Genomic DNA, 144,179 nt, shown 5'->3' on the forward strand with positions numbered 1-144,179 from the left:
AAGTCCTTGTTGGTCCTTGCCAAAGTTCCTGATCATCAATACATCTATGGCCCCAAGCGTAAGCTCTGAAACACAATTGACTACGACAGAACGTACCTGGAGAATTAGCTGTCGTGCACGCGATCATGTTATCGGTCCATTCATTGTATGTGTAGAAGTGATGTCCTCATCAGATGGCAATGCAAGAGGAGCTCAACAACTTCACGAGGAATGAGGTATGACATTTGGTTCCACGTCCTAATTAAAATGTTGTAGGTACCAAGTGGGTATTCCGCAACAAGCAAGATGAGCATGGTGTGGTGACAAGAAACAAAGCCCGACTTGTGGCCAAAGGTTATTCACAAGTCCAAGGTTTGGACTTTGATAAAACTTATGCACCCATAGCTAGTCTTGAGTCAATTCGTATATTACTTGCCTATGCTACTTACCATGGCTTCAAGCTTTATCAAATGGACGTGAAGAGTGCTTTCCTCAATGGACCCATCAAGGAAGAGGTCTATGTTGAGCAACCTCCCGGCTTTGAAGATGGTGAGTACCCTAACCATATGTATAAGCTCTCAAAGGCGCTTTATGGGCTCAAGCAAGCCCCAAGAGCATGGTATGAATGCCTGCGAGACTTCCTTATCACTAATGGCTTCAAAGTCGGTAAAGCCAATCCTACTCTCTTTACTAAAATTGTTGCAAAAGACTTGTTTGTATGCCAAGTTTATGTTGATGATATTATATTTGGGTCTACTAACAAGTCAACTTGTGAAGAGTTTAGTAGGATCATGATACAGAAATTTGAGATATCTATGATGGGGGAGTTGAAGTATTTCCTTGGATTTCAAATCAAGAAACTCCAAGATGGCACCTTCATCAGCCAAACAAAGTATATTCAAGACATACTTAAGAAGTTTGGAATGAAGGATGGAAAACCCATCAAGACACCCATGGGAACCAATGGGCATCTCGACCTCGACATGGGAGGTAAATCCGTAGATCAAAAGGTATATCGGTCGATGATAGGATCTTTACTCTACTTATGTGCTTCTCGACCGGATATTATGCTTTCTGTATGCATGTGTGCAAGGTTCTAGGCAGATCCTAAGGAAGTTCACCTTAGGGCTGTTGTCGGTACCCTGGATTAGGGGTACCCCTTACTACGGTATGAAGGCACGATGCCTGCGCGGCTACCCTTAGCCGTGCGGGGAACAGCCCCAGGGGTATCTCGTGAGCAGTTAAGGTGGCATTCTTGGAGACAACGTCATCGGGCCCAGAAGGCGTAGGACCCCTATGCGCACAACCCGGACCCCCGAAGTAAAGCAGCCCGGAGCCATTGGATAGGGTTCGGACCCCATCAAGTGAGCTCCGGACCACCCGTAACAAGGTCCCGGGAGAGGAAGTGTCGCAACCTAGGCATGGGTCTGGTATTGACGTGTGTCCAGGCTCTATCTGGAGCGCCTCCGCTCCCCACTCGGTTGAGGGTCTAATGCTACCACATGGCTTATTGTCCGTGATGTAGGCCAGCGGGCGGAGCATGATGTAAGGGCTCTAGGCCACGCATTTATTGCGGAAAGGACATGCCACCTGTCCACCTCTCTGAAAGGCGATGTGCCCCCACGACATTTATTGTGTCCTGTCCATTCCGCTGGCATGCGGCACCAGGGCCACTCTGCAGACGGCACACCTGTCCAGTCTGTTGCCGAAACAGTGTGCCCGTGCTACGTGGTGCACTGTGCTCATCCCTTGTGCAAGAAGCTTCCCCCAGCACGCCGAGACCACGCAGATCTCGGGTGTCAGGGCGCAAGAAGATTGCTCCAGCAGAATATATTAGTAGCTACATCCGCTATGTTCTTGGGCCCACATGTCGGGGCTCAGTACTCTTGTACATGTCCCCCTTTAGCTATAAAAGGGGAGGCATGCGACGTTACAACACAAGCTCAATCTTGAGGACACAGACCCAAGTCATCCAAGACAACTCAAGCTCTCAAGCAATATAACACACAGTGGAGTAGGGTATTACGCTCCGGCGGCCCGAACCACTCTAAACTCTTGCGTGTTCCTGTGTTCATTCCTTCATCTCGCAACAAGCAAAACGCTTAGGCCCCTTCTCATCTTAGGATTTAGGGCGAGTGCACTCCACCACCCGGCCAGAGATTTCCTCTCTGACATTTGGCGCGCCAGGTAGGGGGCTAGGCTTTAGGTTTTTGCTTGTTTTCTCGCTCAGCATGATGGTGCAAATCGTTGAGCACCGCGCCGAGACTTCGGTGGATTTCGTGGTGGAGGAAGAAGCTGCGTCTTCCACACCACAGGTTCCCAACCGCCCTGTCCCGGACACTACTGCTGTGCACGCCGCACGGCAGCATACAGCTGTACAGACATCCCGAACTCCATCAAGGGCGACTCCGGGAGCATTGTCAACAGCCAGGGAGTTGCTGCGACACCGTCCAAGCTCCACGGCCTCACTGGGGGCCATGAAGCAATGGCGCGACGACGTCGACCGACTGCTCGGTATGACACATTCTACCTCGACCAGGTCGAGGCCACGGTCATCCCGGCGCCAACATGAGGCGTCGGCGTTTGTGCGCTCACCCTCAGTGAGGGGCGCATAGACCAACAACCTTCGGGCAGAACTCAACCGCAGGCGTGCGGGAGAGGACGCCCGGGTCTCTTTGGAAAGGGCGCGCGAGCGCCGCCAAAACATCAAGGGTTGCAACCTCGATCAAGACTTCGCCGCAGTAGCACCGCAAACGTCGGCGGGTGCCCGGATCCAGGCCGGTGTCCCATTGACTGGCGTAGGCTGCGCCGCTCTCGCGGATCATATCCACGCGGCATCTTGGCCATCTAAGTTCCGACCGCACTTGCCAGAAAAGTACGACGCTACGTCAAACCCGTCAGAATTTCTGCAAGTATACGTCACCGCCATCACGACAGCAGGTGGAAACACTGCCGTGATGGCGACATATTTTCATCTCACCTTGTCTGGACCAGCCCGGACTTGGCTCATGAACCTTGCCCCAGGGTCGATCTACTTCTGGGAAGATCTCTGCGCGCGGTTTGTTGCAAACTTCGCCAGTGCTTACCAGCAACATGGCATGGAGGCCCACCTCCACGCAGTGAGGCAAGAGCCCGGAGAAACTCTCCGGACATTTATCTCCCGCTTCACCAAGGTGTGAGGTACTATACCTCTCATCTCCGATGCTTCTATCATCACGGCCTTCCGCCAGGGGGTATGTGATAAAAAGATGTTGGAGAAGTTGGCCACGCATGACGTGGAAACGGTCCCCACTCTCTTTGCTTTGGCCGACAAGTGCGCCAGGGCTGCTGAGGGTCGTGCGTGGCACTCAGCGCCACAGATCGGGGCTGCCCAAGCAGGCGGCTCAGGTGCCGTCGCTCAGGACGGCAAGAAAAGGAAGAAAAAGAACTGTGGCAACGAGAAGCCGCACTCCGCCGCTCTGGTCGTGGCAGCTGCGACTGGGGGCCGGGGCGACCGCAACAAACGCCCACGACGACCGAGGGGTAACAGCGGCACATGCCCCGTGCACCCCAGCGGTCGCCATAGTGCCGCAGAATGCCACGAGATCATCGACCTCGCGAAACGTGTCAGCGCGTGGCGCGAGCAGTCTTCCGGGGATGGCTCCCCACCTCGTCGCCGACTCGGCAAGGAAAAGGCCGACGACAAAGAGGTGGCCGTGGCCGAACCGGACCTCGGGTATCAATCACCCGAGGGGGTCCTGAGGATGTCTTCACTGGAGACTCCAATTCCGGTGAAGGCAACTAGACGGACCACCAGGGGGCCCCGTGCTACTTGGCCTGCGGGGCCGAAGTCTGCCTTCCCCCCGGAAACCCTTCTGGACTCCCCACGGGTCCAACCTTTCGATGGGTTTGTGTAGGGGCCACTACAACGTGAGGACGTGGACTCAAGCGGCGGACTCAGGTGTCAAGTCGCAACCCGAAATGCACATCGTAACCAAGCGCCCAAGTACTATGGTCGACGGTTCGTGCATAGTAGGGAACCCAGGGTCGGAACCTAATCCTGCGGCAAAGTACTGAACCAAGAGGGGATCTGTAACCTCTACCCCAGCAGGGAGGAACCCCTCAAGGCGATGGAAATATGCCAACCCGAGGGATGCCAACTTTGCTATAGCTGAAGAAGTACCCCTTCCTATCCTAGTAAGTTCATAGAAGCAACTCTGAGGGGATAGATTTTTCTCCTTTCATAATTAAATTTTGCATATGTGTACACCAGCCCGGTGAGGTCTGCCCACATAACCTGGCCTGATGGTTTACACCCATGCATATCAAGTTATAAAGAGGAAATTCACCCCCTCGGACGCGTTTCTATGACAACTTTATCTTCCTGCTCCATGGATTTGGCCTATAGTTTTCAGATAATACCTTTTATCTAACCCACCCGCACGGTTCCCCATCTGTCCTAACATGACGACATCCGAATTGAGCTGTCAGGCTTGCAGTTTAGGACCTCCTTTACGAAAGCAGGGAGGTCTGATAGCCTGGGGGCCGGTTCCAAAGAACGGAAGCTCGTTCCATGGAATGGTCCGGAGCAGTGTAGCCGCTTAGCCTGGTCTCGTACCGTAAGCCTGCACAACCCACCATTTTGTGACGGGTACCTTAGTATTTGGAACTATAGCTATGTGGGTCCGACAACCTAGGGTCCGACTCAGGAAAATGGGCACTTGTCTCCTAGGGTGGTCCGGAGCCGTGTAGCCGCTTAGCCTGGTCCCGTACCGTAAGCCTACACACTCCACCACCCTGCGATGGGAGTCCTAGTATCTAGAGCCGCGACCCAAGGGGGTCCGGACACGCAACTTGGCCACCCGGACTAAACCCTGCGAGTCCCGAGCATGTATCAAAGGATGGCTAATATCAGACAGGGGACCCTATGGGTGTACTACTAACGCTCCCTAGCTGAAGCTGTGTACAGATCCAGATCCCGGCCGAGGCTGCCTCTCGAGAGTTGTTGACAACCCTTTTTAGATACGCTGGTAACCAACCTTGACACATCAAGCCTGCATCCCAAGCGGGGGGCCAGGTACCAGGGAGGAGTCAACAACATCACACATAGCAGGAACATGCGGTACACAGATAAGTGCTAACACTGCTTGATAAATAGTACTCAAAAGTACCTTACAAAAAGCAAAAGTATTACATTCGCCTTCAAGCGGAATCCTAGTTCCACCTCTACTCTGCAGGTATAAACTACTAGACGCCAGCGGAGTCGCGCTGGAAAGCCCGCGACCACTGTCCTTGCGCAATCCTCTAGAACGGCGTAACAACAGTGATGGCCGCCTCAATGTGTGCACCATTGCGAAGAGGTCCTCGCCCCCGTCCTCCTACGGGGGGCGACAACGAGGCCATTAAATCCAAAGAGTTGGAGGCTTGGTGGCAGGTGGCGCTGGTGGTCTCGCCAGCGGAGGCAACCACCTCTGCAACGGGCAGCCTCACCAGCGGCGGCGACCACCTCAGCACCGATGATAGCGGCCACCTCTGCACCGGTGGCTTACCAGCGACGGCGGCCGCCTCACCGCATGCAGAAAGGTCCTCGCCCCCGTCCTCCTACGGGGGTGAGGACAAGACCATCCAAGAACGCGGTCGCCACCGCCGTGGCGTACAACGTCTTGTACAACCCCCTGGGCGGCGCCAGAGCAGTGCAGCCGGTTGCGCAGGGAACGCCACGGATGCGGCAGACCTGCGCACGGCGCGACCGTCGCTTGTACGGTGGACGAACAGCCGCGCCCCGTTTGGCGGCGGGAGGCAGCACCAAAGCCATCTAAGCCAAGGAGCCAGACACGCGGCAGCTGACGGCGCCTGCAGCCGGTCGGCCCCGCGTAGCCGAAGTTCACCTCCTCCGCAAGGCTGGTGAACATCCTTCTCCTCCAAATGCTGGAGGAAGAAGCGGGTCACCAGCCCATGCAGAAGGTAGGACCCCAACTCGGCTCGCCTTCCACCCCAGCGATGATGATGAACATCCTTGAAGCTGAGGGCAGGGGGGAAGCCGCAGCCCGGCTCGCTTCTCTCCACCATAAGGCTGGTGGTCATCCTTGTAGATGACCACTGGCGGGAGACTGCAGTCGGGCTGCATGATGAAAATCCTTGAAGTCGAGCGATGGCAGAAGAGCGCCAACCCCCATGAGGTCGCGCTCCTCCAACAACAGCAAGAAGAAGACAAGATCGGCAGCACCACCGCGCAGGAAACGAAGAGCGCGAGCTCCCCGGCAGTGAGACCGCTGGGGAGGGTGGCCCTGACGCGGATCCCTCCAGCGAACACCAGCGCGCCCTATCCAGAGGCTCGAAAGGCGGAAGGGCACGGTGAATGCAAGAGGAGCGAGGCATGGCTACTGCCCGAGGGATGAGCACCTTTTTAAAGGCAGATTTCCCCGCCCATGCCCCGAAGCATCACGGGCAAGGTCTCCCCTGATGCGCACCAGGGTTCCCATTCTATGACATGGGGGCCAGGCCTCACACGTCGTACAAGCTGGCCCGAAGCGTGAAGAAGGCGAATCGTCGCACAGGGAGCGTGCAACCGCACTGCGGTTACACGCCCTTCCACCTTCGCCGCAACCAACGGTCAAGAAGGCCAACCGCCGCACAAGAAGGAGCATGCAACCGCCCCGCGGTTGCGCGCCCCTCAGCTTCGCTACAACCGGTGGTCCAACCTATGGCGTGGGGGCCCAGGCCCACATGTCATACACCCGGCGCACCGGTTCCTGGGTGCAGGAAAGTCGCACCGCCGCTCACGCCAATGTCGCGCCTCCTCGACGCCGTCACAGAAGACTAAGAGGATAAATTTTCAAAACTGATGCAGCGACTCGAGGCACTCCGCACATGGCCCAACAAAGACATTAAGTACGAAGGTCACGATTCAGTCAGCCGTGGGGGCAGGCGTGGCAGTCGGCGTGACCATAGGCGGGCCGGTAGTAACTGCATCAACGGGTGCGCAGGAGCAGTGAACCGATCGCCAGTCAAACACTAGCCCCACATGTAGGCTCGCATCCTCCCCTGAGGCGGGCCCGGGGGCCACTGTCGGTACCCTGGATTAGGGGTACCCCTTACTACGGTATGAAGGCACGATGCTGCGCAGCTACCCTTAGCCGTGCGGGGAATAGCCCCAGGGGTATCTCGTGAGCAGTTAAGGTGGCGTTCTCGGAGACAACACCGTCGGGCCCAGAAGGCGCATGACCCCTATGCGCACAACCCGGACCCCCAAAGTAAAGTAGCTCGGAGCCATTGGATAGGGTTCGGACCCCATCAAGTGAGCTCCGGACCACCCGTAACAAGGTCCCAGGAGAGGAAGTGCCGCAACCTAGGCATGGGTCCGGTATTGACGCGTGTCCAGGCTCTATCCAGAGCGCCTCCGCTCCCCACTCGGTCGAGGGTCTAATGCTACCACATGGCTTATTATCCGTGACATAGGCCAGCGGGCGGAGCATGACGTAAGGGCTCTGGGCCGCGCATTTATTGCGGAAAGGACACGCCGCCTGTCCACCTCTCTGACAGGCGATGTGCCCCCACGACATTTATTGTGTCCTGTCCATTCCGCTGGCAGGCGGCGCTAGTGCCACCCTGTAGACGGCGCACCTGTCCAGTCCGTTGCTGAAACAGTGCGCCCGTGCTGCGTGGTGCACTGTGCTCATCCCTTGTGCGAGAAGCTTCCCCCAGCACGCCGATACCACGCAGATTTCGGGTGTCAGGGCGCAAGAATATTGCTCCAGCAGAAGATATTAGTAGCTACATCCGCTATGTTCTTGGGCCCACATGTCGGGGCTCAGTACTCTTGTACATGTCCCCCTTTAGCTATAAAAGGGGAGGCATGCGACGTTACAACACAAGCTCAATCTTGAGGACACAGACCCAAGTCATCCAAGACAACTCAAGCTCTCAAGCAATATAACACACAGTGGAGTATGGTATTACGCTCCGGCGGCCCGAACCACTCTAAACTCTTGCATGTTCTTGTGTTCATTCCTTCATCTCGCAACAAGCAAACGCTTAGGCCCCTCCTCATCTTAGGATTTAGGGCGGGTGCACTCTGCCACCCGCCCGGAGATTTCCTCTCCGACAGCCGTAAAGAGAGTCATGAGATATTTAGTTTACACTCCTAAGTTAGGGCTTTGGTACCCCAAGGGATCCTCGTTTGATTTAATAGGATATTCCGATGCCGATTGGGCAGGGTGTAAAATTGATAGGAAGAGCACATTAGAGACTTGTCAGTTTCTGGGGAGATCCCTGGTGTCATGGGCTTCAAAGAAACAAAACTCAGTAGCTCTTTCCACCGCCGAAGCTGAGTACATTGCCGCAGGCCATTGTTGTGCGCAATTACTTTGGATGAGGCAAACCCTTGGGGACTATGGCTACAAATTGAGCAAAGTCCCTCTCCTATATGATAATGAGAGTGCAATCCGCATGGCGAATAATCCCGTTGAACACAGCCGCACTAAGCACATAGACATTCGATATCACTTTCTGAGGGATCACCAACAAAAGGGAGATATCGAAATTGCTTATGTTAATACCCAAAACCAATTAGCTGATATCTTTATCAAGCCACTAGATGAGAACACCATTAGCAAACTTAGGAATGAGCTAAATATACTTGATTCTCACAATTTTGATTGAAACATTGCGCACATAGCTCATTTATATACCTTTGATCATGTCTCTTTCATTTTGGTACAAATGCATATTTCTTATTATTCTTGTACCAAGGCTACGACTAATATGCTTTGAAGTGTATTTCTATACTAAGTCGTAGATTGAAAGGGAAATGGAATCTTCGGCAAAGACAAGGCTTCCACTCCATCTCTAACGGTATCATCTACTCTTTGTCGTTGTTTCTCCACTCTCAATTGGTATAACCCTTCACTCATATTTATATTACCATTTGGGAGAAAGTATTATAAGGGCTCTCGAAGTCTCTGTTTTTTGCGATTAATGCGAAAGGGGGATAAAATATTAAGCCCAAAGCAAAAGGACCGCACAACTACCATTTCAAAAAATTTCAAAATGAAGTTTTACTTGGTATTTTCGATTGGTATCTAATTTACAATTAATCCTTCAATTGGTATCTTTAAAAATCAAACCTTAATTTGGTATCTATTTCAAAACCCTCTAAGAGGAGAAGTTCATTCAGGGGGAGTTTTATTTAGTCAAAGGAAAAGCATTTGAAACAGGGGGAGAGTTTTCAAATCTTGAAAAATGCTTCTTGCAATCTTATTCATATACCTTTGACTATTTGCAAAAAGACTTTGAAAAGATTTTCCAAAAGTATTTGCTAAAACAAAACAAGTGGTGCAAATGTGGTCCAAAATGTTAAATAAAAGAAAAAGCAATCCATTCATATTTAGTGAGATATTCAATTGGTTTAACTCCCAAGTAACCTATGCACATTCTAAATGCAAACTAGTTACATTTCTACACTTTATATTTGCTTTGGTTTGTGTTATCATCAATCACCAAAAAGGGGGAGATTGAAAGGGAAATAGGGTTAACCTTTTCCTAGAATTCATGTATTACAGGTGCATAAGGTTCAACACAAACCAATAAAAGATTCGAGTTAGGGACTCAATTTAAAAAGAGCAAAAGGAATCGAGTGGGCTGAAAAATGGCGCACCGGACTGTCCGGTGTGCCACCGGACTGTGTCCGGTGCACCAGGGCCGTACAGGTGTCAACCAACCACTCTCGGGAAAACGAAGGCGCGCTCCGCTATAATTCACCGGACTGTCCGGTGTGCCACTAGACTGTCCGATGAGCCAGCGGGCAACGACTATCCAGCGCCAACGTTCGACTCTGCAAAGTGCTACAGTGAGCCACAGTGCTGCGGCAGAAGTCAGAGCCGCGAAGTCAGAGGGCACCGGACTGTCCGGTGTGGCACCAGACTATCCGATGCCGCAAGAGGAAAAAGCTCCAACGATCGACTTCGCTCTGAACCCTAACGATTGGGTGACATGGCGGGGAACCGGACAGTGCACAGTGCCTGTCCGGTGGCGCACCGGACTGTCCGGTGCGCCCATCGCCAGCAGCCTCCCCAACTGCTACCTAAGTGGTTGGGGGCTATAAATACCCCCAACCACCACAACATTGAGCATCCAAGTTTTCTGAAGATCACATTCAATACAAAGAGCTCTAGCATTCACTCCAAAACACAATACAAAAGATCAAATCACCTCTAAGCCCCAAATTCATTCCAAACACTTAGTGGCTTGTGAGAGAGAGATTTTTGTGTTCATTTGAGTTCTTGTCGTTTGGATTGCCTTTCTTTTTTTCCCATTCTTATTCTCAAGTGATTTGCAAGCGAGGCAAGAGACACCAAGTGTGTGGTAGTCCTTGCGAGGTCTTAGTGACCCGTGAGATTAAGGAAGAAGGCTCACTCGGTCTAAGTGACCGTTTGAGAGAGGGAAAGGGTTGAAATGGATCCAGTCTTTGTGACCTCCTCAATAGGGACTAGGTTCTTTGGAACCGAACCTCGGTAAAACAAATCACCGTGTTCACTCGCTTTATTTCTTGGTTGATTTGTTTTCCCTCTCTTCCCGACTTGAATTTAATTCTAACGCTATCCCCCGACCTTAGTGCGCGTTTAAAGTTATAAATTTCAAGTTTCGCCTATTCACCCCCTCTAGGCGACTTTCAGAGATGATCCAAGACGCCAGTAAGATCGTTTGTTTTAATTGATGTTTTTTTGTTTGTATAGAATTGATTGATGACCATGGCCATGGATATATCTTCCCTCATCTTCATGAAGGGAAGATTTGGGGAAGGAGGTAGTAATTGGTTTTTATGTCGATATGATTAGAGAGTACTCCTGATTAGACCCTCTTTTTTTCCCATGTGTTCATCTTATTTTTCTTCCATGGTCTTTTTTGCTTGTTCATCTAAGACGTCGGTGGGCATGAATCTATTTTCCCCATTTGATTAGACGCTCTTTTTTCCCATGTGTCCATCTTATTTTTTGTAGTTGGCCCCACATGCTCAAGCGACGAGGAAAGCTTCATACATCGTTGGAATGGATCCACACCAGAGCGTGCATCCGACCTTGGCGCTCTTCGGCCGAGCAGCACACCAGAGCGCGCATCCGAACTCTCGTTCGGTGGGGTGGGGGACGGCTCGCCATATAAATTTCCGTCTCCTGCTCCGACCGAAGTGGCGCCCCAACGTGCAAACTACTGCCGCCCTCGCCCTCCTCCGGTACCACGTTTTCAGAACGCCCGATCAATCACGAATCGTGATTAATCGACGATTAATCGCCTGATCATAACTTCGGAGGCGATTAGGGCTAACGGCGTGATCAAATAAGTGATAGTGCGATTAACCGCGACTAATCGTCAGATCAACACATGGACGATCAGGCCCGCGTCTGCTTTGAAAATTGGAATTTTGGCCCGGTGGCCCACTTGACTTGCCAACTATTTTGGCCCACCAGCTCAGCCCATATTCCCTTTTCCCACGTGAACACAGGCAGCTGCAACTGCAACGCGTGAAGCCGTGAACACGGGCACACCAGTACGACAGTACCACGCCACATGAACTCGTGAAGAATAGAGCCGCCACTGAGGAACCCTAGCGACGGCGGCGCGCTACCGGTGACATCGTCCAACTCGGCCCCTCCATCCCCGACGCGGCGGCGCCAGCGTGCAAGTACGATTCCCTTCTCAGTCTCCACGGCTCCACCAGGGCACCAGTCCATCTCTTATCCCCCGTCCCCAGTCCCGTTCATCTCTACAGGTGTTAGGATACTTGGATTGGAGTCGAGTGCTAGGCTGCTAGTGCTAGTGTTCAAAGCCTGAAGCCATGTCCATGGGCGTGTGGTTGTTGCCTGTTTGTCCACCGGCAGTTCAAAGCCTGAAGCCATGTCCTGGCGGCCGCGAAGAACCTGCGCAGTGCGCACGGAGGCCGCCTCGGGAGCGCAGAGCGATTAATCGGGCTGATCGTCGACTAATCGTAATTAGTCGGCTGATCGCCCTTCTGGCGATCAGAGGCTAATCGCCGATCTGAAAACTTTGCTCTGGTACGCTCCTCTGCATGTGTACTCTTTCGCTACACAGTCTATATGGGATTGGGTATTCCTATTCTGTTCTGGATCTGAGCCTTTCTTTTGGGTATTCCTATTTTGTAGCTGGTGCTGCAACGGATTCGGAACCTGCTGCTGCGATGGATCCGGGACCTGGTTGCTGTAACGCATTCAGCTCCTGCTGCTCTTAATGATAAGTATCTGCACAACTTATCCAGAGTTCATACAGCATATTAATAAGAACAGAAGCCACAACTTAGTAAATAGCTCATCCAGTTTTCCTGACCGAAGCATTTCTTGTGGAAATATCTGATATTTAGAAGAAAGCAAAATGGTTGGCCAGGAAGACATAAACATAATTAACAAGTCCGATGAAGTTGGCAGCTCAGAATCTTTCCTCTTCCTGCAATAGGCAAATAGTGTGACAAAAATGATCTAGACAAATGATGTTCAAATCAAGCTTGCTTCTACAAATAAGAGAAAGTAGTTGTGCTATATTTACTCAGGAAAGAATTGCCAAAAGCAGGCACCGGTAATAATCTCCAAATTCCAAATGCATATGAAAAAAAGTATTGACAATCCATTGTTCATGGGCCTACTGCTTACCTTCACTACTCTATCGTTCATAAGCCTATTGCTTATCTTTCACTAAGTAGCCTGAAGGATACATTACTGTTCTGGTTGGATAAATAGGCTGCTCTCCCAGTAGTGAAATGCTAATGCTAACAAGATTAAAGTGAAGAACTTGCATACATGCCGCAAATACGTGTGCAACCAGCAAAAATTTAGTTAGGTGATAGATAAAATCCAGCAGCAATATTACCTAACAGAGGTACTTGGAGGACTGAGAGGGGAGGAAGGGCATGGGATAGCTGGACCTTACATTGGTCAAGTAAGCGCCTCGGTTCCAATGACATCCTCCCTCCCATTGGTATACTGAGAAAATGACTCCACTCTCCTGGTGCTCATGTCAATGGTGACCAGCCACATCTTCTTTCTCACGTAACCGAACTCGCTGATGACAAAGTGCGCTACATGTGGCCTGTCCATGTTGACTTGGGGGAACATGAGAATGTCATCCATTTTGGATTGTCTGGTAGGGATATTGGCTACGAGACCTATGAAAGTCTGGATACCAGGAAAACGAGCGAAATTGCTGACTCGCTCCTAGGAAGCTTGCGGTAGGCGCCCGGGGTTGGCATACCAAAGCTCATTGGAGGTGACCGTGTAGTCCTCTTCCCACACACCCCCGACCATGTTCGGCTCCGTGATGTTGCATAACATGAGGTAGTGGCACCTAATAGTGAAGCCAACACCAGCCTTGAGTGCCCCATAGCCAACCTTGTCGTTGTGGGCGACATTGGTGAACAGGAGTGCACCCTCGTCACGGGTGGTCGTCACGGTGCGGTACAACCAGCATCAGTCCTTGCTGCGAGTGTTGTTGTCAGGAAACTTGTCCAGAGGGAATTGGCTGAAGACAACAGTAAGACAATCCACAAAACTTCCGAAATCAAATGTAGGATTTGAGTTTCTCTAGAGGATTTGAGTTTCCAAACTAGGATCAAACGAGAATATCATCAAATGAAACAAGTGCGAACTTTGAAACGCGGTTTCATAGTCTTCACCGGCCGTCAGTCTGATCTGACGGAAACCTACTGCGCGCAAATCAAATCAAGACAGGAAAACCAGCAAGAGTGTGCCAGCTCATACAACAACTTGTCAGCGATAGGAAGAAGTGCAATTAACTGTTCAGGTAGAGTAGTTCTGAAGAAACTATATATGACTGCTCTCTATGTAATGCCTCACGCAGGGACACACACGACACGGAGCACTGGAGTAGCGCCACGGCACGCCGAAAAAAAAGCGTCGCCTTCGCCTCGTTTGCATGCTGCTGCTGCCCCCCTCAACCGCGTGTAATGCTGCCACTTGTTAACTAGCAGAGGGAGTGAAAGTGGGATGCAACAAGCTGGAGTAGTAGCTAGCAATCCAGGCTTGCAACCACTGTAGCTAGCACCTGTTGTGACTGCATGGTGAGGTCTTCAGGGAGAGAACACAAACAAATAAGCGCAGACAAGTGGGCGACCAATCTGGCGAAGCTGCTGGAGCCTGCTGCTGTGACTGCATGGTGAGGTAGACGGAACTGCCAAAACCTGTTGCTGTGACCATACGGACGGGCGAGAGACCAAGACGCGTCGAGTGGTGACGCGGTTCTGAGCCCATGGTTCAAGGCAGCTGGAGGAGAGCCAGCGCTCCGCTGCAGGAGACGGCGCGTGCAGGCGGAGGATGGTCGACATGGGCACAACAACAGCGTTTGTGGGGGAGGGGGATGTGATTCGTGGCGGCAGCAACGACGAGGGGGAAGAGGATGGCACTGGCCACTGGGGCTCTAGCAGTTGCTGTTACTCATCATTGTCGACGCCGACGACAAAAAGAAAAGGAAAAAAAACACTTTGGATGGTTAGGTCGTTGCCTTGTTGCTAGATTTGTCCTCGACGACCTGACTGAATGGCGTCAGGAACGGTGACGGTGCCCCCCTCCTGGTATCCCCAGCAGCTGGCGCGCTGATGGCCACGGGCTTGGAACCGCCCATGGGCGATGTTGGTCAGCTGGTGGGAGGCCCTGAGCGTTGGGTGTGACCTGCCGAGCCGGCGCCGGCGCCGGGGGAGAGGGTTGGGCGGTTACCTACCGAGCTGGCGGCGGGGGTTGAAGCTACGAGGGGTGGGGCGTGCGCGCGACGGCGCGCCCAGGCGAGAGAGGAAGTGTACCTCCGCGCGGGGGTGGGGCTCCTAGAAGCTTCGCGGCACGACACGAGAAGGTTGCGAGGTCTTGTGTGGAACCGTAGATGCGCGATCGGACGACTGAATGTTTTCGGGCCGACATGGATAGGCTGAAAGGCTGAGTTTTGGACCGGCTTTATTATAAAGGAAATAAGACTTACGAAATAAGTAGATCATAATTCTATCTTGTAGCCTATTTTTTTTATCTAATTAAAGTATGACTTGTTTTCACTAATTTTGGCGAAAGTTGCTGTACATTTTATTTTGGCCAACGCATATTTTATTAAATTAGTTTAACAAAGCTTGTTATTAGAAACTCGTATGCCTCATTTTTTATCATTCTGGCTCATACCGATTGATGAATATTTGACTATAACCTCATCAAGACAAAAGTACAATCTAGCTAAGGATAGGAATTTGGATTCTAAGTAAATGAGTTATCTACATTACGAATTAATAAGTACAAGGGATTATGTTCTTAAAGAACATCAAAATTAGTGGGAGCAAAATCATAACAATTAAGTATCATAGCTTGTGACATAAGTTATTAATATACCTCTAAAAAGATTAAGATGCCCAAGAGAAAGTTAATTGGGCTAATCATAACAATTAAAGGCTATCATTTAGCCCATTTTACCCCTAGTGTGATTTCTATTCTATGCACAATGTCTTATACCCTAGGTTCCAACCATATTGTATCGTGTCAATTCTAGAAATGTAAAAACATCAATGTAAATTACATAAAACTATAAAAGTGAAGGAGAGATGTAAGTGGATATCACAATTTTTAGGATCAATTTAATATTTTAAAATAGAGATATATAAAATTTGATGTTGATCTTTTTTTATATTGTCAAGCACATTATAATAACTAAGTTTATTGTATTATATTGATCTTTTCTTATGTTATCTACATAAATTGTTTTATACATTATTTGCTCCCTACAACAAAAAGGTGAAACAATATCTGAATTTTATATATATCATTTAATAAGATATTTGATAAATTTGTGGTTTAACTTTTATGAATCTTTATAAACTCAATGCTAAAAACAAGAATAAAATTTTACTTAGCAGATTATATTATATCTCTTATTTATTCGTCAATCGAAGAAAAAAGACCACAAAATGATATCCAAATAAATATCTATCTTCATCCTTAACCTTAAGAGAAGTGATAGGAACACGACTGAAAGGACTAAGATGTCCAAGAAAGAAGGGTGAATTAGATTAATTTAAAATTTCTCTCATAATCATTAAATCCTACCAAATAGGTCACTGTTAGAGAGAAAACCAAACTAGACCTCGATCATAAACCCGGTCGACCTTTGGTGGACGTGGGGCAAGCAGGATCGTGACATTTAATTTAAACAAGACCTAATGTTGTACATGTACAATCACAAGGTTTTTGTATATGACATTTCACTGTAATTGAATATCCCTACTATAGAATGGGTGATAACTCGTTCCTCGGTGCATAATCGATCTGGTGCAAATGTAAGACAAGTGCCAAACAAGATTTCACTCAGAATGGGTCAGTGGTGAGCTGAGCCAAGTCAAAGAGTTCACATCGGCTAAGGAACGCACAAATTGGAGCTTCCTGGACATGCTTTGCTCTAGTATCCAGACTTGACAGAAGACATTTAGACATATCGTGAATAAACAGAACATCTGCCAAAGACATAATAAAACTTTTTGGCTTCTGTCCGATGTGTGGCTTTCCTATTCTGTTCTAGTGGATGCATATGTCGTATTATATGGTTTATTCTGGTCCAAACACAATTTTCTAAACTTGATATAAGTTGTCACTAGAGATGAAGCCTTCCGTATATGGAATATGCAACTTGTGTGTGAATTTTCTAGACAAATTGTGGCGTCGGAAAAGGCTTGCTTAAAATAACATGAACAGAGCAGTACAGTAGCCAATTAATCTGGATAGTGTCACGATAGTAATATTCTTGTTTCTTGATAAGCATACCTTAATCAGAATGCGATCATTCAGTGGTTTCATATCCTTCACATCATCACTGTCAAGAATACCAATTATGTCATCTTTCAAAATGAGATGGTCGGCGTCATTGAATTTCAATTCTGTGCCTGCATATTTTGAGTACACAACTTGTGCACCAACCTGTACAAGATTATAATTCGATGTCAAGTTACTTAATTGGCTTAGGACAGTACAAGTGTTACAACGGAAAAAAATGTTACTGGTGTCTGGTGACAAGGCCATGAGGAAAATTGTCTTCCAAAATTAGAAGTTCAAACGTAGAAGAAGATTGGATACAGAAAAAATCTCAGCATACAAAACATACAACTACTTTATTTATGGTAACCCGAAGGCCACACCGAGCTCCTCCAAGGTGCCGGCCTCCCTACATCTATGTATTTCTAATGCAGCTCTCCGTTCATTGTTTTTGCTGCTGCTCTGCAATGGATAGATTGACAGCACTTGTCCATGATCGATACACACGGTAGATTTATAATTAATTGTATAATACTGTAATCATATTTTAGACCTATCTATCTTTATTGTACAGCAATTTCTATTTAACAAACTCAAAAGACATTACAATTATTGCCTATGAGCTATTATCAGCTCAGGGGCATTCAGGTCGTTTTACAGCTATAATCAGGATAGCAAAAAACTCAGCTTATTGAGGCAGCAGATTCTCTGGACAGCAAAATTATCAGACAAGCCTGCTACCCAGAGAATCGAGTTCCTAAAAAGCGACTACAAACAGGGCCTAACTCTATCGTTCATAAGCCTATTGCTTATCTTTCACTAAGTAGCCTGCATGATACATTACTGTTCTGGTTGGGTAAATAAGATGCTCTCCCCGTAGTGAAATTCTAATGCTAACAAGATTAAAGTGAAGAACTTGCATACATGCAGCAATACGTGTGCAACCAGCAAAAAATTAGTTAGGTGATAGATAAAAGCCTGCAACAATATTACCTAACAGAGGTACAGGAAGGGCATGGGACAGAAAATTAGTTAGGTGATAGATAAAAGCCTGCAACAATATTACCTAACAGAGGTACAGGAAGGGCATGGGACAGCCGGACCCTACTTTGGTCAAGTAAGCGCCCTCGGTTCCAATGGCATCATCCCTCCCATTGGTATACTGAGAAAATGACTCCACTCTCCTGGTGCTCATGTCAATGGTGACCAGCCACATCTTTCTCACGTATCCGAACTCGCTGATGACAAACTAGCAACAAAATGCTATATGAGCAATAATGTTCAGAAACATAAATCACAACACAAATACCACCATAGCAATGATGATAAGAAACATAAATCACACTACAAATAACACTATAATCAGTCACATGACCATCGTTCAATGATGCTCAAATTACAGCTCTAACAGCAAAATATCATAATCTTTCAACAACTAAAAAAATTGAACTATTACAATAGACAAATAACACCATAATCAGTCACATGACCATCGTCCAATGATGCTCAAATTGCGGCTTTAACATCAAAATGTCATATGAGCAACATAATCTTTCAACAACTAAAAAATTTAACTATTACAATAGACGAGTTGATGATTAAACAAACAGTGGTAACAGTAGCACAAAAGTTCACAGCTCTATAGCTTAGCTCCCTTTAAATAATCAGATATTTGGAAATTTAAAAATAATCTTTCATAAGAACTTCAGTATACATACATAAAATGTAAAACATATACTGCAACTCTGACAAGATAAGAGGAAAACAAATATGAGTTACAAATTCTAAACCTCGTGCATTGTAGCTCTGGTTCTGATGATTCTGATTCAGATTCAGGTTCTGATTTTGAATCTGATTCGGATTTTAGATCTGATTTGGTGATTTTTAATCTGATTTGGGTTCTGGTTTGAGTTCTGATTAGAGTTATGATTTGGATTCTGATGACCGATAAACCATGCCAAAGACTCAAACCTATGTGCACCCTAATTTCTCAAGAACTCGGGGAATTTTATGCATTTAATCATCCTCATCTGATGTGCGGTAAGAACCACCTGACCAGCTACTGGATGCAATTCCAAATCCTGAAGTTCCTTTTCTGACTTTTATTAAAGGATGTTTGTTTATTTGGGTATTCTTTGTCATGACCATAAACTGTGGTGTGGTTATAGATGAATGTTCTTTAAAGCAACACATTTGTACTAACTTTGTGTTTTCAGTAAATGTTCTCAACAACTGATCCATTTAGCTGCAAAGTGATAACTGTGGCAACATAAGCTTCAGGCAATTGCATCAAGATGGTTATCATTTCATCCTTTTTAATGAACCACCTCAGATGATCATACATCTTAAAAAAATATGATACTTGTTTGTTAACAACAAGATACATGAATGTGAAACAATTCTATACCATCATTAGAAATAATTTTGTTAAGAAGATATTGTATCTCAGCTGAAGGTACACTAGAGTAGATATCATCTTTAATAATAGTATGGACAGACACATAATTACTCTTAATGCCCTCAGTAAGCTGTTCAGAGATAAGATTTCTAAGGTCACATCCGTAAATCTCATCTCACCAAGAGAGCTTACTTTGATATTGTTGGCACTGAAATCAGATTAGAAAACACCACGCTCCTTATTTTATCTTATCCTCTCAAGCATTGTCCTAAAAGTTTGCTTACTAATATTTGTTGCAATTTCATATGAAGATACAATATCAGTCTCACCAGATAAAACTATAAAAACTCCATCCACATCTGTCATCCCAAATTAACGAACCATCTCTCCTCCTGATTTTATGAAATTATTAAGAAAAATTGAATCATTATAACCTTCTTCAACTAGAGTGCCGTCAGGGAGCAGCAGCATGTAGCGAGTGTAGGAGATCTAAGGTAAAACTGGTTGCGGGACTGTTAACAAAAGAAACTGTACGTCAGACAAATGTATACCCAAAAAAGTTATAAGATACAAAGATTATTTTATATTGAGGGGATGGGGACAGGAGCAGCCTGAATCTCACACAGTCACCCTACGCCACAAAAAACTCAACAAATGTATGCACAACAAGACAAAACAGAAACAATCCCTTCTAATCTTACCAATTCACAGAATCAGTAAAAGTACATGCACAAGAATGCTACTGTTGATTAGTATAAATAGCTTCAATGATCAAAGGATGAGCATTTGTACAAAACTAGTTGAACATCATTGAACTTATTGACCAGGAATAAACTCATTCAATACTATAGTTATATAAACTCCAAAAATACTCCAAATCAAAGTTTTGAATACTACAATTTGAGAATACCACAATTTTAATACAAAGTTTTTCAAAGAAGCCCGCCAAACACCTTGTGGCTATGAATGCCATAGTTTTTTCTAATACCATGGTATTACCTAAAAACTATGAAAAACGTGGCTACTAAACAGGGCCTCATATACTTACCATTAAGAGCAGCAGGAGCAGAATGCGTTACCGCACCATGAGTCGGATCCACGTCCATCGGGGAACTAGGTCCCGGATCCATCAGCAGCAGGTTCTGAATCCGTTGCAGCACCAGCTGTAAAATAGGAATACCCAAAAGAAAGGCTCAGATCCCGAACAAAGGCTCAGATCCTCTTCAAAATAGGAATACCCAATCCTATTATGTTCTAGATCTCTTACACTCGCTACATGCTGCTACTCCCTGACGATACTCTTGTTGAAGAATGTTGTGATGTATCAATTTTTCTTGCTGATTTCATAGAATCAGGAGGAGTGATGATTAATGAATTTGGGATAACAAATGTGGATGTAGTTTTATTGTTTTACTCGGTAAGACTGATGTTGTAACTTCATATAAAATTGCAACAAATATTAGTAAGCAGACTGTCAGGACAATGCTTGGGGGATAAGAGGAAATAAGGAGTGTGATGTTTGCTTATCTAATTTCAGTGTCAAACAATATCAAAGTAAGCTATCTTGGAGATGTGAGGTTTAGAGATGTGACAATTATTAAAAATCTTACCCCTGAACAGCTTCCTGAGGGTATTTGGAGTAATTATGTGTCTGCTCATGCTGTTATTAAAGATGATACCTTTTCTGGTGCACCTCCAGCTGAGATACATTATTTTTTTAACAAAATTCTTACTGATGATGGTAGAGAATTGTTTCACATTCATGCATTTTTGCTGTTAGCAACCAAGTATCATAGTTTTTTAAGGAGATATATGATCATCTAAGGTGGTCGATTAAAAAGAATGAAATGAGAACCATCTTTATGCAATTGCTTATGTTGCCACAGTTACCACTTTGCAGATGGATGAATCAGTTAGGACAAATGTACTGATTGAAAGAACACTCTTTTATAATCACACCACAACCTATGATCATCCCAAAGAAGACCTAAGTAAACACACATGCTTCAATAAAAGTCAGAAAAAACACTTTAGGGTTTGAGATTTGATCCAGTAGCTGGTCAGGTGGTTCTTACCGCAGAGCAGATAATGATGATTAAATGTCTGAAATTTCTCGAATTCTTGAGAAATTGGGGTGCACATAGGTTAAAACCTTTGGCATGGTTTGTCGGTCATAAGAATTCAAATCAAAACTTTAATTAGAACCCAAACTAGAACCTAAATTAGATTCAAAATCAATTAAATCAGATCTGGAATACGAACCAGATTCAAAATCAGAATTCGAATCTGAATCAGAACTAGAGCTATAATGCACGGGGTTCAGAACTTGTAACTCATGTTCGTTTTCCTTTTATCTTGTCAGAGTTGCAGTATGTGCTTTACAGTTTAGGCAGACATACTGAAATTATTATGAAATATTATTTTTAGGTTTTCAAATGTCTGATCGTTTGGAGGGAGCTAAGCTATAGAGATGTGAACTTTTGTGCTACTGTTACCACTGTCTGTTTAATTATCAGTTCGTCTATTGTAATAGTTCAATTTCTCTAGTTGTTGAAAGATTATGTTTCTGAACATCATTACTCATATGACATTTTGCTGCTAGGGCCGCAATTTGAGTATCGTTGGACAATGGTCATGTGACTGATTATGGTGGTATTTGTGATGTGATTTATGTTTCTTAACGTCATTGTTATGGTGATATTTGTGTGGTGATTTATGTTTTTGAACATCATTGCTCATATGGTATGTTGCTGCTAGTGCCGCAATTTGAGCATCATTGGACAACGGTCATGTGATCATGTTGGTATTTGTGGTGTGATTTATGTTTTTGTACAATCTCATGAATACTTAGCTTTGTCAGCACGCAGAGAATGTTTTCTGGATTAGGGTACATTTGCTGTGCTGATAGTTTCTTAGGTTTAGGTGCTCACCTCCCTCATTTGACATGAATAATGTATGAGTATCGTGTTGCGGAGTACTATGTGAAGCCATCAACCTGAAAGCTTTTATAATTATCCGCACACGGGAGGATGCCCAACTGTGCCCAGAAAACATTGCAGCTCAAAATTGCTACACCCATATCAAAATTGCAAGTACTCGTCTTTATTTTTACTATACTCCAGGACTGACTGTATGTTTTATTCTTCCCACAGGTCTGTTCACAAATTGCAGCTCAGCGTGCAGCCAATCCTAACCTTGATAAACTATATATTACAAAAGTGAGTAGCTCTATAGGTCCTGCTTATGAGATTTTTATGGATATTTTTTATTACACTCGTAATGGTTGTTTCCATTTGGCTTTTTTGTCAAAGTTCATGAAGAAATTGTTTCTTATGCCTAGCAAACGCTTCAAATGCAAGGAAATGGTTAGATCTTGATCACACACTATTTTTTGTTACTAAGTGACTATGATTGTCAAGAAAAGCTAAATTCAGCCTTTTTTAGACATTTCACTCTGATTGTAGTATGAAACTCGTTCCTGTGATGTATATATAAGCAAAAACAAGTAATGCTCCTCCATTTCTGTAATTTAGACTGCATGGCATTCTGCAAAGAAAAGCGTTAGATAGAAGGACACAATTCACCTCCAATTACTGGAATCAATGTCAGACATCCACAATGTGTTCCATGTATTCCAGCTCCAAAAATGCCTATAAGTGCTAGAAACCCATATCGTAGAATAGCCAATCCAAGTCTAGGAAGATCTGCAGTCTCGAGAAAAACGACTGAAAATCTTGGACCTAGCCGTTCACAAAACCCGGAACTCAGAGGTAAGGGTCTATAATGTTTAGTGGGGCTGAGAAGGTGAAGAAGAAGCAACCTGGGAAAGTGAGGGCTCAATGAGGAAGGAATACTCTTATCTTTTCTCAGACCCATCCTAAATCTCGTGGGAAAGATTCTTTTAAGTGGGTAAGTTTATAACATCCCGATTCTCAAAACAGAGGTTAGTAGAAGAAACCCTAATCGCATAATCCCAAAACCCCAACATCATCACATCTATCTTTGGAAAACCTATATTCATGCATGGATGATGATTGTTAGAAACATTGCACATAACTATTTTCACGTTACTAGCAAATGGTAGGGATTTATTTTACACCTAGGAAAATATACACAAGAGAGAGAGAGAGAAGAAAGGAAATAGAAAAAAGGAAATAGAATTCTACCCGGAGGCCCACACCTATGCCCCCTCCTCGTGCCCGCGTCCTCCCCCTGGCCCATCTCTGACACACCCCTCGCCCTCTCCCTCTCCGCTAACCCGGCCCTGCTTGTCAGCACCATCGTCTCCCTCCTAACAAACTCAAAGTGCTCGCACCCTCGCCATCGATCGCCATCCTCCTCCCCCTTGCTGATAGACACAGTTGAGCTGGGCACCGTTTTTCCCTCTCCCGCTGTGCGCATGTACCTACACGCCACCATCGTCCTTCACCGTCGTGGCATCACATCGCCACCCATGTGCGCCACCCTTTTTCACTGCCTGCCGGCATCCAGCTGGCCACCAAGCTCCCTCCCTGACCGCCTATAAAAAGACCGCCCAAAGCCCCTATTCACCTCGCACCACTCACCATCCCTCCTCTCTAAGCTCAATCTGTGCCCACGCGGCCACCCTCCCCCAACTTCGGTGAGATCTCCATATCCTCCTCCAGTCGTCCAAAGCTCAATCAAGCTAGCGCACAAGCTTCACTGCTTCCTCATGACCACAATGAACCTCTCCACGCCCCCAATCAACCACCACCACCTCGTCAGCGGCATTACCATCACGGTGACCCTCCACCCCACCGTGGCTGGCCCTCCCTAGCTTGCCTCCGGCCAAATTGAGTCTGGCCCCATGAACACCCACCTCTCCTTGTGCTAGCACACCTCCCCATTGCCCGGGAACCAGAGCAACGACGGAGAACCGCCGCGAACCTCACCGGCGGCCGGTTCGCCCTCCCCCCATCAATAGCCGCTAAGCGCCGTTTCCCTCCCCCTCCCTCTGACACGTGGGCCTAGCCCCTTCACGCTATTGCCCATTGTTCCCTTCCCCGTGGGCTAGCTAGGCCTTGTGCCCGCACCGCACCTCGCCCAGCTGGCCCGAATTGCTCTCGCCAGGCCCATTAGCCAAGAAACTCCTTTTCTTTTTCTAATTTCTATTTTCTCTATATACATATGTATGTATATATGTATTTTTGGCACAAATACACAAATAGTAGTAAAAGCACATTAGAGGTCACATAAAATAATGATCACAATATTATAACACACCATTTCATAGCAAGTCTTTGGTTGATGTATTGTTTGTTGATTGTTTTGCTAGAAGCAGTGATCGACGTCCTAGAAACCCTAGCTCCGGAAGAAGGGTAGGAGCTCGACCTCCTAGAAATAGAACCTTCGTGTCATGAGAACTTCGAAGAAGGCAAGTTCATTCTACCCTTGATGCATAAATTACCTATGCTTTCTACCATCATCTAAGCCGGATCATGGGAATGGATTCATGCATATGTGAGACGAGGTTAATCCTGCATTAAATTCACATTTGGTCTCAAGGAAAACTATGGGATATTGTTGGTGTTTTCAAAAGAAAATGTTTTTTTAAATGGGTATGATGAAGGCTTATCACCCTTATCACCTTGAGTGGGATGATCGGGACTCTCTAGTTTGGGAGGCCCCCCTAAAGGAGTTGGCTCAGCCGGGTTAGGTGTGATCATGAAGGATTGCCCCGACTCGTATAAGGATCAATTTGTTATCCTTCATTACCTATGCTCTTATCAAGTACAACCACTCGAGATTCTATGGATAGTCACTTGATCTGAACTTGCATGGGCTGCACCCCAGGGTTATTGGTGGTTGGGGAGCACCGGAAGGACAAGGAGGGGGAATGTTTTCGTCCTGGTTTGGGCGAGCGAGGGCCTTGTTCTTTTCGGTAAAATCGTGCAAGGTAGGAAAGAGCTTTGGAATCGGATCTCATTGGCCATGAGATCGCAGAGCCGGACTAGTGGGTAAAATGTACACCTCTGCGCAGAGTTAAAATCTATTCGAATAGTTCGTGCCCACTGGTATGGACGAGTTTGGTATGAGTATGACAATTAGTGTTTTGTTTTCAAAAAAGGGATGTGGAAATGTGTGCGTGGTTTGGAAAGAAAAATTATGCTACGGAGCGGGAATCTCAGTGGTGGTTGAGTAAAGGAATATGCTCTTCTCCTCTATTCTAGGAAATACCAAAACAATGCCTCGTCTCTGAGAAAAACAGAGTGACTTATAACTCCACTAAATACGAACATGTACATTATTGGTCTCTCTCTCTTTTATGAGATAGAATGGGCTTGTGGAATACGAAAGTATTCACACGTTGCTTTATATGTTTTTCTGTGGCTGGAGACTTCATTACTGCTTTGTTCGACTAAAGAGGGCTGCGTCTGCACCCAGTCTGACTGTGGCTAGGGCTGGTTCTCGCTTTACTTTTCCTTAGCTCCTCTAAGCTTCACTTTTGGTATTGTAATAATTATTGTAAAATACTATGTTCCATCTAATCAAATAAATGTGGTCACTAGCCTCTTGGAGCTAGGAATTTGATCACATTTGGGTCCCAAAGGATCGGGACGCTACCTGCCCCCGACCCCGGGCTAGCTGCCTCAAGGCTCGGGGGCAGGCAGAAGGGGGAAAGATCAAGATGACTAGCCTTTCTTGTTAACGACTTTTATGTGCTTCTAATAGGCATGGCCGCACTAATATCTCTCTTTTGTTTGTTGTAAACCCGACTTACGCAGGGTCAAGAGAAAATCGAAGGGAGCGAAAACCGACTAGGCCACCCTTCGAGAGCGCCCCGACCCAGGGAACTAAGCGAACGCGAAGAGTTCACTTTCCGGTAAGGACCCGGACCCATTCAAATTCCTTTGGCATGGACCAAAAGACAAAAAGCTCAATGACTCCCAACTTACCGTCCTTGACCACTAGAGCATGGCGTGGTTAAACACATGCATACTAAAGTGTTTAAGAACATTCTGTATGTATTCCTTTTGTGATAGACCTAATACCCCATTCTTCTATCTTGATGAATCTCAATTCCTAAGACATAAGATTCCTCTCCGAGATCTTTCATATCGAAGTGCGAGGACAAAAAACTCTTAGACTCTAGCAACATATTCTTATCACTGCTTGCTAACTGGATATCATCCACGTATAGTACAAGAAAGATGAGTCCCATTCTTAAACTTTGCATAAATGTAATTATCCTTTATATTTTTTCTTAAACCCAAAATTATTAGTTGTCTTATCATGGATTTCTTCATACGATATTCTAGTTTTTCTTTGCCCTCCATGACAAAACATTTGGTTTGTGCCATGCAAGACAAGTGCCAAACACTACAAATAAGTGAAATGTCAACCGTAGATGATGCTTCTCAAGGAGCAAAAACAAGTGCGAGGGTGTGGTCAGTTCACACATCGAAGGGAGGAGGGTGGCTGGTCGTCCATGGTGGGGTCGCCCTCGTATGCGTTGGACGATGATTTCCTTCTGAACCGATCACCTAGTAAATTCAGCGTTCAAGGTTATGCAATATCCAATCAACAGAATGGAACAGATCATGCTGGTAGCACTCATAAATATTAAAAAACCCATATCAATACATGCGGTTGAACACAAGCTTCGCTTTTAGAGCGAAACCAGCTGTATTCTTATGGTCCATGTTAGCCCCACACAGTAACAAGTGTGGATGAAAATAACAGGTCAACAAGAGATTATGAAATGTAATTTTTTGTATAGTTTACCTCGTGATGTGGCAGGTGTGTTCGTACTATTTTTACAATGGTTTTTGACTCAGGACAACTAAAAAATGCATTAGGATTGAGGGAGTATATATACAATATAATAGCAACTTGCTAGACTAAAGCAAGGTCTACATTTGATGCTTGTCAAGTGCCAAATCAGGCCAAATCTTCAGCTTGTTCCTTCTTACAGCCGGTTCAAAAGAAACGACAAGAGGAGGTTAAATTTACATTTAATGTTGGCAAATGTGACAAGATATTCGATGAATTACTCAAAAATGAGAACATTAAAATAAATCATATTGTTACATCCGCCGATGAACTAAAGCGTCGTGCATACTGCAAGTGGCACAACTCGTTTTCTCATGCCACTAATGATTGTAATGTATTTCGACGACAGATCCAATCGGCCATTAACGAAGGACGATTGAAATTTTAGGAAATGCAAGTGGATACGGAGCCCTTCCCAATGAATGTGATCAACTTCGAAGGCAAAAAAGTCCTGATTCGGCCCAGCACAACCGATAAGGGCAAAGGCAAAGAAGTCATCATCGGCGACGCACAGAAAGTCGATGAAAATAATAAAATCTTTTGCAGGAAAGTGGTGGCGGAAAAGACTCCTAATGGAGGGGAGACTTTGAAAGTTACCATCACCACCTCCAACGATAGGGGCACGCGCAAGCAAGGGACCAGGCGTGTGCACCTATTTTGCGCATCGCAGACAGTCTGACACATAGACACGGATGGTCCGGGACACCGTCGGAAACTCCAGACCATTCCAGTGGACGGTTCGGCAACGCCCAGGAACCACGATGACCACGTACCTTCAAACTGCGACGAACAGAAATAGGTATGTGGAAATCTAACACGGTAAAGGCAGCTGGCCGACTGGTAAGATTCGGCCCGACCTTTAACCAGTTATTGTCTAAATATGTAAAAAAGAAGGTCAGATCAAGTGACCAGCCAGCAAAGCGACCTCGCTCACCCACTCAAGAGCGACAGCAGGTAAGACCGATTGGACCACCTCACCAATCGGAAAGAATGACGGGTCATAATGTCCAATTACGACCCAACATACCTGCATGGACACCTCCACCCCCATATCCACCTGTGCCATATCAATATACATACATGCCACCGCCATATGTCCCGAATCAAATGTGGGGTATGCCACCATATCCATTTGGGATGCCACAGTACCCCGCTTGGGGGGCACCCTGTGGGGGACATATATCCTGAAAGTCGCCTAGATGGGGGTGAATAGGGCGAAACTGAAATTTACAAAGTTAATCACAACTACAAGCCGAGTTAGCGTTAGAATTATAATCGAGTTCGCGAGAGAGGGTGCAAAACAAATCGCAAGCGAATAAGGAGTGTGACACACGGATTTATTTTATCGAGGTTCGGTTCTCGCAAACCTACTCCCCGTTGAGGTGGTCACAAAGATCGGGTCTCTTTCAACCCTTTCCCTCTCTCAAACGGTCCCTCGGACCGAGTGAGCTTCTTCTTCTCAATCAAACGGGAACAAAACTTCCCCGCAAGGGCCACCACACAATTGGTGCCTCTTGCCTTGGTTACAATTGAGTTGATCGCAAGAAAGAATCAAAGAAGAAAGCAATCCAAGCGCAAGAGCTCGAAAGAACACAAGCAAATCTCTCTCACTAATCACTAAGACGTTGTGTGGAATTTGAAGAGGATTTGATCACTTGAGTGTGTCTAGAATTGAATGCTAGAGCTCTTGTAAGTAGTTGAAGTAGGAAAACTTGGATGACTTGAATGTAGGATGGTTGGGGGTATTTATAACCCCAACCACCAAACTAGCCGTTTGGTGGAGGCTGTCTGTCGCATGGTGCACCGGACAGTCCGGTGCACACCGGACAGTGTCCGGTGCGCCAGCCACGTCACCAGGCCGTTGGGTTCCGACCGTTGGAGCTCTGACTGCTGGGCCCGGCTAGATGTCCGGTGGCACACTGGACATGCACTGTAGAGTGTCCGGTGCGCCACTTCGCGCGTGCCTGACTTCTGCGCGCTCTGGCGCGCATTTAATGCTTCTGCAGGTGACCGTTGGCGCTGAATAGCCGTTGCTCTGCTGGCTCACCGGACAGTCCGGTGTACACCGGACATGTCCGGTGAATTATAGCGGAGCGAATTCCCGAAGCTGGCGAGTTCCAGAGTCGCTTTTCCCTGGGGCACCGGACACTGTCCGGTGTACACCGGACAGTCCGGTGAATTATAGCGGAGCGCCTCTAGATTTTCCCGAAGGTGAGGAGTTCAGCGTGAAGTCCCCTGGTGCACCGGACACTGTCCGGTGGCACACCGGACAGTCCGGTGCGCCAGACCAGGGCTGCCTTCGGTTATCCCTTGCTCTCTTTGTTGAACCCAATTCTTGGTCTTTTTATTGGCTAAGTGTGAACCTTTGGCACCTGTATAACTTATAGACTAGAGCAAACTAGTTAGTCCAATTATTTGTGTTGGGCAATTCAACCACCAAAATCAATTAGGAAATAGGTGTAAGCCTAATTCCCTTTCATATCCCCCGGGTCCACTAGAAGGTAAGAAGGCCTCGCGAGAGGCTTTAGGCCTGTTATCTCGCTAGACCATCTCTTCATGGGCCAGGAGAAAACTGCTGGCGGAATGGGCCGGCATGAGAAAGGAGCAGACTCAGGCCCAAGCGACTCGTGGGACTTAAGCACCATCCCATCTCACTAGTTTCTTTTCGTTCCGGAGATTCCTCTTGTAACCCACCACATAAAGATCCTCACCAGGAAGTAGAATATTACGCCTCTCGAAGCGGCCCAAACCTGTAGAAAGTCGCCTGTCGTCTCTCGTGCATCTCGCACGAACCATTGAATTACAGTCAACAACACCGTCCTACCCAAAAGCACCGCGAGGGGTAACCTCGGGTGTGCGGTCGGGCTCCAAACACCGCCAGCTGGCGCGGCAGGTAGGGGGTGTGTCGTTGATCCAAGCTAGCTCAATGGCCGTTATCTCCCAGTGCAAGATTGCTCTTCGCCCTGAATCTGTATTCTGCTTCGGGACTATCTTATCCGTGGCAGATGAGAAGGGAATTCTGCACCGCATAGCAGATCCACCGGAGAAGAAACTTTCCTTGGAAATCCCTAGGAAAGCCAGAACAAGACAGCGGACAACGCAACCTCCTACGCCCCAGACGAAGACTACTTTTTGCAAGCCGAGAATCGGGAATTACTTGCCCGAAGAACTCCGCTGCCCACTTCGTCCACAAAGGAGTGGATGCGGATTACAAGGAACCTTGACTTCGCTCGCGCAATGAACACGCTGAGCGAAGTCGGAGGAGTGCTGGCTCAGATAGTTGATGGCCTCCCGCGGACTCCGGATGCTGAAGGCTATCGACGGCTGCTTACTCGGGCAGCTAATCATCTTCTACCCATCGCTCATCCCCCGAGCGACCTGCGACACGCCATCAAAAGTCGCCGAGACGCGCGGAGCTCCATCAACGCTTCGCGCGACCGACGACACGAAAACGAGATAAGGAGCCGGGAGGAGTATGATCGGGACCATGACGTCCCGGCTCGAAGTCACGCCACGCCCACCCGAGTTGAGTCGGCTGCAGCCTTAACCAGTGGCCCGATCCGGGGACGGTCGAGACGACACATCACCGACTCCCCTCACCGGGATCGACACCATGAAAGTTGATAGGAAGACACATGTGGAGTATCCGCGCTTACTCCGCGTCTTAGGGCCATCCAGTGGCCCCCAAACTTCAAGGTCTCCAACGTCGACAAGTACGAGCCTAAGCAGGACCCGAGAGGCTGGTTGGCCGTCTATATGACCGCTACCTGGGCCGCTGGGGCAACCAAAGATGTGATGACCGCATATTTGCCCATCGTCCTCGGGCAAGATGCATTGCATTGGCTACGACATCTGCCACGACACTGCATCGACGATTGGAGTGACTTCAGTCGGTGTTTCATCGTCAACTTTCAGTCCCTCCGACAAGTCGGCGTAGCCATGGGACCTCAAATCCATCAGGTGCCGGAGCGATGAAACACTTCGGTCGTACCTCAAGAGGTTTCGGACCATGAGAAATCGTATCCCTGAGGTCACTGAGGCATCAGTGATTGAGGACATCTACCGGGGATCTAATGACTCGGCCTTCGTCCGAGCCATACTGCAGAAAGCGCCGACCACCTCCGAACAACTGTTTTGAGATGCGGACCTCTACATCACCGCTGACGAGCGGGCCTAGGACCTTATCGGAAGAACGAAACCTGCACCACCGGCACCGCGGCGCGACGCGAACCAGCAACCCGACAGGCGTTGGGAGAAGAGGCCTCGTGAGTAGGTTCACGCCGCCGGACCACCCGTCGCTCGTGCCCGTACCACCCCGTGGAGGCGAGCGGACACTGGACGACATCCTCGACGCCTAGTGCCCGTACCACAAGGATATGCGCCACACCTTACGGAACTGTAGGGACTTCAAGCACTCCGTCGGGAATGGCCGACCGTTCCAACCTCTACCACCTCCCCCACCACGAGGAGAGCCTGGTGAGCCCAAGCAGCCTCAGCAACCAGAAGGGGGAGGGGGTGGAGCATTCCCACGCGTTGACAGGGAGGCCAACGTCATTTTCGGAGGCCACGGATCGCAAGAGAACAAAAGGCAACAGAAGCTCAATGACCGGCAGGTCTTGGCGGCAACCACTAGTGCCCTAGCTCCTTATCGGTGGTCAGAGCACGCGATAACCTTCAGCCGGGTAGATTAGTGGCTCAACTTTGACCACCCCGGTAAGTACCTGCTGCTCGTTGATCCGGTGATCCGAGAGAGCAGGGTAAATAAAGTACTAGTGGACGGGGGAAGTAGCATTAACGTTACCTTCCCTCGAACACTCCTGGCCTTGGGGGTTGCACTCAAAGACCTCACCAAGTCAGATACCCCCTTCTTCGGCATCGTGTCGACCGAGGGAGAGTATCCACTCGGACACATTTACATGCACGTCACCTTTGGGACTCCAGATAACTACAGAACTGAGTTCCTAAGGTTCAAGGTGGCACGTTTCGACTGCGGATACAACGCCATCATCGGCAGGCCGGGACTGGCGAAATTCATGGCCATTCCGCACTACTCGTACATGATATTAAAGATGCCGGGACCACAAGGAATCATCACCATGCGCGCTGACTTACAAGGCGCCGCAGAATGCTTTCGGGGAGCCATCCAGGCAACCCTCACTGCAGGACCATCGACGACTTGCTCCACGCAGGCAGACACAAAGCCTGAGGAAGACCTCGCAATGCCCGCAAATGAAGCTCAAGCCGTGACCTCCATATGGCCGCTTGAGGAGACTAAAAAAATCAACCTAGGATTCTCCGATGAGCGCAAGACTGCCATCATCAGTTCTAGCCTTGACGACAAATAGGAAAGCGCGCTCGTCCGGTTCCTGCAAGACAACCGAGACGTATTCGCATGGCAACCCGCAGATATGTCGGGAGTCCCGAGAGAACTGGCCGAGCACAAATTGAAGGTTTATACTGAAGCAAGGCCGATTCGACAGAAGCTACGTCGTTTCACGTCTGACAAGAGAGAAGCTATTCGCGCCGAGTTAGCTCGCTTAGTGGCTGCAGGGTTCATTAGAGAAGTGCTGCATCCTGAGTGGCTAGCAAATTTTGTTCTTGTACTAAAAAGAATAAAGTGGATTGACGCTTCTGCGTCGACTATACTGATCTCAACAAGCATTGTCCGAAGGATCCCTTCGGGCTCCCTAGAATAGATCAGGTGGTTGATTCGACCGCTTGCTGTTCTATGTTGTCCTTCCTAGACTTTTATTCTGGATATTATCAGATCAGCTTGGCAAAAGAAGATGAGGAAAAAACGGCATTCATCACCCCATTTGGAGCTTTCTGCTATACCTCCATGTCGTTCGGTCTTAAGAACGCAGGAGTGACCTACCAGAGAGCCATTCAAACATGCTTAGCCGATCACTGGGCAAGCGAGTGGAAGCCTATGTTGATGATGTGGTGATCAAAACAGAAAACTCAGAAAACTTCATTGAAGATTTGCGGCTGGTCTTCAACAGCTTGAGGCGATACTGTTGGAAGCTCAATCTAGAAAAGTGTGTTATCGGAGTACCGGCAGGGAAGTTACTCGGATTCATTGTCAGCCACCGAGAAATTGAAGCTAACTAGAAAAAATCGAGGCCATCATGAGAATGGAAGCGCCACGATCACAGAAAAAGGTACAGAGGCTTACTGGATGCATGACAGCCCTGAGCAGGTTCATATCAAGGCTAGGGGAGAAAGGCATGCCATTCTACAAATTGCTCAAAAAGGTGGACAAGTTTCAGTGGACCACAGAGGCACAGGAAGCTCTAGAGGCACTGAAAAAGTTTCTGACTACACCACCAGTACTCAAGCCACCACGCCGAGCCACGCCGAATCAGCTAGCAGAAGATCTGTTGTTATATATCTCCTGCACAACTCACGTGGTGAGCACCGCGTTAGTAGTCGAGCGGGTGGAGGAAGGACATACATACCCGGTGCAACATCCGGTCTACATCAGCGAAGTTCTCGGGCCCTCAAAAATGAAGTATCCCCAAGTCCAGAAACTACTATACGCGGTACTTCTAACCGCTCGCAAGCTCCGTCACTACTTTGATGACCACAAAGTCATAGTAGTCACAAGATTTCCAATAGGGGACATTCTTCACAACAAAGAAGCTATCGGAAGGATAGCCAAGTGGGCGTGCGAGCTGGGAGCTCACGACATAGAATTCCGGCCCCGCACGGCAATCAAGACTCATGCACTGGTTGACTTCGTATCTGAGTGAACTGAACACCAGGTCCCAAACAACCCGGAGACTACCGAAGTATCGAGAAGTTGTAAGGAGCAGATGCAGAGATTCTCTTTATTGCTCCTGGAAGTGAACAACTCAAGTATGCACTCCAGCTATTGTTTCCGGCATCAAATAATACAGCAGAATATGAAGCACTGATCCACGGATTAAACATCGCCGTATCACTCAGCATCAAGAAGCTGATGGTATATGGAGATTCGCTAGTGGTCATAAGCCAGATAAACAAAGACTAGGATTGCTCGACTGATTCCATGGGCAAGAAGTTGATGGTATATGGACCCCAATGACTGGAGAGAGTCTATCATCAGGTACATAAAAAATGAAGAAGAACCGAATGACAAGGCGGCAACGGAACGCATCGCAAGGCAGTCAGCACACTACACCCTCATAGGGGGCATACTGTACAGAAGAGGTGCGGCAGGAGTTCTCATGAAGTGCATTCACTCGGCTATTGGGAAGCAACTGTTAGACGAAATCCATGCCGGACAGTGCGGAGTACATGCAGCGTCCAGAACTCTGGTCGGAAAGGCTTTCAGATCTGGTTTCTATTGGCCAACAACGAAGAGTGATGCTGCCGAGTTAGTCCAGAGATGTGAAGCTTGCCAATTTTTATCAAAGCAACAACATTTACCCGCACAGCAGCTACAGACCATTCCTGTAACATGGTCATTTGCAATGCTGGGGGCTGGACATGATCAGACCTTTTAAGAAAGCTCAGGGAGGCTATACTCATGTACTTGTTGCCATTGACAAATTCACGTACTGCTTGTCTTATAGACTTTTGTAAGAGCATTTCTTGCAAGAAAAAAAATCATGTAGCTCGTTGTTTTATCGTTATTTATGTCTCAATAGCTCCTTCTGATGTCTTGTAATTATCTGATGAGTGCATTGTTTTCCGTTATGTTCTAATGGTAAAAGGTCATCCAATATTTAACTTATAACTATCTTTTGAAGTTACTCCATTCTAAATTATAAGTGGTTTTAGCTCAAGAGACATAGTATATCTAGGTGTATAGAAAAAACTATGTACCTAGAAAACCAAGAGGACTTATAATTCAGAGTACAATTTACAATAGCATACATGGCAAGCTTATATGAAAAGCAAAATTAAAATCAACATTCTTCTTCATACATAAACAATCGCATCTAGCAGCTTAAAGTTTAGCTGTTAGGTCTTGCGATTCAACCAACGATATCCATTTCTTATCACTCGGTTTAATTATCCTCACTGTATTTAAAGTCATATGGCACTTTCAGTGTTCTTTATTAAATCATCTGGTTTACTGACTCTGAGTTATCCTGAAGTTTGGACAAAAATCTCACCCTACACTTGGTGTTTCTGATTTGTCCCTTTGCACACTTAGCTCAGGATTGATCGGAAGATTCTCTGTATTCCGAGTACTGTGTCTAACAGTAGTACTTGTTTGCTCATTATTTACTCCTTGTCGATACACCTGAAAAATGAAAAAGAAACGATGTTTTGTGATTCACATACACTAGACATGTGGAATAAAACAAAACAAAATTAAAGATGAGTTCTACTAATTGCATCCTATTTCGTCAAACTATTTCTAGATGCATGTACCTTTCTCCGTAATTCAGTGTTATGTTGATGAAGAAGGTTAACTTTGTTGTATAGTTCTATGCTTTCCTGGTGCATGAGGCTTCCCTATAATTCAAACAAGAAGTTTTTGTAGTGAAGCGAGACCCTAAAATATGTTATTAATTGTGAATAAGTCGTGTGGACAAACCTTCCTGTTTAATTCTTGAATCTGATAAAAAAAAAGTTGGTCCTGCAAATTGGCTGTTATTAAACAAAGTAGCAACTGGTATCTATATATGTTGTTAAATATGTGATGGAGTCTGAAGAATCTGCAATGAAACCTTTTTCAGACGAATATTTCTTAGGCTCGTCTCCAGCTTATTCTCTAAATTCTGCAAATCTCCCACGTTCAGGCCAGAAAGCTGCTGACCCAACAACTGCCTGCAGTGGAAAATTGCATAGAACATTAGCTTATGCATTTCTGAGAATGCAAATGTTATTGTACAATGTACAAACCAATTTCACATGTAAGAGAGAACATTAAAATAAAGTACCATTTTTTGTAGCCATCTAGTGTACAGTTGAATTAATCAACGAATAACATAACTTCCTTTGTGTGTGGAGTAAGCACACACTCTTAATCAAATAGAATAATAATGAAGCAGATCGTTGCTTGTTGCTGTTTCTGAAAGTTTTGGACCCATACTGTATAAGGTTTTACTTTGATTTGGAGACTTCAAACTTCCTGTGCGTAAACATTAATGGATATACACACCAGAACATATAACCAAATGCATCTTGCATTTCATCATCATGTGCTGAGAATTTGTTCTGAATTCTTTTTTATATTTATATATTTATGACCTTGTTCCCATTGATTCTATCTCTGAGCATGAAAAATAATTGCAGTAGACACATCCTTTTTCTCGTAATGATTTGAAATATTTATTGTAGGTTAGTTGAGGGTCATACCGATGGTGCTCTTTTAAGTTATGCAGTTGCTGCCTCAAGCTTTCTGCCTCCCTTTGCCAGAGCTAGTAAGATTGGAAAAGCTTTCAATTAATTAACATAAATGAGAGTGACTGGACAACCATATGATCTCTACTTTAGAGTAGGGACTACAACTACAACGAAAAGAACAAAACCTTTCGCTTCAAAGGAAGCTGGTAAAGTTACTTTGAGTTTGTTAAACCGCCCATATATGTAACTTTTGGGAACCTGAGTACAGTCCTGCTAGCTTGTGTCTTTTTTTTTTTTGCCATGCTGGAGATTTTCTAAGACAAATAAGTTATGAGTTTGTTACTGTATTCTCATCTTCGTTTACTTATCAAAATATGTTTACTCGCAAGATAACTTGATCTAAACTTTCATTCTTTCTTTAAACATGTTTATGTACCATTTTTATGTAAGTTATGTTCACTTTTGTATTCTTTTCCTACATATGTAGCCATAAAAAAATAATGTTACCATCTACATACAAAATTTTCCCCGTTTTCTGTGTTTTTTCTGTGAAATCCTGTAAAATTCTTATATAATTCCTATGAAATTCCTGCATTCCGAAGGGGCCTCAAAATGTTATATGTAGCATAGGAATTGGTACACCTGTACTATTTGTGTTGTACATCTTAAGTAACTGTTCTTAGCATAGTCGAGAATAGTTGGTCTAAAATACATTTAGTCCATGTTTGTTTGGGCTTCCCAGAGACTTTGGACCTTTTAAAATCCAAAGAACTCCGACAAACAAAAAAAATCAGAGGCTCACTATACTAAGAGACGTTTGGATTTTGAAAAGTCTAAAAGCTAATAGTGAGAAAAGGCCCAAGCAAACAAGGCACTAGATATATCATTCTAAGTTATAAATATTTTGCATCTATAAAAAATAATTTTCTTGGTGGTTTTGTAAAGTCACATCATTTTGTACTATTGTGAAAGAAATATGAAAAGTTTACATTGGTTGGTGCTTGTGGGTTACCGTTTGTTTCACTTAAATCTGACTCGCTTAGAACCACCTTCGAAGGTTTGGCTACTGTCGAGGGCGAGGAGGATCATGATTTGGATGTCTCGTTGATGAAAAATCGGAGCTGTCTCGAGGGGGTGTCTCGAGGCTTGGCAACAAATGCGCATCGCGGTCTTCCTCCTGTTTGTAGTCGTAGTCGAATTTCCTTTGATCTTGTGATGCCCGTCTTAGAGAGACGGAGTTACTCGTCTCTTGTGTTGAGCTCGGCAATGATGACTCAGCATGAGTATTGTGTGTGGGGTTGCTGTTATCTAGGTTGCACCATGTGTAGGTTTTAGAACTTGTTTTTCTGGATCAATTCCTTTATCCTTAATTGAGAGACAGAGCTTCTGCCATTACGTTTTTTTAAAAAAGAACCACCTTCTCGTCCACGTTGTGGTCGAGATGATCAGAACCTGGAGCCAACAATATGTGTCCAACAGAAGTTCTTGAGGATGGAAGGTAATTAGTACATGAAATGTTTGTTTCGATCAGTTTTGTGATTTCTATATTTGAGGTCAACATAGTCTATGAATATAGCAGCAGGTGATGCTTCATATAGCGGCTACGTTATATAGTGTTGGAGTCATTTGCCGTTTATTACAAAGTACGATGATGTCCATGGCCCCTGTTGCTTAAATCCCTAGATGAGAATCTAAAGGTAGGACATGCATGACGCCAGTCAAATTCCATGCGCCTTTGGCTTGGTCTATGGCTTTATGCTCACACTATAAATGGTGGTGTAATAATAGGTCGCCATACACACCTATAACTCTTAAGATAATTAATTTACAATCCCTAAAGGCAGGCAGATCACAAATGGTAGCTAAACCACAGTAAAAGTAGTCACTAACTATTTTCCTTACTCAGATTCAGTAATACATGCTACCACCAAATATATAGTGATATTGAACATTGAACTTGTTAACACCTTAAACTCTATTCCAAGTACATTTTTGCGCTTGCTCATTATGCATATGAAAGTTTTCAAATGTATCATTTTTGCCCCAGGGTCGATCTACTCCTGGGAAGATCTCTGCGCGCGGTTTGTTGCAAACTTCGCCAGTGCTTACCAGCAACATGGCATGGAGGCCCACCTCCACGCAGTGAGGCAAGAGCCCGGAGAAACTCTCCGGACATTTATCTCCCGCTTCACCAAGGTGTGAGGTACTATACCTCTCATCTCCGATGCTTCTATCATCACGGCCTTCCGCCAGGGGGTATGTGATAAAAAGATGTTGGAGAAGTTGGCCACGCATGACGTGGAAACGGTCCCCACTCTCTTTGCTTTGGCCGACAAGTGCGCCAGGGCTGCTGAGGGTCGTGCGTGGCACTCAGCGCCACAGATCGGGGCTGCCCAAGCAGGCGGCTCAGGTGCCGTCGCTCAGGACGGCAAGAAAAGGAAGAAAAAGAACTGTGGCAACGAGAAGCCGCACTCCGCCGCTCTGGTCGTGGCAGCTGCGACTGGGGGCCGGGGCGACCGCAACAAACGCCCACGACGACCGAGGGGTAACAGCGGCACATGCCCCGTGCACCCCAGCGGTCGCCATAGTGCCGCAGAATGCCACGAGATCATCGACCTCGCGAAACGTGTCAGCGCGTGGCGCGAGCAGTCTTCCGGGGATGGCTCCCCACCTCGTCGCCGACTCGGCAAGGAAAAGGCCGACGACAAAGAGGTGGCCGTGGCCGAACCGGACCTCGGGTATCAATCACCCGAGGGGGTCCTGAGGATGTCTTCACTGGAGACTCCAATTCCGGTGAAGGCAACTAGACGGACCACCAGGGGGCCCCGTGCTACTTGGCCTGCGGGGCCGAAGTCTGCCTTCCCCCCGGAAACCCTTCTGGACTCCCCACGGGTCCAACCTTTCGATGGGTTTGTGTAGGGGCCACTACAACGTGAGGACGTGGACTCAAGCGGCGGACTCAGGTGTCAAGTCGCAACCCGAAATGCACATCGTAACCAAGCGCCCAAGTACTATGGTCGACGGTTCGTGCATAGTAGGAACCCAGGGTCGGAACCTAATCCTGCGGCAAAGTACTGAACCAAGAGGGGATCTGTAACCTCTACCCCAGCAGGGAGGAACCCCTCAAGGCGATGGAAATATGCCAACCCGAGGGATGCCAACTTTGCTATAGCTGAAGAAGTACCCCTTCCTATCCCAGTAAGTTCATAGAAGCAACTCTGAGGGGTTAGATTTTTCTCCTTTCATAATTAAATTTTGCATATGTGTACACCAGCCCGGTGAGGTCTGCCCACATAAACCTGGCCTGATGGTTTACACCCATGCATATCAAGTTATAAAGAGGAAATTCACCCCCTCGGACGCGTTTCTATGACAACTTTATCTTCCTGCTCCATGGATTTGGCCTATAGTTTTCAGATAATACCTTTTATCTAACCCACCCGCACGGTTCCCCATCTGTCCTAACATGACGACATCCGAATTGAGCTGCCAGGCTTGCAGTTTAGGACCTCCTTTACGAAAGCAGGGAGGTCTGATAGCCTGGGGGCCGGTTCCAAAGAACGGGAGCTCGTTCCATGGAATGGTCCGGAGCAGTGTAGCCGCTTAGCCTGGTCTCGTACCGTAAGCCTGCACAACCCACCATTTTGTGACGGGTACCTTAGTATTTGGAACTATAGCTATGTGGGTCCGACAACCTAGGGTCCGACTCAGGAAAATGGGCACTTGTCTCCTAGGGTGGTCCGGAGCCGTGTAGCCGCTTAGCCTGGTCCCGTACCGTAAGCCTACACACTCCACCACCCTGCGATGGGAGTCCTAGTATCTAGAGCCGCGACCCAAGGGGGTCCGGACACGCAACTTGGCCACCCGGACTAAACCCTGCGAGTCCCGAGCATGTATCAAAGGATGGCTAATATCAGACAGGGGACCCTATGGGTGTACTACTAACGCTCCCTAGCTGAAGCTGTGTACAGATCCAGATCCCGGCCGAGGCTGCCTCTCGAGAGTTGTTGACAACCCTTTTTAGATACGCTGGTAACCAACCTTGACACATCAAGCCTGCATCCCAAGCGGGGGGCCAGGTACCAGGGAGGAGTCAACAACATCACACATAGCAGGAACATGCGGTACACAGATAAGTGCTAACACTGCTTGATAAATAGTACTCAAAAGTACCTTACAAAAAGCAAAAGTATTACATTCGCCTTCAAGCGGAATCCTAGTTCCACCTCTACTCTGCAGGTATAAACTACTAGACGCCAGCGGAGTCGCGCTGGAAAGCCCGCGACCACTGTCCTTGCGCAATCCTCTAGAACGGCGTAACAACAGTGATGGCCGCCTCAATGTGTGCACCATTGCGAAGAGGTCCTCGCCCCCGTCCTCCTACGGGGGGCGACAACGAGGCCATTAAATCCAAAGAGTTGGAGGCTTGGTGGCAGGTGGCGCTGGTGGTCTCGCCAGCGGAGGCAACCACCTCTGCAACGGGCAGCCTCACCAGCGGCGGCGACCACCTCAGCACCGATGATAGCGGCCACCTCTGCACCGGTGGCTTACCAGCGACGGCGGCCGCCTCACCGCATGCAGAAAGGTCCTCGCCCCCGTCCTCCTACGGGGGTGAGGACAAGACCATCCAAGAACGCGGCCGCCACCGCCGCGGCGTACAACGTCTTGTACAACCCCCTGGGCGGCGCCAGAGCAGTGCAGCCGGTTGCGCAGGGAACGCCACGGATGCGGCAGACCTGCGCACGGCGCGACCGTCGCTTGTACGGTGGACGAACAGCCGCGCCCCGTTTGGCGGCGGGAGGCAGCACCAAAGCCATCTAAGCCAAGGAGCCAGACACGCGGCAGCTGACGGCGCCTGCAGCCGGTCGGCCCCGCGTAGCCGAAGTTCACCTCCTCCGCAAGGCTGGTGAACATCCTTCTCCTCCAAATGCTGGAGGAAGAAGCGGGTCACCAGCCCATGCAGAAGGTAGGACCCCAACTCGGCTCGCCTTCCACCCCAGCGATGATGATGAACATCCTTGAAGCTGAGGGCAGGGGGGAAGCCGCAGCCCGACTCGCTTCTCTCCACCATAAGGCTGGTGGTCATCCTTGTAGATGACCACTGGCGGGAGACTGCAGTCGGGCTGCATGATGAAAATCCTTGAAGTCGAGCGATGGCAGAAGAGCGCCAACCCCCATGAGGTCGCGCTCCTCCAACAACAGCAAGAAGAAGACAAGATCGGCAGCACCACCGCGCAGGAAACGAAGAGCGCGAGCTCCCCGGCAGTGAGACCGCTGGGGAGGGTGGCCCTGACGCGGATCCCTCCAGCGAACACCAGCGCGCCCTATCCAGAGGCTCGAAAGGCGGAAGGGCACGGTGAATGCAAGAGGAGCGAGGCATGGCTACTGCCCGAGGGATGAGCACCTTTTTAAAGGCAGATTTCCCCGCCCATGCCCCGAAGCATCACGGGCAAGGTCTCCCCTGATGCGCACCAGGGTTCCCATTCTATGACATGGGGGCCAGGCCTCACACGTCGTACAAGCTGGCCCGAAGCGTGAAGAAGGCGAATCGTCGCACAGGGAGCGTGCAACCGCACTGCGGTTACACGCCCTTCCACCTTCGCCGCAACCAACGGTCAAGAAGGCCAACCGCCGCACAAGAAGGAGCATGCAACCGCCCCGCGGTTGCGCGCCCCTCAGCTTCGCTACAACCGGTGGTCCAACCTATGGCGTGGGGGCCCAGGCCCACATGTCATACACCCGGCGCACCGGTTCCTGGGTGCAGGAAAGTCGCACCGCCGCTCACGCCAATGTCGCGCCTCCTCGACGCCGTCACAGAAGACTAAGAGGATAAATTTTCAAAACTGATGCAGCGACTCGAGGCACTCCGCACATGGCCCAACAAAGACATTAAGTACGAAGGTCACGATTCAGTCAGCCGTGGGGGCAGGCGTGGCAGTCGGCGTGACCATAGGCGGGCCGGTAGTAACTGCATCAACGGGTGCGCAGGAGCAGTGAACCGATCGCCAGTCAAACACTAGCCCCACATGTAGGCTCGCATCCTCCCCTGAGGCGGGCCCGGGGGCCACTGTCGGTACCCTGGATTAGGGGTACCCCTTACTACGGTATGAAGGCACGATGCTGCGCAGCTACCCTTAGCCGTGCGGGGAATAGCCCCAGGGGTATCTCGTGAGCAGTTAAGGTGGCGTTCTCGGAGACAACACCGTTGGGCCCAGAAGGCGCATGACCCCTATGCGCACAACCCGGACCCCCAAAGTAAAGTAGCTCGGAGCCATTGGATAGGGTTCGGACCCCATCAAGTGAGCTCCGGACCACCCGTAACAAGGTCCCAGGAGAGGAAGTGCCGCAACCTAGGCATGGGTCCGGTATTGACGCGTGTCCAGGCTCTATCCAGAGCGCCTCCGCTCCCCACTCGGTCGAGGGTCTAATGCTACCACATGGCTTATTATCCGTGACATAGGCCAGCGGGCGGAGCATGACGTAAGGGCTCTGGGCCGCGCATTTATTGCGGAAAGGACACGCCGCCTGTCCACCTCTCTGACAGGCGATGTGCCCCCACGGCATTTATTGTGTCCTGTCCATTCCGCTGGCAGGCGGCGCTAGTGCCACCCTGTAGACGGCGCACCTGTCCAGTCCGTTGCTGAAACAGTGCGCCCGTGCTGCGTGGTGCACTGTGCTCATCCCTTGTGCGAGAAGCTTCCCCCAGCACGCCGATACCACGCAGATTTCGGGTGTCAGGGCGCAAGAAGATTGCTCCAGCAGAAGATATTAGTAGCTACATCCGCTATGTTCTTGGGCCCACATGTCGGGGCTCAGTACTCTTGTACATGTCCCCCTTTAGCTATAAAAGGGGAGGCATGCGACGTTACAACACAAGCTCAATCTTGAGGACACAGACCCAAGTCATCCAAGACAACTCAAGCTCTCAAGCAATATAACACACAGTGGAGTATGGTATTACGCTCCGGCGGCCCGAACCACTCTAAACTCTTGCATGTTCTTGTGTTCATTCCTTCATCTCGCAACAAGCAAACGCTTAGGCCCCTCCTCATCTTAGGATTTAGGGCGGGTGCACTCTGCCACCCGCCCGGAGATTTCCTCTCCGACAGCCGTAAAGAGAGTCATGAGATATTTAGTTTACACTCCTAAGTTAGGGCTTTGGTACCCCAAGGGATCCTCGTTTGATTTAATAGGATATTCCGATGCCGATTGGGCAGGGTGTAAAATTGATAGGAAGAGCACATTAGAGACTTGTCAGTTTCTGGGGAGATCCCTGGTGTCATGGGCTTCAAAGAAACAAAACTCAGTAGCTCTTTCCACCGCCGAAGCTGAGTACATTGCCGCAGGCCATTGTTGTGCGCAATTACTTTGGATGAGGCAAATCCTTGGGGACTATGGCTACAAATTGAGCAAAGTCCCTCTCCTATATGATAATGAGAGTGCAATCCGCATGGCGAATAATCCCGTTGAACACAGCCGCACTAAGCACATAGACATTCGATATCACTTTCTGAGGGATCACCAACAAAAGGGAGATATCGAAATTGCTTATGTTAATACCCAAAACCAATTAGCTGATATCTTTATCAAGCCACTAGATGAGAACACCATTAGCAAACTTAGGAATGAGCTAAATATACTTGATTCTCAGAATTTTGATTGAAACATTGCGCACATAGCTCATTTATATACCTTTGATCATGTCTCTTTCATTTTGGTACAAATGCATATTTCTTATTATTCTTGTACCAAGGCTACGACTAATATGCTTTGAAGTGTATTTCTATACTAAGTCGTAGATTGAAAGGGAAATGGAATCTTCGGCAAAGACAAGGCTTCCACTCCATCTCTAACGGTATCATCTACTCTTTGTCGTTGTTTCTCCACTCTCAATTGGTATAACCCTTCACTCATATTTATATTACCATTTGGGAGAAAGTATTATAAGGGCTCTCGAAGTCTCTGTTTTTTGCGATTAATGCGAAAGGGGGATAAAATATTAAGCCCAAAGCAAAAGGACCGCACAACTACCATTTCAAAAAATTTCAAAATGAAGTTTTACTTGGTATTTTCGATTGGTATCTAATTTACAATTAATCCTTCAATTGGTATCTTTAAAAATCAAACCTTAATTTGGTATCTATTTCAAAACCCTCTAAGAGGAGAAGTTCATTCAGGGGGAGTTTTATTTAGTCAAAGGAAAAGCATTTGAAACAGGGGGAGAGTTTTCAAATCTTGAAAAATGCTTCTTGCAATCTTATTCATATACCTTTGACTATTTGCAAAAAGACTTTGAAAAGATTTTCCAAAAGTATTTGCAAAAACAAAACAAGTGGTGCAAATGTGGTCCAAAATGTTAAATAAAAGAAAAAGCAATCCATTCATATTTAGTGAGATATTCAATTGGTTTAACTCCCAAGTAACCTATGCACATTCTAAATGCAAACTAGTTACATTTCTACACTTTATATTTGCTTTGGTTTGTGTTATCATCAATCACCAAAAAGGGGGAGATTGAAAGGGAAATAGGGTTAACCTTTTCCTAGAATTCATGTATTACAGGTGCATAAGGTTCAACACAAACCAATAAAAGATTCGAGTTAGGGACTCAATTTAAAAAGAGCAAAAGGAATCGAGTGGGCTGAAAAATGGCGCACCGGACTGTCCGGTGTGCCACCGGACTGTGTCCGGTGCACCAGGGCCGTACAGGTGTCAACCAACCACTCTCGGGAAAACGAAGGCGCGCTCCGCTATAATTCACCGGACTGTCCGGTGTGCCACTAGACTGTCCGATGAGCCAGCGGGCAACGACTATCCAGCGCCAACGTTCGACTCTGCAAAGTGCTACAGTGAGCCACAGTGCTGCGGCAGAAGTCAGAGCCGCGAAGTCAGAGGGCACCGGACTGTCTGGTGTGGCACCAGACTATCCGATGCCGCAAGAGGAAAAAGCTCCAACGATCGACTTCGCTCTGAACCCTAACGATTGGGTGACATGGCGGGGAACCGGACAGTGCACAGTGCCTGTCCGGTGGCGCACCGGACTGTCCGGTGCGCCCATCGCCAGCAGCCTCCCCAACTGCTACCTAAGTGGTTGGGGGCTATAAATACCCCCAACCACCACAACATTGAGCATCCAAGTTTTCTGAAGATCACATTCAATACAAAGAGCTCTAGCATTCACTCCAAGACACAATACAAAAGATCAAATCACCTCTAAGCCCCAAATTCATTCCAAACACTTAGTGGCTTGTGAGAGAGAGATTTTTGTGTTCATTTGAGTTCTTGTCGTTTGGATTGCCTTTCTTTTTTTCCCATTCTTATTCTCAAGTGATTTGCAAGCGAGGCAAGAGACACCAAGTGTGTGGTAGTCCTTGCGAGGTCTTAGTGACCCGTGAGATTAAGGAAGAAGGCTCACTCGGTCTAAGTGACCGTTTGAGAGAGGGAAAGGGTTGAAATGGATCCAGTCTTTGTGACCTCCTCAATAGGGACTAGGTTCTTTGGAACCGAACCTCGGTAAAACAAATCACCGTGTTCACTCACTTTATTTCTTGGTTGATTTGTTTTCCCTCTCTTTCCGACTTGAATTTAATTGTAACGCTATCCCCCGACCTTAGTGCGCGTTTAAAGTTATAAATTTCAAGTTTCGCCTATTCACCCCCTCTAGGCGACTTTCAGAGATGATCCAAGACGCCAGTAAGATCGTTTGTTTTAATTGATGTTTTTTTGTTTGTATAGAATTGATTGATGACCATGGCCATGGATATATCTTCCCTCATCTTCATGAAGGGAAGATTTGGGGAAGGAGGTAGTAATTGGTTTTTATGTCGATATGATTAGAGAGTACTCCTGATTAGACCCTCTTTTTTTCCCATGTGTTCATCTTATTTTTCTTCCATGGTCTTTTTTGCTTGTTCATCTAAGACGTCGGTGGGCATGAATCTATTTTCCCCATTTGATTAGACGCTCTTTTTTCCCATGTGTCCATCTTATTTTTTGTAGTTGGCCCCACATGCTCAAGCGACGAGGAAAGCTTCATACATCGTTGGAATGGATCCACACCAGAGCGTGCATCCGACCTTGGCGCTCTTCGGCCGAGCAGCACACCAGAGCGCGCATCCGAACTCTCGTTCGGTGGGGTGCGGGACGGCTCGCCATATAAATTTCCGTCTCCTGCTCCGACCGAAGTGGCGCCCCAACGTGCAAACTACTGCCGCCCTCGCCCTCCTCCGGTACCACGTTTTCAGAACGCCCGATCAATCACGAATCGTGATTAATCGACGATTAATCGCCTGATCATAACTTCGGAGGCGATTAGGGCTAACGGCGTGATCAAATAAGTGATAGTGCGATTAATCGCGACTAATCGTCAGATCAACACATGGACGATCAGGCCCGCGTCTGCTTTGAAAATTGGAATTTTGGCCCGGTGGCCCACTTGACTTGCCAACTATTTTGGCCCACCAGCTCAGCCCATATTCCCTTTTCCCACGTGAACACAGGCAGCTGCAACTGCAACGCGTGAAGCCGTGAACACGGGCACACCAGTACGACAGTACCACGCCACATGAACTCGTGAAGAAGAGACTTTTGGGATTATAAAACGCCGCGGATGTGGCTTCGACGAAACGGAGGCGTTGGCGAGGGTTTCGCCGATATGAAAAACCAGGGGAAAGACTTCACTCTAAAATAGACTGACAATCGATATTAGCCGTTGAGAGAACGAATAATCATCCTCCGTCCGCGCGCCGTTGTCTTCTCCCGTCTCCTTCCCTTCTCTCTCTCGCCGCCGGCACTGGAGACGCTACTATGGTTTTCTCCTCCCCATTCTCCTCTCTTCCTTCCATCCGAGATCTCTTCTTCGTTCTCCATTTGAGCGCCAGACGCAAGCTTCTTCAGTCTCCATTTGAGATCTCTTCTTCTGGGAACTGCTCAAAGGGCCTCGTCGTCCGTCGTGGTAGTGGTGGTGGTGGTGTGCGCGGGGCGGGAGGGGAGGGGAGTCGTCACTGCGCCGCCACAATGCTCACAGTACCAGGAGCTGCCCTGCGGCGGGCAGGAGCTCGATATCGACACCGCGCTCAAGGATAGAATCCTCGGGGGCGCGCTGGAGCCCGTGGGTGCGGCGACGGGGGACGATGGCAAGCAGCCCGTGGAGCTGCGCAGGATGATGGACGAGCTGGACGCGGCGGCCAACACGGACGAAGACGAAGACGAAGGCGGCGTCGGCGCGGGCTCCCGCGGCAGGAACTCGCAGTGCGGCAGCGGCGGCGCGGGCCCGCAGAGACCGGCGTTGCTGGCGAAGGAGGCGAGGCCGAACCTGGCGCGCATGGCGTCGGGCAGCCGACCGGAGAGCTGGTTGTTGGAGGCGTTGAAGTCCGCGAGGCGGGGCAGAGCGGCGGCCACGTCGGGAACGAGGCCCGTGAGCAGGTTGTCCTGGAGCCTGAGCGTGACGAGCGCCGTGAGTCCGGCGAGCGCGGTTGCGGGTGGGACGGGCCCGGTGAGGCTGTTGTCGGCGAGGTCGAGGCGGACGAGGCGGGTGAGGCGCGCGAGCGCAGCCGAGGGGACGGCGCCGGACACGTCGTTGCGGACGCGGCGACCGGGGACGGCGGCGGCGGGGACGAGGCGGTGCCGGCGGTCTTCATCTGCCCGATCTCGCTCGAGCCCATGGTGGATCCGGTGACTCTCATCGCCGCGCCGCCGACCTCGTCGGCAGCCTCCGCGGCACGGCGGTGCCCAGGCGGCAGCCCCTCGAGGGCCAGGCCCGCGTCGCGGCGCTGCGGGAGCTGCGCACCCTCGCCGCCGCCCACTAGTCCGTCACCAAGGCCATCGCCGAGGCCGGCGGCGTGGCCCTGCTGAAGTCGCTGCTGGGACCCTTTACGTCCCACGCCGGCGAGAGAGAAGGGAAGGAGACGGGAGCTTCACGTCCCACGCCGGCGAGAGAGAAGGGAAGGAGACGGGAGAAGGGAAGGAGATGGGAGCGCGCGGACGGAGGATGGTTATTCGTTCTCTCAACGGCTAATATTGATTGTCAGTCTATTTTAGAGTGGAGTCTTTCTCCTGGTTTTTCATGTTGTCGAAACCCTCGCCAACGCCTCCGTTTCGTCGAAGCCACATCCGTGGCGTTTCATAATCCCAAAAGTCTCCGTGAAGAATAGAGCCGCCACTGAGGAACCCTAGCGACGGCGGCGCGCTACCGGTGACATCGTCCAACTCGGCCCCTCCATCCCCGACGCGGCGGCGCCAGCATGCAAGTACGATTCCCTTCTCAGTCTCCACGGCTCCACCAGGGCACCAGTCCATCTCTTATCCCCCGTCCCCAGTCCCGTTCATCTCTACAGGTGTTAGGATACTTGGATTGGAGTCGAGTGCTAGGCTGCTAGTGCTAGTGTTCAAAGCCTGAAGCCATGTCCATGGGCGTGTGGTTGTTGCCTGTTTGTCCACCGGCAGTTCAAAGCCTGAAGCCATGTCCTGGCGGCCGCGAAGAACCTGCGCAGTGCGCACGGAGGCCGCCTCGGGAGCGCAGAGCGATTAATCGGGCTGATCGTCGACTAATCGTAATTAGTCGGCTGATCACCCTTCTGGCGATCAGAGGCTAATCGCCGATCTGAAAACTTTGCTCTGGTACGCTCCTCTGCATGTGTACTCTTTCGCTACACAGTCTATATGGGATTGGGTATTCCTATTCTGTTCTGGATCTGAGCCTTTCTTTTGGGTATTCCTATTTTGTAGCTGGTGCTGCAACGGATTCGGAACCTGCTGCTGCGATGGATCCGGGACCTGGTTGCTGTAACGCATTCAGCTCCTGCTGCTCTTAATGGTAAGTATCTGCACAACTTATCCAGAGTTCATACAGCATATTAATAAGAACAGAAGCCACAACTTAGTAAATAGCTCATCCAGTTTTCCTGACCGAAGCATTTCTTGTGGAAATATCTGATATTTAGAAGAAAGCAAAATGGTTGGCCAGGAAGACATAAACATAATTAACAAGTCCGATGAAGTTGGCAGCTCAGAATCTTTCCTCTTCCTGCAATAGGCAAATAGTGTGACAAAAATGATCTAGACAAATGATGTTCAAATCAAGCTTGCTTCTACAAATAAGAGAAAGTACTTGTGCTATATTTACTCAGGAAAGAATTGCCAAAAGCAGGCACCGGTAATAATCTCCAAATTCCAAATGCATATGAAAAAAAGTATTGACAATCCATTGTTCATGGGCCTACTGCTTACCTTCACTACTCTATCGTTCATAAGCCTATTGCTTATCTTTCACTAAGTAGCCTGAAGGATACATTACTGTTCTGGTTGGATAAATAGGCTGCTCTCCCAGTAGTGAAATGCTAATGCTAACAAGATTAAAGTGAAGAACTTGCATACATGCCGCAAATACGTGTGCAACCAGCAAAAATTTAGTTAGGTGATAGATAAAATCCAGCAGCAATATTACCTAACAGAGGTACTTGGAAGACTGAGAGGGGAGGAAGGGCATGGGATAGCTGGACCTTACATTGGTCAAGTAAGCGCCCTCGGTTCCAATGACATCCTCCCTCCCATTGGTATACTGAGAAAATGACTCCACTCTCCTGGTGCTCATGTCAATGGTGACCAGCCACATCTTCTTTCTCACGTAACCGAACTCGCTGATGACAAAGTGCACTACATGTGGCCTGTCCATGTCGACTTGGGGGAACATGAGAATGTCATCCATTTTGGATTGTTTGGTAGGGATATTGGCTACGAGACCTACTATGAAAGTCTGGATACCAGGAAAACGAGCGAAATTGCTGACTCGCTCCTAGGAAGCTTGCGGTAGGCGCCCGGGGTTGGCAGACCAAAGCTCATTGGAGGTGACCGTGTAGTCCTCTTCCCACACACCCCCGACCATGTTCGGCTCCGTGATGTTGCATAACATGAGGTAGTGGCACCTGATAGTGAAGCCAACACCAGCCTTGAGTGCCCCATAGCCAACCTTGTCGTTGTGGGCGACATTGGTGAACAGGAGTGCACCCCCGTCACGGGTGGTCGACACGGTGCGGTACAACCAGCATCAGTCCTTGCTGCGAGTGTTGTTGTCAGGAAACTTGTCCAGAGGGAATTGGCTGAAGACAACAGTAAGACAATCCACAAAACTTCCGAAATCAAATGTAGGATTTGAGTTTCTCTAGAGGATTTGAGTTTCCAAACTAGCATCAAACGAGAATATCATCAAATGAAACAAGTGCGAACTTTGAAACGCGGTTTCATATTCTTCACCGGCCGTCAGTCTGATCTGACGGAAACCTGCTGCGCGCAAATCAAATCAAGACAGGAAAACCAGCAAGAGTGTGCCAGCTCATACAACAACTCGTCAGCGATAGGAAGAAGTGCAATTAACTGTTCAGCTAGAGTAGTTCTGAAGAAACTATATATGACTGCTCTCTATGTAATGCCTCACGCAGGGACACGCACGACACGGAGCACTGGAGCAGCGCCACGGCACGCCGACAAAAAAGCGTGTCGCCTTCGCCTCGTTTGCATGCTGCTGCTGCCCAACTCAACCGCGTGTAATGCTGCCACTTGTTAACTAGCAGAGGGAGTGAAAGTGGGATGCAACAAGCTGGAGTAGTAGCTAGCAATCCAGGCTTGCAACCACTGTAGCTAGCACCTGTTGTGACTGCATGATGAGGTCTTCAGGGAGAGAACACAAACAAATAAGCGCAGACAAGTGGGCGACCAATCTGGTGAAGCTGCTGGAGCCTGCTGCTGTGACTGCATGGTGAGGTAGACATGGTGAGGTAGACGGAACTGCAAAAACCTATTGTTGTGACCATACGGACGGGCGAGAGACCAAGACGCGTCGAGTGGTGACGCGGTTCTGAGCCCGTGGTTCAGGGCAGCTGGAGGAGAGCCAGCGCTCCGCTGCAGGAGACGGCGCGTGCAGGCGGAGGATGGTCGACATGGGCACAACGACGGCGTTTGTGGGGGAGGGGGATGGGATTCGTGGCGGCGGCAACGACGAGGGGGAAGAGGATGGCACTGGCCACTGGGGCTCTAGCAGTTGCTGTTACTCTTCATTGTCGACGCCGACGACAAAAAGAAAAGGAAAAAAACGCTTTGGATGGTTAGGTCGTTGCCTTGTTGCTAGATTTGTCCTCAACGACCTGACTGAATGGCGACAGGAACGGTGACGGTGCCCCCCTCCTGGTATCCCCAGCAGCTGGCGCGCTGATGGCCACTGGTTTGGAACCGCCCATGGGCGATGCTGGTCAGCTGGTGGGAGGCCCTGAGCGTTGGGTGTGACCTGTCGAGCCGGCGCCGGGGGAGAGGGTTGGGCGGTTACCTACCGAGCTGGCGGCGGGGGTTGAAGCTACGAGGGGTGGGGCGTGCGCGCGACGGCGCGCCCAGGCGAGAGAGGAAGTGGACCTCCGCGCGGGGGTGGGGCTCCTAGAAGCTTCGCGGCACGACGCGAGAAGGCTGCGAGGTCTTGTGTGGAACCGTAGATGCGCGATCGGACGACTGAATGTTTTCGGGCCGACATGGATAGGCTGAAAGGCTGAGTTTTGGACCGGCTTTAATATAAAGGAAATAAGACTTAAGAAATAAGTAGATCATAATTCTATCTTTTAGCCTATTTTTTATCTAATTAAAGTATGACTTGTTTTCACTAATTTTGGCGAAAGTTGTTGTACATTTTATTTTGGCCAACGCATATTTTATTAAATTAGTTTAACAAAGCTTGTTATTAGAAACTCGTATGCCTCATTTTTTATCATTCTGGCTAATACCGATTGATGAATATTTGACTATAACCTCAAGACAAAAGTACAATCTAGCTAAGGATAGGAATTTGGATTCTAAGTAAATGAGTTATCTACATTACACCGTAATAAGTACAGGGGATTATGTTCTTAAAGAACATCAAAATTAGTGGGAGCAAAATCATAACAGTTAAGTATCATAGCTTGTGACATAAGTTATTAATATACCTCTAAAAAGATTAAGATGCCCAAGAGAAAGTTAACTGGGCTAATCATAAGTCATAACAATTAAAGCCTATCATTTAGCCCATTTTACCCCCAGTGTGATTTCTATTCTATGCACAATGTCTTATACCCTAGGTTCCAACCATATTGTATCGTGTCAATTCTAGAAATGTAAAAACATCAATGTAAATTACATAAAACTATAAAAGTGAAGGAGAGATGTAAGTGGATATCACAATTTTTAGGATCAATTTAATATTTTAAAATAGATATATATAAAATTTGATGTTGATCTTTTTTATATTGTCAAGCACATTATAATAACTAAGTTTATTGTATTATATTGATCTTTTCTTATGTTATCTACATAAATTGTTTTATACATTATTTGCTCCCTACAACAAAAAGGTGAAACCATATCTGAATTTTATATATATCATTTAATAAGATATTTGATAAATTTGTGGTTTAACTTTTATGAATCTTTATAAACTCAATGCTAAAAACAAGAATAAAATTTTACTTAGCAGATTATATCTCTTATTTATTCGTCAATCGAAGAAAAAAGACCACAAAATGATATCCTAATAAATATCTATCTTCATCCTTAACCTTAAGAGAAGAGATAGGAACACGACTGAAAGGACTAAGATGTCCAAGAAAGAAGGGTGAATTAGATTAATTTAAAATTTCTCTCAGAATCATTAAATCCTACCAAATAGGTCACTGTTAGAGAGAAAACCAAACTAGACCTCGATCATAAACCCGGTCGACCTTTGGTGGACGTGGGGCAAGCAGGATCGTGACATTTAATTTAAACAAGACCTAATGTTGTACATGTACAATCACAAGGTTTTTGTATATGACATTTCACTGTAATTGAATATCCCTACTATAGAATGGGTGATAACTCGTTCCTCGGTGCATAATCGATCTGGTGCAAATGTAAGACAAGTGCCAAACAAGATTTCACTCAGAATGGGTCAGTGGTGAGCTGAGCCAAGTCAAAGAGTTCACATCGGCTAAGGAACGCACAAATTGGAGCTTCCTGGACATGCTTTGCTCTAGTATCCAGACTTGACAGAAGACATTTAGACATATCGTGAATAAACAGAACATCTGCCAAAGACATAATAAAACTTTTTGACTCCTGTCCGATGTGTGGCTTTCCTATTCTGTTCTAGTGGATGAATATGTCGTATTGTATGGTTTATTCTGCTCCAAACACAATTTTCTAAACTTGATATAAGTTGTCACTAGAGATGAAGCCTTCCGTATATGGAATATGCAACTTGTGTGTGAATTTTCTAGACAAATTGTGGCGTCGGAAAAGGCTTGCTTAAAATAACATGAACAGAGCAGTACAGTAGCCAATTAATCTGGATAGTGTCACGATAGTAATATTCTTGTTTCTTGATAAGCATACCTTAATCAGAATGCGATCATTCAGTGGTTTCATATCCTTCACATCATCACTGTCAAGAATACCAATTATGTCATCTTTCAAAATGAGATGGTCGGCGTCATTGAATTTCAATTCTGTGCCTGCATATTTTGAGTACACAACTTGTGCACCAACCTGTACAAGATTATAAATCGATGTCAAGTTACTTAATTGGCTTAGGACAGTACAAGTGTTACAACGGAAGAAAAATGTTACTGGTGTCTGGTGACAAGGCCATGAGGAAAATTGTCTTCCAAAATTAGAAGTTCAAACGTAGAAGAAGATTGGATACAGAAAAAATCTCAGCATACAAAACATACAACTACTTTATTTATGGTAACCCGAAGACCACACCGAGCTCCTCCAAGGTGCCGGCCTCCATACATCTATGTATTTCTAATGCAGCTCTCCGTTCATTGTTTTTGCTGCTGCTCTGCAATGGATAGATTGACAGCACTTGTCCATGATCGATACACACGGTAGATTTATATTTAATTGTATAATACTGTAATCATATTTTAGACCTATCTATCTTTATTGTACAGCAATTTCTATTTAACAAACTCAAAAGACATTACAATTGTTGGCTATGAGCTATTATCAGCTCAGGGGCATTCAGGTCGTTTTACAGCTATAATCAGGATAGCAAAAAACTCAGCTTATTGAGGCAGCAGATTCTCTGGACAGCAAAATTATCAGACAAGCCTGCTACCCAGAGAATCGAGTTCCTAAAAAGCGACTACAAACAGGGCCTAACTCTATCGTTCATAAGCCTATTGCTTATCTTTCACTAAGTAGCCTGCATGATACATTACTGTTCTGGTTGGATAAATAAGATGCTCTCCCCGTAGTGAAATTCTAATGCTAACAAGATTAAAGTGAAGAACTTGCATACATGCAGCAATACGTGTGCAACCAGCAAAAAATTAGATAGGTGATAGATAAAAGCCAGCAACAATATTACCTAGCAGAGGTACAGGAAGGGCATAGGACAGCCGGACCCTACTTTGGTCAAGTAAGCGCCCTCGGTTCCAATGGCATCCTCCCTCTCATTGGTATACAGAGAAAATGACTCCACTCTCCTGGTGCTCATGTCAATGGTGACCAGCCACATCTTTCTCACGTATCCGAACTCGCTGATGACAAACTAGCAGCAAAATGCCATATGAGCAATAATGTTTAGAAACATAAATCACAACAAAAATACCACCATAGCAAAACTCCACTCTCCTGGTGCTCATGTCAATGGTGACCAGCCACATCTTTCTCACGTATCCGAACTCGCTGATGACAAACTAGCAGCAAAATGCCATATGAGCAATAATGTTTAGAAACATAAATCACAACAAAAATACCACCATAGCAATGATGTTAAGAAACATAAATCACACCACAAATACCACCATAATCAGTCACATGACCATTGTCTAATAATGCTCAAATTGCGGCTCTAGCAGCAAAATGTCATATGAGTAATGATGTTCAGAAACATAATCTTTCAACAACTAGAGAAATTAAACTATTACAATAAACGAGTTGATGATTAAACAGACAATGGTAACAGTAGCATAAAAGTTCACAGCTCTATAGCTTAGCTTTCTTTAAATGATCAGACATTTGGAAACTTAAAAATAATCTTTCATATGAACTTCAGTATGTATAACTAAACTGTAAAGCATATGCTGTAACTCTGACAAGATAAGAGGAAAACAAATATGAGTTACAAGTTCTTAACCCCGTGCATTTAGCTCTGGTTCTGATGATTCTGATTCAGATTCGAGTTCTGATTTTGAATCTGATTCGGATTTCAGATCTAATTTGGTTGATTTTGAATCTGATTTGGGTTTAGGTTTGAGTTCTGATTAGGGTTCTGATTTTGATTCTGATGACCAATAAACCATGCTAAAGGCTCAAACCTATGTGCATCCCAATTTCTCAAGAACTCGAGGAGTTTCAGGCATTTAATCATCCTCATTTGATCTGCGGTAAGAACCACCTGACCAGCTACTGGATGCAATTCCAAATCCTGAAGTGCCTTTTCTGACTTTTATTGAAGCATGTCTGTTTATTTGAGTCTTCTTTGTGATGACCATAGACTGTGGTGTGGTTATAGATGAGCGTTCTTTCAAGCAACACATTTTACTAACTTTGTGTTTTCAGGAAATGTTCTCAACAACTGATCCATTCATCTGCAAAATGATAACTGTGTTCTACCATCATTAACAATAATTTTGTTAAGAATATACTATATCTTAGCTGGAGGTGCACCAGAGTAGATATCATTTTTAATAATAGTATGACCAGACACATAATTACTCTTAATGCCCTCAGCAAGTTGTTCAGGAGTAAAATTTCTAAGAATTGTCACATTCATAAATCTCACCTCACCTCACCGAGAGCTTACTTTGATATTGTTGGCACTGAAATCATATTAGCAAACACCACGCTCTTTATTTCCTCTTATCCTCTCAAGCATTGTCCTAACAGTTTGTTTACTAATATTTTTTGCAATTTCATATGAAGATACAATATCAGTCTCACCGGACAAAACTATAAAAACTCCATCCACATCTGTCATCCTAAATTAACGAACCAACCCTCCTGATTCTATGAAATTATTAAGAAAAATTGAATCATCATAATCTTTTTCAACTAGAGTGCCGTCAGGGAGCAGCAGCATGTAGCGAGTGTAGGAGATCCAAGGTAAAACTGGTTGCGAGACCGTTAACAAAAGAAATTGTACGTCAGACAGATGCATACACAAAAAAGTTATAAGATACAAAGATTATTTTATATTGAGGGGAAGGGGACAGGAGCAGCCTGAATCTCACACAGTCACCCTACGCCACAAAAAAACTCAACAAATGTATGCACAACAAGACAAAACAGAAACAATCCCTTCTAATCTTACCCTCTCTAATTCACAGAATCAGTAAAAGTACATGCACAAGAATGCTACTTTTGATCAATATAAATAGCTTCAATGATCAAAGGATGAGCATTTGTACAAAACTAGTTGAACATCATTGAACTTATTGACCAGGAATAAACTCATTCAATACTATAGTTATATAAACTCCAAATCAAAGTTTTGAATACTACAATTTGAGAATACCAAAATTTTAATACAAAGTTTTTCAAGGAGCTTGCCAAACACCTTGTGGCTATGAATGCCATAGTTTTTTCTAATACCACAGTATTACCTAAAAACTATGAAAAACTTGGCTACTAAACAGGGCATCATATACTTACCATTAAGAGTAGCAGGAGCAGAATGCGTTACAACACCATGAGTCGGATCCACGTCCATCGGGGAACTAGGTCCCGGATCCATCAGCAGCAGGTTCTGAATCTGTTGCAGCACCAGCTGTAAAATAGAAATACCCAAAAGAAAGGCTCAGATCCCGAACAAAGGCTCAGATCCTCTGCAAAATAGAAATACCCGGATCCATCAGCAGCAGGTTCTGAATCTGTTACTGATTTCATAGAATCAGGAGGAGTGATGGTTAATGAATTTGGGATGACAAATGTGGATAAAGTTTTATTGTTTTACCCGGTGAGACTGATGTTGTAGCTTCATATGAAATTGCAACAAATATTAGTAAGCAGACTGTCAGGACAATGCTTGGGGGATAAGAGGAAATAAGGAGCGTGATGTTTGTTTATTTAATTTCAGTGTCAAACAATATCATAGTAAGCTATCTTGGAGATGTGAGGTTTAAAGATGTGACAATTCTTAGAAATCTTACCCCTAAATAGCTTGCTGAGGGTATTAGGAGTAATTATGTGTCTGCCCATGCTGTTATTAAAGATGATACCTTTTCTGGTGCACCTTCAAATGAGATACATTATCTTTTTAACAAAATTCTTCCTGATGATGGTAGAGAATTGTTTCACATTCATGCATTTTTGCTGTTAGCAACCAAGTATCATAGTTTTTTAAGAAGTATGATAATCTAAGGTGGTCTATTAAAAAGGATGAAATGAGAACCATCTTTATGCAATTTCCTGAAGCTTATGTTGCCACAATTACTACTTTGTAGATAGATGGATCAGTTGTTGAGGACATTTCCTGAAAGCACAAAGTTAGGACAAATGTACTGATTGAAAGAACACTCCTTTATAACCACACCACAACCTATGATCATCCCAAAGAAGACCCAAGTAAACAGACATGCTTAAATAAAAGTCAGAAAAGACACTTTAAGATTTGAGATTTGATCCTGTAGCTGGTCAGGTGGTTCTTACCGCAGAGCAGATGAGGATGATTAAATGTCTGAAATTTCTTGAATTCTTGAGAAATCGGCGTGCACATAGGTTGGAACTTTTAGCATGGTTTATCGGTCATAAGAATCCAAATCAGAACCATAATCAGAACTTAAACTAGAACCTATATCAGATTAAAAATCAATTATATCAGATCTGTAATCCGAACCAGATTCAAAATCAGAACTCGAATCTGAATCAGAACTAGAGCTATAATGCACGGGGTTCAGAACTTGTAACTCATGTTTGTTTTTCCTTTTATCTTTTCAGAGTTGCAGTATGTGCTTTACAGTTTAGGCAGACATACTGAAGTTACTATGAAGGATTATTTTTAGGTTTCCAAATGTCTGATCGTTTGGAGGGAGCTAAGCTATAGAGCTATGAACTTTTGTGCTACTGTTACCACTGCCTGTTTAATCATCAACTCGTCTATTGTAATAGTTCAGTTTCTATAGTTGTTGAAAGATTATGTTTCTGAACATCATTGCCCATATGACATTTTGCTGCTAGGGCTACAATTTGAGCATCGTTGGACAATGGTCATGTGACTGATTATGGTGGTATTTGTGATGTGATTTATGTTTCTTAACATTATTGTTATGGTGATATTTGTGTTGTGATTTATGTTTCTGAACATAATTGCTCATATGCATGTTGCTGCTAGTGCCGCAATTTGAGCATCATTGGACAACGGTCATGTGATAATGTTGGTATTTGTGGTGTGATTTATGTTTTTGTACAATCTCATGAATACTTAGCTTTGTCAGCATGCAGAGAATGTTTTCTGGATTAGGGTACACTTGCTGTGCTGATAGTTTCTTAGGTTTATGTGCTCATCTTCCTCATCTGACATGAATAATGTATGGGTGTCGTGTTGCGGAGTACTATGTGAAGCCATCAACCTGAAAGCTTTCATAATTATCCGCACGCAGGAGGACGCCCAACTATGCCCAGAAAACATTGCAGCTCAAAATTGCTACACCCATATCAAAATTGCATGTACTCGTCTTTATTTTTACTATACTCCAGGTCTGACTGTATGTTTTATTCTTCCCACAGGTCTGTTCACAAATTGCAGCTCAGCATGCAGCCAATTCTAACCTTGATAAACTATTTATTACAAAAGTGAGTAGCTCTATAGGTCCTGCTTATGAGATTTTTATGGATATTGTTGATTACACTCGTAATGGCTGTTTCCATTTGGCTTTTTTTTCAAAGTTCGTGAAGAAATTGTTTCTTGTGCCTAGCAAACGCTTCAAATGCAAGGAAATGGTTAGATCTTGATCACACACTATTTTTTGTTACTAAGTGACTACGATTGTCAAGAAAAGCTAAATTCAGCCTTTTTTAGACATTTCACTCTGATTGTAGTATGAAACTCGTTCCTGTGATGTATATATAAGAAGCAGAAACAAGTAATGCTCCTCCATTACTGTAATTTAGACTGCATGTGATGTATATATAAGAAGCAGAAACAAGTAATGCTCCTCCATTACTGTAATTTAGACTGCATGGCATTCTGCAAAGAAAAGCGTTAGATAGAAGGACACAATTCACCTCCAATTACCGGAATCAATGTCAGACATCCACAATGTGTTCCATGTATTCCAGCTCCAAAAACGCATATAAGTGCTAGAAACCCATATCATAGAATAGCCAATCCAGAAGATCTGCAGTCTCGAGAAAAACGACTGAAAATCTTGGACCTAGCCGTTCACAAAACCCGGAACTTAGAGGTAAGGGTCTATAATGTTTAGTGGGGCTAAGAAGGTGAAGAAGAAGCAACCTAGGAAAGTGAGGACTCAATGAGGAAGGAATACTCTTATCTTTTCTCAGACCCATCCTGAATCTCGAGGGAAAGATTCTTTTAAGTGGGTAAGTTTGTAACATCCCGATTCTCAAAAAAGAGGTTAGTAGAAGAAACCTTAATTGCATAATCCCAAAACTCTAACATCATCACATCTATCTTTGGAAAACCTATATTCATGCATGGATGATGATTGTTAGAAACATTGCGCATAACTATTTTCACGTTACTAGCAAATGGTAGGGATTTATTTTACACCTAGGAAAATATACACAAGAGAGAGAGAAGAAAGGAAATAGAAAAAAGGAAATAGAATTCTGCTCGGAGGCCCAATGCCCCCTCCTCGCGCCCGTGTCCTCCCCCTGGCCCATCTCCGACCCACCCCTCGCCCTCTCCCTCTCCGCCAACCCGGCCCCGCTTGTCAGCACCATCGTCTCCCTCCTCCTCAGGAACTCAAAGTGCTCGCACCCTTGCCATCGATCGCCATCCTCCTCCCCCTTGCTGATAGACACAGTTGAGCTGGGCACCGTTTTTTCCCTCGCCCGCTGTGCGCATGTACCTACACGCCACCATCGTCCTTCACCGTCATGGCATCACATCGCCACCCATGTGCGCCACCCTTTTTCACTTCCTGCCGGCATCCAGCTGGCAACCAAGCTCCCTCCCCGACCGCCTATAAAAGGACCGCCCAAAGCCCCTATTCACCTCGCACCACTCACCATCCCTCCTCCCTGAGCTCAATCTGTGCCCACGCGGCCACCCTCCCCCAACTTTGGTGAGATCTCCATATCCTCCTCCAGCCGTCCAGAGCTCAATCAAGCTAGCGCACAAGCTTCACTGCTTCCTCATGACCACAATGCACCTCTCCTCACCCCCAATCAACCACCACCACCTCGTCAGCAGCATTACCATCACGGTGACCCTCCACCCCACCGTGGCTGGCCCTCCCTAGCTTGCCTCCGGCCAAATTGAGTCTGGCCCCATGATCACCCACCTCTCCTTGTGCTAGCACACCTCCCCATTGCCCGGGAACCAGAGCAACGACGGAGAACCGTCATGAACCTCACCGGCGGCCGGTTCGCCCTCCCCCCATCAATAACTGCTAAGCGCCGTTTCCCTCCCCCTCCTTCTAACACGTGGGCCTAGCCCCTTCACGCAATCGCCCATTGTTCCCTTCCCCGTGGGCAAGCTAGGCCTTGTGCTCGCACCGCACCTCGCCCAGCTGGCCCGAATTGCTCCCGCCAGGCCCACTAGCCAAGAAACTCCTTTTCTTTTTCTAATTTCTATTTTCTCTATATACATATGTATGTATATATGTATTTTTGGCACAAATACACAAATAGTAGTAAAAGCACATTAGAGGTCGCATAAAATAATGATCACAATATTATAACACACCTTTTCATAGCAAGTCTTTGGTTGATGTATTGTTTGTTGATTGTTTTCCTAGAAGAAGCAGTGATCGACGTCCTAGAAACCCTAGCTCCGGAAGAAGGGTAGGAGCTCGACCTCCCAGAAATAGAACCTTCGTGTCATGAGAACTTCGAAGAAGGCAAGTTCATTCTACCCTTGATGCATAAATTACCTATGCTTTCTACCATCACCTAAGCCGGATCATGGGAATGGATTCATGCATATGTGAGACGAGGTTAAGCCTGCATTAAATTCACATTTGGTCTCAAGGAAAACTATGGGATATTGGTGGTGTTTTCAAAAGAAAATGTTTAGTACAAGAAAGATGAGTCCCATTCTTAAACTTTGCATAAATGTAATTATCCTTTATATTTTTTCTTAAACCCAAAATTATTAGTTGTCTTATCATGGATTTCTTCATACGATATTCTAGTTTTTCTTTGCCCTCCATGACAAAACATTTGGTTTGTGCCATGTAAGACAAGTGCCAAACACTACAAATAAGTGAAATGTCAACCGTAGATGATGCTTGTCAAGGAGCAAAAACAAGTGCGAGGGTGCGGTCAGTTCACACGTCGAAGGGAGGAGGGTGGCTGGTCGTCCATGGTGGGGTCGCCCTCTCGTATGCGTTGGACGATGATTTCATTCTGAACCGACCACCTAGTAAATTCAGCGTTCAAGGTTATGCAATATCCAATCAACAGAATGGAACATATCATGCTGGTAGCACTCATAAATATTAAATATTAAAAAAACCCATATCAATACATGCAGTTGAACACAAGCTTCGCTTTTAGAGCGAAACCAACTGTATTCTTATGGTCCATGTTAGCCCCACACAGTAACAAGTGTGGATGAAAATAACAGGTCAATAAGAGATTATGAAATGTAATTTTTTGTATAGTTACCTCTTGATGTGGCAGGTGTGTTCGTACTATTTTTACAATGGTTTTTGACTCAGGACAACTAAAAAATGCATTAGGATTGAGGGAGTATATATACAATAAAATAGCAACTTGCTAGACTAAAGCAAGGTCTACATTTGATGCTTGTCAAGTGCCAAATCAGGCCAAATCTTCGGCTTGTTCCTTCTTACAGCCGATTCAAAAGAAACGACAAGAGGAGGTTAAATTTACATTTAATGTTGTCAAATGTGACAAGATATTCGATGAATTACTAAAAAATGGGAACATTAAAATAAATCATATTGTTCCATCCGCCGACGAACTAAAGTGTCGTGCATACTGCAAGTGGCACAACTCGTTTTCTCATGCCACTAATGATTGTAATGTATTTCGACGACAGATCCAATCGGCCATTAATGAAAGACGGTTGAAATTTTAGGAAATGCAAGTGGATATGGAGCCCTTCCCAATGAATGTGATCGACTTCGAAGGCAAAAAATTCCTGATTCGGCCCAGCACAGCCGATAAGGGCAAAGGCAAATAAGTCATCATCGGCGACGCACGAAAAGTCGTTGAAAATAATAAAATCTCCTGCAGGAAAGTGGTGGCGGAAAAGACTCCTAATGGAGGGGAGACTTTGAAAGTTACCATCACCACCTCCAACGATAGGGACACGCGCAAGCAAGGGACCAGGCGTGTGCACCTATTTTGCGCATCGCGGACGGTCCGACACATAGACGCGGATGGTCCGGCACACCGCCGGAAACTCCAGACCATTCCAGTGGACGGTTCGGCAACGCCCAAGAACCACGACGACCACGTATCTTCAAACCGCGACGACCAGAAATAGGTACGTGGAAAACTAACATGGTAAAGGCAGCTGGCCGATTGGTAAGATTTGGCCCGACCTTTAACCAATTATTGTCTAAATATGTAAAAAAGAAGGTTGGCCCAAATGACCGGCCAGCAAAGCGACCTCGCTCACCCACTCAAGAGCGACAGCAGGTTAGACCGATTGGACCACCTCACCAATCGGAAAGAATGACGGGTCATAATGTCCAATTACGACCCAACATACCTGCATGGACACCTCCACCCCCATATCCACCTGTGCCATATCAGTATACATACATGCCACCGCCATATGTCCCGAATCAAATGTGGGGTATGCCACCATATCCATTTGGGATGCCACAGTACCCCGCTTGGGGGGCACCCTATGGTGGACAGATATCCCCCGGGTCCACTAGAAGGTAAGAAGGCCTCGCGAGAGGCTTTAGGCCTCGCTAGACCATCTCTTCGTGGGCCAGGAGAAAACTGCTGGCGGAATGGGCCGACACGAGAAAGAAGCAGACTTAGGCCCAAGCGACTCGCGGGACTTAAGCGCTATCCACAGCGCCCACCCGACTTTCCCACGTGCGGCGACCTTGAATGTCAGAGCGAATTAGGGATAAGTTGGCAAGATTATAGGAAGATCAGTTCAGTCGGTTCACTATTGTTTAGGAACATACCATCATCACATACGCACGTAGTGCCCCACGGTTGAATATATAAGGCCTAGGGGGTACCCCATCATTTCCAGGTCAATCACCAACCCATCTCACTAGTTTCTCTCCATTCCGGAGATTCCTCTTGTAACCCACCACATAAAGATCCTCACCAGGAAGTAGGGTATTACGCCTCTCCAAGCGGCCCGAACCTGTAGAAAGTCGCCTGTCGTCTCTCGTGCATCTCGCAAGAACCATTGAGTTACAGTTAACAACACTGTCCTACCCAAACGCACCGCGAGGGGTAACCCTGGGTGTGCGGTTGGGCTCCAAACACCGACAGCTGGCACGTCAGGTAGGGGGTGTGTCGTTGATCCAAGCTAGCTCAATGGCCGTTACCTCCCAGTGCAAGATCGCTCTTCGCCCTGGATCCGTATTCTGCTTCGGGACTATCTTATCCGTGGCAGATGAGAAGGGAATTCTGCACCGCATAGCAGATCCACCGGAGAAGAAACTTTTCTTGGAAATCCCCAGGAAAGCCGGAACAAGACAACGGACAGCGCAACCTCGTGCGCCCCAGACGAAGACTACTTTTTGCAAGCCGAGAACTGGGAATTTACTTGCCCGAAGAACTCCGCTGCCCACTTCGCCCACAAAGAAGTGGACGCGGATTACAAGGAAGAGAGAAGCAAATGTCCCTAAAAAAGGAACGGAGCTCCGTCGAGCTATCTTTCCGGCACCTTCGCCCTCAAAGAAGGACGAAAAGGAACTCGCCACCACAGTAACTCCTTTCTACCCCGACGTCCTCTTTATTAGGGGAAGATTGGAATCATCTCCCATCTCCGACGACGAGCCAACCGTCCCAGGGGAAGAACCTCCCCAGCGAGAAGCTCGACGACGAAGGAACATACGCCGGAATATTCGGCGACATCACGAAGCTGGTGAGCGGGACCCAGCGCAGCCCGTATCTCGGGATGAAGTCTCGGAAGTGGGGGAAACTCCCGACGAGCGGGTATTTAGAGAAAGGAAGAATTCTCGCCGACGTGACCGCCGGCAAGCTCAAGACCGAGATCGAGAACAAGCTGAACAAGGCGCAAGGTTACGCCGAGAGAACCCTCTCTTCGCTCGAAACCTGAACCCTGACTTTGCTCGCGCAATGAACACGCCGAGCGAAGTCAGAGGAGTGCTGGCTCAGATAGCTGATGGCCTCCTGCAGACTCCGGATGCTGAAGGCTATCGGCGGCTGCTTACTCGGGCAGCTAATCATCTTCTACCCATCGCTCATCCCCCGAGCGACCTGCGACACACCATCAAGAGACGTGCGGAGCTCCATCAATGCTTCGCGCGACCGACGACACGAAAACGAGATAAGGCGCCAGGAGGAGAATGATCGGGACCATGGTGTTCTGGCTCGAAGTCACGCCACCCTAGTTGAGTCGGCTACAACCTCAACCAGTGGCCCGATCCGGGGACGGTCGAGACGACACATCACCGACTCCCCTCCCCGGGACCGACACCATGAACGTCGACAGGAAGACACATGTGGAGTATCCGCGCTTACTCCCCGTCTCAGGGCCATCCACCCCAAACTTCAAGGTCTCCAACGTCGACAAGTACAAGCCTAAGCAGGACCCGGGAGACTGGTTGGCCGTCTATACGACCACTGCCCGGGCTGCTGGGGCAACCGAAGACGTGATGACCGCATATTTGCCCATCGTCCTCGAGCAAGATGCATTGCAGTGGCTACGACATCTGCCACGACACTGCATCGACGATTGGAGTGACTTCAGTCGGTGTTTCATCGCCAACTTCTAGTCCCCCTCCGACAAGCCGGCGCAGCCATGAGACCTCAAATCCATCAGGCGCCGGGGCGATGAAACACTTCGGTCGTACCTCAAAAGGTTTCAGACCATGAGAAATCGTATCCTCGAGGTCACTGAGGCAACAATGATTGAGGACTTCTACCGGGGATCTAATGACTCAGCCTTCGTCCGAGCCATACTGCAGAAAGCGCTGACCACCTCCGAACATCTGTTTCGAGATGCGGACCTCTACATCACCGCTGACGAGCGGGCCTAGGACCTCATCGGAGGAACGAAACCTGCACCACCGGCACCCGGCGCGACGCGAACCAGCAACCTGACAGACGTTGGGAGAAGAGGCCTCGTGAGGAGGTTCACGCCGCCGGACCACCCGTCGCTCGTGCCCGAGGGGCGCCTCGTGGAGGCGAGCGAACACTGGACGACATCCTCGACGCCCAGTGCCCGTACCACAAGGACATGTGCCACACCTTACGGAACTGCAGGGACTTCAAGCACTCCGTTGGGAATGGCCGACCGTTCCAGCCTCTACCACCTCCCCCACCACAAGGAGGGCCTGGTGAGCCCAGGTAGCCTCAGCAACCAGAAGGGGAGGGGGTGGAGCATTCCCACGCATTGACAGAGAGGTTAACGTCATTTTCGGAGGCCACGGATCGCAAGAGAACAGAAGGCAACAAAAGCTCAATGACCGGCAGGTCCTGGTGGCAACCATTAGTGCCCCAGCTCCTTATCGGTGGTCAGAGCACGCGATAACCTTCAGCCGGGCAAATCAGTGGCTCAACTTCGACCACCCCGGCAAGTACCCGCTCCTCGTCGATCCGGTGATCCGTGAGAACAGGGTAAAGAAAGTACTAGTGGACGGGGGAAGTAGCATTAACGTTACCTTCCCCCGGACACTCCTAACCTTGGGGGTTGCACTCAAAGACCTCATCGAGTCAGATACCCCCTTCTTCGTCATCGTGCCGACCGAGGGAGATTATCCACTCGGACACATCTACATGTCCGTCACCTTTCGGACTCCGGAGAACTTCAGAACTGAGTTCCTGAGGTTCGAGGTGGCACGTTTCGACTGCGGATACAACGCCATCATCGGCAGGCCGGGACTGGCGAAATTCATGGCCATTCCGCACTACTCGTACATGATATTAAAGATGCCGAGACCACAAGGAATCATCACCGTGCGTGCTGACTTCCAATGCGCCACGAAATGCTTTCGGGGAGCCATCCAGACAGCCCTCACTGCTGGACCATCGACGACTTCCTCCACGCAGGCGGACACAAAGCCTGAGGAAGACCTCACAATACCCGCAAACGAAGATCAAGCCGTGACCTCCATACGGCCGATTGAGGAGACTAAAAAAATCAACCTAGGATTCTCCGATGAGCGTAAGACTGCCATCATCAGTTCCAGCCTTGACGACAAATAGGAAAGTGTGCTCGTTCGGTTCCTGCAAGACAACCGAGACGTATTCGCATGGCAACCAACGGATATGCCGGGAGTCCCGAGAGAACTAGCCGAGCACAAATTGAAGGTCTATCCTGAAGCAATGCCGATTCAACAGAAACTGCGTCGTTTCACGCCTGTCAAGAGAGAAGCTATTCGCGCCGAGTTAGCTCGCTTAGTGGCTGCAGGATTCATTAGAGAAGTGCTGGATCCTGAGTGGCTAGCAAATCCTATTCTTGTACTCAAAAAGAATAAAGTGGATTGACGCATGTGCGTCGACTATACTGATCTCAACAAGCATTGTCCGAAGGAGCCCTTCGAGCTCCCTAGAATAGATCAGGTGGTTGATTCAACCGCTGGCTGTTCTATGTTGTCCTTCCTAGACTGTTATTCTGGATATCATCAGATCAGCATGGCAAAAGATGAGGAGAAAACAACATTCATCACCCCATTTGGAGCTTTCTGCTATACCTCCATGCCGTTCGGCCTTAAGAACGTAGGAGCGACCTACCAGAGAGCCATTCAAACATGCTTAGCCGACCACTGGAGCAAGCGAGTGGAAACCTATGTTGATGATGTGGTGATCAAAACAAAAAACTCAGAAAACTTCATTGAAGATTTGCAGCTGGTCTTCAACAGCTTGAGGCGATACCTGTGGAAGCTCAATCCAGAAAAGTGTGTTTTCGGAGTATCGGCAGGGAAGTTACTCGGATTCATTGTCAGTCACCGAGAAATTGAAGCTAACCTAGAAAAAATCGAGGCCATCATGAGAATGGAAGCGCCACGATCACAGAAAAAGGTACATAGGCTTACTGGATGCATGGCAGCCCTGAGCAGGTTGATATCAAGGCTAGGGGAGAAATGCATGCCATTCTATAAATTGCTCAAAAAGGTGGACAAGTTTCAGTGGACCACAGAGGCACATGAAGCTCTAGAGGCACTGAAAAAGTTCCTGACTACACCAGTACTCAAGCCACCACGCCGAATCAGCCAGCAGAAGATCTGTTGTTATACATCTCCTGCACAACTCACGTGGTGAGCACCGCGTTAGTAGTCGAGCGGGTGGAGGAAGGACATACATACCCGGTGCAGCATCTGGTCTACTTCATCAGCGAAGTTCTCGGGCCCTTAAAAAATGAAGTATCCCCAAGTCCAGAAACTGCTATACGTGGTACTTCTAACCGCTCGCAAGCTCCGTCACTACTTTGACGACCACAAAGTCATAGTAGGATTTCCAATAGGGGACATTCTTCACAACAAAGAAGCTATCGGAAGGATAGCCAAGTGGGCGTGCGAGCTGGGAGCTCACGACATAGAGTTCCGGCCCCGCACGGCTATCAAGACTCAGGCACTGGTTGACTTCGTATCTGAGTGTACTGAACACCAGGTCCTAGACAACCTGGAGACTACCGAAGTATGGAGAATGTACTTTGATGACTCGCTGAAGTTGCAAGGAGCAGGTGCAAGGATTCTCTTTATTGCTCCTGGAGGTGAACAACTCAAGTATGCACTCCAACTATTGTTTCCGGCATCAAATAATGCAGCAGAATATGAAGCACTGATCCACGGATTAAACATCGCCGTATCACTCAGCATCAAGAAGCTGATGGTATATGGAGATTCGCTAGTGGTCATAAGCCAGATTAACAAAGATTGTGATTGCTCGACTGATTCCATGAGTAAGTACCGTGCAGCCGTCCGAAAATCGGAGTACAAGTTCGAAGGATTGGAGTTCCATCACGTGGAAAGAGACCGCAACGCAACAGCAGACGCGTTGTCAAAGCTATGATCCAGTCGGGCCCAGGCTCCACCCGGGATCTTCGTACAAAAAATATCACAACCAAGTATCCTCTCATTGAGCCAACCTGAGTCGGACCCCAATGACTGGAGAGAGCCTATCATCAGGTACATAGAAAATGAAGAAGAACCGGATGACAAGGCGGCAGCGGAACGCATCGCAAGGCAATCAGCCCACTACACCCTCATAGGGGGCATACTGTACAGAAGAGGTGCGACAGGAGTCCTCATGAAGTGCATTCACTCGGCTATTGGGAAGCAACTGTTAGACGAAATCCATGTCGGGCAGTGCGAAGCACATGCAGCGTCCAGAACTCTGGTCGGGAAGGCTTTCAGATTTGGTTTCTATTGGCCAACAACGAAGAGTGATGCTGCTGAGTTAGTCCATAGATGTGAAGCTTGACAATTCTTATCAAAGAAACAACATTTATCCGCACAGCAGCTACAGACCATTCCTGTAACATGGCCATTTGCATACTGAGGCTGGACATGATATGACCTTTCAAGAAAGCTCAGTGAGGCTATACTCACGTACTGGTTGCCATTGACAAATTCACGTACTGGTTGCCATTGACAAGTTCATGTACTGCTTGTCTTATAGACTTTTGTAAGAGCATTTCTTGTAAGAAAAAAAATCATGTAGCTCGTTGTTTTATCGTTATTTATGTCTCAATAGCTCCTTCTGATATCTTGTAAATATCTGATGAGTGCATTGTTTTCCGTTAAGTTCCAATGGTAAAAGGTCATCCAATATTTAACTTATAACTATCTTTTGAAGTTACTCCATTCTAAATTATAAGCGGTTTTAGCTCAAGAGACATAGTATATCTAGGTGTATAGAAAAAACTATGTACCTAGAAAACCAAGAGGACTTATAATTCAGAGTACAATTTACAATAGCATACATGGCAAGCTTATATGAAAAGCAAAATTAAAATCAACATTCTTCTTAATACATAAACAATCGCATCTAGCAGCTTAAAGTTTAGCTGTTAGGTCTTGCAATTCAACCAACGATATCCATTTCTTATCACTCGGTTTAGTTATCCTCACTGTATTTAAAGTCTTATGGCACTTTCAGTGTTCTTTATTAAATCATCTGGTTTACTGACTCTGAGTTATCCTGAAGTTTGGACAAAAATCTCACCCTACACTTGGTGTTTCTGATTTGTCCCTTTGCACACTTAGCTCAAGATTGATCGGAAGATTCTCTGTATTCCGAGTACTGTGTCTAACAGTAGTACTTGTTTGCTCATTATTTACTCCTTGTCCATACACCTGAAAATGAAAAAGAAACGATGTTTTGTGATTCACATACACTAGACATGTGGAATAAAACAAAACAAAATTAAAGATGAGTTCTACTAATTGCATCCTATTTCGTCTAACTATTTCTAGATGCATGTACCTTTCTCCGTAATTCAGTGTTATGTTGATGAAGAAGGTTAACTTTGTTGTATAGTTCCATGCTTTCCTGGTGCATGAGGCTTCCCTATAATTCAAACAAGAAGTTTTTGTAGTGAAGCGAGACCGTAAAATATGTTATTAATTGTGAATAAGTCGTGTAGACAAACCTTCCTGTTTAATTCTTGAATCTGATAAAAAATAAGTTGGTCCTGCAAATTGGCAGTTATTAAACAAAGTAGCAACTGGTATCTATATATGTTGTTAAATATGTGATGGAGTCTGAAGAATCTGCAATGAAACCTTTTTCAGACGAATATTTCTTAGGCTCGTCTCCAGCTTATTCTCTAAATTCTGCAAATCTCCCACGTTCAGGCCAGAAAGCTGCTGACCCAACAACTGCCTGCAGTGGAAAATTGCATAGAACATTAGCTTATGCATTTCTGAGAATGCAAATGTTATTGTACAATGTACAAACCAATTTCACATGTAAGAGAGAACATTAAAATAAAGTACCATTTTTTGTAGCCATCAAGTGTACAGTTGAATTAATCAACGAATAACATAACTTCCTTTGTGTGTGGAGTAAGGACACACTCTTAATCAAATAGAATAATAATGAAGCAGATCGTTGCTTATTGCTGTTTCTGAAAGTTTTAGACTCATACTGTATAAGGTTTAACTTTGATTTGGAGACTTCAAATTTCCTGTGCGTAAACATTAATGGATATACACCAGAACATATAACCAAATGCATCTTGCATTTCATCATCATGTGCTGAGAATTTGTTCTGAATTCTTTTTTATATTTATATATTTAGGACCTTGTTCCCTTTGATTCTATCTCTGAGCATGAAAAAATAATTGCAGTAGACACATCCTTTTTCTCGTAATGATTTGAAATATTTATTGTACGTTAGTTGAGGGTCATACCGATGGTGCTCTTCTAAGTTATGCAGTTGCTGCCTCAAGCTTTCTGCCTCGCTTTGCCAGAGCTAGTAAGATTGGAAAAGCTTTCAATTAATTAACATAAATGAGAGTGACTGGACAACCATATGATCTCTACTTTAGCATAGGGACTACAACTACAACGAAAAGAACAAAACCTTTCGCTTCAAAGGAAGCTGGTAAAGTTACTTTGAGTTTGTTAAACCGCAAATATATGTAACTTCTGGAAACCTGAGTAGGGTCCTGCTAGCTTGGGTCTTTTTTTTTGCCATGCAACTCTCAAAAGTAGTATAGAGGCCATGCTGGAGATGTTCTAACACAAATAAGTTCTGAGTTTGTTACTGTATTCTCATCTTCGTTTACTTATCAAAATATGTTTACTCGCAAGATAACTTGATCTAAACTTTCATTCTTTCTTTAAACATGTTTATGTACCATTTTTATGTAAGTTTTGTTCACTTTTGTATTCTTTTCCTACATATGTAGCCATGAAAAAGTAATGTTACCATCTAGCATACAAAATTTTCCCCGTTTTCTGTGCTTTTTTCTGTGAAATCTGTAAAATCCTTATATAATTCCTATGAAATTCCTGCATTCCATAGGGGCCTCAAAATGTTATATGTAGAATAGGAATTGGTACACCTACTATTTGTGTTGTACATCTTAAGTAACTGTTGTTAGCATAGTCGAGAATAGTTGGTCTAAAATACATTTAGTCCATGTTTGTTTGGGCTTCCCAGAGACTTTGGACCTTTTAAAATCCAAAGAACTCCGACAAACAAAAAAAATCAGAGGCTCACTATACTAAGAGACGTTTAGATTTTGAAAAGTCTAAAAGCTAATAGTGGGAAAAGGCCCAAGCAAACAAGGCACCAGATATATCATTCTAAGTTATAAATATTTTGCATCTATAAAAAATAATTTTCTTGGTGGTTTTGTAAAGTCACATCATCTTGTACTATTGTGAAAAAAATATGAAAAGTTTACATTGGTTGGTGCTTGTGGGTTACCGTTTGTTTCACTTAAATCTGACTCGCTTAGAACCACCTTCGAAGGTTTGGCTACTGACGAGGGCGAGGAGGATCATGATTTGGATGTCTCGTTGGTGAAAAATCGGAGCTGTCTCGAGGCTTGGCAACAAATGCGCATCGCGGTCTTCCTCCTATTTGTAGTCGTCGTCGAGTTTCCTTTGATCTTGTGATGCCCGTCTTAGAGAGTTGGAGTTGCTCGTCTGTTGTGTTGAGCTCGGCAACGATGACTCAGCATGAGTATTGTGTGTGGGGTTGCTGTTATCTGAGTTGGCACCCTGTGTAGGTTTTAGAACTGGTTTTCCTTAAAACTGGATCAATTTCTTTATTCTTAATTAAGAGATTGTCATTACGTTTTTTTAAAAAAGAACCACCTTCCCGTCCACGTTGTGGTTGAGATGATCAGAACCTGGAGCCAACAATGTGTGTCCAACACAAGTTCTTGAGGATGGAAGGTAATTAGTACATGAAATGTTTGTTTCGATCAGTTTTGTGATTTCTATATTTGAGGTCAACATAGTCTGAATATAGCAGCAGGTGATGCTTCATATAGCGGCTACGTTATATAGCGTTGGAGTCATTTGCCGTTATTACAAATTACGATGATGTGCATGGCCCCTGTTGCTTAAATCCCTAGATGAGAATCTAAAGGTAGGACATGCATGATGCCAGTCAAATTCCATGCGTCTTTGGCTTGGTCTATGGCTTTATGCTCACACTATAAATGGTGATAGGTCACCATACACACCTATAACTCTTATATAGATAATTAATTTACAGTCCCTAAAAGCAGACAGACCACAAATGGTAGCTAAACTACAGTAAAAGTAGTCACTAACTATTTTCCTTACTCGGATTCAGTAATACATCTTACCACGCCAAATATATAGTGATATTGAACATTGAACTTGTTAACACCTTAAACTCTCAATTCCAAGTACATTTTTGCGCTTGCTCATTACGCATATGAAAGTTTTCAAATGTATCATTTGCAGGTATTGTCTAAGTGAAAGTTTATGCCGAAAGAAAATAGACGAAAAGAATAGCATTCAAGCCATTGACTCACTTTCTTTTACGCTGATTTGTACTGCAGTTTATATATGAAATTAAGATCGACTGTTTCAAGGGAAAAAAACGTCGGAAAGAAAAGACCACCCTCCCAATTTTTTGAATAATTAGACATAGATTCCCCTAAATAAAGGAGCATATATAATAATAAGAAACATTAAGATGAATAGAAATCTAATCTTATTTTCTTATTAGTGTTTAATAATATCTTTTTTTAGTAGGTTATTTCAGAGTATTGTTTTTATTTATTGAATATTGCATTTTTGCAATTCATTGATATTGCAATTTGAATATTGCAATAATTTATATTGAAAAGATGATAGCCAATTTATTGGCTAATTCGAATTAGTAAAAAACAATACTCTGAAATAACCTACTCAAAAAAAGGATATCATTAAACACTAATAAGAAAATAATATTAGATTTCTATTCATCTTAATGTTTCTTATTATTATATATGCCCCTTTGTTTAGGGGATTCTATGTCTAATTATTCAAAAAATTGGATTGATTGATACGAGTTGAGACCGAAATAGAAGATTTTTTAAATCAAGCCGAAAATTGAGAAAATAACTAAGAAGTGCTACTCAGAAATCTTAACCATTACGCTAGTGGTCTTTTCGTTGTTTCAAGAAAAAAGGTAAGAGAAAATGGCCAAAAATCTTTCCATGCAAAAAAAAACTCTATAAGTATCATCACTGCCTAATGGTGTATCACCGTATATATTGGAAGATAAGTCTATAATGCAACTTCATATATAGTAGTAGAGAATACAAACTAGCTAGGCGCATATCATACCTTGGCCTCAGCACTTGCGCTCATAGTCTGACGGTGTTCCTCTCTTGCCTCGCTGTATCTTTCAATCACACATTTCATGCTGGTTGATAAAAACAAGTTTTAGTGTTAGAAGTAGCCACATCAATCACTTGTGCTGCAATAATATAGAAACAACAACGATATATCTATATGTGTAATGTGTGACCACATGATTGGGAAAATAATATCTGGGAGCCTTCTGTGCGTAGGACATAACAAAATGACATTTTAGTGCAGTGGAAGTAATACCTGTCTAAACTTTATCAATGTAGGCCAAGAGAATAATAAAATACAAGACATGAATGTTTTTTAGATAGTGTAATTAAACATTCGGCTTCATTCTCTTAAAAGAGGAATTGAACCGAACTTATTACAAAGTTTGTCAAGTCAGGAATGCTATGTTTCTTTCCTATCATTTCAACCTTTTTTTAATCATTCCCATAAAAGAGGAATTGAACCAAACTTATTACAAAGTTTATCAAGTCATGAGCCTGCCGTGCAGTTAAGTTCTTACATGATATTTATAATCATGCAACAGAGAGCAAAAAGGCAGTGCATATAACCTTTTATGACTTGGTAAGAACGTCTCGAAGAATTCTGAGAACCTATTCTCAATCTTGAGTATTTTAACAATATTAAAAAAATGAATAAAATGCAGTAGTGGCCATCGAACTTGGCACATTGTGTTACTTGGGTCTCCGAACTCAGAAAACCAGAAAAATGGGTCCTATAAATTGATGGCCCATAAAAAACCATGTCTGCTCAAACTGGATATTGATGTGTCGTGCCATGTTGGAGTCACTTGGGTCCCTCGAACTTGACATGATGTATCACTTAGGTCCCCGAACTTGGATGTTGTGTCACTTGGATCCCCGAACTTTCATTAGTGCGTTCCAACGTGGCATGTCACGTCGACATCCGGTTTGAGCAAAACCCGGTTTCGAACGCTTTTGACAAAGTTACAGGACCCATTTTACTGGTTTTTGAGTTCAATGACCCAAGTGACACAACGTGTCAAGTTCGAGGACCGCTACTGCATTTTACCCTCAAAAACTACTCTCTAACAATTTCTTTGAGCATCTCACCTCTCAATCTTTCCACAATTGATAAAAAATAGAGTAAAATGTATTAGCGGTCTATGAACTTGGCATGTTGTGTCACTTAGGTCCCTGAACTCTCAAAATTAGGAAAATAGATCTTCGAACTTGGCTGGCCATCCAAAATAGAATTATTCAAACAGGATGCCCATGTGGTGTGCCACGTTGGAGTCACTTAGGTCCCCAAACTTGATATGTTGTGTTAGTTGGGTCCTCAAACTTTAATTAGTGTGCTCCAGTGTGGCACGACATGTCGACATCCAGTTTGAGCAAACCCAGTTTTGGACGGTTTTGCATAGACAAACAAAGGTATAGATCCGTTTTACTGGTTTTCTGAGTTTGATGACCCAATTGACACAATGTGTCAAGTTAGAGGACCACTATTGTGATTTACTCTTAAAAACTGCTCTCTAACAATTTCTTAGAGCATCTCAACTCTCAATCTTTCCACACTTGATAAAATTAGAGTAAAAATACATCAGCGGTCCTCGAACTTGGCACGTTGTGTCACTTAGGTCTCCAAACATTAAAACCACGAAAATGGGTTTTCGAGCCTGGTCGGCCATCCAAAAGTAGATTTGTTTAAACCAGATTCTAAAGTGGCGTGCCACATTCGAGTTACTTAGGTCCTCAAACTTGGTATGATGTGTCACTTGGGTCCCCAAACTTGGTACTCTGTGTCACATAGGTTCCTGAACTTTCATTAGTGCACTGCAGCATGGCACGCCACACCGGCATCCAGTTTTAGCAAACCTAGGTTTGGATGGCTGACAAAGTTCAAGGATCTGTTTTGCTAGTTTTGAGAGTTTTAGGACCCAACTGACACATCATGCCAAGTTTGAAGACTAATGGTTTATTTTACTCTAAAAATTAACACATGCCTAGACACATATGCACACGTACCCATGGAGGAGGTAAAAGAGACATGGGTATGAATAAGGAGGGCATTAAGAAGAACATGGTTTCCAATACTAATGTGCAATAGAGAAGAATGTACAAAAATTCTTAGTATGATTTAAAAATTGTTCAAAATTTTTGATGTGAAATTATCTTCTACTCCCTCCATACCCAAATATAATTCATTTTAGACTAAACATACATTCATTAATGGACCTATGAATGTAGTTTGTATGTATGTCTACATTCATTACCATTTATTCAAATGTGGACAAAAAAAGTGGACTAGAAGGAACTATTTTTTGGATGGAGGGAGTATATTTTGGGAGTCAGATTTTGAAAACTGGTGGAGAAACTAAACAAATATGGTCTGGACCATATGCGGATGGTCCGGGCTTTGAGGTCGGACGGTCTGGACCTTATGCAGATAGTCCGACACCTACCGTGGACAATCTGTTGATGACCAGAGACACCAGCGACCCCGGACCTTTAGACCATGATGTCTAGAGATAGGTACATGGAAGCAAAATACATCCAAAGCATATGGTCGGTTCATTAGTGTTGACTCTACTTTTGATCAACTTCTTTCTAAATACGTCAACAAGAAGGTCGCTCCGAGAGATCGGCCAACAAAGTGACCTCATTCACCAACATTAGAAAGACAAGCAAAAGAAACACGACCAACTCAAACATCCCAAAAGGTAGTCCAACAGGTTCCACCACCGACGCCATGGATAGCACCACCTATTTATCAACCACACCCATATCCACCACATGTGTATACACCACTCATATTTCCACCTACATATCCATCCACCTGCATACCCATCCATGTGGGGAGACTACACCATACTCACAGTATCCTTATGATACTTATAAACTACCATATCACTCGAATTTGGGGGCACCACAAACTTCAGTATTTGATAGGCTAGCTCCATCAATGCAGGACCAATTGAAAATCCATAATTCGGTCCTCAAACACATCAAGATGCATGTCGCAATTTTTAGCCACAAATGTTGACAGATCTGGAAGGGGCATAAGGGGAGAACCCCCACCTTTGTAGTACCCGAGTCAGAGTCACCGGCTCCAACAAGTTCTAAAAAACTAGATAGAACTATAGTTGGCAGCATCATTAAGGTAGGAACAATAGACGTCGTGATCAATAAATAAGAAAATGAAGGACTAATTATCATTGGAACATCGACCAAGACACAATTATATAGGGTTGTCACGACGAGCAGCCTAAAAAAGACACCCAATTCGAAGCATTACATGCATACATGGTGCCTTTCGGGTTTGACACATTCTCAACAACGCAAACTTTAGCGCTTGAGAGCAAAATAAAAGAGGGAAAAAGAGATTGAGCAAGTGTTCAATGAAAACACATCCTATTTATCCTAAAAACAATGAAAAATTAAGGCCGCTAGCACTAGTGAACAAGCGGCCACAACGAAAGAAAGTAGGTCATCGGACCATCCAGAAGCATTGTGAATAGTTCGACACCTGGTGCTGGACTGTCCGATAGTTCCAAGGACACTACCATAGCTTTGTATGAGGATCCTGGGGATATGGCGGCCACCATGGACTACTCTGATGCCCCTAAGGAAAATGTCTCAGAAGAGGAGGTACCCGAGGAAGAGATGGTGGACTATGAGGCATCCCCTGAACCCCTAGGTATGGAAATTAATGTTATGGAAAATCAACTAAACATAAACGAAACATAATGTATACAACCAAAAAAGTAACAAAAAAGCCCTTCCGGACGGTCCGAGCCTCATGGTCGGACGGTCTGAAGTCACAAAGAGAGCATCCCAAGAGGATGTTGACCGACCGGATGATCCGATGACCTACCTCGGATGGTCCTGTGACCTTTCAAACTGTTCGGGTCTCATGGCTAGACGGTCCAAAGTCACGCAGAGAGCATCCTAAGAGTATGCTGCCGGACTTGACGGTCTGGTGACCTACCTTAGATGATCCGTGAACTTTTAGATAGTCCGGTCCCCATGAACAGATGGTCTAAAGTCACGCAGAGAACCTCTTTCCTTTCTGATTTATATATGATAGAGGAGTTTAGAGACTTGGATAAATTAGGACAGTGGTTTACTTCAGTCGATCCTATAGAGAAGGTTGATATAGGTGATGGTAGCACAACAAGGCCGACTATTACAAACAAAAACCTAAAATCAGATTCTAGGGAAATGTCCAGATTATTACACGATTATGCTGATTGTTCTGCTTGGAGCTATACCGAAATGCCAGGTCTAAGTCGAGAGTTAGTTGAACATCGATTACCAATTAAGCTTGTATTTCGGCCATTCAAGCAAAGAACAAGACCGTTTCATCCAAATTTATGCCCAAGCATTAAGAATGAAATTAACAGACTTCTAGAAGCTGGTTTTATCAGGCCCTATAGGTATGTTGACTGGGTATCGTGCTAGTGGAAAAGGACTCTAGCGAACTTAGGGTATATATTGACTTCTAAAATTTAAATAGAGCAACTTCTAATGATGAATACCCTATGCCTGTAGCTGACATCTTAATTAATAACACATCTAATAATAGAGTCATTAGCATTCTTGATGGTAATGCTGGATATAATCAAATCTTTGTGGCCAAAGAAGATGGTCCTAAAACAACATTTGTGGGTCTAGGCTTTATTGGTTTATTTGAGTGGCTTGTCATGACTTTTGGGCTAAAGAATGCGGGTACCTTATCAAAGGGCTATGAATTTGATTTTTCATAAGCTGTTAGTAAACATCGTGGAGGTCTACATTGATGATATAGTAGTCAAACAAGTTAGGTTTGATTCTCAATTAGCCGATTTATGATGAGAATTTGAGAAGATGTGCCGGTATGGTTTAAAGATGAATCCACACATATGCGCTTTTGTGGTGTTGGCTAGAAAGTTCTTGAGATTCATAATCCATGAGCATGGCATAGAAGTATACCCCGACCAAATTAGAGCTATTCAGTACGTAGGAGCTCCTACGTGTAAGCTTGGGATGCAGAAATTTCTCGTCAAAGCAAATTATTCATAGAGGTTTATTTCTAACATTGCTGGGAAGGTTGATGCTTTTACTCCTATTCTTTGGCTTAAGAACAATGCCGATTTTACTTGGGGTAGAAGAGCAGCATGCTTTTGACATAATTTAGGAATGCTTGTCTTCAGCTCTGGTGCTTAAGGCACCTATTAATATAGCAGTCGAAGATAAGGTCATTGGAGCTGTTTTGACTAAGGAGACCGAAGGGAGGGAGCGCATCATAGCATATCTGAGTCGTCGGTTGGTGGATGCTAAAACAAGGTATACTTTTATTGAGAAATTATGTTTATGCTTGTTTTATGCTTGCACCAAGCTTAGATATTATCTACTATCTAGCTCTTCTACCATTGCTTGTCAGACTGATGTGATTAAATGCTTGATGGAAAACCCAATTATGAGGGGTAGAATTAGTAAATGGGCTTATACACTTATAGAGTATGACTTGGTCTATGAGTCTTTAAAATCTATGAAAGGTCAGGTTTTAGCTGATTTTATTGTGGAACATCGGATTGATGATTTTTGTGAGCTGGACATGTTCTATATTACCGTCAACCCCTGGACACATTATTTTGATGGATCGTCTTGTAGAGAAGGACAAGGTATTGGCATAGTACTTGTTTTGCCAAGAGGGGCCATCGTACCTTTGATTTCTCTAGAAGATTGAAGTTTCAGTGCACTAATAACCAAACCAAATATGAGGTGTTGGTATTCGGTTTGGAACTCTTAAAATCTATGGGGGTAAGACATGTGAAATCTTTTGGTGATTCCCAGTTAGTAGTCCAATAGGTTTAGGGAGAATATCAATGTTTCGATGATAGTTTAAATAATTATCTTGAAAAATATAGGGACATAATATGTTCATTTGTTGAATTTGACATTTGTCATATATTTATAACTAAAGATTTTAGAGCTAATAGCATGGCACAAGAGTCTTCGAGGTATCAGATGAACAAAGGAAAGTTTCATATTAGAAAATCCAATTGTCAGGGCTGTGAGTATGCCAAGGCTACAATGTCGGACTATCTGTAGCACAGGTGCCGGATTGTCCGGGCGAGGCTATTGGACCGTCTGTTGGCGACATAAATAATGTGGTGATGGTTTTACCTAAGTTGGCTAATAGTGTGGTCGATACACTTGATTGGAGAATACCCATGATTACTTATTTACGTGATCATAGTGTTAGAACAGATAGAAGTATTCAGTGGATAAATTTTAAGTATGTTCTCATTGGTGATGAGCTTTATCGTAGAACTTCTAGTGATGTTATGCTTAAGTGTTTGGGCCTTGATGATGCTATATTATCCATGGCCGAAATGCATGAAGGCGTTTGTGGTACTCATCAATCGGCCCCATAAATGAAGTGGCTTCTAAGAAGGGTTGGGTTTTATTGGCCTAAGCCGATTGTTTTAAGTAATACAAAGGATGTCAAGTGTGTCAAAAGTTCAGTAATTTACAAATGGTTCCTACCATCGAACTACATCATACCATCAAACCTTGTCCCTTTAGGGGATGGCGGTTGGACTTTGTTGGAGAGATTCATCAATCATCATCAATGGGACATTGATTTATATTAATCAATACAGATTATTAGACTAAAGTCGTTGCCTTGAGAAATATAACACACAATGAGGTAATTGAGTTTGTGACTGAGCATATTATTGAAGATTCGACATTCCTCAAATAGATCAGGGAACTTATTTTATGTCCAAAGAGGTATGCGAGTTTGCTGAAATATGTAGGATCAAGTTACTTAATTCATCTCCATATTATGCTTAGGCCAATGGTCAGGCCGAGTCAAGCAATAGGACACTAATTAGCCTTATCAAAAAGAAAATATTTGATCATCCTATACATTGGCACAAGCTTCTGTCTAAATATTTGTAGACTCATAGAATATCTAAGCATTATGATACTAAGGTTTCTCCTTTTGAGCTAGTATATGGACATGAAGCTATTTTGCCTATGGAGATAAACCTAAATGCCATCAGGTTTGCTAGGCAAAATGATTTGACTATCAGTGACTATCATGATTTGATGATGGATAATATTAACGAGGTGACTAACAAGAGGTTGATGACTTTGAAGGAGATTGAAAAGGACAAGCTTATAGTCGTCAGCCCTTAATAAGAAAGTAAAGGCTAAATCATTCTAGATTGAAATTTTGGTGTGGAAGACAATCCTACCATTGAAGACTAAGGATCGCAAGATTGGCAAGTGGTCTCTAAGTTGGGAAGGGCCTTATAAGGTTGTACCTATAATTTCTGATAATGCATACATGTTGGAAACATTGCTAGGAGACAAGTTACCTAAAGCATTGAATGAGCGTTTCCTAAAACAGTACTATCCTAGTGTATGGCAGGAGGAAAAAAAGCCAATGTTCTCACATCAGGTTACATTCCAGAAAACATATGTTGAGCAACAAATCTGGCACCTAGACGACCAAATGGTTTGACCTTGTGGTGCGGACGGTTTGGCATGACAACCAGACGATCCACGATAGATTAATTTAGGTTGGAGTCTTTATCCCTTGCGTGGTTATCTTAACAACTCACGTGAAACTATTGGGATTCACCTAGGAATGGGTCTAGACTTCCCCTTATATATATGAAGAGGTATGATCGATTGAATGATCCAACAATCGAACCCAAACATCAATTTATCTTATGCAGTAGCCTTAAGAGTAGTTTTAGCTTTAGTTGTAGTTCCTCAATCTCCAATCTTCGCCTCTCTTTGACTCTACATCGTCTAGGTGAGCTTTGGGTGGCCTACCGATGCCAAAGTAGTCCTAGGATCTTCCCTCCCCAATGGGGTCCCTCCCGAGAGGCAAGATCTTAGTTTTATCGGAGCCCTCTGTGCCATCACGGATGGTCCACCATCTACACGCGGATGTCCGCACACCTACAGAGGAGTGCATCTCTCTGCGTAGTCACGGACGGTCTGGCTATCCATCGTGGACGGTCCGTGCTCCCATAGAGAGAACCCCAAGGTCCTGCACACCGCGCATAGACCTTAGGGTTCGTTTGGTGTTTGGCCCAAAAATACGCCAACACCATCTATTATTGCATCTATTTTTGCACAAATTTTTTTTAAGGAAGGTCCTAGATTTTGAAGGATAGACATGATCTTCTTTCTTTTAAGTTAGTAACAAGCATCCACTCCTTTAAATTTATTGTTTGTTCCACTGTTTTTTTATAGCTACATTGCTTGATTCTCACAATATTAATTTCTCTATTTTAGAGACCACTTGATTCGGTCTTGAGAAAAGCATATAAAATATTTTTGGTGTACGGTCTCGCCATTTTTTTGCATATATAGAATAAAAATAGATGTATGGTCTCACATCTTTGAACATATAATTTTTTATGGGCATCAACACCTTCATCGTGGCTACCAAAACTTATGCTACACAATATAATCTATTGGATTAAGGGTATGTGTGTTATTCGTGGGAGATTAAAAATAATCTAACACCCCGTTTGGATGCTTGGAATTAAATTCCAATCCAATAGATGTAATTTAGACATATGTCAATTAAGCTAATATAGTTTTCTATAGAATATATTTGTATACTACTGTTAGCCATATGAAGAGATATTTATGTGCTACATTTTTATTATAAAAAAGTGAGCCGAAGAGCGTGTTATAAGTTGCAGAGTAGAAACATATACTAGTAATACATAAAATCAATTTCCACTCGCTCGTCCCCATGAATTTCCACTAGCTCTCCCTCCCTCTGGTAGTCTGGTGGAACTTTGGATGAGCTTCTTGCAGGAAGCTGCCCAATCCGGCCAGGTTGCTACCTAGCTAGCTTGAGTTGAGATGCCGCCTGTCCTGTGCTTCCCCAAGAAAGTATTCTAGTAGGACCAGCTGGAAAGACGCATATATACAAGTACAAAGCGCCCTTTCCTCGTTTTTGCTTTCTCTCTAGCTACATTGTCCTAATTACAGTAACTAATTGCGGATTAGTACTACATCATTGATAATAAACAAATCTGCACGGCTTACCACTTCTGTCGTGTCAGCGCCTGACACGTGCACGTTGCAGATTCTTAATCCAGCTGTCCTCAGTACTCCATCAGCTAAATGCAGCGGCTAGCTTCTTTCTTTTTTCGCTCCATCGTGTTGTTCTTTCTGGGTAACGATTTAAAGCCGCACTTGCACGCCAGACCAAGGATAATAATTAGGCCGTAGGTTTTTTCTAAGGCTTCGTCTCTAGCTCCTGTGGAGACTGGATTGGAGGAGCCTTATCAAATAGTTTAGTTGAATAATGGACCATTTTTTACAATGAAAAAAAGAATCCAGGGGCATTTAAAAACGGTGTTGGCATTTAAAAATTTGTGAATATAGAAGTGTTGTAATATTGACAAGTTTCTGGTATCAAGGAGATGCTGCAAACATATTTGGTGGAACAAGATTCAAAGCATAATAAAAAAGAAACAAGAAGACTGGTTTAAGCCAGTTTCCTTTTGTGTTGGCTGAGCTGCCTTCGTAGGGACTAAGATGTCGTTTAGTTCATAAAATGTAACGTAAATGGCAACGGTAATGATTTACACTTGATTACCAGTGGTACCAAGTTTGAATAGAACGATATAAGTTTCTAGTGTGGTATCTAATTAATTATGGTTAAACTTAAACAAACATGGTTTAACGTTATCGGTTACTGTTCACGTTACAAATATGTGAACCAAACAGCACCTGAGAAAATCAGGTAAGCCATTTTTCTGGCTTATCCGAACCAGTTTTTAAATCGATTTTAGATAGAGTATTTATCTCCTTATTGTCCTATTTTAGATAGAGTATTTATCTCAATTAAGAAGTCCAACTTTCGATTAAAAAAATACACAAAATCTCCTTATTGTCCTATTTATCTCTATCTTTGTATTCGTCACATCTCCCAACAAGATGTGATGGTGTTCTAGGTGATCTTGTGGATCCTAGGACAACGACTTCTACATGCTCCTCTCATGGGTTTTCCTGATAGGTGTTCGAGAGTCTACTAAGAGAAGAATGGGTTCAATATTTACCTAACGGGGTCCTCAAACGGTGTCGACACGCTGCATTCTTGCTACGATCAAGGTCATTGCGACCTCAAGCGTGCTAGCCTTTGCTGTTGTGCGACCTAATTTAATGTCAACACACTTTTGTGACTACATCGAGAATAGGAAGAAGAGCAAGATCCAATCGACTAGTAGCCTATCGAACATTGATAAGGCTAAGAATGTGAGCGATCACACCAATCCCTTCAATCAAGGAAACATCAAGAACTTGACATAAGTTGATGAGCTTTCAAAGGATCTTCATTAGTAAATTGAGGCCAAGCAAGCCGCAAATCTACAATTGTTCCTCATGAGTTGCATCAAGGATTGGTGGGGCAATATTACTCAATATTGTGAATGCATCTTCGGGATCCAAATGCATCTACATCAGCTATAGCATAGGAAAATTTTGGCAATGAGGTAGGCGATTCTTACCCTACTCATGCTAATTATGCTAAGATGGCATAGGATTAGAGGACCATATCTAAAAACAATTTCATGATTGTTATTAATATTCTTATGGCACACATAAATAAAATAGAGGGTAAGACAACCGATTATGTTGATGAATCGACTCTTAAACAACCTCAATATGGCATGCCTTACCATTTTTATGATATTCAAGGTTTGTACACTATGGCTAATAACGTTAAATTTGCCTCTTTGGCAATTAAAATTGATATGACCAATTTAGGCCGTGTTAGCGCATCTATGTCAATGGTCACTTTTACTTCCAAATTAGCTTGAATCGATCAAGGAACATTAATAAATTTGATTTTTGGAGGGGTATAATATATTTCTTGCCAACACTATAGGAAAAGGTGTTTTTTTGTCGATCGGAAACCGAAAAAATATATCCGACCCAACAAAATCAAGGGGTATAATATAAGTGTTTTGGATTGTTAAATAAATAGATATATTCTAGATTAAATTTCGAATATAAATCATAAAAAATAATAAAGAAACTAGCAGGTTGTTCCCTAACATGCTAGTAAGTTGTACATAGAACAATCTATAACAACATATAAAATAAAGTATGAAATTAGATCAGGTGATGCGTACTGATTTGACATACTGATTGACAGCGTGGAAGCGAGAGGGTCGACGACGTCGACAGTAGCTATGGAGAAGAGCGCGAGCAGTCACGTGTAGACGCTTCCCAAAAACCTTATTCACCTTCTCTCGGTGCAGGATTTTGAAGGCGATGGGTTCTGAAGACCTACTCTTCCAATCGCAGATGCACGTCAGCGCTCGGGATGAAGAGGACTACCACGGCGGTGCAGTAATAAGCATAGGCAAAACCAAACTTGTGTTGGGGATGGTTTCTGGTGATGGTTGTCTAGCGTCTTATATAGGACCGCATCCACGGATCGATAAGCTCACGATCCGATTTAATCGTGATCTAATGAGGACGTAGATCCTTATCTGGTAGCGACCGATTGAATGAGCGCTCTAGACTTAATAGCCAAGTTACCAAAAATAAAAACAACAAAAGGAAGCTACGCCCCTCGCAAGACAAGAGACTGGATTTTGGCGGACTATTTGCTTGCACGTGTGTGACACTCCGTGTAACACTCCAAAATCCTATTCTGAATAAATTAGAAAAACTCATTTATTTTATTGTACTTCTAAAATGTGGCTGTGTTTGAATATTTTTCTTTAATAATTATTATTGTAAAACATCTTACATGAATTATTCCTACTGAGTTTCATTTGCTTAAATGGGTAAATTAATTAATAAAAATGCTTTGCATTCATATTGAGTTTTTGTTTGTTACAATTTATGCTTGAAATAGAAAATTTGACATAGCTCTAAATTAGACTTGAATTTTAAATTTAAAATAGAAAATAGAAATTAGAAATATAAGCTAATATAATGTATCGATGTATGTTTAGTTGGTTTATTTGTACACAACGTTCTTTAGGAAAGTCGATACAAATTAAGATATCACAATAAGATATTTCAAAAAATATTCCTTTCAACTTGTGTGTAATACCAAAAAAATTAATTAAAAATTTAAATAAAAATATATTCTAAGATTTATTTAAATTAGAGGTCTAATATGATTAGTACAAATTAACAATAGTATTATTGGAATAAAGGAGACAAGTTAGAGTTTCTAACAGATAAGATAGAATTCTAATAGATAAGTACCAGATTAGATCCGTCACATAACCACCATCTCCAAGCTTATATAAATACATGTCACCATAACACCTTAAGGCATCAACCATAGACTCATCTCCTATATAGCCTCGCAGTAGCGCCGCCACCATCCAAGCCACAACAGTCTATCGTCAGATAAGCTTGCAGCCATAAGCCGTTATGACCATCTCATCAAAGTTTGACTCCCGCCCAAACTCTGGCGACAACTCCGGCGAGAAATTTTCTCTCCGTCCATTCATCTTTTGGGGCAACCCAGAACAACGTCGTGACCAGCTCGACGAGAGCTTCGTTACTGCGCTTCTGGTTCGTCGATCGGATCTCCGGTTCATCGTCAAAAACCGAGATGACCAACAACAACGCGAGGTTGAAGGGTTTGATTGGAAGATAAGTTAGTGGTAGGTTAGATGTTTTTCCTGCAAAATAGGGTTGACACTTCCCGCCTAATAGATAACCACCATCATAAGCTCTTTTACATGCAAAACTGTCATGCAACACGAATTTAACAGTAGGTACAATCATGATAAGTTTGCATCAGTTAGGTCATGTATTTATAAGAAAACATTTCACATCTTTAACAAACCGATCTAACCAATCAGATCCTGTCATGTCACCTATTTCTGTATAGCCCACTAAATTATTAAAGATACGATATCTTCTGGGTCAAATAATTTGTTTTAATTTGTTTAATTGTGTTAGGCTCATATTAATTTTGCGTAAGTAGTAATAACATTATTTTAATACCACATATTTTAATTAATTAATGTTAATTAGTTAGGAAATCTAGTTAATCTAATTTATAGTTGTAACCTACACTTATTATAAATAATTGTTAAAGTGATTAATATCAACTCAAATATTTCAATTTAATACCTACTTAGTTGAAATACAACATTTATTAGATTTATTGCACCTAAAAATATTATTTTACCCATAACTTCTTCGTTTTAACTCTGAATGGTTCTCGAACCTACGATCTCGTAGCGACGCGTAGAATATTCTTACACAGTTTGTTCTTATGCTTTGGTGTAATGTTACCATATCCATTATTTGCTTAATTATATGTATTGCTACGAGTAGAGGTGAGGTGATGATGAACCCGGAGCCCAACTTTTGGGTTAGCATCTCAACAATAGGTAATCGCAAGTATAAGGCAAGTTGTGCCCTTAATCACTCTTCTTTACCTAATAATGTTCCTGTTAATCACTGTGACATTCTCAGGTTAATTTGATGGGACTTAATAGGTTACCCTAGCTTTGGTTACCCCACACCCGCAAAACAAATGAACTATTAGGTAGATTGGTTTAGTTATACCTGGATTTGGGATTGATGTTTTATCTAAATTATGATCATGTTCCATTAATACTATTGGTTTAATTATTGTTCATGATAAGATTATTTTGTTAATTGAAACAAGTAGCTTAACTTGAGATAATCGTGCTACCACGAGGGTGGAATGGGACGTCCTTGACTGACTAACTAGGAAAGCTAGTGGAGGACTACCTTACCCGAAAGGGGCAAGGGCGATAGAGGAGTTGCCGGTGTAGGGAGGTTCTCGGGTTAATCATGCGACGTTGCTTTTTAGACGAGGGATTCCTATATCTCTCTTCTCACAAAATTGTAGCGAGTTTTCTAAAGCTAGTGGAACTTTGTAAAGGCCTCGTAGTGGATCCTTAGCCATTTACCTCGGAAGTGTCTAAAGATCTTGTATGTGACACCCCAGGTGTCTATTTCGTGTTATGTCGGGAGATTTATCCTAATCTCGGACGCTCAGTGAAAAATTCTTTTTCTCGACCGCGTTTATCTCCATTTATCAAGTTACTTGTGAAGGTTTCACCGATTTCTGATTTTATTCGATCTCTAGAAGGGCCGAATTTGGAGCCTGTTAAAACTTTTAATTCTCGGAACAAATGCAAACTCGAAAATCATCTCGAATTATAAATCTCATCTGAAGCTCATTTAATCAAACTTTCGACGACTGTTATTTGATCTGAGCCCGAGTCTAATTCCTCGAACCTCGATCGATGTCCGACTATTTTAATCCGAGTCCGTACTCTCAGACGGAATACACGATATGTCGTCCTCTAATCAATTTTATCCGACTCGGCCAAATATCTCATGTCCGAACCGAACTCAAAACCCCGTATCGACAGCGATTTTAAAATATCACGATTTTCCTTCTCCGACTAAAAATCCAAAGCCGATCAAATCTCAGGATGATTTATTTTCGAATCACGCGTAGGGAATTATTTCCGAGCGAATTCAAATCAAACTCTCGGCCGAATTAATCGCTCAATCGTCCATTCGCCGAAACTCTAATTCGCTCAGTTGTCTATAGAAACGAATTCCGCGGGAGCATTTTTATTTGGAAATAAATTATCGTGGCCCGGTTTAGTGTTTGGGCCAGCCCAACCCAGTCCATTTGGCCCATTTGAAACCCTAACCCTACATTTTCTTCTATAAATAGGAGCTCTCTCCCTTGCAAATTGGACATTTTCCATTCCCCCCCCTAGCCGCCACAACCTTCTTCCTCCTCTCCCACACGCACACAACGCTTCCTCTCCGTTCATGGCGCCCAGAAATTTTTTGCAGCCGCTCCCAACAGCCATGGAGCGGCGCCCCCTGCTCCTCCCTCGCGTAGCAGCAGCCAGCGCCTGTTCATCTTCCTCCCTGCTGCTCCTCCCCTGGTGCTAGCGCATGGAGCAGTCCCTAGGGCCGACGCCCTGCTCAGGGATGAAGCCCGACACCCCAGCCATGGCGCCCTTCTTCCCCGCGCAGCGCCTCTGCTCTCCCTCTCCCAAGCTCCAGCTCTCACAGAACAGCAGATCACCGGCGCCCCTTTTCCCCTGCTCAGCCGCTCATTTTTTCCCATGATAAGAGCAGTGCAGCGGTACTCCTCCCATGGTGCTGACCACTCTCCCATGGTGTAGGATCTAGGACACCGGCTAGAGGGGGGTGAATATACGGTTTTGACTAAAATCAAAAACACTAGGTAAATTTAATCAATATAACAAGAGGAATAAATTCTCTAGTGACAACAAGTAAACAATGTATGAGAATCAACTACGGTGATTTAATACTTGAGGAACAATATGCAAAACACTAATCACTTGCAAGGCAATAAGTAATGCAAGAAAGTAAAGACACCGAATTTTATCCCGTGGTATCGGTGATTTGCCGATCACCCCTAATCCACGTTGAGGTGGACTTCAAGCTCTCACTTGCTCCTCTATCAAGACACGGCTTGATCTTTGAGCCAAGTGGACAAGAAATCACTCAATACCTCGATTCCACTAATGTCACCTTTGCCGCTCTGGCGAGGTAGGCGCGAACCCCTCACAATCAACACCGCGGCTTCTCCACAATCTTCTTGGAGAGCTCGACGGAGACAATCACCCGAGCCGTCTAGGAGGCGGCAACCTCCAAGAGTAACAAGCCGATGACGCTTGCTCGGTGTACCACCTAGTGCCTCAAGAATCACCGAAGGATGCAAATGCACTAGGAACCCTCAATCTCTCACTAGAATGCAATCTCAAGCAAAGAGTGTGAGAGAGTGAGTTGGAGGATCAAAAATGAGCTCAATGTGTGCAAGGAATGGCCAAGAGAGCTCTCTCACACGAGCTACCCTTCTATTTATAGCCCCCACCAAATTCCAACCGTTATGTGCAAAAAGCACCAGTTCTGCGCACACGCGGACGGTCCACGCCCTAGGGACGGACGGTCCGCCGTACATATAACGGCTATAATTCTCATTTGAAATTTGTCAGAGTTGTCAGAAAAGTTGGGTCCGGACAGTCTGCCCATCAAGGCCGGACCGTCCGAGACCTGACAGCAAGAAGCGCTTGGACTTCGGACCAAGAATTGATAACACGGGCGGACCGTCCGCCTATAAGGTCGGACGGTCCGAGACCTGAGACAGTACTGTCCGGACTAGTCCCCCGGACAGTCCGTAGTACAAATCTACAAAATCACACAGTCCGTGTCCAAACCATATTTGACACCTGCGGACTGTCCGCCCAACACAGCCGGACGGTCCGCGCTATAATTCAAGGACTGGCCCGAAACCAGCCTTCTCTGGTCATGACTGTGGACGGTCCGGCCCTAAGGCCCGGACGGTCCGCAGTGCAAAGGAACAAGATGGCTTCCGAAGTGGTCAGACTTCGGATCCCTCTGGTGGATCGCGGACGGTCCGCCCTCAAGGTCCGGACGGTCCGCGCATCCAAGACTTTGCAATTTTCAAACTCGCTTTTGAAAGAATTTTTAACTCAAGAAATTTGAAGCGATGTTAGTCCTCATGCAAATGCAACCACTAGATGCTCTATGAGGCACTAAGTTTTACACAGATCAAAGTCATTGACCCCTCTTAATAGTACGGCTATCTAGCCTACTAATCCGGTCAAGTATCTTCTCTAAACTCCTCAAGACCGGCAAAAACGAAACCTATATTATACCTTTGCCTTCATTTGATCCACAACCAATGCTTATGATTCTCCAATATTTCCTGTTCTATGTGGCCCAACCCTGCATTCTTATTTCTCCAAGAATCGTTAGCCCACAAGCAGTTGTCATTAATTACCAAAACATCACCAAAGGGGCCTAGATGATTCACAATCTCCCCCTTTTTGGTAATTGATGACAACACTACATAATATATTAAAGAGAAGTTTAGTTTTTCCAAATCTCCCTCATACCTTAGGTATAAGATAGATTTTGGAGATGAGTTTCATAGGACTTATCTTGATTTGAAGTTCTGTCCGAGAGATAGATAAATCCTAATAAAAACTCAGTATGTAAGAAAGGCTCCCCCTAAGTGTGTGCATGATTATTTGAAACTGAAGATATAACACACATAATAGATCGGAGTTTTGATGGAGACTTTCCTACAATCATGGTTATCGAGGCATACAAGAGATAATATGTAGAGTAAGCGCATCAATTATAATCACTCCTCGATTAACCACACACATAGTAATTTGAACTAAACATAGTCTAACCCACAGAATATTAGAGATAATTGTCCACAGGCATAAGACATAGAGTTAAAAGTTCAAGCCAGTTCCAAATGCATAAGACATAAACTAATGCATGCGACATAAAAAGGTAAATATGCATATGCACGGTCTTAATGTCCACATAGACCAACAACTCCCCCTGAATGTGACACCTGACAACTTCTCTTCTCATCACTTCTCTCCCCCTTTGGCATCAATTGCCACAAAGGAGAGGCCTCACTGATCACTGGGTGGAGGATGCATGTTGTAGTAGTGAGAGCTGAATGTGGAAAAATTGGATATTGGTGTCAGATGGCAGAGTGTATTGGTTCACAGTCCGCCTTGAGCAGTACTCAGCCATAGAAAACCTCCGCTTTGGAAATGTCCATCCTGTGGTGTCAATTGGATAGTCGGGATGTACATAAGGAAAGTCTTCTGTGTCCATAGATTCAGTGTCCCCAGCTGAGGATTGGGCCTCTGAATCAGTGGTTGGTGTATAGTCAGCATCATCTCCACGAGGGCGCTTTGATTTCAAGCGACCTGCAAGCTTCTTGCGGAGACCACCCAAATCACTGCAATAAATGTGACAGACATCCATAGATGAATAGTTGATACCAATCACCACAATAAAAAGAATAGAACTGCATTGCTCTGTCAGGGTCTGGACGGTCCGCGCTAGGGGTCCGGACTGTCCGTGCCAGAGGTCCAGACGGTCCGCGCCCACCAGGCGGACGGTCCGCGACCGACTAGGGGCGACTCTCCAGAACCCTAGCCGACTCAATCGTTGAATTGATGATTTCGCAGAGAATATCCATCCAAACAAGTTCAAAATTTTGCACAACATTCATAGAGAGTAGTACTAACAATCCCACCAATCAGATTTGTAAAACTATGGCTCAATTCTAGATCAGAGAGAAAATCCGAATAATCCCAAAATGAAGAGATTTGATGAAATCCATAAGATTATGAAATACCGTGAGGACGACATGTTGGTTGAACTTCTCACAAGCTGTCGGACTGTCCGTGCGTAACTTGCCTTCTTCGTCCGCGCGCAAACGACAAAGGAGAGCCCTTTTGCGAGTGGAGAGCGAGAGAGGAGATGCAAAGAGTGAAACAACCAGTCTGCGGCCTCTGCTCGATTTTACTGCCTGTCGCGGACGGTCCGCGCAGGGCCGGCGGACGGTCCGCGGCCTGATGAGTTCAGATAGTCTGCAACCCCAACCGGACTGTCCAGTTCCTGATACGACGGACGGCCCGCGGTCCATGGGTGGACGGTCCGTGGCCTGATACTCAGGTTTCCAATGTCTGTCCATTTGCTGACTTTGAATTTCAAATCCGAATTGATGCTCATATATGGACATTTCGACCAATCCAAGGATTAGTATGCATGCATATGCCCATTATGTAATTGAGGAATGCAATTTTTTATATCAAACTACTTAGATCATTCTAAAATGGAAAATGCATAAAAAATACCAAATAAATAGCATAGAGAGCATATTTAGAACTGAAATGCAATACTATACATGTGCGATCAACTTCAAGCCACATTTGAGAGATCGATCACATTCATTTCACTTCTTAGAGAACAAAATCTCGTTTCATCCAAAGGCTTTGTAAAAATATCTGCTAATTGATCATCCGTGCCAATGGAATAAATAGAGATATCTCCCTTTCCAACATGATCCCTTAAGAAGTGATGTCGTATATCAATATGCTTAGTTCTTGAGTGTTGGACCGGATTGGTAGCCAATTTTACCGCACTCTCATTATCACACATGAGAGGCACATTCTTGAAAATAATCCCATAATCCAATAAAGTTTGTTTCATCCATAATAATTGAGCACAACAATTTCCGGCCGATATATATTCCGCCTCGGCGGTAGAGAGAGCAACCGAATTTTGTTTTTTAGAAGACCATGAAACAAGAGATCTACCAAGAAATTGACAACAACCGGAGGTGCTTTTTCTATCAACTTTGCACCCCGCATAGTCCGAATTCGAATATCCAATTAATTCAAATTGAGGACCTTTGGGATACCATAAACCAATATTGGGAGTATACTTCAAATATCTTAGAATTCTTTTAGCGGCCTTCAAGTGAATCTCTCTAGGTGAAGCTTGAAATCGAGCACACATGCATACACTAAACATAACATCGGGCCTAGATGCGGTAATATAAAGCAAACTACCAATTATTGAACGATAAAATTTTTGATCAACCATAGTACCTCCTTCATTTAAGTCTAGATGACCATTTGTTGCCATTGGAGTCTTGATAGGCTTTGCATTTTCTAAACCAAACTTCTTGAGCATGTCCTTCAAATATTTTGATTGACTTATAAAAATTCCATCTTTCAATTGTTTGATTTGAAGGCCAAGGAAGAAGCTCAATTCTCCTATCATAGACATTTCAAATTCTTTTGACATCATTTTTCTGAACTCCTCACAAAATAATTCATTAGTAGATCCAAAAATAATATCATCAACATAGATTTGACAAATAAATAAGTCCTTGCCAATTCTTTTAGTGAATAGAGTAGTGTCAACCTTCCCAATTTTGAAGTCTTTGGAAAGCAAGAAATCCCTAAGCCTTTCATACCAAGCGCGTGGAGCTTGCTTAAGCCCATAGAGAGCTTTAGAAAGCTTGAACACATGGTTAGGTCTTTTGGGGTCCTCAAAACCGGGAGGTTGTTCAACATACACTAGTTCACTAATCTTACCATTTAGAAAAGCACTCTTTACATCCATTTGGTAGAGCTTGATATTATGTGCACAAGCACAAGCCAGAAGAATCCGGATTGCTTCTAATCTTGCCACGGGAGCAAATGTCTCCCCAAAATCCAATCCCTCAATTTGAGTATATCCTTGTGCAACTAATCTTGCCTTGTTTCTTACTACCACACCATCTTCATTGTGCTTGTTGCGAAACACCCATTTTGTACCAATAACATTGTGGTTCTTTGGTCTCTCAACAAGCTCCCAAACTTCATTTCGAGCGAAGTTATTTAATTCTTCATGCATTGCATTCACCCAATCAACATCAAGTAGAGCTTCATCTACACGGTTAGGTTCCATACAAGATACGAAAGAGAAATGTTCACAAAATGAAGCTATGCGAGAGCGAGTTTGAACACCCTTACTAATATTACCCACAATTTGATCAGCCGGGTGATCCTTCACAATAGAATGATGAATTCTTGATATCGTTCGATAATTGCTAGTTGAAGCATTAGGAGGAACCAAATGACTTGAAGTACCTTGATCATGAGTATCCATAGTTTCATCATTTTGTTGGCTTTGGTGATCTTCCTCATTTAGAGTTGAAGATGAAGGAATGACAACCACACTATTTTCATCATCATCTTCCTTTGGCTTTATTTCACTAATGGCCATTGTTTTCATTGCATTTACCAATTGAGTTCCACCAACATCATCAAGATTATCACTCTCATCTTGAGACCCATTTGTTTCATCGAATTCAACATCATATGCTTCTTCAATAATACCATGAGTTTTGTTGAAGACTCTATAAGCCTTACTATTTGATGAATATCCAAGAAGAAAACCCTCATCACATTTCTTCTCAAATTTAGAAAGTCGGCTTCCCTTTCTTAAAATATAACATTTGCAACCGAATACCCTAAAATATGAGATATTTGGCTTTCTACCAATGAGCAATTCATATGGAGTTTTCTTCAAAAGCTTGTGACAATATATTCTATTTGATGAATGACAAGCGGTGTTTATTGCCTCGGCCCAATAAGAATCCGATATATTATATTCCGCTAATATAGACCTAGCCATATCAATAAGATTTTCATGTCTAAAACCTTTAAACTTAAGATTTCTACCATCAACACTAGAGATAATAACATCTTCAACCGTGAAATTGCAACTAAATCCTAAATCACATAATTGAGCTACGGAAAGTAAATTAAAATTCAAAGACTCAACCAAGAGCACATTTGATATGGAATGATCATTTGAAATAGCAATTTTACCCAAACCTTTAACCTTTCCTTTGCGATTATCTCCAAATGTGATACTATCATAATTTGAGCAATCTTCCTCACTCATTTGGGTGAACATTTTCATATCTCCGGTCATGTGTTGAGTGCATCCACTATCTAACACCCAATGATTCCCTCCCGCCTTGTAGTTCACCTATAAAAGGAAATCAATCTCTTTTAGGTACCCAAACTTGCTTGGGTCCTTGGATGTTAGTGACCAAGGTCTTTGGCACCCAAATAGCTTTCTTTTTGTTTCCAACAATTGAAGTACTAACAAATTTAGCATGAACACCTTTTGCATTATGAGAAAGAACATAACAATGCTCAAAACAAGTGGAGGATACATTTTTGAGCTTAGGACAATTTTTCTTAACATGTCCCTTCTTGTGACACTTGTGACACACTTTGTCACATTCTTTCACAAACAATGTCTTTTGCTTTATAAAATCATTCTTTCCTTTCTTGGGAACATATCCAAGACCTTCACGGTTAAGTGAGCACCGTTGACTTCCCAATATGAAATCCAATTTAGCCTTACCACCATATGCCTTTTCTAGGTCATGAGTTAGAGTATTTACTCTATCTACTAACACTTCATTCTCAACAATAATTTTTGATTCATCAAGAGCAATATTATTATTGAGAGAAATTTTGCATTTATCACAAATAGAGTTAGTAGGTAGTGGTTCACTTGTAAGACTATCAAGTAAGTCACAAGTGACTCCAACATCCTTAGTGACCACCACAACTTCATGCACAATAGACGATTTTTGAGCATCCACAAGCTTCTCATAATTTTCTTTTAGGTCAATGTGAGAGGTCTTGAGCTCCTCAAAAGATACTTGGAGGTTTTTATACAATTCCTTCAAGGTCTTAAATTTTTCTTTTTCTTTGTGCATGTAGTCATAGGCCTCACCTAACATTCTAACAAGATCATCATATGAATAGCCATCATCATCAACATCATCGATATCATCATCATTTATATCATTTAAATCGGTGATGATTTTTACCTTAGCATCCCCCTTTGCCATGAGACAATGGGGGGATGAGAAGAGTGAGTGAGCTTCCTTGATGGCAATTCCGGCATTAAGCTTGGATGAGGTGTCATCATCATCATCATCCGAGCTATCATCCAAGTCCCATTCAACTAAGTAGGCTTTGTCATCTTTCTTCTTATTGTAGTAATTCTTTTTCTTCTTGTCACTTTCATCTTTGCCCTTCTTCTTCTTGCTTGGGCAATTCATGGCAATGTGACCGGGTTCCCCACACTCAAAACACTTTCTATCATTGAAAGCATTTCTTCTTGATGTTTGACCTCTTCTAGGTTGACCTCTCTTCATCTTCATGAATTTATTGAATTTCCTTACAAATAGAGCCATGTCACCATCACTCTCACTTTCATTTTCTTCATCATTACTATCTTCTTTTTCAATTGCCTTTGAGGCCTTAGCTTTGAGAGCAATTAATTCATTTTTCACCTTCTTTGCCAAACTTAAAGCATCGGCTTGTGACTTATTAAATATATCTTGAGTAAGAATTTCTCCCAATACTTCGGTTGGAGAAGTTGTAGATAGATCACTCCTTACTAACATTGTCACAATGGTCTCATATTTCTCCGGAAGTGATCTAAGGAACTTGTGAGTGAAATCCACATCCGGTACATTAAAACCAAGTCCCTTGAGTTCATTCACTATCTCATTTAACCGATTGAACATATCAGATACACTCTCATCTTCTTTCATAATAAATTGCTCAAACTTCCCTTTGCACACATATAGTTTGGCACTCTTCACAATTGTAGTTCCTTCATGAATTTCCATTAGCTTAATCCAAATCTCATGAGCGGTTGTGAGATTCTTGATGCGATTGAACTCATTTATATCAAGAGCATCATAAAAGACATTCATGGCTTGATCATTTGTGAGGATATTCTCATTGTCACTAACGGATGGTTCATTTGTGAGGATATTCTCATTGTCACTAACGGATATTCTCATTGTCACTAACGGATGATTTCTCTAGTTGGGTCCGGACATTCCGCCCATCAAGGCCGGACCGTCCGAGACCTGACAGCAAGAAGCGCCTGGACTTCGGACCAAGAATTGTTAACACAGGCGGACCGTCCGCCTATAAGGCCGGACGGTCCGAGACCTGAGACAGTACTGTCCGAACTAGTCCCCCGGACAGTCCGTAGTACAAATCTACAAAATCACACAGTCCCTGTCCAAACCATATTTGACACCTGCGGATTGTCCGCCCAACACAGCCGGACGGTCTGCGCTATAATTCAGGGACTCGCCCGAAACCAGCCTTCTCTGGTCATGACTGCGGACGGTCCGCAGTGCACAGGAACAAGATGGCTTCCGAAGTGGTCAGACTTCGGACCCCTCTGGTGGATCGCGGACGGTCCGCCCTCAAGGTCCGGACGGTCCGCGCATCCAAGACTTTGCAATTTTCAAACTCGCTTTTGAAAGAATTTTTAACTCAAGAAATTTGAAGCGCTGTTAGTCCTCATGCAAATGCAACCACTAGATGCTCTATGAGGCACTAAGTTTTACACAGATCAAAGTCATTGACCCCTCTTAATAGTACGGCTATCCAGCCTACTAATCCGGTCAAGTATCTTCTCTAAACTCCTCAAGACCGGCAAAAACGAAACCTATATTATACCTTTGCCTTCATTTGATCCACAACCAATGCTTATGATTCTCCAATATTTCCTGTTCGATGTGGTCCAACCCTGCATTCTTATTTCTCCAAGAATCGTTAGCCCACAAGCAGTTTTCATTAATTACCAAAACATCACCAAAGGGGCCTAGATGATTCACACATGGCCAAGCCCCCTGCGACCTCCATGGACGCCCCCTGTTTTCTTCTTCGCGCAACAGCAGGGAGCCCAGCTCGGCTCCTCAGCTCCAGCCCGTCGGCGCTCTGCACAACGCCCTCCCTGTTCATCTTCCTCCCAGTCGGCCTCCCTCCCCGGCTACTGCTCGCCCCCTCCATATCTGCTTCAGGGATGCAGCAGCCCTATAGCTCGTTATTCCCTTCCATTGGCCATGTGCGGGTGCTGCTCGACCTCCCCCGTGTGAGCACGCACAAGCCTTTGTGTTCCCCCTTCTGGCCGTGGAGCACCTCCCCACATCTTCCCCGCCATGGCTCACAACTCCACTACAAAACAAACCCCCCTATAGCAACGTATACCTGGCAACATATAGTTATATGCGTTGGAAGTTATTAGGTTCCAACGCATGTTATGTGTTGCAACCTATATCCGTTAAATTACAATGATACTGGCAACGTTTAACATGTGTTGCAAACCGTATGCGTATAGTAAATACGATCATAGCAACATTTACCATGTGTTGCAACTGTATGCGTAGAGTAACTATAATTCTTGTAACGTTTACATGCGTTGTAAACCGTATCTGTAGATTAATTTTGGTACTTAAGCAATTTTGCAACTATGGCCGACTCGTGATAAAATTCAACTCGCGGGTCTCACCGATATCCGGCACGTGATAAAATCGGGTCAGGTACAGGTTTTAACTTTCACCCGCGGGTCCTGGCGGATATCCGAAATTATTTCAGTTTTCACTTTTCCGCCCACCAGAAATCGGCGGACCGGCCCATTCTCCATCTTTATTCACCAGAAACCCTATTAGCCCACAGGAATTAATTAGTTTCCGTCGGTTCGGCATGTACTTCTCGTAGACGCCTTCCTCTCCCACGGGAATTAAACCTATCCCGCTCTCCCAAAAAACTCCCACCCCACCGCCTCTAGCCCCTGCGCACCCAACCGCCTCCGACCACCGCGCCCGTCCATGGTCGGCCCCAGCGACTACCCCCGCACTCGCCTGCCCCGATCTCCCCCGCCTCCATCTCCAGCACACACGCCTCCCTCTCCACACTCCACTCCAGGATGCACACACGCCTCCCTCTCTCTCTCTATCTCTGTCCGTGCTCGCAGACGCTGCACTGCCCCCGGTCGCCGCCACACCACCGCCCCCAACCCCGTTCACCAGGCCACGCCCTATTCTGGCTCAGCACCGCCCCCAACGTAGCAGACGGCTAGCGGAGATCTCGTCGACGGTGGCCCCGTCATCGTCACACCAGTCCTGACTGAGTTTGACGATGTAGTCCTCAACCTCACCTATTTCTAGAAGTACTAAAGCTCCTTAACAACAATCGATCGATGGCTGGGTCACCCACCCGCCTCAACCCCATGATCTGGTTTGTAAATTGCTTGATCTGGTTGGTTAATTATACGTGCAGACCGATAGGGGACTAGGGCCTCCTTGTTAATTAATCCCCCCATCCTAGGTTCCTTGTCTTGGTCACTATACGTAGTACTTGTACCCTACTATTTGTCATTAGCAGTTGCATGATTATTGATTTGATTAATAAAATGGGGGTAGATTAGGGGGGTTGCATCTGCGTCAGCGGTGAGCTATAGGGTGGAGTCTACGAATTGTTTACTTAATTTGGGTGCTTGATGAGCCAGCTAGCGTTAGCTTTATATGTACATGTACTATTATTAATTGCTACTTGAGCTCGACATGTCACTATGTGAATTTGATGCTTTAGTTACTAGCTTTTGCTATGTAGCTAGATATATGTCATGTCCGGAAACATATCAAAAACTATATGTACCTAGAAAACTGAAATGATATGATTCGGAACAGAGTACATGAAACTATGGAAGAAAATAGTCTGCCACACGGTTGCTGAAAATTTTGTTAGTGCAAAATAGAATAGTAATATATTCAATCTTAGTTAGATTTTTAAATCACAAATGTGTTGTGTTTTTCTTTTTTTTAAAACAAACAACACTACACTCAGCCTACTTTGTTCGAATGCTGAAATCACCCTAGGGATTCTCATGATCATTTCACTTTTCTCGTGTGTGCATTTACCCCATGAAGAACTAGAGTTTGTAAAAGGTTTCTTTTGTATATGAGCTTACATCTTATGCTTTGTCCTTTTGCTGATGCAGGTTGAGATGCATTATAATTCAGACATTTATGTACTTTCATGTGAGTTATACTGCTCTGAACAATTACTTTTCCTTTTCTCCTCATTTCATCACTGCACAGCTACAACCATCTTGAAATGCAGCATTACTTTTGCACTTCAAACATCTGAGAACTGAATAAATAGTTCATGTGTACTAGCATCTCAAAATGCAGCATGACTTTTTCACTTCAAACTTCTAAGAACTAAGTAGTTATTCGTGTGTACAAGTTTTGTTAACCTGTCATACAAAAATTCAAATTGTTGACTGGGTAGTAATTTATCTCATGCATTGTACCCAATGCTGGAGACTTATTAGCCGTTCAGCTAGAACTTCACTGACTGGCTAACCTTTTCAGAATTTTTTTTTCTGAGAAGCTCTCAAAGTTGTTGTACCATTCTCCGGTGACATCTGTTTGCAAAGATAAACAAGTAATAAACTGTTGTCGCCTTTGAACCTCCAGTCAAGTGATAAAATGATCATATTTGCACTTTTGACATTGTTTAACCTTGTAAAAGGCTGAATTTTCAAGAGGATTACATCACCTTTGAAGCTCCAGACAAGGTGTCTTGCTTCTTTTCCTGATCAACAAAGTTTTTTTTGGTAATTTCCTACATTTAGTCTTAAAGAGGTAAATATTGAACAGTATATTGTGGCTGTTCTATAAAACAAGCTACATGTTTTCATTATAAGCATCATACCTACTTTTTTTGTGGTGGCCCCTGTTTTGATTTTTTTATCATGCTATCCCAGAGTGCAAGGAATAATATTGTCTATTGACATATTATTGCTTTCTTTTAAAATATTGGTGCAAGGAGATATTTATGTGCACCCTTTAGTCCTTAGAATTGTTTAACATAAGGGCCATTAGAATTGTCTGTGCCTGATGTTATCGTCATCTCTTTACTATTCTAGTCTGGTATAGTTCTCCAATATGGTTAGATCGGTGAATTGTGGCAGGAGGAAAATGGTCGACTACTTTTGAAAATACTTTTAAGTTACGACCGGCCATTGTTGCTAAAAACACAGTAGTGCTTGCAGAAAAAACATGTGCATGGTGAAAACAGGAAATTATACTGATCTAGTGATGAAATAGTCATCATTTCTAATTCAAATATTCATGCATAAATCGGGCTCAGCCACTAATAGTGTTTTTTACATTGTCCCTTTACTTATTTCCTTGTGAGAAGAGTCGAACATCCTACAGGTTAGTTCATTTATTGTTCAAATCATTTTGATATGTTAGTGTCTCTAAAAATAATATCTTTCTTATGAGCAGTTAAAAGCTAATGACTGTGCATCCAAGGTTTTGTAATCTGAAGCTATCTGATGTTGATAGATACATTCATGGTCTTCAAAGTTCTCTGTTTGCTTTCTCTATCCACCCTGTACCTGTCATATCTGTTTGTCTAGTGCAGTAGTGTTCGATTTTCTTTCACTACATCATCTAATATTGATACTAGTTGTGCTTGAGTCTGAAGCGTAGTGTGCAAGACTACAACTTTGATCACCCTGCTTCAACTTTGATCACCCTGCAAGACTACATTCATGGGATTCATTCTACCATGCTTCAACTGAGGAGCAGTCTAAGCATGTGCAAGACTACAACTTTGATCACCCTGGTACTTGATATGCAATAATGTGAAACATGTTTTATTTATCTTTTAGTTTCGAAATAAGTTGCTTAGATTCGAAGTGTGTGCCAAGTTTATCTCTCTCCCTTTTAGTTTCTCTAGACTCTAGTACTATACATATAACATTATTTTCTATTACTTTATATAAATATATACTTGCTAAATAAATGACCACCAACTCAAAAGCTTATTCCATTATGGGAAAAAAAATTCTGCAGGTGATCCTAACTCCAACTCATCTTGCAATTGTGATGGAGTATGCGACTGGTGGTGAACTATTTGATCGAATCGTCGATCGTGGGCGATTTAGCGAGGATGAGGTATTATATTATCATTAGATGTTGTTTGATACTATTCTAGCCTTAGGGTTAGTTTGGCAACTCCATTTTCTCAAGGGATTTTCATTTTCCCAAGGAAAATTAATGGCAAACTAGACCTTAATGTGTTATTAATCCCCCATAACAAATTTTAATATATTCGATGTTTATTGAGTACTCTAATTCTTTTGCAAGGGTGAATTGAAGGAACTTTAGACGTGCTTGTGCCCATCCTCAGCGCAAAACACAGTGGCAGCGAAAGATTTAAGGATGCATGAATATGTACTTCGAACTTTCTTTGTAATAAACCTGGCGCTCCCATGTTGTGGCACTTACTATGGAGATGGAGCTTTGCTATGCCCCTAGCTATCCCCTCCATTCAAAGGATTGTCATTGCCAGCGCTAGGGATAATTGCCTCTGGTCAGATTTCTAGAAAAAATGTCCACAGTTGAATAGCCTTTTCTTCTCGTGTGCACCCTCTAATTAGCAGCTTAGTCTCAGTCTCCATGTTGTGTGCAATTATATATGAAACTATGGATCAACTTTTTGTAATGCAACTATTGATTTTTAAATATATATTTTGCTTATTTTCCATGTGTGTGTGGATGATTCCAGAAATATCAAATGTGCATTGTTCAGCATGTTGTAATCTTAACCTCAAAATAAAATATTCAAATATTTTTTATTGGTTTATTGCTTGCAACGGATAAAAATGTTGCTACAACTCGAAACTAAATGTTGTAGCATCCTATGATAACGAGCTGGTTTTGGGCGGCACCAACACATGTAAGCGTTGTTGTATCTTATAAAAATCTGTTGCAGTTTACCAACGCTTATTTATATGACTTACCAACGTATGTACAAGCGTTGCAGTAGCCCCTAGCAACGGCAGTATAGGCAACACATAATTATGCGTTGGTATAGACCCTAGCAACGCTTATATAGGCTTGTACCAACACATATATGCATTGCTAAAGGGGGGGTCATTTTGTAGTGCTCGGCGTCCTCCCTGCTTGCGTGGTACTTCGCAGTGCCCCGTGGTGCTTGCTAGGTGCCCGACAAATGCGCAGCAAGCCACGCGCTACATCAACATCGATTGGGTTTGTTTGTGGTAAGCCAATTTATTATTTCGGGAAATGTTCGATTAACAGTCAGATTATATATTGTGGTAATCGCGGTGATTCTTTATGTGTTGCACAGATGCGTCGTGGTTATATTAACTCGTGGTTAAATGCCTTGTCATAGAATAGTGTGTTGGTTGTCGCAAATTAAGTAATGTGTAGGGTATGCTTAGTGTTTCAAGCAGTGCCCATAAGTAGTCTACACTATTTTGTATATATATAAATTGCTGGTATAAGTTTGCACAGAGAGTGTGCCATTGAACAAGTGTGCCGAAGTGTGTTACCTCAAGTGTTGCGTTAGGTGGCATGGTTGCGTAGAAAAATTTGAGGGTCGTCGAGTTGTGTTTGTCTAATGTGACGACAAGAATTAAAAATGTCTGTCAATTTTATACGAAGGGCGAGTCTGTGGATGATTGTGTGTGCTGAGATGCGTTGTAGTAGTGATTGCGTTAAATTAAACGGAAATGTCTCGAGTGCACGCCGCCACATGGTTGTATGCGAGACAAGGTAAAATAATGTGTGCTCGATAAGAATGTTCGGTCGTTGCAGGTAGAAATTGTCTTTGCTTGAATAGAGAGGTGGTGACATGCCGAATTAGTCATCGCTTCCTCTATATTTATAAGTCGAGTCAAAATGTGGGGTACTAGTGGTACGCTAGGCAGGCGGTGTCCAAATAAATTAATCGGTCAATGTGGTAGTTGTCTTGCGTGATTTATTGTTAGTGAGTAGTTTGAATTACGAGTTATATGAGGATCATGTTAGAAACTAGTATGTAGCGTGTAACTGTGCTCGTGATGTGAATAATATATCAGTAGGTATTATTGGTGTCATTAGCAAGTGGGATGAATTAGGTTGTGCGATAAATTTTGAAGGACGAAGAACATGTGTAATGTGTCGATCAAGTTAACTGATAGGTTCTGTAAATATGCTTGTGATGCTTTTATGTGCATGATAAGATCGATGCCTTGCTTTGTCAATTATTGCATTCCATTCCTATTGAATAAATAAATATTTTGTTGGTTGATTAGAGGTCTTATATGAGCGTTATCGCAGCCCAATAATTATTGGAGGCGAGTAGTGTTCATAAGTCGGTCCTTGTTAGAATTGAAGAACAGTCCGATAACATATGCACATAAGTGCTTTAGGTCCCGCAGTAGCCAATGTAAGTCTTATGGAGTTTTATGCCAGGTGTTAATGCCTCTATGTTAGACCCCAACAATGTGCTATTTTAGGTGACTTGTGTGTTAACTAATTTAAGTTGAGAAATGATAAAGAAACACTGATTAATCGGCTCCAACCCATGTTTTTAAGTTAAGATGTCTAAAATGGTGAAACTAGTTTTGTTGGTCTCATGGTGTTATGATTGCAAAAAATATGAACTTGTGTATGAATTACTATTTTTTCATGATGTGTTAGCCAACTCTGGTTAAATAGAGGAATTCAATTGCATTAAGTAATTGTTATATGTAGGTGTTTCCAGTACTTCAAGTGTTTGCAAGTTAATTAGTAGACTCTCTATGTGACGCTAGATGTCTAGGTAGAATTCTGAAATTTATGGTGCCCAAATTGTCGAGTTAGAGGTTTAATTCGATCAATGATGATTAAGTGGTTGAAAATAACTAGTAAAGAAGTTGTAGATATAAAACTGGAAACTAGTATGCATATGTCCTCGTATGATGTTGTGGTACCTTGATGACATTAAAATGACCATATGTTGTGAGAGGTAAAGAGTTTAGAATTAACTTATCGTCACATGCTAATTAACATTATTAAAGTGTCTCTTTTATGGTAACCAACTTACATAACATAAGCATGTGATAGTTGTGTTCGATAACTAAATCATTGCAATTTGAAAATGAGAATTTGTAGTAACTGTCCCTGATTGTGCTTGATGATTGAGTTAAGTGTTCTTGTGCTTGCAAGCTGAAAAATTCCTGCATGTATAGTTTTGGTTGTGCAATTAATCTAGTAAAGCAAAATATGTTTTCTGTAAATATGTTCCATATACAAGTTGCAGCTAACTTATACATCTAGCTTGTCCTAAAATTTTATGATCTTAGGATTAATGGTTTAGAAGTTGTGCGTTTCACAAGGCCATCACCTGAAATCTGTCGAATTTCTGAACAGATTTCAGAGATTGCAATGGTTGCTTAATTTAATGTTGAAATCAGTGATTGGTGGTCACAAGAAAGTTGTGGACAACTCTATTATCTTACTTGTGTTAAAATGTGACAGACATAAGTCTGATCGTTTAGGAGTTATGCTTTTTACAAAGTCAGTAACTAAATCTGTCCACTTTCTGTACAGATTTCAGAAACTGCATTGTTTGCCTAATTTAATGTTACAATTAGTTCATAGTCGTTATAATAAAGTTGTAGATGTTTTTCGTATCTTTCTTGTGTTAAAATTTCATAACCATAGGCCTGACAGTTTAAGAGTTATAAATTTTTCAAACTGGTTGCTGTGTTCTGTCCTCTGTCAGAACAGATTTCGAAAACTGTAATGTTTGATTTGATTAAACCTGGAATCACTTCTTGGTGAATATAAAAGTTATGTAGTGCTTTTGCCAAGCTTTCCAAAAAGTCTTGTATCACTATTTTTGGTGGTCTGAAGTTTAAGTTATGGATGTTTAAAGTGTGAAGACTGAATCTGTCCAGTTCTGGACAGCACAGCCTTCATAGTGTATTTTACCCTTGATACATATTAAACCAGCCAGTGATGTTTATAAATAATTTGTAGATCATTTAATTAGCTTTCCAGAAAGTCTAAGATCACTTTGTTTGGATGTCTGAATCTTTAGTTGTGAATTTTTGAAGTCGCAAGTCTGAATCTGTCCAAATCTAGACAGAGCTGTTGTGATTGCACGTTTTGATCTTGTTAAGTGTTGAATCATGTTGTGATGACAATACCAAAGTTGTAGAGCACTTTTTAAGCTTTCCAGAAAGTCCTAGTTTTCTATTTTTGGATTAATATTTGAAAAGTTATGATTAAAACAAGTAACTGCTGTATTGCTGTCCAAAAATCTGCAAGTGTGCATTTGATTGTTTAGTTCACCTGTTGGCTAAAAATGCTTAGTTAGCACTTAGCGGACATAGACTTATAATATCTAAACTTAGGATAACATGTGTTCCATGATTGATGTGCTTGCTTGAGTAGTTGGTTGTGGATAGGAATTCCTCCTCTGTTGAACTGGTGCGTGTGATGCTTTTGTGTGATAAATAGAAGAACTAATGAAAAGCCGTAGCAAGTTAAATAGATGCTCGTACTTATGGGATCGTATTTGTGTTGCCTAAATATACAAAATATTTGTCGTCTTTTGGTGGTGTTAATGTTGTGCGCTCAATGATATGTAGTAGCTAACACTAGTGTGTGTGGTTGCTTATGATGTCTCATTACTTAGTGTTAATTCGCTAACATGTACTTAAAGTATCTTGTGCTATTTCATTATATTCATACATATGCACCTTGCATCTCATTTAGTACCGAGAGAGGATGATCGTGCAAGTGATGTGGTGCCACCCACAAGATGCAGTCGGTGGACGACCCAAGGAAGGATGGACATAACCAGTGGATGCTCGCCAAGCGAGTACCTCCCCCAGCAAAACACTATCTAAGTGTTAAATTAAAGGCAAGCCCCGGTTTTATGCATAACCGTTTATTATGCTATTTTATTACACTTAATGTTTGTAGGTTTGTAATGTGCACTTAAGTGTAGGAGTTGATTGAAACCCTAGTTGCATGAACTCAGGAATCCTTTTGAGATGGATACTAGTATGCTAGGTCGAGTAGCTGCCTTGCTAATTAGGGATCTCGGTAGAAGTCGAGTGATTTTTCTAGCACTCGCGCGAGATTAGGAATTGGTTGTATCTATTTTGATAATGGAATGATGATGGTCTATGGACACGGGTCCATGGGGACGCGTGGTCTACGAGATGGAAATTGGAATAAGGATTAACGTGTGGATACCTGTGTCAAGCGTTTGAACGTACTAAACACATGCAGAGAAATATGGTAAATCGGTAAGCCTAGTACCTGAGTGAACCTGCTCGCAGACTTTACCCCTCACGCGACCTGAGACATGGTCTCCCATTCCGGTTATGGTGGGTACAAGTGCTGTCACTGCACGACAGCAGTCGGGGTCAGTGAGGCATTGTACGCCAAGGCGGTGAGCCCTGTTCTGTTGCCAGGGAATCGATAGAGACGGTTGATATGTGTGGGGACGGAGTGCCTCGCCACGTCGTGTGTTTAGGTTTACCTTGCAAGGTTTAAAAACTCGATTCGAATCGTCTGCTTCTCGCAGCTAATGAGACCGCTTGATCCATTGTACTGCATTGAGTAATAAGTGGAAATGAGGTGACTGGCAAAAAGATGTTGATTGATAAAATGTTTGATACCATGTATGAATAGCTAGGTACTCATCTAGTTTAAAAAGGATCATACTAAAACTTGAAAAGCTAAAACTTAATTTTAGACTTAGCTAGTGCTTTTGGCAAACCAAACCTCTCAGCCAAACAACTGCATGTCTAGAGGTAGAGGAGTAGACTCCTCACACCGGGTAAGTCTAGCTGAGTATTAATACACTCAGCCTTGCTTGTGGCATAATTTTTGCAGGTACCCCTTTGATTTGGTGGATGGTGTGACTTAGCCTCCATCCCTGCCACCGGGATAGACGGTCAAGTGGGTTATTGCTTCCGCAGGAGAGGACCAGGAGGAGTAGCGTGGCCAGGCTTCGCCATGTTACTCGGTTTTCTCTGTTAGTTATTTCCGCTGCATTAAAATTTATGGTTATTATTTCTGAAACTCCGATAATGTAATCACTAATGATACTTATTAAATTTGTGTTATTATGTTTTATTGTATTTCTCTGTGCCTCACCTTCGCGTGAGCTAGTGGTATTCGATCCTGGTAAGTGGCTTTATCGGACTAGATCCGAGGGACTGACGGGTTATTACTGTTTAAGTGTGTTGCTGCCCTTAAGGGTGCGACTTGGGCACTTAAGCTGGAATAATTCGAGCGGTTCCGCCATATTGTAAACCCTAGCTAGATGTGATACACGACTTGTGGGTAAAGTGCGCAACATCTAAAGAGTGTAAAACTGGTATATCAGTCGTACTCATGGTCAAGAGCGACTCAGGACTCACATGATTAACTTATAGAAATAAACTTAATCTGTCATTTACATTGCATTGTGGGATTTATTATTATTTGTGATCTCTTATTTAGTTGGATTGGTATACACTTATATACTTAGTAACTGCTAGTAAAATTTTGACCAACTTATTAAAAGTAATGCTCAGCCTTGACCAACCTTCTTGGTAAACGTATTTGAGCTCACCATTGTTGTACTCATGCCTCCCAGGTCAAGAATAGGTACCGCAAGATGAGGAGCATGAAGGATGTCAGGATGACTTCGTCGTCCCGAGTCAACTATGATTGCGGAGGATTGGTGTCGTCATATGATGTGATTATTTAGCTATTTTGTACAAAACTCTTATTAAGTAATAAAGATGTGATATTCATTTCTGTACCATTAGTCATCATATGTGTGAGACTTGATCCTAACACACATTTGATTTGTGCCTAGATTTGCCCTTAAATACGGGTGTGACACTCGGTGCTCTCTCCCCTCAACCATGACTTGGTGGAGAGAGGGAAGCCTCCATATATAAACTAGTCAACACTTAGACTAGGAATGTGGGAATATTGATTCCACCATTTCCTTTGCCATACATGGGCTTTTTTTATTTTTCTAGGTTTTAATTGAATTTATCAATTGGACCAAGCCCATACCCACATTGAATCAAAGGAAATGAACAAATCACAAATCAGTTTGTCACTGTTGAGAACTACGTTACCACGGATCACCAGATCCGCTCCCTTCCCTCCTGTCAGCAGATTAGGCGCGAGAAGATGTGGATGACCCGTATCCCTTCCCATAAGCACGACAGATAGCACACGAGACACATGATGTAGGGTTGGGCCTCTGGCCTCTTTCTCTTCTCTGTATTATGAGGGGGTGTACATGTTCCTTATATAGAGATGTGAGACCCCTCAGGGGCAAAGTCGGTATTTGCCCACATAACCCTAACTAGGGTTACTTAACACTCCCCCTTGGGCGAATACCACGACCAACACATGCCTCGTTAAAACTCCGAAAAACCCAGTGGGAAAAATATGGAGAAAGAGTGCATGGTGATACAAATTACATTTGCTCTTTGTTGCCTCGTTAAAAACCTCATGTGAGAAACTTCAAGAAAACTCACCAAGGGAAAAAGAGTACAACAGCTGTCATCGGGACAGATTTCGATCCTCTGGGATCTAGATTCTATCGAATCTTCTACAAGGGCTAACTTTAGAAATGTGCTCCCCTTGATCCTTGCAAAACCGTATCAATAAAGCAAAACATCTTCTTCTGGAAGTATATGCACATAAAGATTTAGCAAACGGATTGCATATCCTTGCAAGGACTATTACAGGAACTTTACCTCTACTCACTTCTAGGATATACGAGGTAAGTGCACGTATCAATATAAATAAGCCACTTTGACTGATGGTGTTCGATCGAGTGGATCTATATATTTGATAGAAAGTTACATAAAGGTTCACATATTGATCATCAAGCTCACGCCTTCAGGGCATAGAATATGACATCTATTGTCTCACGATTGTGATCAATATAAGCATTCGCTCCCCCTGACGATGACATATGTCAAAGTCGTTATCCCTCATAACTCAAGCATATTCTTCAAGATATATGTCTCATTGTTCATCTGGAATAACGAGAATGGATGAGGTTGGGGTGCTATCATTTTCTATCTTACACCACAATTTATACATAGTTGTGCAAAGCAAACAACATGTCCTTCAATAGGACTTAGGGGATAATATAGTTGCAATAGTACATATTCTAAATATGACACATCGCTCCAAGCGTTCATCCTTTGCAACATCTATGATGGTGTAACAAAAGTCCACCAAAGATCATAATCCATCAGGGATTTTTCATCGATCAGATATATCGTTATAGTCTGTCATTCTGGCATAATGGGGATATTTTGCCAGTAACACCTAAACCTTATAGGTTTCTGCCATCGGGGCTTAAGAGGATACCGTAATTCCACATCTAATGGAAATTACCATGAGTAAAACTCATGGAATGCAAATGTGCTTATTCGGTGAACTTCAAGTCCTTTGGTACCTCATCTTATTCCTTTTCGGGTCTGTATGGGTCTTTATCCCTTTATAGGGATTATCAAACTTTGGTGTTCAACACAGACTTTGTTTCTTCTGGATAGGTTCCATCTGGGAATGATAGTCTCAACTACGAGATATTCTCCCTACAAAAGAGAGTGATCATTCATCAGGAATGTATTATTCGGTATGAGATTTATATGTTGCATATTTATAATTCAAAGATATGAGTCCTCCTAGGATCTCACGACGGATCTTCAGAATCCTATTAATTGCATATTTTAATTCATGCCATTTGCCAGATATATTAATAGCGGAACAATGTTTATTCAACACATACGTGGGATGGGTTGCTCACAAGACCACTTGAACCATCGCATTCACCACACGTTATTTTAATAGTGCCCATAAATATCCGAACTTCAAGCTCGCGACTTTCATTTTGCGATTATTGGTTCAGCCTCGATTGCATTTATCAATGACCCGATAAGAGAGCTTCAAGCACTCATGCCTAGGACTTTGTTTTGGATCCATTTGCAATCTAGAGAGGCAATATAGGTGTCGACATATTTGTCTCCCACATTTAATAATGATCTCCGTTATTTCCCAAAACGAAAGATTCATTGTTCCGTATTCCCAGCACAATGATATTGCGCGCATTGCTAGGAATTTCATCATCAAGATAAACCTCTTCGTGAGGCAAATCACCATCAGGGTGAGTTCATCGGAGGAGAGTTATCACAGACCACGTGAATCTGCAATCAGAACATATGCTTTGACTAAGGCTGATGGATCATATTCGCAGGCGTCCCCGAGAATAGATCAAATACCAATAAGTCAAATGTGGATATGATATTAATCCCGGGTATATCCACATCTACATCAGGTAGAAACATTCAGACCAATATGGTTACTCCTCAACGATTTCTGGCAAACTCCATATACACAGGAGTACACACCGAACGACAAGTTCAGTTTGGCTTTTGTGCGTTTAATAGAATATTAAGGCATTACACTATATGGGCATTCCTCCCCCTAATGCCGAGATGTTCTAAAAGCATACAGATAAAATCCCCAACCACAATCATCCAGTTGTGGCCAATGTATGCTATTGTGGTGATTTATTTGGGAAATCTTACGCACATTACAGATAGGGGTTTTATGCAGTGAGCTTTGGACTTAGATTAATGTAGTGGCATGAATACTACATATTTGTCCTTCAACATGAAGGGTTAGTCTCAACTTCTAGAAAGACACGCAACAACAAGTTGCTTCATGGTTACAATTCTGCAAACTTATTGTTTTTACTACCAAATGCATAGTCAATCATTAAGATTTAGACTGATATGTGCAACACTATTTTATCCATAAGGTCCTTCAGGGGCTCATGCATACCATTCATCGTTTGGAGTCATTAGTTGACTTCATATCAACAAGTATAATGACCATCAGGGTCTAACACTCACAAAGACATTCACTGGTTGCATTGTGCTTTTAAGCACATAGGAAAAATGTGTGTGTTTATATTGGTAGTGAAGTGCACAGCATCAGGCCAATGCTGCCAAGCAAAGATTCTTATATGCAGAGATGTATAGTTCAGCTCGTTTTTATCACTGCCCATGGTTTACCCAATTACTCATACCGCTCTGAAATTGGGTATCGATTAATGCAACATTTTTAGGTATTATAACTTTGAGAGAGAACGTATAACAATAGTCAATTATTTATGGTGTTGCCAGCAGGGCAAATATTTCTCCTCATATTATATACCAACTTGTTCTATAAAGCATTATTTCGATCTCTTCATTGTTCAGCAAAAAGAGAAGCTTTGGAATAGAACAGACAAAACCAAGAATTCCTTTTATCTGGGAAAAATCATCTGATTCCTAAGCTTTCGACAAAGCAAATGAAGATAACTGCTTGGCAAGAGCAAAAGAAATACCAATATCCGTCTAGGACTAGTCTTCAACAACAGATAGAACTGCTCTCATACGAAGAAATCATCAGGAGTAGAGAGGATACAACATGTCTCTACAAGATCTTCATATTTCTATCACAAATTATCATCACTAGTAGTCTAGTGGTCAAGACATATGGCTCTTCTGGCTCCGAGGACCAAGAATATGTTAATGTCTAATTTAGCTACAAGCTTTGTGGTAATGTGGGATTTCATAGTTATTTGTCTACTCTTCTCACTTCTGGTAGATCGGAGGTAGATAATGGTAAGCATGCCAAAGGGTGGAATTCAGTGTAGTTCGGCTACATAAACCCCAGGTATGTGTCCATTCAGGACCGACCTTTACCATTTAGCTTATAGTGTATACCATACCAGTCAAAGGACTATCCCAAGTCAATTCAATGACTATAAGTATTTACAATTCTGAGAGATGTATGCAACACAAGCATAGAGGTCCTAGATAGGACGAGTAAAGTGGTTCGGGAACACACAATGGTTTTCACACAAACATTGTGAAAAAATCTCAGAATTACCTTTCGATGTACTCGCAACTTCGTGTTGCTAAGGTACTAGTCATTTATCTCAAAGTTCGCTTCATGTCGTTCAACGACAAATAGCAATGTGCCAACATCTGGTTGAGTAATGTATGACTGAGATTCTAGCATTTATTCATCTGACAAGGTCTTATTGCTTACTAATAAAATCCCAATTTGTGATGTTTTTTGTGCCAAAAAGGCTTTCATGCATTAATATTGAATTTCTTCAGGTTACTTCGGGTAAAACTTTATGCACGAGGAGAGAGCAGAGATTTAACTTATCTGTGTTTCATTGTATTTCGATTTAATTTCCCAGATTTAATATAGTTGTTATGGCCACTTGGCGATATATATAAATATACGATGCCACACAACACAATCAAACAAAATATAGAGTGAAAACAAAATTGTTTACGAAGGTTGCACATAATGTGACTTCAGGACCTTGAACAACCCACCACAATCCACGCGAGTACAAGCTCTAGCGTATCTGGCGTCAACGCGTGTGCGGCCATCAGGGCTACGATAGTATAGTAAGCCTCCGTAATAAGCGCAACAGGCACAATTATGGCTCAGTAATTGGGGTACACGATAAATCCACGCAACGTGCGCAACAGGCGCAATTGTGGCTCGCGGCAGACAGACATTGCCTACGGGGCATGCAAAAAAATACGCGGCTCAATGATGGCGATTCGACTCAACGGGAGCGATCCGATTAATGGAGAGCACGACATAGCAATCACAGGATGCAGCCAAGTTCGAACGACACAAATATTGCGTCGTGTTGCCAGGGCGCAGTCAATATTCAGCTAATGCCATAACTCAGCCGATTACTAACGCAGCCTGATCGGTGTGTCTGAGTACCCATTGTACAATTTAATCGCTCGACGTGAGTCCAAAAGCTCAAGACATCATAAATATTTAGAGCGATTTGAGTCTGTGCAGTATAGTCTACACACATATTTTAATAATTTTCTGCTAATTATTTACTACGAGAAATAATTATTAATGTAGAAAAAATGAACACCATAATTAATACACAAACATAACACATCATGTGTAAAAGGCATTTTTCCATATTTAAGCATGTATTTTTTTTACAAATTATTTGCGATAGGAAATAATTGCTTAGGGTAGATATTACTACATAGAAGCATGCATGCAACTTAAAACTGTATTAATTCAACAGAAATTTATTCCTATAAAATATAGGAAAAACTGTATAAAAGAAAAGTATTTTTCCTTTCATTCTTTGAGTACTAATCAGTCAAACACTTGCGATAAGAGAGGAATCAAGCCAGTAGGCGTCGTAACTGCCTAGCCCTATCCATCATGCACGATTGGCGGCATGCACGGTGGGGCCTTTTTTAATTATTCAACCAACCAGCTAAGGCAGCCATTTTCTTTATTTATTTCTTTGCTCCGTCGCACTACTTATTAATAGAGGGAGCCGAAAGAAGTGTCGACCAAATCTCTGCATGCTCGCTGAGTCAAGATCCAGTTTTTCTGGGTGGGAACGCGGATGAGACCGTTTTTTTTCTCAACCATCTGCGCCTGGGAAAACGGATGGGTGGCGCGACTGCTCCTCTCGACCGCGTCTCCACGCAAGGAAGAGGGGCGAGACTGGCAGACGGTCGCTGGTGCTGCCCGGCTCAGGTGCGACACCTGGCGTGACCTCTAGCGCGGTGAGGTGCTGTTTCGACGTGGGCGCGGGCCTGACTATTTAAGGGCGCGCCACTGGCAGCGACACAGCTCCGGCGTGGGTGAGACGTGGCTTCCGGCGCGAGCGCGACATGGGTTCCGACGCGGGCGGAGCTGCCAGCGTAGCACCGGCCTCCGGGGCACGGTGCGACTATGGCTCGGGCGTAGCTGCTGGCACACGGTGGTCGGCTTTTTTTGTTAATCGGAGTACGAGATTCTCTTCTTCGATCCTCAACGTGAACAATAGATTCACTCTACTAGAAATACATACCACTCGATTGCGTCGAGGAGAATCGAAGTCTGTCGCGTAGGACAGTTCGGCTAGGCCGAGAGACCTGCCGGCGTGACGGAGATTTGATGTAGATCTGATCCCGCAGCAACGTTGAGGTAGAGCGTGCTGATAACGTGTTGAGAACTACGTTACCACGGATCACCAGATCCGCTCCCTTACCTCCCGTCAGCAGATTAGGCGCGAGAAGATGTGGATGACCCGTATCCCTTCCCATAAGCACGACAGATAGCACACGAGACACATGATGTAGGGTTGGGCCTCTGGCCTCTTTCTCTTCTCTGTATTATGAGGGGGTGTACATGTTCCTTATATAGAGATGTGAGACCCCTCAGGGGCAAAGTCGGTATTTGCCCACATAACCCTAACTAGGGTTACTTAACAGTCACATCATAGATCCAATCAGAGGACGAAGAAACCATAGATCAAATCAGAAATCGAACCAGAGGACGAAGAAATCATAGATCAAATCAGAAAATGAATCATGGAGGAAGAACAAATCACAGATCAAGTCAGTACTGCCGCGCGCAGTAGTTCTGAGCTAGGACCAGTAGCACTGGCACCCAGGCCCACCGCATGCTGCAGGGAGCAGCATCGCCAAGGCCCATAATAAGCCCATGGAGAAAGAGAGGACGAGGAGCGTCAATAGGGCCCACACGCTTTAGAGCATGGGCCTAATTATGTGGTGGGGGAGACCAAAGGAGGACGTGGCGTGTGGTGGGACGAGAGGAGAGAAGGTGGATTTCTCAGCATGCACATGGAGAGTTTTAAGCCCATCGAGTATCAGCAATATTGTTGGCTGGCGTTAATATCTCATCGTAATACTGTCACTAAAAGCCTAGTACCTATTACTCTTGATTCCACCACTATCATTGTTGGTTAAAGGCACAAACTAGCTGGTAGTGTTATACTGTATGTTATGTCATCAGTAGTGTTGATTAATTTCAAAGTAAACTGACCGACCGGCAGTGATTGCTTATATATTCCGTTGCATGCAGTGTCGAGCAGAGTGTTTTTCAGTAATTAATAGAGAGCTTAACGAGAGTGGAGCTAGTGTCATTCTCTTTGGCGCCTCGAGCGAGTTGGTCACCAGCGCCCGTATACATCCACGCACGTCCAGCAACACGAGATATATAGTAGCTAGCTACTCCTGGCCGGTTGCCGCCGCCCGCCGGAGAGTAAACGTCCGTACGTACGTGTCCAGAACGACACACAAATGCGCGCGTGCTCTTTCTTGCTCCTCGTCTCGCCTTTCCGCTTTTCCAGACATGACATGCATGCATGCATGCTGCCGTGTGCCGTTGCGTCGTCGTCGTCCTCCCTCCCTCCCTCCGGCCTACGACGACTACTACGTACTACCCCTACCCCCGTTCGTACATGAATCGCTCGCTCGATCACTCGAGGGGGACCGCAACCTGGCGTCCCGTGCATGAGAGTACAACGCATAATATATGCGCATGTGTTCCGCGTGGCGGAAGGACGACATCGTATCGTAGCGATCGACAGAGGCCATGCATGCATGCATGCATGCATGATGACCGACCCGCCGTGTCATACGTCGTTGGTTGCCCGTCGTCTCGTCTCTGCTGCCTTGCCTACGACTGCTGCACTCACTCGCTCGCTCGCAGCGGCCGCCCTGTCACATTTGTACTCGTCACTGGACCGATTTCGCTGAGCGCGCGCGACGAAGACCGACGGTGACGCGACGCCGCCGGCCCGCGGCCAGCAGCACAGCAATACTGTAGCTTTACCTCGGAGACCCGGCCGGCGTGGTTGCAGACAAAAGGCGTGCGCGCTAGCTCTTGCACTTTTGGACCTTTTGGGACGCGCTCAAGTTCTAAGACTCCGGATCGATCGATGTGGTGGTGGTGGATGGAGTACGTGTACGGGTCCCCAGGGGCACGAGCATTATTGGTACTCCGCCACACACCTGGACTGGACACGACTGGGGGCTTGCTGTCGACACTGCATGCGATGCAAAGGCAGCATCGTTTTTGACAGACGGCGACGGACGCAGAAGCTAGCGCGTTCCGAAAACCCGATCCCGCGAGGCATGATGATGATGATACTGCAGATCGCTATGGTTATTGGACACACGCGTGGAGTGTTCTCTCTCAGCTAGCTACGTGGTGACAAATCCAGAAGAAGAAGAAGCAGAATCATAAGCGAAGCTAGTCGTGTGTACTTTCACAAAGTCCGTCGTCGTCGACCGAAACGTACGCGTGCAGTGGGCACGAATTAAAGAATCGATTCTTGGACCTGTCTGTCCCTCGATCGATCGATCCCATAATGCATGGTCGACGGCCAAATAACAGGCGCATCAGGCATCAGCACTCAACAGCTCGCCATCTGGCCACAAGCGTCCATTCATGTATGGCAACCAAGCTAAAGTGCGGCGCCGCGCGCGATCCCGGCGGGCGGCGTCCTGCCAGTCAATAACATGCATTTCTACGACACACCTGCGTCTGCCCGGGTGAGTGGGAGTGGAGACGGTATCTGCATTTAGAAGGAGTATATAGTAACGACTAACGAGCTCTAAACTTGTCTACATGTTTTATTTTTATTTTTATTTTTGCTTATGTGAGTATAGTAACGAGTATAGTAACGAGCTCTAAACTGTTTCCAAGTCACATTACATTGAAGACCAATGTCTATCCTTTTCTTCATCTCTTCTTCTTATGAATATATATGATGGATGTCCTCCGTTTTTTTCTCATTACTTGTGGCATTCCACATCCATGTACATATCCATCTGATCTCTTGTGGAATATCCCCCAATATTTTATTGTGTTAAACCTTTGATTGCTTCTTACTATCATACTTAAGTATACTCTTTATACTTAGCTTTCATGTTCAACACTTAACAAAATAGGTTAGTCCTTTAATATTGTTGTCATTTAATCCACCAAAAGCCACAAGGGGCTAGATGCACTTTCACATACCTTTATAAACGTGTTACTCACTTCCTATAAATTTTCTTGAAGGATGAAATATGGCTTTAGCCCCCGAAGACTTAGACTAGCTAGGCAGAATTGGGGCCCCTCAGGGGAAAGGCAGAAGTAACACCGACATGGCTCTGCTATTGTCTCGTGTGAAAGTTTCGACGTAACCTCAACCTATTTTATCACACTCTGGTAGTCACTTCGACAACAATACGGAAGAGACATGACTCCCTCCTGAGAAGCCAACAAGTATCACATGTGACCCATCCATGGGATAGAAAAGCCTCTCTTGGTCTGGTTCACCGACAACACAATAGAAAGACCCTTCCGAGGGAAAAAGGAGAGACCCCTTCCAATGACACCTAGTAGCCAAGTCCCCTAACTCGGCTCTGATCCCGAACTCTAAAGCTCTTTAGAGATCACCAAATTTCTAAGTCCTAGGATTTAGCCTCTCAAGGGCAACAACTAGGCCGAGCTCCTAAGCTCGAACTATTAACAAAGAAACGCTTTCTGTTTTCAGGAATCTTCCACTCAATGGAGCCCACTCGGGCCTATTCCCCACAAGAGATTCTAATATTGGCGCAATCAAAAGCTCCACGAGTGCGTGAACACATACATTCATACCTACTATAATACAAATAACTATGTGAATTAAATAATGCTTTTATTTATTCAAGATTATATAATGAAACTATGTGAATGATGTTATGTGATTATTCATGTAACCTTTCATGTGCCACATGCTTTGTCTTTCGTTAACATATACCATGATAATGAAGGTACGACCTTCATGACCTTCGTCCAAAGATCGTTATATCCTAAGGGAAATAATGCTTCGAAGGATGAAGGACATTAACATTTAATATTTTGTGTTGCCTTGTTCTTAACTCATAGCATTTGAGAACAAGTCTCCAACATTGGCGCCCACCTCCGGTGAACTCACTTCCACTTTTGAGCCGATGGCTTCGTTCAACAATCAACCTGAAGTTGCTTTGGCTACGAAGTTGGTGCTCCCGATAACAGGCGGTTCATGCTCAGAACCGGCTAACAAGAAGCAGAAGAAGGAGGCTCAGAGAAGGGTACAACATGTTGGGGTGCAGGGACCCTTCATCAAGTCAAAATGGTCCCACATCCCAATCACCTTCTCCCAGGAGGACCTTCAGCTCAAGGATTACCCTCACAATGATGCTATTGTCATATCTTGTGTCATCAAGGGTTTTCTGGTCCACAATGTTCTGGTTGATACAGGTAGTGCAGCGGATATTATATTTGCTAAGGCCTTTAGACAGATGCAGGAGCCAGAAGACAAGATTCATGATGCTACACACCCTCTTTGTGGCTTCAAAGGAAGGCAAATTGCAGCACTCGGCAAAATCACGATGCTAGTGACCTTCGGCTTTGTTCACAACACAAGAACTGAATAGGTTGTGTTTGACATTGTTGATATGGAATACCCCTACAATGCAATCATTGGTCGTGGGACACTCAATGCTTTCGAAGCAATACTTCATCCAGCATATCTATGCATGAAGATACCTTCGGAACAAGGGCCCATTGCTGTTCATGGGAGTCAGGAAGCCTCTAGAAAAGCCGAAGGAAACTGGACAGACTCAAAAGCGATCCACAATATAGATGGAACTGAAGCTTATGAACAGTACAAGTACAGAAGGGAGAAGGCTGCTTCGGCTGATCAGCCGAAACCCATGCTTCTATGTGAAGATATAGCAGAGCAGAAGGTACTACTGGGCTCTCAGTTATCTGAAGAACAGGAGAAAACTTTGATAAGGTTTTTATTCAACAACAAAGATGTTTTTTCTTGGTCGGCCAATGATCTCTGTGGTGTCAACAGAGACGTCATTGAACATTCACTCAATGTCGACCCATCATTCAGGCCAAGAAAGCAAAGGCTCCGGAAAATGTCTGATGATAAAGCCGAAGGTGCTCGGAATGAAGTTAAAAGACTTCTCAGTGCTGGTGTTATCAGAGAGGTAAAATATCCAGAGTGGCTAGCCAATACTGTTATGGTGAAGAAGGCCAATGGCAAATGGAGAATGTGTATTGACTTCACGGATCTCAATAAGGCCTGTCCAAAGGACGAATTTCCATTACCAAGAATAGACTCTCTTGTAGATGCAACAGCTTCTTTAGAGCTTATGAGTCTGTTGGATTGCTACTCTGGATACCATCAAATATGGATGAAGAAGGAGGATGAGCCGAAGACTAGTTTCATAACTCCCAGTGGCACCTATTGTTATCTTCGGATGCCTGAGGGGCTCAAGAATGCTGGAGGAAGCTTCAGCAGAATGACAGCCAAGGTCCTTTATTCCCAGATAGGCAGAAATGTGCTAACATATGTCGATGACATCATAGTAAAAAGCATGAAGCAAGAAAATCACATTGCTGATCTGCAAGAAACATTTGCTAATTTCAGGCAAGCTAGCCTGAAATTAAATCCAGAAAAATGTGTCTTTGGAGTGAAGAAGGGTAAGTTCCTTGGCTGTCTAGTTTCAACGAAGGGGATTGAAGCTAACCCAAGTAAGATCGAAGCTATCCTTTGGATGGAGCCGCCAAGCACAAAGAAGGGGGCCCAACGGCTGGCAGGAAGACTGGCATCATTGAATAGATTTATATTTAGATCAGCAGAAAGAAACTTGCCATTCTTTGAAATACTAAAGTCAGTCAAAGTTTTTCAATGGGGCCCAGCTCAACAGAAAGCCTTCGAAGAGCTGAAGCAATACTTGATTGATCTAACAACATTAACTCCACCTGCGCTAGGGGCTCCATTACTATTGTATGTGGCAGCTTCGCACTCTGTAGTAAGTGCGGCGCTTGTACAGGAGAAGCTTGAAGGACAAATTAAAAGGCAAGCCCCAGTATATTTTGTCTCCGAAGTTTTAAGTTTATCAAAGAAAAACTATACAGAATTGGAGAAGGTGTTGTATGCTGTCTTAATGGCCTTCAGGAAGCTTCGGCATTATTTTCAAGCATACCACATAATTGTTCCTTCATCAAAGCCTCTGAAGGATATTGTGAGGAACAGAGAAGCTACTGGAAGGATTAGAAAGTGGGCTGCGGAGCTTAATGAATTCAGTATTGACTATGTGCATAGATCCTCAATTTAGTCCCAGACGTTAGCAGACTTCATCGCTGACTAGACGCCGCAGGGGCTCAGGAAGAAGAAGCAAATAAAGATGCCGAAGCTTGGACAGTGTTCTGCGACGGTTCCTGGGGAACCTTCGGTGCAGGTGCGACTGCTGTCCTAGTTGCACCTTCCAAAGTCAGAACATGCTATGCGGCAAGGCTTGACTTCAGTTGTACAAATAATATTGCTGAATACGAAGCTCTACTTTTGGGGCTTCGAAAGTTAAAGGCAATGGGAATAAGAAGGGCAGTCCTTAAAACAGACTCTCAAGTTATTTCTGGTCATATTGACAAGAGTTGTAAGGCAAGAGATCCGAAGCTTGAGAAATATCTAGACACAATTCGAAGGCTTGAAGCTTCTTTCGAAGGATCTTCTATTAAGAATATTCCAAGAGGGGAAAATGAGCATGATGATCTGCTAGCCAAGTCAGCATCACAGGGGCTTCCTCTACCTTCGGAAGTATTTTTTGAGACAATTAGAGCACCTTCGGTTGAACTCATCGAAAGAGCAGTACTTACAATATCCCCTGTCCATAGTGAAGATTGGAGGACTGAGATTATATCTTTCCTCCAAAGTAATTGTCTTTCAGATGACGAAGCTTATAATAAGAGAATGGAGGCAAGAACAAGACCATATGTGATAATAGAAGGGGAGTTATACAAACATGGAGTTTGCTCTCCACTTCTCAAGTGTTTATCCAGAACCGAAGGTATAGAGCTGATGAAGGAAATACATGCAGGTTTATGTGGATCTCACATTAGGTCTAGACCTTTGCTGGGGAAGGTCTTCAGACAAGGATTTTATTGGCCGAAGGCAGCTTCGGATGCAACAGACCTGATTCAAAAGTGCGAAAATTGTCAAAAATGTGCAAGAGACCAGAAACAACCTTCGTCGTTAACCCAATTGATACAGCCAACCTGGCCATTGCAAAGATGGGGCCTGGATTTGTTAGGTCCACTTCCACCAGCACAAGGCAATTTAAGATATGTTGTGGTGGCGGTAGAATATTTTTCCAAGTGGATTGAAGCGAAGCCTTTGGCCACAATAACTTCGGTCACAGTCTAGAAATTCTTCTAGCAAAACATTGTTTGTCGCTTTGGCATACCGAAGGCTATAACTGTGGACAACGGAATACAGTTTGATGCCGAAGCTTTCAAGGAATTCTGTGATCAAATCGGCACGAAGATTCATTTTGCGTCAGTTAGACATCCAGAGTCAAATGGACTTGTCGAAAGAGCGAATGGTATTATAATGATAGGAATAATGAAGCTAATCTTTAATCATCCCAGAGGAAAGTGGCCAGAAGAGTTGATTAAAGTGGTGTGGAGCCCCAATACAACCGTATCAAGATCAACAGGTTTTACGCCATTCAAGTTATTATTTGGTGACGAAGCTATAACCCTAGAAGAAGCTAAAACAGGGTCAATAAGAACAATAGCTTCAACAGAAGACGAAGCTGATTATCATGTGGCAAAAGACACTATAGAAGGGACCAGACTTCAGACTGTGGAAAATATCAATAAATATCAAGCCGAAAAAATAAAATGGCGCGACAGAAAAGTCCGGCCGAAAAATATCAAGCCAGGGCATTTGGTACTTCGGAGAGTGGCTAATCCGGACACAGTAGGCAAATTACAGCTGAAGTGGGAAGGACCTGTTCTGGTGGTATCTTCGTCAAGGCCCGGTTCTTACAGATTAAAAGATATGGATGGCAATGACATTCCTAGATCTTGGAACGCAGATGAGCTTCGACGGTATTATGTATAAATTGATGTAATCTTTTTCATTTTTCTATGGCACCCTTTTCCTTTCCAAAGGGGGAGAAAGGTTTTTAATGGGGCCATAGTTTGTAATTTTTCCTTTCTTATTCAGCTCTATAAGAGCAAAATCCCCCAAAGTATGTAAATGTAAAATCTGAGCATGCACCATCGCGTGCAGGGAAAAGGAAAAAAAACAGAGAAAAACTCGAAAGTCGTCCCTAAGGGGATACAGAGCACGACGAAGCTACAAAAAGTTGTTCCTAAGGGAGCGCAGCGTAAGTTTTCTGCTCAAAAGTCGTTCCTAAGGGAATGCAGAGCCAAATACCGCCGAAATATAAGGCGAAGCGCGAAAAGTCAACACGAATACCGCCGAAATAGAAGGCGAAGAAGTTCAAAAGACGTTCCTAAGGGGATGCAGAACCTACACCGAAAAATAAGCGGTGCAGCCGAAAAATAAACGACAAAGAGACTTCAGTCTTTCAGGGAATGAAGGTTATGGATGAAGCTCCGTATGTATGTGTTTGGGCATTCATTGGCACGATACATTACATCATACATTGCATTCATAAACATTCATCTAGACATACATAGGATCATCATCATCATATCATATAGACACAGACAGTTGCTTCGGCTCTAAGAATATAGCTTCGGAAGCAGATTTATGCTTCGTTGTGTACGAAAAGAAGGGAAGTGTTTTTCGCCTTCGGCTCAAAAACTATGACTTTCGTCCACATCAAAGCAGTTCATACATTGACAAAAAGGTAAAAATATATTACAAGGTATGGACAAATTTACAGAATAGTATATAATTCTCAAATTACAATATTCTTTACAAAGGATAATACAAGAGTTCTTCTAGAGTTTTTTTCATAGCTAGGTTTTCGGCTTCATCATCATCTGCTAAGCTTCGGATCGTCTACTAAGCTTCGGCTCAATGCTCTTCAGCTTCGTCATCCTGTACATATCAAAGCATTATAAGGTAAACTCAAGTTTCAAGGAGAAGGTAAGTATCAGGTATGACTTTATTACCGGCTTAAGGTGACTTCGAGCTTCGTCACCAGCTAAGCTTCACCCACCCTTCGTCCAGATTTGCATTATAAATCTGTTTCCTATGCTTCGAGCCAGGCTGGGGATATTAATTAAATATGCTGGTGATAAGCTGAAGTTTGGTCTATTAACAATCTTCCCATGCGCACAACCAAACTTCATGAAGGCAACAACTGTGCCCCGAGAAGCTAGCAGGGCACAGAAATCGCTGTGTCCATTTATAACTTCGTCAAGAGCATCAACTTCGCCTTCAATATGTTCGAAGGTCCCTAGCAGGTCTTCAACCGAAGGATTGAATTTCTCAGAACTGGCTCCAACCGAGTTGAAGACTTTCTTTAGCCGCTGCACGCATCGGTTGCCAAACTCTAGACATCTATCTTGAAGCTCTTTCAATGATTTCTGCAAATTTGAACTCTTTTCGACTTCAGCCTCAAACCTCGTATCAAATTTCTGCTTTTCTTGTTCGAAGCTTTCTGACTTTGAGAGGAGTTCACTATTCAATCTTGCAATTTTGGCTTCAGCTTCTGCCAGTAAACCCTCCATTGTTTGAAGTTCGAAATCTTTCTTTTCAAGAGCAGTTGCATGATCTTTTATTTTGCTCTCTAAACCTTCAATTATAACCTCATGTTTTTATCTTCAAGGTCCTGTTGCATCCTCAAAGCCTTACTTAATAGCATACTCTATGCAAAGACAACCTTCGTCAGAAAACGCCTTCGTTGTTAAAACAATGAAAAGCCGAAGAAAAGTTTTTACCTTGAAATTAGAATAGAATAAACTACCGACGATATGCTGTCGTCGGTAGCGGCTGATATCGGCCTCAAGCTTCGGGAAACAAATACTCTTCGACAGAGTACTGATAACCTTCGCTCCAGTTCGGTCTCGGAGGCAACCTAAGCTTTCATCGTCAATACCACCAAAGAGCAGCGCCCCTGGCTGGTACCCGCAAGATATGGCATAGTCCCTTAGCTCTTCTTTTTCAGCCTTTGACAATTCTTGTCCAATTAAGTTTTGAAAGTTGAATTTTTTTTCTTTTGAAGTATCTTTGGCCGTCTCCTTCTCTTTTCTAGGCATTGTGGCCAGGGTCTCTTCGGCGGCTATAGCAGCTTCTTCCGCGACCATATCCAGTAGTATTTTATCAATATCAGAAAATGTGCTCTCTAGATTTGTATCTTCGACCGTTGTAGCTTCGGCAGTTGCAGCTTTGGAAGGTGCAGCTTCGGTAGCTGTAGCGCTCTCGACAGCTGGTGTCTTTGACGCCGAGGCAGGCGGTGGCGTTTCTTCAATAGCTTCAGTCACAATAATAATCCTCCGATTTTTTGGCCCAGCAGACTTCTTCGCTACCGAGGGCTCCTTCTTCTTCTGTAAAAGCTTCGTCAGATGTGGCCCCAGTGGACTTAGCTTGATAGGCAGGGATTCAGTCATTACCTTTAGAATTTCTTCCACGTCGGCAGCAGAAGGTGTTGGAGGAGTCTCTTCCTCTATATCAGTCGCTTTCTGCTTCGGAGCCACAACTTTCCTTTTCTTCGGAGCAACTACCTTTGGCTCAGGGCTCGATTTTCTCCTCTTCAGAATTTCTTCATCTTCTTTCACCATTCTAGCAGCTTGTCTGCCCAGAATGCTAACAATTCTTTTTCTTTTTTGCCCTTCGGCGCCCTTGTTCAATCGTTCATAGTCAGGTTATTCAAAGTTCAGGGCATCCATTACCCGATTCAACCTTCGTTTTGGTCGGGTGTCGAAGGCTACAGTCATCAATTGATCTTCTTTTTTCGTATAATTGCCCAAGATCTCATTGCACATAACCTCAATTGTATCCAACCATTCTTAGCAGGGTTCTTTGAAGTGTTTCTTGAACTTAAAATGATAGGGCAGTCGAACGAGTTCATTCTTTTTCTTCTCTCCTTTAAGCTTCGGCATACCCCATTCCTTTAAAGTTGGGAATACCCTATTGGCCAAGTACTCCTGAACCAAATCCCTAGTACCAATATGTTCAGACACAACTCTAAATTCACCCACAGCATCTGGGCATGATGTCCCTGGCGTCATGTTGCACTGAGGCCTAGTCAACCCGAAGGTTAGTTCCAGCGGGCTTTGAACTAGCTTCTCCTTTTTCTCATCAATCTTAACATAAAACCATTCAGTTTTCCGACCGGTTGGCCACTTAGTGCGGTAGCTAACCACCGGTGTCTTCATGTCTACCCGTATGCAAAATTATAACAGCTGAAATTCTCGTGCAATCCATCTTCTCTAGCCTTCGTCTGATAGTGAAGTTCATGCACACGACAGAAGGCTTCAGCAAGCGGCTCTACTCCTTGGCTTCGAAGGGCCCAGATAAAGATGCTGAGCCTAATGATAGCGTTAGGAGTCAGCTGATGAAGATAAATTTATAAATTTTCCAAAACTTCTGCAATTATTCCGTGCAGAGGAAACCTCAACCCTGCTTTGAAAAAGCTCTTAAAAACTACCACTTCATCATTTTTTGGTTTCAGGGTGGTCTCTTCCCCGCCAAAGCGAATTAGCTTCTTCTCGGCTTCCCCGAAGTAGCCCAGCTTTGTCATCATGGGCATATCAGCTTCGGAGACAGTCGACTTCCCAAAATCCAAGTGACTGGGTTTGGATGGCATAGTGGTATTATAATCTATCTCTTCTTCACCACCATCACCCTCTTCAATATCTGCCTGCTCGACTTCGGCAGCAGGTGCACCTTCGTCAGCAGCACCCTCTGGTACAACCAGTCCCGACTGCCTCATAACTTTGGAGATTGGAGCAGTCTCAGTAGTTTCGGTCTCCTCTCCGTCGCGTATAATTCTAGCTGTTGAACGTACCCTAGCCATTTGATGATGAATTTCTTGTGTTTTGATGAAGTTGATTACTTTTTATCTTTGCCGAAGCTCTCTCTTGTAATAAAGCTAAAGCAAAACGATGCTTTGATCAAGAATACGGTGAATAAGCTTCGGCTATGGTCAAATTTTTCGGCAGCACAACAGTGCAATAGAAGTAAATGCTGTGGTAACTTCACATCTACCCGTCTGTTTATATAGTGCTGTAGGTGGGAAGGTGAATCGTCAAGCAGCTTGCACCCGCTGAACAGTCACCCGCACTCATTGAACGGTGGACCGTAATGCCCAAAACGGTGAATCACCAGATCGCGCATACCCGTCGTATGGTGGGACCACCTTTCACTCGGAATATTTAAATCGTTTCTCGACAACGAGCTTAGGGAAGGTGTTTTTTGGACCTTCGGCGTTCCGAAGCCTAAGAGAATTTTTCACGGGTCGAGCTCGTTACGAAAAATGATCTGGCACCATGAAGGGGCTACTGTTGGGGGTCTGCTTCGTCGCCGAAGGTCCTATAAGAAGAAAAACACCCTCGGAAGATTGACACAGAAGCAAAGCCGAAGCTATCAATCAGAGAGCTTCGTAGCGTACTTCCAAATGCATCGACTTAAAGATGAAATGACCAATCGGCCCTTGATAACTTGTACTACAATTGTAATCATTTGTAAAGGGCATGAATGTAATTTCTGACAGGCTGCGCCCTGTGCCTATAAATAGATGAACAATACCCCTGTACTGTTCACGCTATCTCATATACACTTGTGCGCCACGCTTGGATTTTTGCCTTCTGTCAAGCCAAAGGTACATATGTAATTAAATAATGTTTTTATTTATTCAAGATTATATAATGAAACTATGTGAATGATGTTATGTGATTATTCATGTTACCTTTCATGTGCCACATGCTTTGTCTTTCATTAACATATACCATAATTATGAAGGTACGACCTTCATGGCCTTTGTCCAAAGATCGTTATATCCTAAGCGAAATAATGCTTCGAAGGATGAAGGACATTAACATTTAATATTTTTTGTTGCCTTGTTCTTAACTCATAGCATTTGAGAACAAGTCCCCAACACATATCATACAACAAAATTATAGATTACAAAGTAGTTCAAATGATGAGATTGATGACTTCCACGATCTCGACTACAACTACCTTACTCTCATTAAAGAGTTCCTCAAACTTCTCATTAGAGCAATAGACAATGACTCCCTCCTGAACCTAGGTAGTATCCATGCTCGGATAATGAGATCTAGTAAGAGCCGAGGTTAAGGCACAGGCCCGCTCCTTGCTAACCTGGGCGAATCTTTCTATTAACTTAGGGAGCCCAGTTGGCTTCTGCAGAACGGACCAACTCTAGGCCTTTGAATCTAACTTCTATAGCTGATCCAACATGGAGAATTTGTGTGCCCTTGGTCTCTACAAGGATCATGGATTTATAGTTCGAGCCGAACTTTATTAAGACAAGAGTTGATTATATATTCACTAGACAACTCTTCCTCTATCAAGTCTTTATCCTTAATGGCTAGTTTTAGTTTCACCGTTATAGAGTTGGCAGCCCTTTCCCTTTCTAGTTCTTTCTTGAACTCCACTACATTCTTCTTTAGCTCCTCATTGCGCTTGATTAGCTTATCGTTCTCGGCCATGGTCAAGTCCTTTGCTTGTATCACTATATCTTCAGCTTTAGTGGCTAAACTTAACCTTTCAACTAGATTATTAGCAACCTCAGGAGTAAGGCCCATGAATCTGTAGGCTACAAACATATTGTCAAAGTCAATAAAAGATGCTAAGGGCAATCAAAGAAAGAAGGTCAAACCTTCAAGATCATGAAGGACTGAGTCAAGACCAGTCCAGAGTCTCTACACCAGCTCAGATAACTCAGTTTTTATCCTTTTATCCCTGGTCAGATCTAGCTCCATGGAGTTTGCCGCTTGAGATTTTTTGTGCGTCAGCATGAGCAAAAGATATTTCTTTGCCAACTCATTTATGATGGCCTGGTCATCCTAGGATGGCTATTCCAGAACCTAGAGTTGGCCCCTAAAGGCTTAGGCCTTATCCTGACCAAGGGACAGGTCCTGAGACCCTGCTCGACGAGGTTCAGAAACAAATCCAAAAGATTGAAAGCGTTAGGAACGACGACCCGTAGATACTCTTTTGAGCACCATAACGAGGCCATGTGTAGGGACACCTTTTTTGCAGATCACCAGGCGAGGAGGCGGAAAGGAGCTGTCATAATGAAGAGCGGTGCCGACCGTTGCTCCCCTCACGAGGCGAAGCCCAGCGCTGCCACGTATCCTGCAACACATAGCGTGGACCACCAGGGAAACCCGGTCTCAACCTTCGGAGTACAATGCGCCTCAACATTAACCGCATACAAGACGTATACCTGCCCACTTCAACGGTGGGCGCTATGACCGAAGTACACGGACCACACAGTGGCTCGCTCGTTATCGATGCGGGGCCATTGACTCTCTGCACCACATGGGCTGCTGCCATAATGGCCCCACTGTAGCGTGCAAGGTACCAAGGCGAAGAGTGACACGTGGAGAAGATAGGACGACGTCGCCAGAGCATCCCTACACACGGTAGCGCTTCAGCCTACGCCACAACCTACACCTGCGCTCTACTCTGATTAGACAAGGCAAGGGTGTGGCGAGTGTAATACCCAATTTGTGAATATGGAGAAAAGGATTGCTTTCCCTTATATATATTACTCTCTATTCAATAGCACATGTGAACACCCACATTTAAAAGTGAATAATTAACAAATGACACATGAGTAACTTGTGCATCATGTTGGAGTTATTTGGTTGTGCATTTAATAATAATAGTAATCATAGTGACAGAAATAAATTAATATCCAAATTGGGATTTAATACCTAATTTGAAAATTTAGAAATGGGAATTAACAAAGAAAAGATGAGAAAGAAAATACTATATAAATAGAGATAAATATATAAAAATATATACTACTTATACTGGGATTTGAATTCGTGCAACTAACCTAAATATGAAACTCACTATGAAATTCAAAATTTAAATTTGAAAGTTAAGCAATAAAGGAGAAAAACAAAACAGAAAAATATAAAAGAAAAAGAAAGAAGGAGAGTATACCTGCGTTTGGGCTGAGTTGGCCTCCGCTCTGCCCACTAACCTAACTTTGTCGCGCGCACTGACCTGGGTGCCACTGGCGTGCCGGGCCCGCCCTCCATTCACACATCCGTGCGTCGCCCCGAGCTGTGTCTCTGTACGTGTGGACCCTGGTGGTCAGCCGTACCCCCCTCTACTGTGCATCTTCTCCCAAGCCACAACCGAAGATCCGTGATGCTCGGCACCATGATCCTTGCAGGCCTGGCGCAAGTCTGCCTATTTCTGGGTATAAAACCGTGTGCCGGTGTTCATCACCCCTTCCTCTACCCAGCGTCCAAGTCTCATCCCTCTCGCCGGTAATTCACGTGGCCATACCCAGATTTCTGCGGATTGGTGGCGCACTGCCGTCGGCGAACCGCACCTCCGATCACACCGCGCCCTCGGGGAGCTGACCATTGTACTTTGTCGGTGTCCCTGGATCATGTGCATGAAGCTCTGAACCTCGCCTGTCACGGGGCGCCCGTAATTCCTCACCAGAGTTCATCGGCCGACACGGATCGCACCTCGCCGTGGCCTGCTTCCGTCACCATTCCGCACACGCTGTAAGTCCTCCCACAATGTTCACCGTTATGCACGCATCGCTTAAGTCGTCTCGGGTAGGTAATTAAGTCACTAGCCGGTCATTTTGGCCGTCGCCGATGAGATCACCGCCGCTGACGGGTGTCCACCGCCGCAATGCTGAATGGCTTTGGGGTGATTGTCGCGCGGTCCGTTGATTCGGTATCGGATAGTTGGGATTAGAGGGCACATTTCCCCTTCACTGGATTGATGTTGTCTGTGCATCGGCGGCGCGCCGTGCCGTCGGGAGGAGAGGGAGTCGTTTGGGACGATGGTGACAACACCGTTCGATCTGCGCGGACGACCGATATTAGGCCAGGGATACCCCTTCGCGCCTGGGCCGTTGATACGAGATGCGCGGCTGTGATCTGATCGTAGTGTACCAAGTCGATGGGATGATCTGAAGCCTTCGTTTTGGATCAAACGCGTACGCTTCAATCTAGGTTCATAAAACCAGGGCCGTTGATCAAAGATCTAGTGGTCTCTATGTCATACCGGTTCACGGGGGTTGTGGTTTAATATGGGCGCTTGGCTTATAATCCAATGGTCGTTATTGCGCGATACCCCTTCGGTTCTAGATTTTACTAAAGATTCCCCTAGTAATTAGAAAAACAACCCGCGATCCAGTCTAACTATTCACTGTGTCTCGGGTATCTTACACCGAGGCCCCTGACCTTTCTGGAATTCGATGCCCAGTCCAGAGAACAGAAAAACCAGAGAAATTAAGTTAGAAATAGATTTTTAATATTAAATTAATTGCAAAAACTTGTTTAATTTGTGGAAAATTCATATGAACTCCAAATTGGTCCATTCCAATTTCTAAAATTTTGTAATATTAAGGTTTATCACCTAGGGTCTCTGTTGTGATATGAAAACAGTAGTAAAATTAATGTCTCACTTAATCATATATCAAGCACATGAAACCTTGGAAAATTTATAACTTAAAATCTATAACTCCAAATTTAATGATTCTAGTTCCTATGATCTTATTTTACTGTCTAGATTATTATTGTGTACTTTATTTACATGTTTGGTGTGATGTTAATTTTTTCTATACTATGTATGTTTTGTGTTGAGGCGAGTAGACGAGCAAGCTACAGAGGATCCAGGGCCTCAGCTGGTTGAAGTTGCTGAGAAGGAGCTCGTTGAAGGCAAGTTGTGCCCTTGATCACTTCCTTTTTACCCAGTCATGTTCTTATTAATCATAATGATCTGCATAGGTTAATTTTGATGGGACCCAATAGGTTACCCTAGATTTTGACTATCTTTATACCTTGTTTCACCACTGGGTTTACTACTAAATTCTTGGGTAGTAAATGCTATTGCTTTATGTGGTTTTGGGTATAAATATAGATATTCATTACTCATGATTACACTTTTTATTATCTGTTCATTATTTACTGTTCATGATAAGATCATTATGTTAATGGGAACATGGAGAACCACCTGGGAAAACAGTGCTACCACAAGGGTTTAATGGGAAGCCCTTGACTGATTAAATAGGAAAGCTAGTGGATGACTACCTTACCCGAAAGGGGCAAGGGCAGTAGGGGAGTGGTCAGTGTAGGGAGGTCCTTGGGTTGATTTTGCTGTGACGATCAGGCGAGGGATTCCTGCACTGGAGCTTCCTATAAACTGTAGCGGGTTTTCTGAAGCTAGTGGAACTTTGTAAAGGCCTCATAGTGGTACTGTCGGTGTTTTGGGTCCGACCGCACACCCGGGGTTGCCCCTCAAGGTGTTTTTAGGAGTAGGACGGTGTCGACAACTGTAGCAAAATGGTTCGTGCCGATCGCACGAGGGACAATGGACAAGATTTACAGGTTCGGGCCGCTTAGAAGTGCGTAACACCCTACGTCCTGGTGAGTATATGAGCGTGGTTACAAGAGAATTCTCTGGATAGAGGGCACAGAGAGTTTTTGTGGGTGGCTAAGTAGAACAGGGTCGATCGATCTGAAGGGGTGCCCCCTAGGCCTTATATACTCGACCGTGGAGCAGTACATGTGATACGATAACAACAAGTAGCTGAAAGATAGTGAACCTCTTGAGTTTATCCCTACGTAACCTTCGCCGACTTATCCTCGCATGGCTCTGTTGCATGGGGGCTTCAGCGCGGGAAAGTCGGGTCTCTGTTTGCAATTCATTCGTTCGGCGTTGTGGGCCGCCTGTGTTTGCACTAATCAGTCTCACGTCTTCTTTATTGGTTGTCTTTCCCTAGGCCCACGAAAGAATGACCTTACGAATTATTGGGCCCTTGGGCTTTTCGTGAGGCCTTTTACTTCTTTAGTGGACCCAGGGGATATCTATCCCCCACAAGCCCCCGATCTTTGGGTTGATTTAGAGGTAATCAACTCAAAGATCCAAGGTCCAAAAAATGATTCCCTGCTGTCTTCTCTGGCTCTGATCACTCGTCCGACCAGAGTTTGGTTTTGTGCTTGTGCCTTAGAGGTCGGCATTTTGGATTGTAAGACTCTGGACTTCATTGGGTGCACCGGAGGTGCACCCAATGGGTGTAGCCCCCGACCTTTGAGTAGATTTTAGAAGATAATCTACTCGAAGGTCTTCTTCCAAAGGTTATCTCCATTCGCGCTCCTGCCTCTCGGTTGAGGATTGGTCTTTTCAATCTTGCCCTACGCCTTAGAAGTCGGCGCTATATCGGTTTAGAATAATACTCCATGGGGTGCACCGGAGGTGCACCCAATGGGTGTAGCCCCCGACCTTCAAATGGATTTTTTTAAAGATAATCCATTCGAAGGTCTTCCTTTCGCTTGTGGAAACTGGCATGAAGCTATTTTGCATTATGCTTTTGAGGTCAGCATTATGTCATCAATATTTTGCTGCAAAGGTCAGCGTATATTTTGTCTTTAGCAGCCGAGTTTGCAATCCATCCATATCTTGCTAGGTAGTGCAATTTATTTGCTTCTGCGATTGATTGGACGTCTGACGGACGTTCTCTGTCTAGTCTTCACGTTGCTTCTGTCGGCCATATCTTGTACTTTGCTGGTTATATTTGGCTTTCCTCTGATCCTTACTGATATCTCATTTTTGTCTTGAGGTATTCACTGCATGCTCTGCACAGATGTGACCGTTTGAAAAATATACCGATAATTCCTGGGCGTCCCCCCCCCCCCAATGGGTGTGGGCAAGAGACGGCTTGGTACGCTGAGTGTTTTAGCCGGTTGCCTCTGAGTAGTAATGCGATGGGACGACTAGTGTAATCATATCTTTTGCACTGTTGACTGGAGTCCCAATGGGTGTAGTGTTGCATGAAACGGCGTCCGCCGTCTGACGTGTCTTCGGGTGGGTGGAAGTGCTTATTGAATGCCTTGCGACTGTTCAGTGACCGCGGTTAGAAGTGAGCGGTTGCCTTTCCCTTCTATAAATAACCCCTTTGCTTCTCTGGTTTCTTCACATCTCTTCGCTGCTCCTTACTGCCTCTTCCCTTTCTTCACTCCCAAAGCTTCGACCATGGGCAAGAACAACAAGCGCAAGCGTGAGCCGACTCCTCCATCGGAGGAGTTTGGTGACTCGGAGTACTCGGAGGAGGAGTTCTCCTCCGATCCCGAGGGGTCTCCGGCTCCCGTCTCTCCCCCGGCGTCGTCCGATGACTCGGACGACTCCCAGGGGATAGCCGCGGAGGTCTGGACATACATCCGGGCCGTCGAGCGCGCCGGGCTCGAAGGCTCGGATGAGTCGGAGTACTCCTCGGATGAGGAGGACTCGGACGGCGGCGACGAGGGTGAAGACGACGACGACGACGACGACGACGGCGACGGCAGTGGCGGGGGCGGCGGCGACGGCAGCAGGGACAGCACCAAGGGCGACAGCAGCAGGGGCAGCACCAAGGGCAGCAGCAGGGGCAGCACCAAGGGCGGCGGCGGCGGCAGGGGCAGGGCCAGTGGCTAGACGCCACTGGTCCTTTTAGATATTAGTATAGTTTAGTATAGCTAGAATAATGTAGTAGTAATTAGTGTAATTTAGTAGTAGTGGTAATGTAGAGTAGTATATTGTAGTTTTAGTAGTAGTAGTAATGTAGAGTAGAATTAGGGAAGTACCAACTCATAAAGAGTTGGTTTGTAAACTCGTTAACTTCCCTTTAATGAAGATTGTCGTTTATCCCCTCTTTTTGATGACTTGTCACTGCTTTTGCTGAATGTTGAACTGATTCTTTTGATATAGTAGAAACAGCGCCGAGCGATGTGAAGGTTGACATCAACGTTTTAGAAGTAACACTGAGCAATCGAACACAAAACCAGCGTTTTAGAGGCAATACCGAACGATAGAAGGTCGGCATCGGCATTTTAGAAGTAATGCCAAGCGACAAAATACGGGGCCGGCATTTTAGAAATAACGCCGAGTGAATAAATGTCGGCATCAGCATTTTAGAAGTAATGCCGATCGTTTGAACACGTGGTCGGCGTGTTAAAGGTCATGCTGAGTGATTTGAAAGTCGGCTTCGGCATTTTAAAGGCAACGCCGAGCGATTGAGCACGTGGTCGGCGTTTTAGAGGCAACACCGAGTGATTGAAGGTCGGCGTCGGCATTTTAGAAGGAATGCCGGGCGATTGAGCACGTGGTCGGCGTTTTAGAGGCAACACCGAGTGATTGAAGGTCGGCGTCGGCATTTTAGAAGTAATGCCGAGCGATTGAGCACGTGGTCGGCGTTTTAGAGGCAGCGCCGAGTGATTGAAGGTCGGCGTCGGCATTTTAGAAGTAATGCCGAGCGATTGAACACGTGGTCGGCGTTTTAGAGGCAGCGCCGAGTGATTGAAGGTCGGCGTCGGCATTTTAGAAGTAATGCCGAGCGATTGAACACGTGGTCGGCGTTTTAGAGGCAGCGCCGAGTGATTGAAGGTCGGCGTCGGCATTTTAGAAGTAATGCCGAGCGATTGAACACGTGGTCGGCGTTTTAGAGGCAGCGCCGAGTGATATCCAGCTTCTCAAGTTACTTTGGGGAAAATGGCCGAGTGATGAGGTGGCACATCGGCTTTCTTGGAAATAACTGTTAGATATCCACGTGGCATGCTGGGATTTCGGAGATGACCGCCGGGTGATGACTGGGCACTTTTGAAAAGGTATCTGGCTCAAGAATATCCCTTAAGAGTTGCGCTTTTAGCCGCCTTTGCTTTCCGTGCCCTAGTTCTTGCATTTCCGCATCTGAATCTTCTCTGCCACTCGCCTCCTGCTCTGTTTCGCCAGCGAGAAGCTAGATGGCGCCCAAGAGGAAGACCGCGAACTCGTCTGCCGCGGTGATCCCCGCCATCGACCCCAACAGTCAGTTACCCTTCGCAGGTAACCATATGTCTGTGATTTCTGAAGTTGACCTTCTCCGCCTTGTTTCCATCGGGGTTCTCCCCCCACGGGAACTCTGTTCTTGGCGTTCTTGCCACGGGACTACTGTCCCAACCGAAGATACCCACGAGTCAGTGGTTTACACTCCTTTCCTTCTTCGCGGCCTCGGCCTTCCCATATCTCCTTTTTTTCGTGGCATCCTTGATTTTTATCATATCAACCTGACTCACTTGAACCCTAACTCCATTCTCCAAATCTCGATTTTCGTTCACCTTTGCGAAGCTTATCTTGGCGTGCTGCCGCATTTTGGCTTATGGAAGTATCTGTACCACTGCCGTCCTGGGATGGCCGGGGGGCAACATCAATTGGTCGGAGGTGCCAGTTTAGAAATGCGCCGGGGGCGGAAGACCGAGTATCTCGAGATACCCCTCAAAGACAGCATTAAAGGTTGGCGTCTGGAGTGGTTTATAATGGATAATTATGGAAATTCTCTCCCTTCCCGCTCAGGAAGACAGCCGGACGTTCGTACTCCGAGTTGGACTGAGTCTCCCACTGACCAAGAAGTGGCCGAGGCAGGCGCGTTGCTTACTGAAGTTGGATTACTGAAAGAAAGAGGTCTGACTGCCGAAGCTGTGGTCACAGATTTTGTTTTCAAAAGCATTCAGCCGCTGAAGGACAGGGCCTATCCGGCATATCTTTATCGAGGGCTGGCCGACTCAACCCGAGTTACTAATAGGAGAATTCCTTCTGTTGATTTGGTGAGCCGACTCGAAATGATCCTCAGGGGCAAAGTTTCAAACGTTGGAGCTCCAGTGGCATACTCGGCTTGGAACCTGCCTTCTCCCAAAGATTTCACTCTTTTTGTGTCCAATCCGCCCGTGACAGATAGCAATTTGGGTCTTAGAGTGCGACCTTCTGCTGAAGAGGTCCGTTCCTTAGTTGCTTCGCTCGGGGAAATACCTGATGATGAACGGCAGATTTATTTTGAAGTGCCCCTGAACCCTAGTGATGCAGACATAAATGACATGCTCGATCTGCTAGCTGAGGATTCATCTGATACTGCTCCTGATGGTACATTGGCAGTGGTGCCCCTTCCAGAGGTTGATACGACCTTGGATGTCTCGAAACCTGTCAATACTCGCCCGAGGCGCCCTAGCCGAACCAGTCAGCCCGAGCCTTCTGCTGATGAGCAGAAGAAGAAAAGAAGACGCCTCCGGCGAGTGTCCAGCTTTGACGAGGATGCCAGCACCTTAGCTCCTGCTACCGGAGAAATGACTGCAACTGGCCTAGCTGACATTGATCCCAATGGGTGTGCGCCGCCTGCTGCTGACCCCGATGAGGGTGCTGTTTGTGCTGTTGCTGTGGAAGATGAGGAAGAAGAGAATGAAATTCCATTAACTCGGAAAAACAGTCAGCAGTTCGTCGCTAGCGGTGGTAGTAGTGGGGTTCCTTCTCCTGCCTTGTCTGCTCTTATTGGTCTGCAAGAACTGTCTACGGCCAATTTTGATCAAGCTCTAGAGGATATGGTCCCTGAGAACTTGTTGTTGGAACCTGCAGATGTTGATGCAACAGAAACTTGTGCGGCCGTGCCAGATGCTGGGTTGAGGTCATCCCGTGCCTCGTCGACCTTAGAGCACGATCTCGAGGGCCGGGATGATGATTTGGATCGTCTTGATCCTGTGGAAGTAGCTGGAGGCCCGTCGACCTTAGAGGTGGTCACGGCAGAGAGCTTGGATCCTTTGAATAGTGCTGACATGTGCCCAGCCCCCGAGGGTGTCGCCGGGGAGGACTCAGCTCAGGTGAGGAGTGTAGGCCACTACCCAGCCCCCGAGGGTGTTGCCGGGGGTGACCCGGCTCAAGTGGGCAGTGCCAACCTTGACCCAGCCCCCGAGGGTGTCCGAGCGAGGTCTCCCTCCTGCACTTCCATGGATGTTCATGTGGGTTCACCTCCACACTCTGGCGGCATGATGGTGGCTCAAACTCCGGATCAGGGGGTCGCTTTGGAGGGCAGCATCCCCACTGGTCTGGCGTTAAACTCTGCTGAATGTACTGAGCTCGTTCCTGCTGGTCTGATGCAAACTGCTTCGAGTGGCGGTCTGGCACCTGGTCATCAGCTGATTTCTCCTGACTTGGGGATCCCTTCGCTTTTCTCCAATCTCCAGGTGCTGTGCTGTGCTTTGGTTTGATTTTTATGTTGCATGAATTGTTGCCATTATGCTCATCCGCTCTTCTTATCAGGCTTTGGTGGATGGAATGGTCGGCCAGCTGAAGTCGCAGGGTGCTTCCATCCCGGAGGTGGCTTCATCTCTTGAGCGTTGGAATCCGGTGTTGCTTCGGGGTCGTGTATCTGAGTTGGAGGCCACCAATGCTGGTTAGTGTCTTTCCTTCTTCTTTGTTCTTGCCCGTGGGTTGTTTTACCTTCTGACCTCATTTTGTTTGGATACCTCTTGATAGGAATGACTCGGCAGATTACAATTCTTGAAGAAAAACATTCTCAAGATCAAGCTGAAATGGCTCGACGATGCGCTGACTTCGAGGAGAAGTATTCTCAAAGTCAGATCGAGTTGAGTCAGGTCTCTGCGGCTTTGGATGATGCCAACGCTCTGAGTTCTTCTCTTCATGCCCAACTTGACTCTGAGAAGGTAGCTTACGAACCTGTGCTTTGCCTTATCATGCTCTTGGATTCTGAATGGGTTGATTTTTGCTTGTAGGAAGAAAAACGCATCCTTGCTGCTTCTCGCGACAACTTGGACAGATTGTACCGAGATTCCAGCAACTCGCTGACCATCTTGGAAAGGAGCCACCGTTTTACGATGGAGGAGCTTGACAATCAGCGCCGTCAACTGCAAGAATCCTCGGACGAAGTGGCCCGCCTTACACAGTTGCTATCGGCAAAGGACGCCACCATCAAGGGACTCCGAGTTTCCAAGAAATCCATTGCTCAAGAGTTAGAAACTGTTCAGCAGGCTGTTAAAGTTGCTGAAGAAGCTGCTGTCACTTTCAAAGCTCAGCGCGATAAGGCCCTGGACAAGGCCATTCGGGCGGGACGAATCTTGATGAGAAGACCCGGCGTGGTTGTCCCTGAAGATATAAGAGCCGATGTGATTGCTGCCCCTGATTCCTCGAATCGCCCTTCTTCGTCAGTCGTTCCTGAGAAAGACATTAGAAAATAAAGAAACAGTTTGCGTGCTCTGAGCGCGCAGTTAGCATGATCAAGTAATCGTTAGAGGTTATCGGCTTATCATTCGAATGACGTGATTACTCCCTTATTGTATCAGAATTTATTAGTTTGCAAGTTTGTGGTAACGCTGCTTGATGATTATGAAGTTTGTTTGTGGGATATGGAGATCATCCCTTGAACTGCATAAGCGCGAGTATGCTATACTGTTTTAAGCCGTCAATGACTTTTAGCCGGTGACCTCCGTTAGTAGGGTTTAGTGGTCACCCTAGGTAAAGTAAGCGTGAGCATGTTGCACCGCCTTAAGTTGTTGCCGACTTAAGTCGATTGCTCCGTTTGTAGGGCATAGTGGTCACCCCGAGTTAAGTAAGCGTGAGCATGTTGCACCGCTTTAAGTCGTTGCCGACTTAAGTCGATTGCTCCGTTTGTAGGGCATAGTGGTCACCCCGAGTTAAGTAAGCGTGAGCATGTTGCACCGCCTTAAGTCGTTGCCGACTTAAGTCGATTGCTCCGTTTGTAGGGCATAGTGGTCACCCCGAGTTAAGTAAGCGTGCGAGTCAATCATAAATGAGCCAAGTATCTTTGAAATCTCTCTTTATTGATGACGTATTTCCATTATACAGAATACATGGTCGCTTTGGCTGTTTTGAAATACAGCTAGGGGTAGAACTTTCGGAGGTGCTCTATGTTCCAGGAGTTCCCGACTTCTGTGCCATCCATTTGGGTGAGGCGATATGATCCGGGACGAGTGACTTCTGCTACTATGAAAGGTCCTTCCCATAAGGGTGATAACTTGTGCCGTCCCTCCCCCGTTAGAATTCGGCGGAGGACGAGGTCTCCCATCGAAAAGAAACGTTGCCGCACAGCTTTGTCGTGGTAGCGCTTTAGAGTCTGCTGGTATCGTGCTGATTGAATCACTGCATTCAGTCGTTCTTCCTCAAGTACGTCAATATCCTCCAGCCTAGTGGCTTCGGCTTCTGCTATGCTTTCGAAGATCAATCTTGGCGCCCCAAACTTGAGATCAGCAGGTAGCACTGCCTCCGACCCATAGACCATGAAGAAAGGAGTGTTTCCATGCAGGGCCCGGCTAGGTTGGGTTCTCAAGCTCCAAACGACATAAGGCAATTCTCTTATCCATTTTCCTGCGAATTTTTCATTTTTATCAAAGACCCTTTTTCTAAGTGCCTCTAATATCATTCCGTTGGCTCGCTCAACCTGCCCGTTGGCTCTTGGATGGGCTACAGATGCATACTTGATCTGAATGCTTTTTTGCTCGCAGAAGTCAAAGAATTCTGAACTGGTGAAGTTGGATCCCAAGTCAGTGATGATACTGTTTGGTATCCCAAATCTGAATATTATGCTTTGTATGAATTCCACGGCTTTAGCAGAGGTTAAAGAGGCAATGGGCTGGAACTCTATCCATTTAGTGAATTTGTCAATTGCCACCAATACATGGGTGTATCCTCCTTGAGCTTTCTTGAAAGGTCCAATCATATCCAATCCCCAGCATGCGAAAGGCCAAGTTACTGGTATGGTTTGTAGCTGCTGCGCTGGCATGTGCTGTTGCTTCGACAGGTATTGGCAAGCTTCGCATCTCCGAACTAACTCGGCTGCATCATTCTTCGCCGTTGGCCAATAGAATCCTGACCTGAAAACCTTTCCGACTAACGTTCTGGATGCTGCATGTACTCCACACTGCCCTGCATGGACTTCCTCCAGAAGTTGCTTCCCGGTGGACGGGAGAACGCACTTCATGAGGACGCCTGACGCGCCCCTCCTGTATAATACCTCCCCAATGAGTGTATAGTGAGCCGATTGTCTGGCAATGCGTTCTGCCGAGTTCTTGTCATCTGGCTCTTCTTCATTCTTTATATACTTGATAATCGGTTGCCTCTAGTCATCAGAGTCTGACTCGGGTTGATCTATGATAATGCACTCTTCTACTTGATCCGTCGAGATGCTCGGCTGGAGAATTTCTTGCACGAAGACCCCGGGCGGGACTTGAGTCCGACCGGATCCAAGCTTGGACAGTACATCAGCCGCCGTGTTCCGATCTCTTTCTATATGATGAAACTCCAGACCTTCGAATTTATCTTCTAGCTTTCGGACGGCAGCGCAGTATTTTCCCATTGAATCACTTGAACAATCCCATTCCTTGTTTATCTGACTGATGACTACCAGAGAATCTCCGTACACCATCAGTCTCTTGACACCCAGTGATATAGCGATGTTTAATCCGTGTATCAAAGCTTCATACTCGGCTGCATTGTTAGAGGCCGGGAATAGCAATTGGAGTGCATACTTGAGGTGCTCGCCTCCAGGTGCAGTGAAGAGAATTCCTGCTCCTGCTCCCTGCAGCTTCAGCGAGCCATCAAAATACATTTGCCACACTTCTGCGGTTTCTGGATTATCCGGCACTTGCTGTTCTGTCCACTCTGATACGAAATCGACCAGTGCTTGAGTTTTGATGGCAGTGCGAGGTCGGAACTCGATATCATGGGACCCCAACTCGCAAGCCCACTTGGCTATTCGGCCAATGGCTTCCTTGTTGTGAAGAATGTCCCCTATTGGAAAACCAGTAACTACTGTGACTTTGTGATCGTCAAAGTAGTGGCGCAGCTTGCGGGCAGTTAGAAGTACTGCATATAATAGCTTCTGAACTTGAGGATACTTTTTCTTCGATGGGCCTAGAACCTCACTGATGAAGTAGACAGGATGTTGTACCGGGTAGGCATGCCCCTCTTCCATTCGCTCGACTACCAACGCAGTGCTTACCACGTGAGTCGTGCAAGAGATATATAGCAGCAAATCTTCAGCCGGCTGAGTCGGCGTAGCTCGCCGGGGCGGTTTCAATACTGAGAGCACCTAGAGGGGGGGGGGTGAATAGGTGATCCTGTAAAAACTTCAAACTTAAGCCACAAAAACTTGTTAAGTGTTAGCACGATTATTGCCAAGTGGCTAAGGTGAAGTCTCAACAAAACACAGTACCACAAGAGAATCAAGCACAGAGTGACACAGTGGTTTTATCCCGTGGTTCGGCCAAGACCAACGCTTGCCTACTCCACGTTGTGGCGTCCCAACGGACGAGGGTTGCAATCAACCCCTCTCAAGCGGTCCAAAGACCCACTTGAATACCACGGTGTTTTGTTTTCCTTTCACTATCCCGTTTGCAAGGAATCTCCACAAATTGGAGTCTCTTGCCCTTACAAGTATATGATCACAAATGAAACACAGAGTAAGGGAGGGAAGCAACACACACAAATCCACAGCAAAAGCGCACACACACGGCCAAGAATCGAGCTCACAAGACTATCTCAGAGTTCTCACTTAGAACAGAGCTCGAATCACTTAGAAACACAAACGAATGCGCAGAGACTTAGTGTGGATGATCAAGAATGCTCAAAGGTTGCTTGTGTGTCTCCTCCATGCGCCTAGGGGCTCCTTTTATAGCCCCAAGGCAGCTAGGAGCCGTTGAGAGCAAATCCGGAAGGCCATCCTTGCCTTCTGTCGTCGGGGGCACCGGACAGTCCGGTGCACACCGGACACTGTCCGGTGCCCGATTTGTTTCCTTAAACGGCGAAGACGACCGTTGCAGACCGTTGGCAGATCTGGCGCTGTTGGCGCACCGGACATGTCCGGTGCACACCGGACAGTCCGGTGCCGTCTTCCGACCGTTGGCTCGGCCACGTGTCCCGCGCGGATTGCGCGGCCGACCGTTGGCCCTGGCCGACCGTTGGCTCACCGGACAGTCCGGTGCACACCGGACAGTCCGGTGAATTTTAGCCGTACGCCGCCGGCCAATTTCCCGAGAGCGGCCAGTTCGAGTCGCGCCAGCCTGGCGCACTGGACACTGTCCGGTGCACACCGGACAGTCCGGTGCTCCAGACCGAGCTGGGTCTTGGCAGCACACAGCCAAGTCCCTTCTCCTTTTCTCTATTCTTCTTCTTTCTGTTTCTAACACTTAGACAAATATATTAGTACTCAAAACCAATGTACTAAGGCTTAGAAACATACCTTTACTTCATGATTTTCACCTTGTTCATCCATGTACATAAATTCCCAATTAAGCACATGTGTTGGCACTCAATCACCAAAATACATAGAAATGGCCCAAGGGCACATTTCCCTTTCAATCTCCCCCTTTTTGGTGATTTATGCCAACACAACATAAAGCAACTAGAACAAGTGCAAACTCACTTCAAATAAAATAAATTTAAGTTTTATTCAATTTTGGCATATATGGATCATCCTTTGCCACCACTTGGTTTGTTTTTGCAAATCAAACTCAAATCTCTATCTCTAAGTCAAACACACATGTTGAAGTATAAAGAGAGTCATTCCAAAAGAGATTGATCAAAGATTTCAAAAACTCCCCCTATTTCCCATAATCAATACTTCTCCCCACAAGAAACCAATTATTGACAAGAGAGACAACATAAGAATTTTGACAAACCAAAAATTCTATTCTACTATTTTCAAAATCTCTCAAGTGGTAGCTGATCCATTTATTGCTTTGGCCTTTATTTTCTCCCCCTTTGGCATCAAGCACCAAAATGGGATCAATTTGTGGCCCGTTAACCCCATTGCCTCACCAAAGTCTTCAATTAAGAGCAAATGGCAATAAGATTTCATGAGATGAACTTGGAATTAGTTACCCTCTCATCGGAGTGCAGTGGAAGTCTTTCATGGTCCAAGTCCACCTTTTCCCTTTCAATCCTCCTTCGAGACTAAATTATCAAACTCAAGCACATGGTTAGTCTCAAAGGGTCAAGTTGTAACACATCTCCCCCTACACATGTGCATCACTTTGCAACGGACTTGTGAGGTCCAGGGAGTGTTTGTACAACTTGAGCACCATAATAAGCAACATAATGCAAAAAGGAACATGATCAAAAGCATAACTACATGTATGCTACAATTCAATCCAGGTTCCGCGAATCTAAGACATTTAGCTCACTACGCAACCTGCAAAAGGTCTTCTCATCTAGAGGCTTAGTGAAGATATCGGCTAGCTGGTTCTCGGTGCTAACATGAAACACTTCGATATCTCCCTTTTGCTGGTGGTCTCTCAAAAAGTGATGCCGGATGTCTATGTGCTTTGTGCGGCTGTGTTCAACAGGATTTTCCGCCATGCGGATAGCACTCTCATTATCACATAGGAGTGGGACTTTGCTCAGATTGTAGCCAAAGTCCCTGAGGGTTTGCCTCATCCAAAGTAGTTGCGCGCAACACTGTCCTGCGGCAACATACTCGGCCTCAGCGGTGGATAGGGCAACGGAAGTTTGTTTCTTAGAGTTCCATGACACCAGGGACCTTCCTAAGAATTGGCACGTCCCCGATGTACTCTTCCTATCGACCTTACATCCAGCATAGTTGGAGTCTGAGTATCCAACTAAGTCAAAGGTAGACCCCTTTGGATACCAGAGCCCGAAGCAA

The 144,179-nt window shown here is 44.6% G+C and overlaps 3 protein-coding genes, 1 long non-coding RNA gene and 1 other non-coding gene across 15 annotated transcripts; 4 read left to right on the plus strand and 1 right to left on the minus strand.

Moving 5' to 3' along the window:
* The first annotated feature begins 10,555 nt into the window (after positions 1-10,555).
* Positions 10,556-47,376, plus strand: LOC109946029 (uncharacterized). The gene is made up of 7 exons (XM_020552568.2): positions 10,556-12,005; positions 12,114-12,201; positions 22,302-22,367; positions 22,461-22,514; positions 25,896-25,993; positions 36,220-36,302; positions 46,225-47,376. Exons 2-7 carry the CDS (start codon positions 12,199-12,201, stop codon positions 46,497-46,499), a joined length of 579 nt encoding a protein of 192 aa, XP_020408157.1. The 5' UTR covers positions 10,556-12,005; positions 12,114-12,198; the 3' UTR covers positions 46,500-47,376.
* On the plus strand, positions 12,208-22,116 carry LOC103653467 (uncharacterized). Its single transcript, XR_565504.2, has 2 exons — positions 12,208-17,714; positions 17,788-22,116. It is a non-coding gene; the product is annotated as an uncharacterized lncRNA (long non-coding RNA).
* Positions 47,377-47,937: 561 nt separating the features above from the next.
* Positions 47,938-72,352, plus strand: LOC111591354 (uncharacterized). 11 transcript variants are annotated; one of them, XR_004857776.1, is made up of 6 exons: positions 47,950-48,473; positions 48,543-48,843; positions 48,952-49,039; positions 58,954-59,019; positions 59,113-59,166; positions 71,975-72,352. XR_004857776.1 is itself a non-coding variant. In XM_035967296.1 (2 exons), the coding sequence occupies exon 1, from the start codon at positions 63,895-63,897 to the stop codon at positions 64,894-64,896; it is 1,002 nt and encodes a 333-aa protein (XP_035823189.1). In that variant the 5' UTR covers positions 62,426-63,894; the 3' UTR covers positions 64,897-70,969; positions 71,975-72,352. The 11 variants fall into 11 exon arrangements, 1 of the variants encoding a protein (XP_035823189.1); XR_004857773.1 differs by lacking the exon at positions 71,975-72,352 and adding an exon at positions 61,155-61,252 and having other exon boundaries at positions 47,938-48,843; XR_004857772.1 differs by lacking the exon at positions 71,975-72,352 and adding an exon at positions 61,152-61,252 and having other exon boundaries at positions 47,939-48,843.
* Positions 69,395-85,225, minus strand: LOC103653464 (MADS-box transcription factor 27). Its single transcript, XM_020552569.3, has 7 exons — positions 84,981-85,225; positions 73,813-73,891; positions 70,905-70,966; positions 70,275-70,374; positions 70,142-70,183; positions 69,976-70,059; positions 69,395-69,845 (listed from the first exon to the last, which is right to left on the minus strand). Exons 2-7 carry the CDS (start codon positions 73,888-73,890, stop codon positions 69,711-69,713), a joined length of 501 nt encoding a protein of 166 aa, XP_020408158.1. The 5' UTR covers position 73,891; positions 84,981-85,225; the 3' UTR covers positions 69,395-69,710.
* Positions 85,226-101,384: 16,159 nt separating this feature from the next.
* Positions 101,385-101,461, plus strand: LOC111591393 (small nucleolar RNA R160). Its single transcript, XR_004858028.1, has one exon. It is a non-coding gene; the product is annotated as a small nucleolar RNA R160 (small nucleolar RNA).
* The last annotated feature ends 42,718 nt before the right edge of the window (positions 101,462-144,179 follow it).

The sequence above is a fragment of the Zea mays genome, chromosome 4, assembly GCF_902167145.1.
Source record: "Zea mays cultivar B73 chromosome 4, Zm-B73-REFERENCE-NAM-5.0, whole genome shotgun sequence".
In the NCBI taxonomy this organism is placed as follows: domain Eukaryota; kingdom Viridiplantae; phylum Streptophyta; class Magnoliopsida; order Poales; family Poaceae; genus Zea; species Zea mays.

Bases quoted from the DNA above. Each gene is read 5' to 3' on its own strand.
- LOC103653464 (XM_020552569.3), bottom strand. From the start codon at position 73,890: ATGAAATGTGTGATTGAAAGATACAGCGAGGCAAGAGAGGAACACCGT. The intron at 70,967-73,812 runs GTATGATATGCG...CAATCTTACTAG, and splicing joins GCGCAAGTGCTGAGGCCAAG to CTCTGGCAAAGCGAGGCAGA. The intron at 70,060-70,141 runs GTTTGTCTACAC...TTTGAATTATAG, and splicing joins TTCAAGAATTAAACAGGAAG to GGAAGCCTCATGCACCAGGA.
- LOC111591354 (XM_035967296.1), top strand. From the start codon at position 63,895: ATGGCCGTTACCTCCCAGTGCAAGATCGCTCTTCGCCCTGGATCCGTA.
- LOC109946029 (XM_020552568.2), top strand. The intron at 22,368-22,460 runs GTGAGTAGCTCT...TTTTTGTCAAAG, and splicing joins ATAAACTATATATTACAAAA to TTCATGAAGAAATTGTTTCT. The intron at 22,515-25,895 runs GTTAGATCTTGA...CGACTTACGCAG, and splicing joins GCTTCAAATGCAAGGAAATG to GGTCAAGAGAAAATCGAAGG.